Raw genomic sequence first — 144,179 nt, 5'->3', positions numbered from 1 at the left:
TGCAAGGTACAGCCTGCTTCTAATCAAGGAACTGTGAAACTTTATTTTTTTTAAACTAGAATTGATCTAAAATAGATCATGTTTGACAAGTTACTAGTCAGACTCTTGTTCCAACTCAACATGCTGAAGCCTTTGTTCCGTGTTTAACAATTTTTGGAAGGGCTGCCATGCTTAAGCTTTTTCTGTACAGAGGAAATTCAAAACAGTTGCAAAACTGGTTGAAACTTCTACAGCAATGGCAAGGCCCCAGCAGCAGAACCATTCTTATAACCAGAGGAGTGAGACCTCCTCAAAGGCACAGTTAACTGAAACAGTTATAAAAAGAGTCCAAAACAGTTCTGGTCTCTGGAGTCTTGTCTGTATGGAAGTTCCAGATGGTTTAAAAATTGGTTCTGCTCATTTGAGATTGTAAGAAAATATCCCTGTGTTGAGAAGGCCAAAGGGAAAGTAAAAGAACCCTAAGGCAGAAAGTGGGCGAATCACAACACACACATCCCATTGTGCGAGTCATTAACTGTGGAATCAGACAAAAGTGAATATACTGAATACATTCAGGATTCTACTGTAAGAAACAATCCTACAGTGGTAGGGGGAGGATTGAAGATGATAATAGTTCTTCCACATGTGATTTCCATGACATGTAGATAACAGCAGAGACAAAGTATACTACAGACTATTTTGTGCTCAGCAGCACAGCAGTACTAGTAGAGAAAATCATGTCATTATGCCTGTCTTTTTAGTGGATCTAAGCCAGTATACACTCAAAGACTCAAAGACAAATTAGTTGTTTAATCACAGCAAACAGTACAAAACATTTCACTGTCACAAAGATGCCACAGTGGATTATAGGTGCAAGCAAAATGAAATCGTCAACAGACAACTAATTCTTCGCTCCTTTTTTTTAACAAGGATAGAATCAGCAAGTTTCCTCACAAATCAACAGTTAATGCCTCATGAATATGTGCTTGAGCATGATCCTGTGTGATTCTGAGCACTTGGTAGGTTGTGTTCGGCACTTCACAGGTTTGGATCTTTGGATGACATCTTTGGATGTCTGTTGTAGGGTTCAAACTAGGACTGAACTGACAGAGCTACTCACTCAATACTATACTGAAGGCACAGTAAATTCAGTACAAATATTTAAATTAAAACCACCTTAATCATTAGATAGACACAGAAAGACTGACAAAATCAGAATACTGTTATTAGGGAAAAAAATCTTATGGTTATTTTAGCATTTCATCAAAACTGTTTGCCCTAACCTATTTTGGTTTGGGATTCAAGCATAGTCATAGAACAATATCAGAATTTAAATCCAAACCTCCTTAAATTTCAGAGTGAAAGGCAAGCTGGGAGGCCTAGTTCAGAAAGCTAGAGACTACTCTGCCAACATAGTTTTTCTTCCTGGTCATATCTGAAACTGAAAGAGATGAATTTTCCAGTTTGGATTAACCAGTATCTCATGGCATGAATTCATGAGACTCTGGGGTTGCTGAATTGTAACTCTGACACTGTTCCAAAAACTGTATCTTAGTGAAAGCCTGTTGAGGCTCCAGAATACCATTTCTTTAGCTCATTTCTGATGTTGCGTTATCACTAGTATTTATTCTTATAGTGGTAGCACTACCTTTGCCTATACACTTTTTTTATTACTAACAACAAGTAAAAATAAATCTTTGGAAATTTCCCTTACTGATTATTGATTATGCTTCTTTTCTTCCGAGGACAGCCTTTCAATTTTGGGACATGTATAAAAACAGTGGATCAATGTGCAAGAAAGAAGAAGCAATCCTGCATTAGTTGTCAATAAGACTTTCTTTTTAATCATTTCTAATATTTTTAAGAGTCACGGACTGCTTCAAAAATTTACAGGGCCCCAGATGAGCAAAAAAATCAAGCCACAAGTTTCTCTTTCTATTCGTGAAGTCTGATGAGTGTTGAAAAGACTAGAAATATATCCCTTTCCCATGCAGTCCCTTGGCTCTATGGCTTGCATATGTCACCTGGAATGTAGAGTTGGTATGTGAGCAGGTCCCAAACAGCTGTTTGTTTTAAGCATGGCCTTGTAAGAAACAAAGTAAAAAAACAACAAAACAAAACAGACACAAACAACAGATAATTCTGACTGTAAATTTCCATTATTTCCAGATGGATTTTAAATTATCTTTTTGAAACATGAATGGCCGGATTAGAAATGGAGCAATTTGTCTTCAAGAAATGGTCTCCTGCCTGTTCTCTATTTTCTGTCCCTGTAATGAACCGAGGACAATTAATTCATTCAGGGTGTCTAGTTCACCAAAGCAACACATATCTATATTATTGAGGTATTCATGCAAGTGTAAAAAAAAATCCACTGAATGTTATAACAAAGTGCAGGTTTTGCAATTATTTCTTTCATATCCTTTTTGGGATCTCATGTCTGGAAAAATGCGATAGTTTAATGAATGAAATATCACATACATTATGAAGAAATACATCTTTTATTTAAAACCTCAATCAGAAGCTGGTTCCCAGGTGGGAGGCTCATTTTCAAATCATAGACTGAAATGTCTTATTCCCTAGATTATCACAGCACTGGAGAGATGGTGTTTTGCTCATGAAAAGTAGAGTCCAGGGTTAATCATTCTGCTGCTCAACAGTGACATCTACTGGGTAGTCTCTCATTTTGTTAATTTCTGTCTTGCTGGGAAGTGGTTGGGAGGCACGATGTACATACTGAGAGTGGGAAGAAAACCATGTACAAAGGAGAACAGGTATTTCTGTATGCATGAAAAGAAGTTTTTTAGCCTGAGAGTTGACAGCTGTAGGGGGAAATAACCATATCATGGAGCTGCCTGAGTGAGCAGCAGCCAGCTCAGTTTTAGCCCCTAAACAATTTAACAGACACAGTTCTGGCCTTAACATTTTGTGTGAGCCTGTCACACAGAGTTGGTTTGGTTTGTTTTTTTCATTGGCATCACTTCCCTCCCACACCCAAATAAGTCTAGTGATCACAATAGTTGTGATCATATTATTATATATAGAACTGGTCTAACAATGCTGAGGGAAAGTTAATGTCCTGATTCTATGGAATGCACCTGGATTTCACTTATTTTATATTAAAGGAGTCAGTGTGTGTGTGTGTGCATGTGCATCTATGAATGGGTGGATGCCATCCTTCCCCCAGCCTCTGCAGAAGTGGATACTAGCTGTATGTTCCAGTGGGTCCTCCATTTGGATTGGATCATGTAAGCCCACGTGTACAAGGAGCAGTGTTTTTAAAAGGAAAGTTGAAAATGCTCTTGACTGGGACAAAGTGATTTTGTTAACAAAGGGAAGCTTCTTGGCTCTGCAGATCCCCTGAAATTCACAGAAGGTGATGAAAATCTGTGAAGTTGATAACCCTAAAATCCTTCCTGGCTCTAATATTTCTCCTAATGGAGATAATTTAAAGGTAAGTTTGTGATTTCAAACTGGAGTAAATCTCACATCCTGATATGAAAAGCTGGTTAGTTATTCTCATACATGAGCTATTCTCACCTAAAGAAAATCAGAGACCAAACTGGGAAAGCTCTTTGAACTTCTCTCAGATGAAAACCACTTTTTATAAAGATATCAGTAATTACAGCTCTTATAGATTATGACATGCACATAATATTTAGCTCTTCTTCTACAGTCTCTACATGGAGCCATCGAAGATATGTCTATATCATGCCTCTGGCATGCCCACCCATTCCCATATCATTTCTCCAGTGTGCAAGCAGGGTGTGGGGCTGGGTGGGGCAGCCATCAGAGGGGCTGCAGGAGCTGGCAGGGGATGGGTCCAGGTGGGGCAGCAATTCAGGGGGCTGGGGGAGCAAGTGGGGTGGGGCATGTGGACCCTGTGGGGGGCTGTAACCCCTGTTGGGGGGCTGTAGCTCTGTTGGGGCAGTCTGTGAGCTGTGCAGGGGGGCTACATCTGTGAGCAGCCTCCCTGCACAGTCCCTCCATAATCCACCCACACCTACCTGCACACCCCATGTCCCCCTGCATCCCTCCACTGCCACCCACAATCTCCCTGCTTCCCATTGGCACATTCCCAGCCCCATGTGCCAAACAAAGAAATGTAGTGACACCACAGCCATTTTAGGAGTTTCATCTCTTACAATGCTTGACAGCCATCAGGGATACCCTGGAGCTACATCACTTTTTCATTTCTGAGCTTAGCCATGTGCAAGTGGGAGGAGGGTAGAAGCGTGTGCCCATGAGCACCTCTCTCCAGAAAACTTGGGAGTGCAGCGTAGACATACCCTAAATGAGTACAATGATCTTTGGCTTCGACATTTGGAATTATGACTCGTTTTCAAATGTTACACAGAGACATTCATTCCTATTTGTACCTACAAAGGTTTTAAAGAGCTTTTAATGATGTATCACTCAAATATTTTTTGCTATTCAGTACACTGCAGCACAATCTCATAGTCACATATTGTCCTTCTTCTGTCATTCTACATTTTCAGTATCTTTCTTTCCCAATGAAAGAGCTAATTACTGAGGTCATTAAAGTTCCACCCCCCCCCCCATGAAGGAGAAGATACTAACTCAGTTAATGTGCTTTTAGGAACTTAGTTTAAATTACTTCTTAACCTTTAGAGAGACATTATCATTTCAATAATTAATTGCTTTTTGCCACTTAATTTGCAGTTTACCATTTTTAAGGAAAATTACCCATTTAACTGAGGATTTTCTTTTATGCCTTGAACTCTTTAAAAAAAGGTAATATCTTCTAAATCTTTTTATTTGTTTGCTTGTTTGAAGAGCAAAGAATCCACTGGCATCTTGGGTGCGTCCACACAAGTGAGCATGTGAGTCGTGCAGCATCTCAAAGCACACTGAGACACTGCCAGAGGCATGTGCGGGAATGAAAAAACATTCTCACAAAATTAGACCCCTCCAGGGGTCCAAAAAAACCCACAGGGGAAAAAAGCAAGGCCGAGCATGATCCCAGAATGTGCCCTGAGGCAACCGGAGGCTCAGTCCTGAACACTCTATGGCATCTGTGGAGCATCTCTATGGCTGGCCCTCATCCCAGTGATGAAGTATGCTGCCTGCCCATGAAGGGCAGGTGGCATGCCAGCCACAGGGAGCTGGACCAGGGCTCCTGCTGGTAAGTAGGGGATGGAGGAGGGGGGAAGGGACCGGGGGACCCCCATCAGCCCTGCCCACTCCCCCTGCCCCCTGGATCATTGTCCCGCCTGGCCCCATCTCCCGCCCACTTCCCCAGCCCCCTCAAATTACTGCCCATCCCAGACCCATCCCCCACCTGCCCCCCGAGCCCCACCGATTACTGCCTGCCTGGCCCCAGCATCCAGGCAATTAAAAAAAAAAATCCCCGTATTCACCAGCAGTAGCAGCTGCTGTTGGGAGTCACTCATCCACCTTGTCCCAGAGCCCCCACTACCGCTGGTGAGTGCAAGGATTTTTTTTTTCTTTAAATGCTGGAAGGCTGGGGTGGGGGGCAGCCATTGGGGAACCAGGGGTGCAAGAGAGGATGGGGCCAGGTGGGAACCCTGGAGGAGTGGGTGGGGGGGGGGGCCAGGTGAAACAGCCATCGGGGGCTAGGGGTGCAAGCGGGGGGTGAGGCTGGGTGAGGCATCCATCGGGGGGGCCTGCAGGAGCTGGCAGGGGATGGGGCCAGGTGGGGCAGCAATCCAGGGGGCTAGGGGAGCAAGTGGGGTGGGGGATGTGCAGGGTTGTAACCCCTCTTGGGGGGCTGCAGCTCTGTTGGGGGTAGTCTGTGAGCTGTGCAGGTGGGCTACATCTGTGAGCAGCCTCCTCGCATAGTCCCCCCACAATCCACCCACACCTACCTGCACACCCCATGTCCCCCTGCATCCCTCCACTGCCACCCACATTCCCCCTTGCCACCCTCCTCCTGCAAACCCCACATCCCCCAGCACACACCCTGTGTGCCCAACTGCCAGACAGGATGACACCTACTGGCAGGAGCAATGGCTGCAGGGACAGCTGTCCCCACATCCTGGTTAGTGAAGGGGTCACAGGGAGCTCTAACTGCTCTATGGTAAGAAAACCAAAGGCAAACAGCAAAACATATAGGTATTTAGAATTCATTTTATTATGATGACAGAGACATTGGTAGGCTTCCAAATTGCAAATGGCAAATTAACACTGTAGATATATCAATAAAACATTGCCTGACTGAGCTCTGTCTCTCTGTCTCCCTCTATTAATATAGTGGTCTTTTGTTTAATTGTGGAGGAATATGGATTTCAGGATATTTTACAGAGTGACTTCGGGATTTTTTTGTTAGGGATTTTTCAGTTTTCAAATAGGGAACACCAAAATTCCTGCTAGGGAGGCAAGTGGCAGGACCCAGGCAGAGGAGCCTGCTCAGAGCTGGCACCTTGGAGCCAGCTGGAGGTGGCTGACCTCTTGGCCAATTGGGGCCAGGAGGACATGCTTTGACAGTTCAAAGCAGGCCACCACACCCAGAACATCTTCCAGGCGATAGCTGCCTAGGCCGGGCAGGGGCACACGTGGCAGTAGTGCCACACAAAGGCCAACCCTGCAGCCATAGCCCACTGGCAGCTGGCTCAGAGGGGCAGATGCCTCTTCTGGCTGTGCACTCCCTATCTGGGTCTGGCAGGTACACAGCAGGTCACAGCCAGGCAGCAGCCCTCACTGCCAGACTGCTGCAGTGGGTAGAGGGTGCAGGCAACTCTCAGGGCTGCTTCAGCAATCCAGCTGGCACATGGGGTAGTGTCCCGAGGTACCAGTTGGCTGGGCCCCTTAAACTTCTGAGAGCAAGTAGCCCTGAGCTACTTGACACAGCAGCTTTTTGTACTGATGGGGACAGCACAGGTGCTGGCCCCAGGCTCTAGCTCTCCCTGGCTGCAGATCCAGGAGGACCCAGGCAGGGTTATTTTGCCCCAAGTGGCACAATTTGCCTCACACCAAAGTGCATGTCTGGGCACATGCACTGAAGCAGAAAGTCCTGGCTCAAATTTGCACTGCTTCTATTTGAGCTGCTGCAAGCGCATGTGCTTAAGTGTATAGATGCACCCTTTGTGTTCAGAAACCACATAATGAATCATTTGGACATCAATGTATACTTTAAATCTAGAATTAAAATAAGTGGGAGTCAAGCCCCTCTGCTGGAACCAGAGGTGTTTTCTTATTTATCCTCAGCTTGAGTAGACAGTGCCCCCTGCCTCTTTAGCTGATGCCATAAAAGCACACTTTCCTATTTTAATCTGCTTTAATCCCCGTTCACCTGTAACTGACATTGGGACGTCAAGTCCTGAACACTTCTATGTAATGTAGATGCATGACAAATAAAGGCTTTCAGACTCAACCTTGGAAAGTGCTGAATACTCTGCCCCTGATCCTTTTAAGCACATGCTTCACTTGAAATCATGCTTGAAGATAGGCTGAAGATACAGGCAGACGTGGCCAGGCTGGAGAGTTTGGTAGGTCAGAACCAGGTGAAGTTCAACACTGACAAATGTAAAGTGCTCCATCTGGGGACAACCAATGCCCAACACACTTACAAGTTCAGTGGCACCAATTAGACTAGAACTATGACTGAAAGGGACCTGGGAGTAATAATAGACCATAGCATGAACATAAGCCCTCCGTGCGATGCTGTAGCCAGCAGAGCAAGCAATACTCTGGCATGCATCAACCAATGCATTTCATGTTAAACCGAGAAAGTGATTCTTTCACTTTACTCAGCATTGGTGAGACTGCAGCTGGAGTACTGTGTCTAGTTCTGGGTGCCACACTTCAACAAGCCACCCGTATGATCAGAGACTTGCAAGGCAAGCAATACAATGAAAGGCTGAAAGACCTGGGAGTCTTCAGCCTAAAAAAGAGAAGGTTGAGAGGGGACTTGGTAGCAGCCTGTTGCTACATCTGGGGAATACATCAGGGGCTCTATGAACAACTGTTCACCAGGGCACCCTTGGGGAAAACCAGCAGTAATGGCCACAAACTCCAAGAAGACTGCTTCAGGCTTAACTTTAGGCAAAACTTCTTCACAGTTAGGGTGTCCAGACTGTGGAATAAACTCCCTCCAGAGGTGGTGCAATAACCTACCCTGGAAATCTTCAAGAGGAGACTGGACAGTCACCTCGCTGGGGTCACCTGACCCCAGATGTCTTTCCTGCCTAGTGCAGGAGAGCTGGACCGGATGATTTTGCGAGGTCCCTTCCAGCCCCTTACAATCTATGAATTTATAAGTGTGTGAGCAGTCCAACTGAAGTCACATATTTCATTGAATTGGGATGACAGAACTCTGGCTCAAGTTCTACATATCAACTTCTGTTCTCATTGGTGTGGGTAGCAACATAAACATTAATTCTGGTGGGTCAGACTCAAGCTCTGACCAACTGGAATTAATGTTTATTTTGCTATTGACACCACTAAGAATAGAAGTAGATATGTAGGTACACTTGTGCTATTGAGTTGACACTCTTGCATATTTTCCCCATTACTGCTAATAAGAATTGTGGCTGTATCCCATCATACAGAAAGAAGGATGTGTGTTATTTTGCAGAATGCATTAGTTGGCACAGAGTGAAATGCCACTCTGTTCGACTTGGATGGGAAGGTGGTAAGAGTGGAGGCACAAGTGATACATGGGAAGTAGTAGAAGAAAATGGGGAAGCAGCTATGAAGTAAAATACAGTTCTGGTTTATGAATTAAAAGCTGGGAGGTTGTGCTAAAGTCAGGTGTGCAAGTTAAACTAGTCCTCAGGCAGTTCTAATCTGTGCAACTTGCCAGTACACGACATTTCACCCAATTTGACAGGCATCTGGGCATATATCATGTTCCTGCAAGCACTGCTTCCGTGATATTTTCTACTGAGATTAACAATTTTCCTTATGCCACTGAAGATGCAAAACATTCTGCTTTCTTTTGTGGAAGGAAACCATCCCCATAACAGTATTTGAAAACCAGCATTTTGTGTATTGGATAACACCAATTCACAGTAAGCACTGGGTAAAGACAGAGAAAACATGTTGTCCAACAGTCAAACTTAATATATTACCATGGCCAAAGAAATCTTGCATGCCAAATTCAATATATAAACAGCCCCTTATGAAAGCAGTAATGAAACCTTGTGATAATACATAAAACCAGCATGTCATGCCTGAAAGGGTATGGTGGCAGAGCAATTAAGGACCCTTGCTAGAGCTCTGCAGTTGTGGAGTTGAACCTTCCTCTGGTCTTGCGTCAAAGGCCACCCCTAGTGAACCCAGCTGTGAATGGATATTTGTCCATATGGGCTGGGGAGCCAAAAGCAGCCAGATGGAACCAGCTAATTCCTTTGTGTGCCATCGGCTACAGAAAGTGGGCTCTGCTGAATTTAGGCGGACATTCAATGTTTTGCTGATTTCATGCCAATAGTTTCCTACACCGATGAAGTAGAAGAGGAACATGAATGCTCTCTCCCACATTTCTCCCTTCAGAACCTGGAGAGAAGGCACAGTCACCCTCTCTTCCCTGAAAGCTTCTGCTACATGAAGCAACTCTTCTTTAGCTAGTTGTGTTCCATGATGATGCTGTATACATCTATATCAGTAGGACCTAGGACTTCATTTACAGGATGAAAAAGGGGTGAGGTCTAGTTTGGAGCCACTAAACATCTAGAATTAACAATAAATTATTATCTAAAAACCCAAGATTGGCAGTTGACTCTACCTGACTTTCACTTTTTAAAAGACACATTATGTATGCACAGCTGAACTTTTAAAATGTCACTGTTTAAGCCATGCTGGCAGTGACAGGTGTAATATAAATAGAATGCTGATATTTGGGGGGGATTGGCAGACTGAACTGAACAATATAGAACTTGCTATTTTGAAAACAAAAAGAATTTTCATGTCCATCTCTTGTCACTTGAAATCTCCTGTACTTAACATTGTATCTGGAGATGCTGTGAGAGTTGCTTTTGTCAGTGGCAGAGAATGTAAGTAGTTCTACAAGCCAGGGATGTTGCATGACACGCCAGCATCAACAAAAAACTAATAGGGCTTATATCCACACACAGACCTATTGTGTTAGCAGATACTTTGCCATCACAAAATGGACAGACTTTCACCAAATCCAGAGTCAGTGACCTCAGACTAAAGATATTGGGAAGTATCAAGCACCAGTCTAAACCCAAGTGGGGACCAGTATCACAAAAGAGAGTCTGAAATACTTACGTAAATGACTAGAAATCATATCTGAGTTTCATCAAAAAGGGATGACTGCACAAGAACTGTGCCTGATGCTGGGAGAGATGGAAGCAAAGGTAGAGATGGCCTTGCATCCATATTTAGGAACCTGCCATCAAATAAGCAGTGGACAAAATGGCAAATTCACATAGGGAATCATGTAGAAACACTGTGCTCCGTGCAGCATCATGGTCTGTATCCAGTCTTGAAAGACATCTCGAGCAGTTGACTTTTTCTTAGACTTTGGCTACTTTCATTTTGTCTGGCATGTCAAAAAAGTCTCATTAAATTGATCTGAACTGAGAAACTTATGAATCCTGAGCAGAGAGAGGTACTAAGCTGTGTTAGTCTGAAATTAAACAGAATGCAGGGTAGCAATGCACCTTATAGACTAAATCTGAGATGCACAATCTTTCATGAGCCCAAGCTCACTTCTTCAGCTGCTTTCTGAATATGAATTCTACTTGATACAAAGAAGCTGTTGTGGACATTACTGTGGTTTTTAATGCCCCATGTGAATTCAGAAATCGCCTTTGGCTGATGCAGTCTTGTAAAGCCTTGTCTATGTTCGCCAACTCTACCACCGAAAGGTAGAGTTTTGTTTTCTTGGCTCAATTTCTAAAGCTGGTTCCCTAAACCAAACTTCTTAAGCTTACAGGATGAAATCCTGCCCTGTTACAGAGAATGACCAGCTCTTACTGACTTTACTCAGAGAACCTCTGTTACATCTGCTTTTGTTCAATCTAGTTTCAGTCTTCTGGAGCACTAAAGCATCTTGTTGACATTATACTCCGCCCAAAGTCAAAGGGGTTTTTTGCTAGAATGAGGCAAACAGGATTTCGTGGATTTGGTATGAATTAGATGTCAGGCTGTATTGCTTTCTGTTATTTTTCCAGGGAGTTTTCCAGCTCCTTGGCCAGATGGCTGACTCGGCATACATATTTTATCTTTGATGTTGCTGACTCTGAAGGAAGACAATAAATCCTCACATGAGATAGACCCATCTTAACTAAAAACTTCAAAGTACTACTTTCTTCATGAACTCAGTTGGGCAACAGCTTCCTTTGTCACTTGACTAATAGGCATTGGATGACGTTAGGAGGCCATTTAATTGCCTCAGTTTACCCATTTTTAAATACTTACCCAACTTGTGAAAATCTGGCCCAAATGTTAGCCCAAGGATTGTGACAACTAGTACAGGTGAAAAATAGCATTGCCATCAAAATGAAAGAAAGATATGGAGAAAAATGTGATGTTAACTATGAGTTGGATTTTCCTCTCTATTCATGGCACAAAGTGGGGTTTAAATGCTGGAAATAGCCAGTAGAAAAATCTCCACTGCCAGAAAGGTAGCGAAAAAGGAGGGGTTATGTAAGGTTCATTTTGTGGGGAAGGCAGGGAGGACCAAATGGTGTAATGCTGTTCGTTATACAACACCTGCTCTTCTGCTACCGTAAGTCCCCTGAAGTGCTGCTCACCTGCTCTAACTTTCACTAGAGCCTTTTTTGTGAAGGGCATCATATAAATCAAATGAATAAATAGATGTGGGTAACCAAGGATCCAGAAATCATAAGCAACTCCTCATGGATGCCACCTTTCACTACATCTGAGCTCTGTGCATTGTATATAGCTTTAGCATTGTCAAGGCATGGATAGATGACCACAGATGCTTGCATAATCTTCACGGTCTAGACATGTACAGGTGAAACCTAAGCTGTTATACCTTATATCAATAAAGTTGTAACCCCGATTCTTCCAGGGGTAATTCTTTACCAGATTAGGAAAAATTAGTGGTTTGTATTATCTGCTATATTTTTATAGTTGAGTAATCAACTTTAATCTAATATAATTCACAGGAAATGTGATACATTCCATGCTATATGCTTCTGTTATGCATGATCTCCTCTCTCTGGCTTCACTTCCCTCTTTCTCTCTGATTACAGGTCCAGTTCTTTTTTGCATTGTTCTGAAAGCAAGCAGTTTCTCCTTTTCTTTCATGTTCCATATATTCATTTATATCTTTCCTCTATCTTTCCTAGCACAGCGTTCTGTTCTTTACCTCTTCTTTGTTTTCTCTCTTTCCTTCCATGTCCTATTTCATCCTCTGAGGATTTCTCTTTCATTTTCCTCTTTTTTATTTTATCCTTTCAATCTCTTTTCCCCTCTCATCTACTGCACAAATATCTTCGTCTTCCCACCCCTGACTCTTATCTCTCACTTTTCTTGTCTCTCACCATTAAAAGAAACATCCTCACAGATGTTTTGCTCCTTGGCTACACGTTTCCCTCAGGATAAAGATCCTAAAGTTTACCTGTTTGTAAATTTGTAAAAGTTTACCCGTAAAGTTCCCTAACCCCAGCCAGCCCATATATCCATTCTAAATTTCCACTGGCCCTGGCTACTCAGCATTTGAAACCCCCAGGCTAGGGACAGACATTCAAAAAGACTGAGCCTGAATTGATTCAAACTTTTCAGGTTACTCTAACCTGGCTAGGCTAAATCAATTTTGTAAGCAGATAGACATACCAGAATGCAGGCACATGCCTGCAGTGGCTCAGGCCAGAAGCTGGGGGGCGCTAGAGCAGCGGTCCCTTCCTTCCACAGAGCTGAACTGAGGGGGGCGTGGCCAGGCGCTGGTAGGATGCTGTGATTAGGGAGGGGTTCCCCCCTTCCTGAATAGCCCAGCAGGGGATGTTTATCACCCCTAACTCAGTGTTTATCACCCCATTAAGAGCAGAGAGAGCTATAACCAGCTATTTGTTGATTCTGCCTTTGTCCTGTATGTCACAGCTAGGAGGTAGCCAGCATGTGGTCTGCTAGCTAATGATGAGAGGTGTCTGTGAGGGACAGGGAAGGTGCAGGTGTCTGTGAGGGATGGGGGAATGCCTGCTTAGCAGAGAGTGGAGAGGGGAGAGGAGAGCAGACAGACATTGCTGTGCCTGCAAGTCTCTGCTGGCAGTGGCAACATGTAGTGGGGTGCAAGGAGGTGCACATGCACTTCTGAGAGCACCAGTGCACCTCCTGGCTGACTGCACTCACTGCTTAGGTGATGGGCGGGGGGGCAGATAGGAGTGCGTGCCCCCCCTGCAAGTGCCAGCCAAGGAGTGGAGTGTCGTGCTCCTTGAAGTGGTCATAGCCACTGGAAGCAGCTGCAGCGATTGGCCGCAGTGATTGGCTGCAGGGGAGACCCCCCTCTGGTTGGTGGAATCGGCTGCAAGGGACACCCCTCCTGGTTGACAGTATTGGCTGTGAGGGGACCCCTCCCGCCGGACGCCGACTGGTCGCGGGGGGGGAGGGGCACATGTCCCCCCAACTAAGGCGGCACCAGTCACCCATGTCTGCCAGAGCTGCAGCCAGGGAGCAGAGGGGAGGGGCCAGACCTGCTGTGGAACAGAGAACCCCACCCAGAAAGCATGCTGGGATGCTGGGGGACTCTGATTTAACTTAAACCACAAGGGGTTTGGGACAGACATTGCATAAACCGGTTTGAGTCAAATCAATTAAATCTGATACTACATTCAACCAGGTTTATCTCAAATTGGTTTCAGCCATTCTCAAACTGGTTTATGTGCACTGGACATCTGTTCTGTTACAGGTTTAAACCAATTTTTGATCACTCAAACCTGTTTATGTGTAATGTCTGTCCCTAGCCCAATAGTTATCTACCTCAAAGGAGTGTTGCATGGCTCACTTTTTGCTTACAAAGCACATCTAGCTCCTAATCTTGCAAAATACTATTATATTATTTGCTAGGCTGGTCAGCTGACAAGACGTATTCAATACATTGTATGCAAATATTTCTGTGGGTCAAACTGTATTCCTATCTGTTGTACAGAAAGGGTCTGTGTGCTTTTTATACCTTTCATCAGCTCAGTGCTGATTTCTGCATACTGACACAAAAATAAGGAAGTGGGATGAGGAAATCAACTGAAAATTCTACATATTAGACACCACTTTGCTGACACCTATAGTTTTGCTGCCATCTACAGCTTTGGTAAGGTAACCTGTGCTTGGGTAAATTGCACAAACTAAGCAAACCATCTTCCTCGCCTTGCTGTTGATTGATTTATGAAATCTAGGTCAATTCTGACATCCACCAATCTGAAGCCCCCAGATACTGCATCTGACAGCCTATCCCCTTATCAGTTTAGCAGAGTAGCACTTTTCTGTGGATATGCAAACATACAAGAATGTTGTGACAAGGTTCCCTCTCCCTTTTGTGACAAATTCATGGCATTGTAAAGAAGTTGAGATTTAGATGGAGACTGTGTTGTAAAACTGTGATTTGTGGAGTTTCAAAGCTGTAAGTACGTTTGCTGATTTGACACATCTTTCCTCTCAGGAGTGAGGGATTTTTTTCACTGTTTCAATGGGTATATCTATGCCATCTCCATGGTGCTCCCAGGAGGGCTGCCAAGATGAATGACTTACCCACATGATCCTATGCTGCAAGTGCCAGGCCTGAAAATGAGATTGTTGAAGCTGGACCATGGGCACCCACCCACCACCATTACTGTCAGACTCCCAGTGTGCTTGATTGTGACAGCAGGAGGTGCTCTTGAAGTGCCTTTCCTACTTCCTTCTCATCAGCACATGCACAGTGGGATCAGGTCATCAGCACTTTCAAGGGAGACATGGATGTGTTGTAACTATTCCCTATGATGCCTGAAAAAAATAGGATAAGACAAGCTAAGAGTGTCTCATCCAAATGGGCTTTTCAGTTGCAGAGGATTGAAATATGCTCTTTGGATGACCTCGTTTCTCGTTTCAGTTATCAGTAAAAGATAACTCAAAAATCCTTCTGGTTTTCTACCAGTGTGCATTTCATTTTTTAGCATTTTGGCAGCTGAGTAAAATCATTTAACAAATCTCCCCTCAGGGGCACTAACTGAAAGCAGAAGTGGATGCCTCAGTTGACAATGCATGGATGAACCTACTGAAAACAATTCTTTGTGGCGTCTTGTGTAACCTGCATGCATGAGATTTGGCAACAACTTCAACTTCTCTCACACTTAAAGTTCAGATGTTTATATCTTTTATGACTTTTAGGTGCAGTTTGGTTCTGCCAACTCATCCATCAACATAACACTTTAACAATTGCTCATCTTGGCTGCTATTAACATCCATTTTAGGTTTGGGGTAATTTCTCTTAATCACAGAATCTTCTTCATGTGAATGTTAATTGCTCACAGACCTCCATCTCTATGTAATTTTAAGATTTAAGAGGTTAAGTCTAAACAATTTTGGCACAGAAGCAAGAAATTGCAAAATAACTGGTACCTGAAGGTCTGTGAAGTGGGGTTTGGAGGCAGGGGAACTAAAGCTCTGGAGTGTAGAGCTGGACACATAAGTGGGAAAGCAGGATGCGGGGAGAGATGCAGTGGGCCAACAATAACTGAAGACCAGCTAACAAGCCTCAGGGTAGGTAGGAGCGAGCTCTGGAGCCAGTTTAGAACTTCTAGCTTTGTTTAAAAAAAGGGTTGTAGTAAAGTAGGAACCATGAGAAATCAAAAGGAAATGAAATATAAAAATGTCTAGTGCACTTGCTTGATCACATGGATTGGAATGACTGCTGGGGAGTCCACCTCAGCCTCTTATTTTCTTGATGTGATCTATTCAAACTGCAATGAACTAAAGTGTTTAGAGAGTCAACGACCCCTCTTAGGGTATATCTGTATGGCCTCTCTCCTGACCCTGGGGACATCAGCAACAGAAGTAAACCCAAACCTCTTGTTTCCTTTTGGGCACAACCCAGACTGGCCAAAAGCAACTTGAAGCAGACCTCAGTAAACACCCCAGGCTCTCCTAAGACAGAGACATAGGTATGTTTATACAGCATATTTATTGTGCCAGGCAGCACTGTACTCACATATGCCAAGCTGCTCCTTATGGTACCCCGCAAACAAGAGGCTGTGTCATTGTGTTTGTGTGGCACTGTACCTGAGCTAACTAGTACTGCTGAATGACAAAGTAGACCTTGTTATCCTGCCTGCGTGTACTGGAAACAAATCTAAGTAGTTTTTCATAGATTCATAGATTGTGAGGCTGGAAGGGACCTCAGGAGATCATCAGTTCCAGCCTCCCTGTACCAGGCAGGAAAGACCACTGGGTTCAGATGATCGCAGCGAGGTGACCATCCAGTCTCCTCCTGAAGATTTCCAGAGTAGGTGATTGCACGTCTGAAGAGCGCCTATTCCACAGCCTGGATGCCCTAGCTGAGAAGAAGGTTTTCCTAATGTTGAGCCTGAAATGATCTTCCAGGAGTTTGTGACCATTATTCCTGGTTTTCCCCAAAGGTGCCCTGGTGAACAGTTGTTCACTGAGCTCTTGATGTATGGAACCCTGATGTAAGCCACTATCAAGTCTCCTCTCAGTATTCTCTTTTTTTTAGGCTGAAGAGTCCCAGGTACCTCAGCCTTTCCTCATATGGCTTGCCATGCAAGTCTCTGATCATACGGGTGGCCCTTCTCCGGAGTCTCTTGAGCTTTACCACATCCTTGTTGAAGTGTGGCACTGAGTACTGGATGCAGAAGATCAAAGAAGATCAAAGGCAAAACCTGTGGTGGAGCCAGGAGGAGCTGGGAACAGCTCCCGTGTCCACCTGGGCACACTTTATAAAAGTGTGCCAAGGGCGATTGGCTGGCGGGCAGCAGAAGCCAGCAGAAAAGATCCGGCCGGAGGGAAGCCGGGGGGACCGGAAAGAGCATCCTCAGCTGGCCCAGGGGGGTCAGAGCAGCCAGACAACCCAGAGGAGGAGGCTTGGTGGCTCCCTCAGGCAGAGATCGGGAAGAGAACACTGGGCCAGTGTGGGCCCAAGGAACTGCTGGCGGACCCAATGTAGACCAGAGCTGGTAGCCTCAGCGACTGGGATGTCGACAAATGCAATGAGGATGAGACCCTGACCTGAATGACCGGCAGCAAGTACTGAACTCGAGGGGTCCATGAAGCGTCAAACCCGGCTCCATGTAAACCAAAAAGCAGAGAGGGGCTGCGGAGAGCACTTGGCACTAACGACACCAGTGGACAACAACCGCAGCCCCAAGGGACCACTAGGGTTTAGGGGAGACACTGTTTCCCCTAGTGCCCCCTGGCATGACAAGGAACAATGGACACAAGTTATTAGAGAGTAGATTTAGACTAGACATCCGCAAGAACTACTTCACAGTTAGGGTGGCTAGGAGCTGGAACCAACTGCCTAGGGAAGTGGTGCTGGCTCCTACCCTGGGGATCTTTAAGAAGAGGCTTGATGATTACCTGGCTGGACTCATTTGGGTCCAGTCTTTTCTCCCGCCCGGGCGGGGGATTGGACTTGAAGATCTACAAGGACCCTTCGGACCCTACTTCTATGATTCTATGAACATCACAGTTGGCATTAGACGGGGTGTAGGAGAGGCGGAGCCCCAAGAAGAAGCAGTCATGAGGATGGCCAAAGGGGAGGACCAAGGGGGGCAGGACCAGACATCGTCCTCCTAATTTGAAACCCCTTATCATCAAAGATATGGCAGGAGAGACCCCTGGGAATCCAACCCAAGGTCTCTCCCACTAGCCTGGCCGTGCAGCCCAAGAAGCCACAGCAAGATCTTAAAGAACCCAAATGTGCAATGCTCAGGAGAAAGGCACGGGAAGTTACACAGCCCAAGCCCCACAGCCACAAAGCTCAGGCTGTGAGATAAAGATCTCTTAGCACTGGCCCCATGATCATGGAGCTAGGCTGGGAGATAAGGATCTCCGAGCCCAAGCCCTGCAACTGCAGAGCTCAGAGATAAGGGTTTCCCATCGCTGGCCCCGCGGTCGTGTTTGTGGCACTGGGAGATAAGGATCTCCCAGTCCCCAATCCCCAACTGCAATCTCGGAGTAGGGGGCTTGGAGTTTGCTGCTGCCAGGGTAGGGGGACATAGTCCCCACCCAGGCTTCTTTGGCAGAGCCCACCCTGGCACCAAGCAGCTCCTTGGGGCAGGGAGCTATCTCCCACCCCCTGGTGAACAGCTGATCAGGAGCAGATTTTGCTCCTGGTCAGGCATCTACACAAGCACTACTGCATGATTACTAATCTCAAGTAAATTTGCTATTTGCATTTGCAGATAGCAAATTTACTCAGGATTAGGGAGGTCTACTGCATAGTAAGCATGTGCACATGTTACACACATGGTTACTTTGCAGTAAACTATTCTAATGCAAATTTAAGCATCTTGTATAGATGAGCCCATTGAGTCCTGTAGTGTTAGGCCTGTACAGCTATATGTACGATTATGTCTCTTGACTTTATTTTATACATCTCTGCAAAAACAGCAAATCCAAAAAAAACCCCAACACAGTTAGCAATTATATGTAAAGCACTTTAAATCTGTTTTCCTGTTATATAGGACATCTATTTATATATCTGTATTCCTAGATATAACTCCAAAATTATGCAACAAGTTTTAATTCTGGCTAATAATGCACTTCGGGTTATATTTTCTTGAATTTCTATTGACTGAAGTTCACTGTTTGGAGGAAATAACAAGTAAAGCACACCATTTGCTCTGGATAAACAAAGAACAAAAAATCCCGCCCCCGCCAATACTTCCTTTTGGAGGTGACATTGCTTTGCTTAATACATTTTCTGCTATAAATTTTTATCATACTGTGGTATTGAGTATGGAAACCTAAAGAGAGGAAACCAACTCCTTAAGTTTTATTTTATTCTGATAGAATGTCTATACTGTGCACACTACTTGAAAACACACAGGTAAGTCACAGTTACAGTGCAACATATAGGACCACCTAATTACATAGTACCTAATTTAGGTTAAAATAAATTGTATCTCAGAGCCATACCATCTTGGCATGGTTTATTACTGTAAATATTTTACATCACATAGGCAAAATATCAAAACTAAAATTAAAATTTATACCAAAAAGAGTTTTGATGTTAATACTTTATCCTTTCTCTCACTTTTTGTTGCATATCTTAGTCACTTAGGGCCAGATCCACAGCCAGCTCGTGTACTCTGGGCACCCTTTGCTTCCAGAGATAGTAAACCCCACTGTACTATTTCTTCTTTTTCAGGTCCATCTAGGGCCAGGCAGGGACATGCAGGCAGTGGGTCGCAGCTCTGCCTCAGCTCCAGACCGCACTGTCACCTCTGCAAGATCCCAGCCTTGGACCCAGAGCAGCTCTCTGCCCAGCCGCACACCCTGCCAGTGTAAAAATTTACTAACAAGACCATAAATAATAGTGTAGAAGTTAACTATAAAGCAGACTCACCCTCCAAGGACAGGCTGATAAGACTCTGCAATGACCGAATCTTATGCACTTTGAAGTCTGAAGTAAGCAAAGATATAGTTCTCCTCCCTTTTAGTTACCATTTCAAAACAAACATGTAGCCAAAAATCAGTTTTGAAATAATTAAGAGTTTTCTCACACTGACCTGATATCTTGTTTTCTTTCACAGTGGAAAATTCCCACCTGCGCGCGCATCTTGCCTGTAAACTATAAATTGTCTCTAACAGTTTTATTCGGGGCCTCTGAGCTTGCTCAGGGTGCCCAGCATGCTGAATAAATTTTGAGACTGACAGCGACTCTGTCTGTGTCTTTGGGAATGGCTCCGCAAGGGGTCATGAACTCCTCCTCAACACCAGCACAACCGGGGCCAGTCTCCATGGAAAACCTGGCTTTGCACTGTGACAGCACCGCTGCTCCTGGGGTCTTCATGGAAAACATCTGTACTGATGTGAGCAGGGGCTGCTGGGAAATGATCTGCAAGCCCGATCTAGCCCGCGAGCTCCAGAACCTGCTTAAAATTATTGTGTAACAAGGCCCTGAAAAGCAATGGGCCCTGACTTCTCTGTGCTTAGTGCCTCCATCTTGTGGCCTGATGCATAAATTAAGAGACAACCCCTGTGGCTCACAGAATTCCACCCCTATGAACTCCAGATATAATCACATGAAAACAAGGACCTCCAGGTACAGACAGACAAAACTGCATTCCTGCAAAGGGTGGAAAATTGAAAAAGATGGGTTAAAGGATTTCTAGAAGTGCCCTAAGCATCATCCCTCCTGCTGCAGTTGTGCCAGTGCTGAGAAAGACTTAGAAAACTCATTGAGCCAAGAGAGAGCACAAATGGGAGCATGGCTCCGTAGCTTAGGGTTTGTTGCTTATGTCAGAAGGGAGGAGAATTGGGTTGGGTCCCTGCTCCTAGGATTGTTTATTTATTTTATTCCAATGCCTGGTTAAGGGAAAACATAGAATTAAGAGCAAGGATTGGGACCCACAATTCAAGTTCTTGCTCCAAATCTGGTAGAATACAGATGTGGAAAAAACTCCCATATTCTACAGCCATACCTTTACTCTGGCCTGCTAGATATAAGTGGGCACATATTTCAGTTACCACCTCAATGTTCAGTACAGGTGATTAGATTTCACAGAGGGGTTCTTGCTTAGGATCTATAGCTTTTCCATAAGCTCTCTGAGTGCTCCCTGGAGCCAGTCCAGGCAGAGCCTCTATGTGAGGGCAAGCACATTGCTCCTTGGACTCTGAAATCAGCTCATTAGGTTACAACACACCTTGTTGCATCTGTGGCTCCATCAGTGATGTCCAACTGTCTCAGGTCCTGACAAGTGACCATCAGAGACTTCCAACTGGCTGAGCTCTTTTATCCCTTTAGGAAAAGAAATAGTAGCAAAAGTTAAATGCAGCTGGACAGGATGCCTTTCTAAAATAAGACAACATTTAATTTCTAAAAGGTGTTGGTTAGCTGGAATACAACAGGTGAAGTGCCGGGACCAGGGGGCGCTAAGCCAAACCTGGGAAAAGTCTACGCCAGCAAAAGCATCAGGATATCTCCATATCCTTTTTCTCACTTTTTCTCACTATGGCTCCTTTTGGGGGAGGGAGGGAGGTGCAAGCTGTGTCCCCTTCCAAGACAGCTTTCTAGACAGGTTTTTAACTTTTTATTTTCACTGCCCAGATGAGCACTAGACCTTGCAAGGTATCCCCAGAACAGTAGTCAGCCAAGGAGAATCTCCTGAATTGGTACAGCCCTTGCTGAGTCCTCGACAGCCAGTTGAGTGGTTCTCAACCTTTCTAAACTTTAGGCGCTCTCTGATAGCCTTGCAGCGCCTGTCAGTAGGCTCCAGGGCCCCCTTGGAAAATACCAACTCTATTTTTCACTTGTTTCCTTGACTAGAGAAGAATAACACAGCAAGTCTCCTGTTGCAGAGAGCTCAGGACACCCCAGCAAGGCAGAAAGGTTCTGAGGTGCAGATTCCTGCTGTGAACCTCTGGGTTAATCTGGGGCAGCTTTGCCAGGTCTTAAATACAAAATTTTTGTATTGAAAGCTCAAAATTATCGTATGTGCTGAAAAACTATCATACACTGAAAAAATATGCAAATAAGTCTTATTTACTTTATTTTGCCCACCATTAGGGTTGCACCGATAGAGATTTTGTGGTGAATACCTATAGCTGATTTTTAAGGAGGCATATTGGCCGATACTGATCCAATTTCCAATACCCAGCCTGGCAGCGTGGAGAGCTGCCTCTAGCTGGTAAGTCTGGTGTATTGGAAGGGAAGGAAGACGGGGAGGGAAAGGGCTGGGAAGGCAGATCCAGGCCCCCAAAGTGAGGGAGGGTGTGGGGCTAGGGCAAGCACTGCCTAGCCAGAGCGCGGTAGGTGTGTCACAGAGCCATGGCTTGTCCAGGGGGCAGGGGCGGTTCCTGCTGCTGCGTGCTGCTCAGCTGGGAGCTGCTGGTCCGGCAGCTCATCCGGTGCTTGCCTGCTCATCCAGCAGCTCCTGCCACTTGTCCTGGAGGGCACGATATCTCCGCAGGGCAGGCTGGTCCTGGGGCTGAGCTCTTTGCATGTACAGGCCATGTACCGACCAAATTATAGGCCTGATATGGCCAATTTCTGATTGTAAAGTATTTCTTTACTTTGAGGTAAGCAGCCACAGAAAACTGCCAAAATTCTCTTGTAAAAGTGATAGAAATAGGTCTGGAGCAGGGGTGATGTGTGGGGGGTGCAGGCGGCAGTGCACCCCCTACAAAAAGCGCTGCTGACACTGTCGGCAGTGCCTGTGGGTGATCTCCACTTGCCACCCTGTCACCAACACTGCCAGCGACATCTTTGGGCAGTCTGTGATTACCACTGGCAGCCGCTGCTGGCAGCACCTGTGGGTGGCCACCAACCCCTGGTTGGCACTCGCCACACCCCCCCACCTCCGGCTGCCAACAGCACCAGTGATGTCTGCGGGAGCTCCACTTTTACCACAGCTGCGCTCCCACCACCGCCACCAGCACAGCTGTGACCCCCCTGAGCCGCCAGGGTCACGCGTCATTCATGGTCTGGCAGTCAGTACAGTTGAGGCCTTGGACCATATCCCTTTTTGTAACATTGTAAAGTGGGTTTCCTTTATGCGAATTCAAGTTATGTGCCATTTTCCAAGTATACACATACAGCATAACACGAGAGAAACCTGTTGTTTCTGGAGGCATCTGAATCCCAAGACCTCTGGACTTGGGCCTGCATGTAGGATGCCTACTGATGGATTTGGGAGCATCTGAAGTGCCAGGGCGAGAGGCGGAGGATGTTCGGGGTTTAGAACGATCAAGTTCCACTTGCTCAATAAATATGGTTTTTGGCATGACCGACCTCTACTCAATCGGTATGATTTGGAATTGATTTGACCTGTAACATGAAATATATTAATAATGAAAAAACCCTAAAAGCCAGTTAAGATTCCATGAGAGTGACTTAGGTGTTGCGTGTGCTGTAACAGTCACCTGCCTCAAAAACGATGGCCCGTTTTGAACGCTTTGACCAGTGTGGATTGTCCAGTGTACGCGGGGGAACTGAAGTGTGCGGCACCGGTTTCTCAGGGGACCCCACTTCCTGGCGAGCAGCTGTGCTGCCAGCCCACTTCCGGGACGCGGCGGTTGCGGGCGGAAGATGGCGGATGCGGTGGCTGCGCCGGGCGGCTCCTCGGGGCTTCCCGGTAGCTGTGGGACTGCGGCGGCAGCGGCAGCAGCTACCGGCAACAACCCGCTGTCCCGCAAGCTCAACAAGATCCTGGAGACGCGGCTGGACAACGACAAGGTGCGGGGCGGGGCAGGGGAAGGAAGGTGTGAGGGGGATGCCGATATCTTGCTCCCGCGGCCGAGCGGCGTCGAATGCGCTGACGTCACCGGGCTCCTCGTCTGGGTGGCTCTCGGGGTGCCTCAGGATGGCCCCGCTCCCAGGGGCCGCGGGGGCCCTGGTGGAGGAGCCCCATACTGGCCCCAGCGCACCCTGGTGCAGACCAGCAGGGGCTGCCGCCTCTCCCAGAACTGGGGGTTTGGGGATTTGGGGGATGATAGTGAGCTGTGAAACGGGACGGGGAAGGTGCACTTGCTTCTCCCTCCCCCCCTTTGATTCCTGCAGCACCCAACCCTGAGTACCAACTGCCTGGCAGGGGCAGCAGCATTTCTGTGAGGTAGTCACTTCACAGCTGATCATCATCTCCCTGATCCCTTCTACACTCTTCCTTCCACAGGCGATGGTCCTCCCCCCTTCTTTTTTAATGGTCTTGATATTCCACAGATGAAGCTAACCCTTGCCCTGCCTGGTAGCTGCCCCTGCTAATGCAGCTCCTATTTCACAGCCCAGCAGATTGATTTTTAACTCATTCTACCAAAGATATGTTTGGGGTTTTTTTGCTTCAATCTTAAACTGAGTAATGCAGCCGTAGGGCCTTAGTCTGTTAGTATAGTTTCTTCTTTATTTTTAATGGGAGAAAAATTGTATTGTTTTGACATGTAATGATGCACCTTGCCATCTGCACCCTTCTTTGAAATTCAAGACCTGCCCATGATGGTAGGGGGATAACTTGGGTATTTCATTTTCTTTTTATAAATGAACATGAAGTGATCAGTGCCCTTGTTTGCTAGCCTGAGGGAGGTCACATTATAAAGTGCCTCGAAGCTAAGCAGAGTTTTCCTCATTCAAATTTTTAGAAACTGGCAGGCTGCTCAATGGTTGCAAGCCGTTTGCATCACAGTGTATAAAGAGCAGAAAGAATGGTAAACCATGACAATAAAGAGATTGTCCATGTTGTATAGAGCATGTTTTATTTTATTGGGGCGGGGGGGTTTAGACTAACTTTGTGAGGAAGACTTTGTGTTGTATATTGGAGTGGAAATGTTTAGGTAACCTTTTTATATTTGCACAGGAAATGTTGGAAGCTCTCAAGGCGCTCTCGACCTTTTTTGTTGAAAATAGTTTGCGTACCAGAAGAAACCTACGTGGAGACATCGAGCGCCGAAGCTTAGCGATAAATGAAGAATTTGTCCGCATTTTCAAGCAAGTTAAAGAGGTAATGGTTTTGCTACAAAGATGCTTAAAATGGCTGGAACTGAATTTAGCATCACAAACTTTTTTTTACCCTTTTTACCCATTACAATTTTTTTTCTTTTTTCCAGAGCCAACTTACCTTTATGCTATAATTGCTTTTATCCAGGCCCTGCTGGGCCAGAACTTTTTTGTCATTTGATAATATTTCTGCTCCGCAATTTTTTCATTGCTATGGTTTATAAACAAAAATATGTTGGGACTAGAGCTTTCCTGGGAATTACTGGACTCCAGCAAGTCTGAAAATATTTGGGTTGAAAAAACCATTCCACATAAAGCAGGACAGATACAGATACGTTCACACTACACTAGTGACTTACACTAGCTTGTATACCGGTACAGGTTTCACTGGTGTCTGGGTTGGACAAATGACCAGCTCCCAAGAAGTAGCTGCTTGCAGTAGGTGCTATTATTGACTTTCTATTGGCTAGGGATAGAGCCAGTAAGAGCCTGTTTGCATTGAGGACAGGGCTACCCAGGGATAGAATTGACTAGAGCTGTGGATGCACAGACTATACACTAGTCCAGGAGTGGGCTGGATCTGGCCCACCGTGGGATTGTATCTGGCCTGCAAGTGCTTTTCTGAAGGAGAATTGTATCTAGTCAATGGCTGCCCTGGCTTTCTGAGCCTTTTGCCCTTCTTCCTTCCCTGTGCTGTACCAGGATGCAGCAGTAGTTCCCCTCCCTGGCCCAGCCCACCCTGCACTACTACAGCCCTGGTGTACACTCCAAGGCTGGGGGCACTGAGCTCCTGGCCAGGCTTCTTTGCAGCAAGTCTGTCTGTGCAGAGTTCTGACCTTGTGGCTGTTTGCGGACCAGACAGCTTAGCCCCTGGTAAAAGTTGAAACTCAGGTATAGTTCTCCCTGCTGGTGCGGGAGGGAGCACAGGGGAAAGAGGGCCAGAAGCCATGAGTTATCCAGGCCCTGCTGGGCCAGGGCTGGGTAGGCGTGTGGGTGCTGCAAGCATGATGCTACTCTGTGTTCCTGTGTGCTGCTTCGGACCATGCCATGTGGGCATGGCTGGAGTGGCTGGTGCAGCTTCTGCCTGACCCTGACACAGCTCCTGCCTGATCCTGAGTCTCCAGCATGCAGCCAGTTTGGGCAGGAGCCATGCCAGCTGCTCCAGTTGCACCCACGTGACTCAAAGCAGCATGTGGGAACACAGTATGGCACTAGTCCAGCCTGGCTGCATGCTGGGGACTTTGGGTTAGAGGTGGGGAGAAGCGGGGAATGTAGTGAGGTGCCTGACTCAGATAACCTGTGCTTCCCAGCCCCCTTTTTCCATACACTCCCTCCTCTGCCCTGATCCCCACATGTGGCTGGGTTGGTTCCATGCTGTGTTCCTACATGCCACTTTAGGCTGCTAGGTTCAGCTGGTGTGGCTCCTGGCTGATCCCACCACATGCTGGGGTCTCAGAGCAGAGGTGGGGCTGCAGGTGCATATCTGGAGCATTTTAGTGCATCCATGCATTTGCGTAGCCCTCAACAGCTCTCCAAAACTCGACTGACCGTCCAACCCAAATAATTGCCCATCCTTGTACTAACCTAACATGCACCAATGTAAGTGGTCCAAGGGATTGTTTTCCACTTATCCCATGTAAATCTGTATGTAATATCTCTGTTCCACATCTATACTGGAGTTAAGATGTTTTGTCTGTACCTACAACCAGTTTTTTACCCAAGTACATTTTGAAATATTCATTTAACGATACTAGGTAGTCTTTTGGTCAGGCTAATGAAAAATGGCTGACTAAGTTTCATGTATCTTTCCTTTATGAATGAACCAACTAAAAGTTCATGGCATCTAGAATCTTTATGGTCCTGCCACTCATTTTCAAAGAGCTGAGTATGTGTGGAACACTTAACTATCAGTCTGACACAAATTGAGCACAGGCTGGGAACTACATAGCACCCATCGTTATAATACAGTAATTAACAGTTGCTTGCAATTGTGAATTTCTATTGCAATGGAGACTGTAATTGAATCCTGAGCAAATGTTTTGCTTTAGTCATTAGAAATTAATTTACAAAAGGTCCTTCATTTCTTGGAGTCCGCTGTGGTTTAGTGATAGAATCCTTGTCTGCCCTGCAGCAGACCTATGTTTGATTCATAGAATCAATGAGTCGGAAGGGACCTAGACAGATCATCTAGTCCGACCCCCTGCCAAGGGCAGGAAGGAGCACTGAGAGCGGCAGGGGTCATAAGACCCCAGCCAGGTGCCTATCCAGTCTCCTCTTGAAGATCTCCAGGGAAGGTGAGAGCACCACCTCTCTGGGCAGCATGTTCCAGGCTCTGGCCACCCTTACCATGAAGTAGTTCTTCCTGCGTCCAGTTTTGGGCTCCACAATTCAAAAAGGATTGAGAGAGTCCAGAGGAGAGCCATGCGCATGATCAGAGGTCAGGAAAACAGATCTTACGATGACAGGCTGAGAGTCATGGGACTCTTTAGCCTGGAAAAGCGTAGGCTCAGGGGTGATCTGATGGCCACCTATAAGTTTTATCAGGGGTGACCACCAGGATCTGGGGGAACGTTTGTTCACCAGAGCGCCCCAAGGGATGACTAGGTCGAACGGTCACAAACTTCTGCAAGACCGTTTCAGGCTGGACATAAGGAAGAATTTCTTTACTGTCCGAGCCCCCAAGGTCTGGAACAGTCTGCCAGCGGAGGTGGTTCAAGCGCCTACATTGAACACCTTCAAGAGTAAATTGGATGCTTATCTTGCTGGGAGCCTATGACCCCAGCTGACTTCCTGCCCTTTGGGCAGGGGGCTGGACTCAATGATCTCCCGAGGTCCCTTCCAGCCCTGATGTCTATGAAATCTAATACATAACCTATTAGATATTCCTGGATGCTTATACCACTACAGCCATGGAGGCACTAAACGTCTGGACTTAATCAGGCCTTTGGATTCTGTCTTGGTGGCCTTAAGTGGGGATGAAAGGTCTGGGCAGCCTGCGTTTGTCCAAAACTCCTGCCTAGGTGTTGAAGGTCTGGATGACCTCTCATGCATACACCATGATCTAGAAGGATCAACGGTTGCCAAACTATGCCCTTCATTTTTTCATGTTCTGTACAGGAATTCTTGTGTACTGAAAATTCTCTATACCAGTGTTTCTTACTGGTATGAGCATGGACTGGGATTGCTTCTTGCTAGAGAGAGAAGGGCAATTTTTATCTTTTGTTTCTTAGTCTTAAGATGCTCATTAGTAATTGAAAGCAAATATAGGAAAAGTGGGCCAAGAAGAGCATGGACAATTTTCAGACCCACTTTTGGAGAAGGTGAAAGTTAGTGCAGAAATATGAACCTCTCATATGCTTATGATTGGGAAACTTAGGTAGGTGGACTTACGCTGAAGACTTGGTATAATGTCACTGCTTAAAAACTTTAGTTGGTAGCAACTGCTGAATAGACTTCTGTGCTCCATGGGTTAAAACTGGGACTGTGTGTGTGAAGTTAACATACTTATTAATAAAATTAGGTCAAATGAAACTGCTGTTCAAATTGAAATGTAGCTTAGGCTGTATCTGCTTTTCGAGACTTGAAGAAAAATGTTCTCTGCTTAGAATCTTTTCTAATATGTCTCTCAACTATGTATTTGGTCCAATAGATGGTCCCTGGACTACTGCATGTACAAATACCACTCTAGAACTAATTAAACCAGCTAATGGTGTCTTGCCCTTCTTTCTCAGGAACTTGAAAGTATAAATGAAGATGTGCAAGCAATGAGCAACTGTTGTCAGGACATGACTAATCGTTTGAAGGTATGATCAGCAAAGATATTTATCTTCTCCCTTCTACTGTTACTAGGTATATTCTTGCTTTCTTTTAACACAGGTACTAAACAAGAGTTTCATTTAACAACAGTTCTGTTGCGTGTTTTTAAAATTTGGATAACATTATATAACTATAGTTAGCATAGTAACTAGCCTGTTTATAGTTCAGAATAAAAGGCACTGAGCAGATTTGTTGTAGTTTCACATTCCTCCATGCTGAATTGGAAGTAGCAATACCTTGATATTTTGCAGGGAGTGTAATATCTATTAGCTTCTGTGAGGAAGAAAGTGTTTGATTATATGGAGGACATGATGCCCTAATTTTGAATCTATAAGTACAAATAGAAGTAACAAACCTCTTACTGAGCTTTGACATCCAACTCGATTATTTAGTTGCTTTAATTGTGCTTGGATTTTTGCTCAGCAGGAAAAATCTATTTTTATGTTACAGGACCCCAGATTATGGAGCAGATTCATCCTGTAGATATAGTGAAGAACAAACTTGCATTGCAGCTTCTCTTGCGTGCATGAGGGCAGTTGTGAGATTGGAAAACTGTTCTAGAGGAAGGCAGAGGGAACTCTATGCCACCTCTTATAGTGGATATACTGAGGGGAGGCAATTTCATATTCTGGCTAGGCTTCATAGTGGTACTCTCCTTATCATTTAAAGCAGTTGCTAGATGATGTAGTGAGTCTGCTCCAGTTTACATGCTTATAAGCCATAAGATTCCTGGAATATCTTCTAGAAAATACCAGTTATCAGTCCTCACTATCCACAAAGTGAATCAAGTCCAATAGTTAATCTTGATCCCACTAGGTTTGTTTTGTCTCTCAAAGATTCAAGGTGTATACAGAGAGGAGTACTTTGATTTCATGGAAACAGGAGATTGGTTAATGCAGCTTCATCCATCCATAATCTGATGAGGGTGAAGGATCTTGATTTGTGCATGATGCAAGCTGGGACTACTTTTGAGCCTAATTGACTCTATTTGGCTATTTAATGCAGCTCTTATATTAGAAGAAATAATTGGGTTGTCAAATCCCTGTAATTGTGGTTACTATTCCACTTCAAAACTGAATTGTATATATCCTAGGGACTCTTCAGTGTAGAGCTCTCATATTTGAATAGTTGAATTTTTCACCTGTTACAAAGATGTTCAAGGCCAGGTTACAGACATTATGCTTTTACGAGTATAAGTGATCAGAAACCTTTTTATAACCATATTGAAACAGAAGTTCACATGCCAAACTGGTCTATACCTGTAACAGAACAGAAGTTTGGTGCACACAGACTGGTTTAAAAATGGTGGAATCCAGTCAAAGATTTACCTCAAAAAACCCCACTTTCCCTCTGCCTCCCACCAGAGGGCAAATGTGTGTTCTGTTTGTAAGTGGCCAGTTTGAAAACTTCTTAACTTATAGCTCTAAAGAAAGCTCACGATTTTCATTCCTCTGCAAAAGTTTGGAGGAGGGGAGAACACATGACAAACTACTCTCTTGTGCCTAATTTTACATTTTTGGTTAAGACTGGGAAGGTTGTGGTGATGTAACTTTGGTACTCTGAACTCTCTGAATATTATTCTGAGCACAGACATTGGTGTGGCACATGCATTGATTGATTTGATGGGTAATCTCCAGGATGTAAATGCAACCTGGTTATTTTAGCTTTGTGATGTAGTTGATCATGAAGTGGTGTGAATGCTAGCTACAAAAAATTAGGTTATTGTTGAGTAGTTTTGTTTCATGTTGAAGTCAAAAGATGCTTTTGGATAATTGCTATCTTTCCCCACAGTTTTTTCATGAGGTTTCATCTTGCCTTCCCGTTGTCCTCCATGTAGTTCCATCTGAATGTAGATGGAAGCATTTGGAAAGTTAATAAGCTCATGGACTACAGTGTCTTTAAAACAATTTAATCATACTTGTCAAATGTCTTCCTAGTGCTCTGTAAACATTGGGGCACACATAAGACCTAGTTGTCGCTTAAGTTGGATCAAAGAGCCCTGATACTCAAGGAGTGTTGCAATAGAAATAAGTGAAGGCATGTATCTTTCTCCACCATCACTGTTATTTGAATGGGGGACATCCCCAGCTAAGAACCAGTTGGTTCAGCTTTCATCAGTGTTTCTCAGTGAGGTTCTGCTGTCTCCAGATAAAACTGCCCTGCATGCCTGCCACCCAGCCAGCCTGTGAGGGGCTGTACCAAATGCATGAACTCCTTCTGCATTAGGGCTCTCAAGTCAGCCTAATCTATCTCATGCTGTATATCCCTTTCTGATCAGGTGCCCCCTACACTCCTCCTGGAAATAAGCAGATGCAACAGTTTTACCTGAGTCTGTTGGAGGAGTGTAGGGGGCATCTGACCAAGAAGCACTGCATACCACTAGGCAGCTTTAATAGCCTAAAGCAGGCAGCAGCAAGCCGTAAGGCAGGGGGAGCCCGTGGGACAGTTTTTATCTCATTGCCACTGCTCTGGCCCCTCTAAGAGGACTCGTGGGGGCCTGGTTGAGAACCACTGCTTAAATACCATGTGACTCCCACTATTATGCACAAGTTGCAGGGGTAAACAACATTTTTGGGCAGAGTGCCAGAAACACCTGCAACCTTGACTCATAAGATGTTGGTGTGCCAGAGGCAGATGGCATGGGAACCACAAGGGGTCCAGTCCTTGCTGTGGCAGCACAGACCTGGCCCCTTCCTTGCCATCTGCCCCAGAGGCACATGTGCCAGACAAAATGCAGTTGCATGCTGCACTCTGGCAGCCGTGCTGGGGTTGCCTATTCCTGGTGTAGAGTATGTGGATGCTGTTGGATATTCAGTGGACATTATGAGTGGCCAGCTGTTCAGACGGCTATGCCCTTTCTTTCAGCTGTAAACTTCATTGTTGTTATCCAGGTGGATGTTCTACTTACACCTGATAGCTAAATGGAAAGGAAAGGGGACAGTCACTGGGGCCAGAAGGGTGAAGGGGTACTTCAAATAGTGTAAAAAGATGGGAAGGGAGATGAACACTGCAATGTTTAGGGGTCCAGAAGAGTGCCAGAGCTTGGCTTGTTGCTTTTTTGTTGTGCAGGTTTATTTATTTGTTTTTTGTTTTGTTCTTTCTTTCTCACATTCCTTTTGTTTTTCTCCACCTAGTTTAGATTACAAACTTTGTGGAGCAGGATATTTTCTCAGTCTGTGTATGCAAAGAATCCAGAGCAGCTCTGGGAGTTCTCTAAACTAAATAAGGCATACTATAGAAATGTATTTAGCTGCCTTGGAGCTAGTCGCTTTCTCCCCTCTTGCTGGTGGCGTTTTTTTAACAATGTTCACTGTTCTTTATAAAAGAAGGTCCCTGATTCTCCTTAATTGTGTTTCTTGTAATAAAGGAAGTGGTAGTTATTTCTGTTTTGTGTTCTTTAAAATATGTCACTTTCGGGGAGAGAAGGGAGGAGGAATCTATTCAGTACACTTCTAAGAATCATGTAGTTCCAGCCTTTTAGTCCTGGACAACTTAATTTTATTCTTGTTGCCATTAAAAACTACATTTCCTTATTATGGTCTGTGGTGACTTTTTTTTGCATTTGTGTAATAATAAAATTAATTTCTAAAATTTCAGATTCAAGCATAAATTTCAGCCTGGAAACTTCATAATCCAGGCACAGCAATACACCTCTTATTGCCAAAAATGACCTGCCCGATGCAGGGAGGGATGGGGGGTGGGAATTTAGATGCATTTTAAAGTGCTATTTAGAAAAAAGTTGGCAGGCAAATCTTTGAAATCCACCCTTTGCTTTATTAGATTTCATTTTTTGCTTTAAAGTTGGTAGTAGTGAAATTTTCCCTACACTAAAAAAGGGCTAATATGAAACAATTAATTTAGCATACTCTACTAATTTCTTATCCTAGATAAATCAAAGTCTAATAGCACAGTACCATAATTGGCGATGTGAAAAGAAGCTAGGGATAGTAAAAATGAGATTCAACTTTCAAATTCAAATATTGTTGCATGTAAGACATGTTGCCTGTAGCCAGAAGTGACTCTGCTGATTTAGCTGTTGCCAAATTCTCATGTGGAAATAAGGTTGTTCTGTGAGTTCTTGTCTTCCCACAATTTTGAGTTCAGTGATTACCTTAAGTCTGCATTTCCAGCCTTTCCGAGATGCGAATATTTCAAACCTCTAAAGCAGGTCCAGGGCATGTACAAGTTACAGTAACAAAATAACCTGGTAATATTTATTCATAATGATGATGAGCTCGTCCTGATTCTATTAAAGTGAAAGTACTGAGTAGCAGAAGAAAAAGTGCTTAAATCTGCAACAGTTTAATTGTTGATTCTTGATGGAAATGTACCCATATTTCCATACTTACTTCAGAGGGCAGGTAGTTTTTTGAATTTCTTAAAAATGAATGGTATTCACGTCTGCCTGCTTCCACAAAACTAACATTTATTTTATAGAATCGTCTCACTTTATAACTTATAATCCATTTCTGAGTAACGACCCTCCCTGTTCTTTTCATTGCCAGAAAATGTCTAAAGCATAACTTTAAAATGTACGAAGTTTACAAGCCAGGGACTGGATATATGATAAGAATAAGGGAAAGGGGGGAACCAGGCATCATGGCCAGATTAGGTGCCCTGTTTGTTACTTATTATTGAAGTGCAAAAAGTTAAGTGAGATGAACATGACTGTTAGTGCTGCCCACAACGTTCTAAATAGGAGTCATGAAAATCTAATTGGAGGCCAGAGATTGCTGTGAAAACTTGCCCCACTTCAAGTAGTTCTACTTCTGTAAGCCAAAATTTTAGTCAAGGAAAAAGTGATTTGTGTTGCTATGTTGGCTACAAAGGATCAATTCATGGGATCATAATGAATTCTAACTTATTGTATGGGATGTGAAGTTACCAATAAAATCATAAATGCAAACTTTGAATGACATGGGGTACTGGCCACCTTAGCAATATACACAGTCATTCTAACCCATGTCACTCAGACCCATGTAGTATAGTGGATAGTAGCCTGTAGTGATTGTGAGAGCACTGGTGTTGGCATATCTACCTATCCAAGGCCCTGGAGTCTGCTGTCAATGGTCAGCTTCCTTCAAGGCAATGTCTTCGCCAAAGGGGGTTGCTTGCTTGTCCTTCTGTCTCAGTAGGTCAGGTGCTGGATGAGAAGCTGCCACTGAGGGTCATGCTTCACTGTCTTTTAGCTCTTGTGCGATTCCCCAGCATCATTTTGGCTACCCAGTCCGGAAGTCACTGTCCCCTGTGGATCTTGAGTAGTGCCTAACAGCTGTTAGCCACAGGGGTCTTGCCTGCTGGTAGTGCAGTTTTGGGAGTCAGTTTGTGATTTTGATTAATTAACAACGGTGTTGTTAAGGGTGCAGGAATAGTCAATAGGGTGGGTGCTTAGTCTCAGGAATCAGTTCCTTGGCGTGATTAGCCTTGGCTTGTACAATAGAGTTTTGTAATGGTAAGTTCCTCTGGCTAGGCTATTATCATTTAAGGTACCTACTGATCATCATACACTCACATTCACTCAAGCGACCAGACCAATATAGCAGATTTTATCACTTTGCAATTACAATTTCAGTGCAGGTTTTAACAGTGGTCCAGGGTGTAACTTCATTCTGCAGGAAGTACATTCTTTAAGGGTTTAAAAGTATAAAATCTAAAATACAAAATGCCATGGTAAAGATTAGACAGATGAAATATAAAAATGCAGTGCAAGTTAGTGAGGATCAAAGGCTGCTGGTGACAGTAAGTGAGTTAGGTTAGCGCCAGGATATATTTACAGTCTTTGAAGTGGATATTTTAGTTCTTTTGTTTTCTTCAGTGACACTGAGCTTAATTTATATTTAGATATAGTTTCTAGCTTTCTCCTACAGAAAGCCACTTTAGCTTTCTGACTTGCTCTGAGCCTTGCCACGCCCGTGGGATGAGTGTGCTAGGTCTCTGCCAATACTCAGAAGGGAAAAGAAATGTACAAAAGAGGGGGAGGGCGGTGCTGGCAAGAAGGGCTTTCTTGTTACAGCTACAGTTTACCTTATCTTGAAATGTAATTTTGTAAAGGACATAAAAAATGTATACTTAAAAGGGCATCAGAAGTGGAGAGGGAGCTGTTACCTAGTGTGTAACAGCTTCTTTACATTCCTAAGTGTTGCCTTAAATATATAAGGATTCAAGTAAGCTAAATCTCCATGAATACAATCCTGGATGAAGCAAGGTTAAAGTTAGACTGGTTTTAGTACCCATGTGTTGCTATAGGTATAGGCATACTGAGGGTATAAACAGACTTTGCAAAATTAAATGCATCATCTGCAGGGATCTTGGTTTTTTCTGATTTAAAGAAATCCCCACTTTTCAGTTAAAAGAAAAAGTAACCCCAAATCCATATTTTCCATGATTAAAATAAAACACCACTATATATACATCTGTTAGTGGTATTTCCTACCCTATTCTGGGATCCCACCTTCCTTGTAGAGGTGTTCCCAGGGATTCCCTGGGTCCCAAGCCATTCTGGGATCCCACCCCAGTTATCTGCACTATGCCAGGGAATCTTGGGAGTGGGGGGGAAGCAAGCAGGGAAGTCTGGGAAGGTGCTTTTGGGATGTTAGGGACTTGATTTTGCGTTCCGGAATTCCCTCTTGTGCCATAGTATCAGGGTGGGGTGTGCACGATCGGGCCCTGGATATGACTGCCTGAAGCCACAGGGGAGTGTGGATAGCCCCCATGCTTCGGCCATAAACCAAACAGGTGGTTGTCTCAAAAAAGTTGCATAAATTGATGCCACCTAAGTTGCAGTGACAACTTTTGGGTGTTTGTGGCACAACAATGGCTAGGCATGTGTTTGCTTGGCCTTTGTGCCACTGTACAAATTTTTATGGCAGCACAAAGGCAACATCTGTTTTCAGCCTGAGCATTACAGTATAACAGCTACCATTTCATCTGGAACAGCAGTGACCCTATCTCTCTCACTGTACCCAATTTGTAGGGACCTACCAAAATTGCAGCAGAAGTGGACTGCATGGTGGCTCCTTTTAATCTTGCAGTTTCCCCCATGTGCCCCTACTTCTGATTGGAGGAAGGGCCCTGCTGCTCACCACTTACTGCTGCTGATTGGCTGAGTGGCCTTTCTGTTTGTTGTTGGCTGGCTGGAAGGCAAAAACTGCAGCATATTTAAAACCGTGATTTTCGCCTCCCTGCTGCTCAGGAGCAAATGGTGAGGCCCTTCTGCCAGCCAGCAGATGAGGGGGTGAGCCCAGAAAACTGCAAGATTATAGGAGCTGCTGCTCAGCATACTTCTATCGCTATTTCAGTAGATCCCTACCAATCTGGCACTTTATCTTAGGGAAATAAGTGAAGTCACTGGATTTTTCAAACTCTCTTTGAACAGTGAATAACATGAGTACAGAAAAAAGCAGAATGAATTAGATTTATCCACATCTGCAGAAGCTCCTTTCTGAGCATTGGAGTTTTGAGTTAAACATGTTGCATTTTCTGCCTTCCCTCCCATCATCTTGTGTACCCAACCTAAAGGGCAAAGATTAAATGTGTACCAATACATTGGTCCCATATCGGATCAGTACTGATATAAGGAAAATTGACAGTATCGGCAATCGGCTTTTTTTCTGGCTCATGTGGACAATAATGTCACCGATAAATGTCCTGTGCATGCCCGCAGCAGCAGTGCAGCATGCAGGCAGCCAGGAATTCAGCCCGGCAGTGTGGAGAGCAGCCAGGTTTGGCTGGTATATTTGTTGTGAGGAAAGGGGTGTGAGGAAGGCAGATTGAGGCCCCCACAGTGAGGGGGGGAGTGGAGCTGGAGCAGGGACGGGGCAGATGCTGCACAGCCAGGGTGGAGTGCAGATCAGAGCCACGAGTGGTTTGTCTGGGGGCTGGCATGTGCCCCCGTAGCCCACCTCCCAGTGGTGCCACCACCTGTCTCGAGCACAGACCAGTGCATATCCCTGCCAGGAAGAACCCAGTGCTGACCCAGCCTGCAATGGCAGCACTCCCTTGCCCCATAGGATCATAGAATTCATGAGCCTCTTCTCATAGGGCTGGCCACGGAGGTCCCCAGCCATATGAGGGGCCCTCCTCTGGACCCTCTCCAGGTTCTCCACGGCCTTCTTGAAGTGCCGCGCCCAGAACTGGACGCAGTACTCCAGCTGCGGCCTGACCAGCGCCGCATGGAGGGGGAGCAAGACTTCTGTGGACCTGTTAGTGATGCCCCTGTTGATGCATGACAGGGTGCGGTTGGCTCTGCCTATTGCTTCGTTGCGTTGGCGACTTGTATTCATCCTGGAGGGATCATGACTCCGAGATCCTCTCTGTCTCTGTGCTGCTGAGAGGGTCAGCCTCTAACCTATAACCATAATGCTGGTTCCCTCTCCCCAGGTGCAGCACTCTGCACTTGTCCTTGTTGAACTGCATCCTGTTCAGATCCGCCCACTTCTCCAACCTATCCAGGTCTGCCTGGATGCAGTCCCTGCCTGCCGGTGTATTCGGTTTACCCCACAGCTTGGTGTCATCAGTGAACTTGAACAGGGAGCTCTCCACACCCTCGTCCAGGTTGCTAATGAAGATGTTGAACAGCAGCGGCCCAAGGACTGAGCCCTGGGGGACTCCGCTGCCCACACCCTCCCAGGTCGACATCGACCCATCCACTACCACCCTCTGGGTGCGCCCCTAGAGCCAGTTTGCCACCCATGTGACTGTGCATTCGTCAATGCTGCAGTCCCTCAGCTTGCCCACCAGAATTGGGTGGGACACTGTGTTGAAGGCCTTCTGGAAGTCCAAGAAGATGATATCAACATCCTCCTTCATATCTAGGCTCTTTGTTACCTGGTCATAGAAAGAGATCAGGTTAGTCAGGCAGGATCAGCCTTGCAAGAACCCATGCTGGTTACCCCTCAACATCATTTTCCTGCAGGGCTCTCTTACATGTGGCCCTTGACAATTTTTTCAAAGACCTTTCCCAGGATAGAAGTGAGGCTGACTGGCCTGTAGTTGCCAGGCTCTTCCTCCCCTTCTTGAAAATAGGGACCACATTGGCCCTTTTCCAGTCCTCAGGGACTTGGCCCGAGCACCAGGAGTCCTCAAACAGCCGTGCCAATGGCTCTGCAATGACACTAGCCAATTCCCTCAGCACCCGTGGATGAAGGTCATCCGGGCCTGCCGACTTGGACACATCTAAGCCCTCCAGGTAATCCTTAACTAGGTCTGAACCAGCAGTCGGGGGACTCGCATCCTTCCTGGGCCTCTCTACGCTATCACCCAAGAGCACCCCATTGTCAGTGGACAGGAACACGGAGGCAAAGAACTTGTTGAAGAGTTCTGCCTTCTCTCGCGCGTCTGTCACCAGCTGCCCTGCCCTGCTCTGCTCTGCCCTACCCTGCCCCATAGGGGTCCAGTGTTACCCTGAGACTTCTTCTTGCTACCTATATACTTGAAGAAGGACTTTTTGTTATCCTTAATCCCAGAAGCTAATCTAAGCTCCAGTGCTGCTTTAGCCTCCCTAACCAAATCTCTACAAGCTCAGGTCAGGGAGGTGTACTCCTCCTTGGTCCCTGCCCCCTGCTTCTACCGCCAGTACGCTTTTTTTTTCTTTGCCCTCAGTCCAGCCTGGATATCTGTGCTCAGCCATGAAGGCTTCTTGGACCCTTTTCCTGCCTTCCTGCGCAGAGGAATTGCATCCTGCTGCGCCCCAAGGATAGCCTCCTTGAGGAAGGACCACCTTTCCTGGACCCCCATACTAGGTACCCCCTGGGCTCCGAGTGCCTCCCTGACTACTGCCCTGAGCACATCGAAGTTGGCTTTCCTAAAGTCAGGCATTTATGCTGTGCTAGTTACCCTCCCCCCCTTTCTCTGAATAGCAAACTGGATCATTTTATGATCACTGTCCTCTAGCCTCCCTTGTACTAGCACATCCCCCACCAGGGCATCCCTAGAGACTAACACCAGATCCAGTATGGTGTTTTCCCTAGTGGGGATGTGTACCTCCTACACGAGGTGTAGCTCCTGTATGCATGTCAGGAACTTTCATGAGTGGCTAGACGTGGTCGACTGCTCCTCCTAGTTGATGTCAAGGTAATTCATATCACCCATGACCACAACATCCTTTGCACACATGGCCTTCCCCAGCTGCCTGGAGAATTCCAGATCCAGCTCTTCCTCCTGATGTGGTGGCCTGTAGTAAACCCCTACCACCAGTTCCCTCTCCCCCTGCCCTCCTTGAAGTTTGACTCACAGGGTCCCATTTGGAAGGTAGAACTGGTATACTGTTCCCTGGGCATTAGACATAGAGCACAACTCCCACCTCCCAAACTTTTTTCCCCTTCCTATCTCTTCTAAACAACCTAAAGCCCTCTATGTCTAATGCCCAGTCAAATGCAGATCGCTGCTGCTGCTGCCTCAAGGGTCAGGGGATACCGGGGGCACTGTGTGCTCCCTCCAGCATCCTCAGCTGACTGCTTTGGCCAGCTGATTAGCCCGAGTTCAGATTTCCCAGGCCAATCAGCAGGGCCAGTCAGACAGTCAGCTGAGCCAGTCAATCAGCTGTGTCTGCCTGCAGCCCCGCCCCCTGTGGGAACCCCGCTTGTAGGCTGGAGCTTCGTCCCACCAGGGGATCCCTGGTAAGTCAACTCTCAGGTTTTTCCAAGCTCGGGCTTCCAAGCTCCTAGCCCTCTCCCACCCCAGCGCAAACTCCGGCGCGCCCCTAAAGAGTGCGCCTGTTTGCGCTCCCTCTTCATGCAGCTCCCGCGTGGTGTGGCTAAATAGGGTCAGGCAGGGAAAGAGTCCCCTGCCCGATCGCCAGCACCTGGCCCCACTCTCTCCCTTCCCCCGGCTTACCTCTTCGTTGCCGCAGCTGTCCCTTAGCTGCGGATTGCTGCTGCTGCCGCCATCGCCACCTCAAGAGTCGGGGGATACCAGGGGCACTGTGTGCTCCCTCTGACGTCCTCAGCCATGTGCAGACTCAGGGGCACATGCCCCCTCCATACCTTTTCAGGGTGTGCTTAGAGGTGGGAACAACTAGCCCCTTCCCGTGCCCCCTAGACGAGCCACTTGCAGCTCTGTCCCACACCCTGTCTTGGCTGTGCAGCACCTGTCCCAGCCCTAGCCCCGCTCCCTCCCTCCTAATGAATCGAGTGTGGGGGTCTCGATCTGCCCCCCTTTCCCTATGCTCCTTCCCCCACAACAGACTTACCAGCTGGATGCTGTTCTCCAAGCTGCCTGGCTGCATATCTGCAGTCGGATAGGTATCAGCCAATATGACTCATTAAAAACTGGCCATCAGCATTGGCCCAAAATACCTCTATTGGTGCACTCATAGCAGAGACAGATGGTGAAGTACTCTGATTGCAATAGTTGAAGAGCTGTGAAATAATCTCAGCCATACTATGTGCTTAGTGGTTGGCTTAAATTTTTCCAAACTAAAGACGAATTTTTGTTGTTGAATAGAAGACCTCTTGGCCATTGCAATAACAGAACGCTTTTCCTCAAGAGGACAGTATTTCAGAGATGTCTCTAACGTTAGACAGTTCATCTATTTTAGTGTATATTCAGACTTCTGTTTCGCAGTTACTTTCAGATGTCCCCAAAATTTTTGAAGAATAAGTTTATATCAGCACTCAATATGAGAAGATGTTAATAGATCCACAATTTTAGAGGATATTTTTTTAGCTATGATAAGTAACGCTTGTATGTATTCGTGCTTCAAAATAATGGCAAATACAAAGGGAGATGGTTGATTAGGTATGTTCGTTCCATCTCTCAACTCCTCTTGCTCTAATCATATCAAGTATTCAAGCCTGATTTTTTTTTTTTCTTGCACCCCCTCCACTTTGGAAACAACTATCATCTGTATCCTCTAATCAAACTAATTTAAATACCTAATGTTTATTGCAACATAAAGTATGCTGTTTTCTACAGCTGTAGATCTTGGTTTGACCTAGGAAACTCTTAGTCATTTGTTAGTTTCCACTTTTGAAGTTGCTTTGTCTTATGAGTATACTTAATGCTTGACTTCGCCTCATGGCCAATGCAGTACCAGTGCATTAATAACTGTGGGTGACATCTTTTGATTTATTCCTAAATCTCTCTTTGTAGCCACTCTAAGGTCTTGAATATGAATGACATGAATGAATGTTTACATTTTATGAAAGGTCCAAGAAGTCTCAAGCTCGGCTGGCTTACTTGCATATTGCTAACACATTCATTCGACCATAATGCTTAACATGCCAACTTGAGTTCATTACAGGGTTATTTGAGAGAATCTGTCTTCGGATTTCTCCCCCTCCCCACACTGATTCACTTGCAATACTTTTACTTTTCCATAGCTGGCTATTTCAGGAATTTTTTTTCCTGATAGTCACCCAATTTTTCCCCTCTTAATTTCTCTTGTTACTGAAACAGGGTCTACACTTTCTACAAGAAACATGGATGTATTGTCAATAATTGATTAGTATTAGGCAGAAAATAGGACAGGGTGGCATTTGATTGATTAGCATTAATTACAAACTTGCTGGGATGCATATTCTCATCTTATTCTATTTTGACATTCATTGGAGCTATAGTTCTGATGGATTTGACCGTCCATTGGGTAGATGAGTTGCCCTAACAGCCAGGCAGGAACAAACCTGAGCCTGTGCTTACCTGTCTATCTCCTCGCATCTCGTGACCCCTTTCAAACGATCTGGTGGCATCCTGGTTGAGAATCATTTTCCGAACAGATCTTTTATACTTTAACCATCCAGCTTCCAAAGTTTGAGTTGGGTTGTTGAAGGTATTATACTTGAGTTTTACATTTTGCAGCTGGCCCAGATGCCAGGATTAAATAGAGATGACAAGTGTTGAGATCTATCCCTGTTGTGGATTACTTTAATACTGTATTTATCTGAATCCAAGACCACTCTGACTTTAAGAAGACCCTCCAATAATTCTATACATGAAAAAATTATAAATTTATTGTAATTATCCATATCTAGAATTGCTGGAGAGTCATTTTAAAGTTGTCCCTCCCTCCCCTCCCGGCAGCAAGGAAATCAGTGGCAGGAGGCAGGCACTGGGGGAGTGTGGAAGAAGGAACATTCAGGGGAGTCAAGTGGCCTGAATCCTACCCCTTGCCCCCATACAGGCCCTCTGCTTTGCCTGTCACCCCCTACTACTTGCTTCCCTCCCCAACATGTGACCTGTCCTGTCCCCATATGCCCCCACACTGCCACTTATCCTCCAGCTCCAGTCTGGGGTACAGGACAGCAGGCAGTGTGACCCCAACCCAAGGCCAGGACAGTGCTGCCAGCACTGTGCTGCTACGGATTTGAGTTGCGGCCAGAGAAACCATGTGCTCTGTGGTCTGGGCTTGAGTGGGGCTGGAGCCCAGCCAGAGCCTGAGGATAAGTGGCAGGGAGGTGGGGACATGGCCAGAGGTGGTGGGTGAAGAGGTTGGTGGTTGAGACAGAGTTGGGGTGGATGGGCTGCAGCTCTGATCCGGACCCCAGGCCAGAGCTGGAGCTGCAGCTGCAGCTACCACTTACTCCCCTGCCATCCTGTGCTCAAATCCAACACAAAGGAGCTTTTCCCCTCATGTTAAGTGTAAGCATGGTATATTTAATTCCTTTTGTGTTCAAATGAGCTTGCCCAAGTCCTCATTTGTTGCAGCAGTTTATTTGCAATTAAAGGACAGAGTAAAATGATCTAAGCTAAGTGCATTGCACCTTGAATGGTTTTGTGCCCAAGGTCAGGAATTTTAAATGCAGTTCTTATTATGTCTTCTAATGCACCAATATTAAAAACTAGGAAAGAACTGATTAGTGGTCATTTTAACATGGCTGACTTCTTTTAAAGAGTACTTCACTTAAATTGCTGTAATCTGAGTTCCCTAAAAATATTTTAAAAAGCAAAAAATGGAATTAGTTTAGTAGTGTATATACTTACATTGATTCCAATTATATTCTAGGCAGCAAAGGAACAGACCCAGGATTTGATAGTGAAGACGACAAAGCTTCAAGCCGAGAAGTATGTGCATCATCATATTTATTTTTTGCTTTACATAATAGTAGTTGAAACCATGACAGGATCAGACCTTTAAGTATTATTATTTCATACTTTTGCAAGCAAACTTATTTGAAACTCAGTATGAAGAACGGCCCTTTGGATGATGAAATTTGTGAACACGTTGCCATTTCGCGTCCTCAGAAGTCTGGAGGGGGTGGAAAATAGCAGTTTGGAGTGGCACAGTGTGATGAATATTAATGTTCTTTATCTGATGCCAGGCCAGAATGTGATACTCAGTTTTGTCTTATAACACACAGTGGTTTACAGTAATCAGTTCAGTAGAGAAAAGCTCCTAAACACCTGTTGAAAATTCAGCTATTTATTGTGCTGATTTGTTTAGAAATACTGACTGCTTGGTATTATACCTGACATTGATCATTATATGTTTTTCTCGAGGCCATGGCCACCTTCAAATTCCATATTGGCTTTTTTTGTTCCATCATGGCTTTTTAATACTGATGACACAGGGATCCTGGTTTTCTCTGATTTAAAAAAAAAACCCTTGTTTTTGACTGACTATTGTTCTGTTAACAGTTGTGCCCATGAAACTAAAATTCTTGCATAATTTTGATTCGGAACAGTATGATTTGGCTCTCTTGTTCCACTTTTATGTAATGAGAACTTTCCTGTCTGGCTTAGAGATACTTGATTGTCTCATAGAGTAAAAAGAATGCACAAATCCAAGAAGGATTGTGTCCATTTAGCAAGATCTCAAGTTTTATAAATGTGAAAATAAACGTAATGTTAAAAAAAAATGTAACTAGCCATGTCTGAGATTTTGTGACTAGCATTTAATGTGGGGAAAGGAAGACCAGGGAGGTAAAGCAGAGGCTTAGGGTCAGGAAGCCTAGATCAGGTTTTTAAAAGTGTCTTCAAGTTTCATAAGCTTCAGAGAGCATGCTGTTAACAGGCCAGGCTGTAGGATTTATTCCCTTTCACTAAATGGGTGAGAGGAAGAAAATCTGTTCCTACTTAACTTCAGACAAGTATTTGTGTAGTCAGTTTTTTGTTTTTATTTTTTACTAGCTATATTGGATGCATGTATTATGTTTTTCCTGCAGACTTTACACACATTAGCACATGTTGGCACAAACTGCCAAATTGCATGCCTGTTTTGCCATATTTAAAATTAGCTGTGAAATGCAGTCCATATTTTATAAGCTCGAACATGAGCAAGTTCTCCTTAAAGTCCCCCATGCATCTGGTACCAGTTAAAAGAAAGATTTATATTCTGCTCTTTTCACTTTCTTTACTTCTGGGAATGGAATAATGACCTATGCAATATCTATGTTGTCTTCATGTATTTTTTAATAAGGACGTATATTTACAACTTTAGCCTTTATTGTCAGGTTAAGAAGAATGAAGCTATTTACTTTTTCTGCATGTTCTTCCTTTAAAAAATTAATGTAGATCTCTGGAGATTATTAACTTATCACAGGAACAAATTATTTATAATGGGAAGTATGACTAGAATAGAGTTCATCTTTTTCAAACAAGTCAGCGAGGTGCCCTGAGATTTTGTGTGTGGAGTTGCAGTTTGTATTCTATTCACTGTTCCACATTTGACTTTGAATCTGTTTAATATAAAGTAGTTGACTTTGCCAAAACCTTCTACTTAATATTACCTATTGAATAAGTTATTGAGCAAAATAGTTGGTGACTTTGAAAATTCATTACTTTCATAGGTATACGTGAAGTGATTATAACTGAGCTGTGATTATATTTTTCATTTAAACTTAGAATTGCAGAGCCATAAGGGACCGTTTAGTCCAGACCCTTGCACTGAGGCAGGATTCAGTGTAATGAGGCCAATCCCAACAACATTTGTGTAATCTTTTCTTAAAAACTTCTGATGAAGATTCCACAACCTCTCTTTGTATCCCTTTGTAAAGCTTTACTACCTATCCTAAATTTTCTTCGCCACAAATTAAGCTGATTTCTTCCTCAGATGAACAATGAACACTATTGATCACCATTTTCTTGACAGGAATCATTTAAGTGTTGGAAGACTGCTGTAATATCTCTATCCTGACTTTTCTTTTTAAAACTAGACAAACTCAACTCCTCCAGTATTTTCTCATAGATCCTATTTTCAAAACCTCACATAGTTCATTTTGTTCTTCTCTGGACTCTGTACATCTTCAAGTGCAGTTCCTAAAACTAGACATATTAATCTTGCTGCAGCTTGACCAGTACAGAGTGGAGAGGAATAATTACCTCCTCCCATGCCTTACATTTTATTTGCCTCTTCATACATCCTAGAATGAGATTTGCATTTCTAGCAGCAACACCACATTATGTTGATTCATATTTAGTTTGTATTCCCTTATACTTTCCAGGTTTTCCAGCTATACTGCTGCCTAAGGAAGCTATTCCTTTTTCTTTTTCTAAATGCACTTTATTTCTTCACCTGTATAGAATTTCATTTTATTAATTTTTGGATTCTTTCTACAATTCACCCAGATCATTTGGAATACTAATCTTGTCCTTCATAATACTGATCCTGTCCTTCATAGTACTTCAACCCTCTTCCAGCTTGATACCATTGGGTAATCTAGTGTACTCTATTCCATCATACAAACTGTTAATGAAAATCAAACATGACAAGCCCAGGTTGTAATGGGGCCCCTAACCCATGTTACTTGGTGGAGAGGCACCAGAATAAAGGGGCTGAGGAGAGAGGCAGGCTCTAAACTGCAAAGCTCCAGGTTGCTATTGAGGGAATAAGAGCCCTTGTTGTTTGGTAGAGAGAGAATCAGCAATGCTAAACAGCTGCAGGAAAGTGCAGAGGGCAGCTCACAGGGAAACAGTCTGCAGAACAGTAACCCCACAGTGAGGACCAACCTTTTTATCAGGAGTGCCACAAATTAGCTGCACACACTCACAGAGTGCCTCCAATTCCCTTCTCTTGCCCAGTTGGCTCCTCTGCTTTTTGCTTTTTGCTTCCTGCCCAATCTGCTGCTGTTTTCTGCTGCCTGTCCTTTTCGCACTCTGCTGCATTCCAAATATAGAGGTTGGCTGTGCCACTTAGGGCATGAGTGCCACAAGTTAGCCACCCCTGGCTTAATGCATAGCCCCTATGCCCAGTCAGAGAAGGAACTTAGGTGATGGGAAGAAAGAAAGTTAGAGGCATATATAAACCTAGCCCCTAGTCTAAAGAATCACTCTGGCCTGGATTCTGCAAGGTAAGGAGCTCTGTGAAGCATCTCACAGTCATAAGCTGTTTCTGTCTGTTATGGAGTCTGTGAGGCATGTGTGTTGAAAAAAGTGCCAAAATGGGAGAGGCTGGCATCATTTCTGAAAGGGGTACCAGTAGGGGCTGAATTGGATCATGGGCAAAGGAGATGAGGTGGTAGATAGCCTTGAAGGCAAGATCTAAATATTTAATCCCAAAGTGTTGAAGAGGAAGAGGTAGTTAAGTCATGTTAGTCTGAAGTCGGTCAGAAGGTAGGGTAGATGGGCACCTTTATAGACCAAATAAGGTTTGGTGTGTGTGTGTAGCACAAGCCATCTCAAACCCAAGTTCATTTCATCAGACGCTGTAAAAGGAGGTGCTGAAAGCAGAGGTATAAGGAGAGAGAAATTAGAATACAAAAGACAAGGGGAGGGAAGGGGGGCAGTTCCAGGAGAGAAAAACAAATGAGCAGCAAACCCATAGGAATGCAGGGGGTCAAAAAACTAATCCAGGTAATGAGCTAAAAATTCATAGTCCCTATTTAAATCATACTTAACACAGTTCAGTTTGTGGATGATTTCTTATTCTGCAGTTTCTCATTCAAAAAAGAACAGAAGTCAGTGAAATGAGTATGAAGGGGACCAAACTTCCAAGGGCACTAAACCTACCTTCTATTAATGTACACACAAAATGTATGTTCGGTTTCTGTGCACTGTTTCACTTGTGCAGAAAAGTAATTGAAATACACAAAGCCCTTGGGTCAGAGGCGATATCTTTTATTAGACCAACTAAATAGTAGCAAAAAAAATTCCATCTTTTGCCAGCTTTCGGGCCTGTACACCCTTTATTGTAACTTCCAGCCCCTAACTTCCCTGTGCAAAATGGAGTTTATTTTCTACCTAGGAGGACTTTTACAATCTTTGAATTCTCCTCAGCCTGATGAAAAGTGTATGTGCCCGAAAGCTTGAAAAGAAAGGAATTTTTTGCTACTATTTAGCTGGTCTAAGAAAAGACTCTGACCCAAGAGTTTTATGTATTTCTTTTTTTCAGACCAACATAGCTACAGAATTGATGCACGTAGATAAAATGCACCTGGGCTAAACTGCTGTGTCTAAACTATGCATGTGTATAAATGCTCATGTACGTGCAAATGATTTTGCTCAACATTTGTACAATGAAGTTGTGCCCATATCAATGGAGGCCTTGTTTTGATCATTTGTCTCCACAAGTCGTTTAGTGTGTTAGTCATGTAAACACTTCTGTAACTGAAAATTCAACAGGTGTATCTATTTTTTGGTATCTCAAGGGATGATGTTCTTAATACTGGGCAGTTCGATATGTGCTTGTTATAAAGCTTTTTTCCATCCCTTAAAATATACTTGTACAATGAGGTATGTACTAACTTATGTAAAAACATTCAGTATTAATGAAACATTTTCCCTTCAATCCATATGTAGTTGGTATTATTAATATTAATAAGAATTACGCACATACTTCAGGAGAAAAATGAATTCATTAAGTCACATTTTTCTGTTTAATTTAAATGAAATTCTGATGCAATAGTAGAGATTGCTTGAGAATCAAAAACAAGCAAATACAATTAACTGGAATTGATTTTGCACAGTGGGGATCAAACTCAAGGCATTCTGTGTGTTGGCAAAGAGAATGAAGGTCATGAGGCAGTTAGGCAAGAAGCTAGAGAGAAGGGAAAAGACCCAGCTGGAAAAAAAGGAAAAGATCCCATAACTGGGATTCAGCTGCAGAGTCAGCATCCTCTCAGACTGAGGATATCCTTCCATGGAGAGGGTTCCCAGTGTCCAAATAGAAGGTTTTAGTAATGATGGGTTCAGTCACTGGGAACATGGATAGTCTTGTTTGTGATATTTGGGAAGAATTGCATGCTGAGGTGCCTGCTGGACAGTAAGGGAATGATTGTCACGAGAAAGACAGACTGGCTTGTTAGGAGTGCTTTGGAGGAGTCGGTGGTTGTGGACCAGATTGACGCCAATGATACAGGAATGTGTAGGAGAGAGTCTCTGGAAGCTAAAGTTTATAGGATTCTTCTGCAGTTTTTCAGTCAGCTTTTATTGTTACCACTCTGAATAATTCGGTGCCCCCTGTAATTTGTCCACCTCCATACTCACCTGTCCACAATCCAGATAATATATGTATATGTTAAACAGTACAGGCCCCCATACAGGGGCCTCGCTGTTTATCTCCGTACATTATAAGAGCTAGCCACTTAAACCTGTTCTTGACTACCTGTCCTTTAGCTAGATCCTGGTCTGCAAGTAGACCTGGCCTCTAATGGTCAAAAGCTGTTTGAAAACTTAGTTGCACTGTATCAGGAAGAATTGCCTTGATCCACATGGCTGTGATACTCTCAAAGAGCTCTAGCAGATTATTCAGGCATGACCTTCTTTTATAAAAGCTGTGATGATCCTTCCCCAGAAAGTCCTGTTCATTCATGTGACAGAAAGTGCTATTTTTAACTAAAGCTTCTAATGAGTTCCCCCAGAACAGAAATCTGGCTCAGCTGCTCTGGTTTTAAGAAAATGTAAACATGCAGATAATTTTATTCTGTTTGGTGAATTAAAGAGAAACATGTTCTGAATTTTCTACCAGAAAGTGGTGTTAGATCATAAAGTACAAGGTGCCAATATAATGTATTATAGATTTCATAGACTTCATAGATTTTGTAGACATTAGGGCTAGAAGGGACCTCAGAAGATCATCGAGTCCAGCCTCCTGCCCAAAGGGCAGGAAGTCAGCAGGGGTCATAGGATCCCAGCAAGATAGACATCCAAACGTCTCTTGAAGGCGTTCAAAGTAGGTACTTGAACTACTTCCGGCGGCAGTCTAGTCCAAACCTTGGGGGCTTGGACAGTGACGAAGTTCTTCCTTATGTCCAGCCTGAAACTGTCACAGAGGGGTTTGTGACCGTTCGATCTTGTCATCCCTTGGGGTGCTCTGGTGAACAAACGTTCCTCCAGATCCTGGTGAGCACCCCAATAAACTTACAGGTGGCCACCAAATCATCCCTGAGCCTGCGGTTTTCCAGGCTGAGAAGTCCCATAGCTCTCAGCCTCTCATCGTAAGATCTGTTTTCCTGACCTCATCATGTGCATGGCTTTCCTCCGGACTCTCTCAAGCTTCTCCACATCCTTTTTGAAAGGAAAAACTGGATGCAGTTCTCCAGCTGCGGCGTCACCAGGGCTGAGTACAACAGGAGAATGATGTCTGCTTGAGAAGCATTTATGGATGCAAGCCAGCGTTTTGCCTGCTTTACTGGCTGCAGCATCACATTGAAGGCTCATGTTCATCTTGTGGTCAGTCGTGACCCCCAAGTCCTTTTTGTCTGAAGTGCTAGCCAGTGTAGCACTGCTGACCCTATAAGCATGCTGCGGGTTTTTCCACCCAAGGTGGAGAACCTTGCATTTTTTTGGTGTTAAATGCTATCTGGTTCTCATCTTTATCTAGAATACTTATTAATATTACCTTTTTTTTCAAACTTTGACTTTATTTTGTATCAAATACAGAAATGCTCATTTTAGACAGATGAAAAGTTTATAACCTTACTCTGAGACAAAACAGTTAAAAGGATGTTGTTATAATTTATTGTTGGCCAAATTATTGAGCTAATAGCAATTTATAGATAGGTTTGAGAGTTATGAGACCAAAATACACACTGAAAATGTGTAGCAAGATTTTTAACTGGATTAGCACTGATTCTGAATAAAGTTTTTATTTTCATAACCCTTTTTGAAACATTTTCAATGTATGACAGGTGAAAATTTGGTATGGTATGAGCATACGCACTTTATGCTTGATCAGCTCTTGTTAAAAGCAAGTTGTGCTAATAGGTAGTATAATTAGTATTGAGTTCTAAGCTGACTAAGCAATTAGGAGGGAAAACAGAAGGTTCACTGAAAAAAAAATCAATAGTCTAAAGCCACAGAGCAGAGAATGCTTTAAAGCTCAGTTTGCACAAATACAAACTAAAGTTTGTCTGAAGCATTGAAATAATGCTGAAGATGTTTCTTCTGTTTGTGAGGTCACTAAATGTTGAACCACTGACATACCGATTTCTCTGCTTTTGTTTCTTTAGAAGAAAACCAAAGGTCTTAACATTTTCTTTAGGGGTGGCTGTTTGCAAGGTTTCCCAGGAACCACACCGTCTCAGGAGTGCTTGGGGTCTCCCAAAGGGGACAAGAAAACTAGAGCATAAGATGAGCTTTTGAGTACATCAGTATTGTTGCTTGCGCTTTCATCTTGGCAGATTTTTCTTCTTGGGTTTTTTGAGATTGCTGCATGGTCTGGCTATCTTGGTAACCCTGTATTGGGACCCAGCAGAGTAGTGGGATTCTTATGCTGTAATGCCAGGGGTGTCAAACAGGCCCTGGGCCAGATCTGGACTGTAGGGACCCCTCCACATCAGATCTGTGGGGCCAGTGGCACTGTGGCAGGTCTGAATTGGATGGGCAGTGATGCAGGTTGGGCATGAACGGGGCAAGCGAGGGCTGTATTGCTTGCCCATCTGCTGCCAATGGCCATATCCATAGGAGTCAAAGGACCCTGAATTCTGCAGCAGGCCCCTAACTTCCAATAGCCCACTGGACCACAGGGAAGCCAAATCGATCCTGCAGGCCATACGGTTGATACCTCGGCTCTAATGTCTTTGCTGCTTGGCCATGTCAATTGTTACTCTGGCCCTTAAGTACAACTGCCTCATGTGTCTAAGGTTTTCACCATAGCCATAACACTTTACTGATGATAACTTACTATTTGAATAGTGCTTGGAAGAATTCACAAAGTCCCTGCAGAAAGAGCTGCCGTCTTGATTACAATGAAATATGCCTGAAACAGAAACTAGCTCCTTTACTTCAGAGACTTCTGATTCTGTAGGTTTGGCCATAGAAGCAAGAACAACAGAAAGCTGTTAAATGCTGACCTCCTCTGAAAATTTAGCCCATGATTGCTGGAAATCCTTTTGCCAGTTTTCAGAACAGTGAAGATACTAAAGCAGATTTACATCTGAGAAGCAGAGTATAGGAGTTAGATTATTTCTTTCCTGATGACTAAGTAAGTTAATTTGTTTCAAACTAGCTTGGTTATCTATATCACAGCACGACCTATGACCTAGACAAGTGATTCTTAACCAGCATGCTGCAGCACCTTATAGAATCATAGAAGTAGGGTCAGAAGGGACCTTGTAGATCTTCAAGTCCAACCCCCGGCCTGGGCGGGAGAAAAGACTGGACTCAAATGAAGTCCAGCCAGGTAGTCATCAAGCCTTTTCTTAAAGAACCCCAGGGTAGGAGCCAGCACCACTTCCCTAGGAAGTTGGTTCCAGCTCCTAGCCGCCCTAACTGTGAAGTAGTTCTTGTGGATATCTAATCTAAACCTACTTTCTTATAATTTATGTCTATTGTTCCTTGTCATGCCAGGGGGCGCTAGGGGAAACAGTGTCTCCCCTAAACCCTTCTGGTCCCCCCTAGTGAGTTTGTAGACAGTCACCAGGTCCCCCCTCAGCCTTCTCTTGTGAAGGCTGAACAGGTTTAGGTCCCACAGTCTTTAAGTGTAGGGTCTGCCCTGTAGTCCCTGGATCATGCGGGTGGCCCTCCTCTGGACCCTTTCAATGTTGTCCACATCCCTCCTGAAATGGGGCGCACAGAACTGAACGCAGTACTCCAGCTGTGGCCTGACCAGCATCGCATAGAGGGGGAGGATCACCTTCCTGGTTCTACTTGAGATGCACCTGTGGATGCACAACAAGGTCCGGTTAGCCCTGCCAACCATGACCTCGCATGGTCGGCCCATGTTCATCTTGGAGTCAATAATGGAGTTGCATTTCACCCCGTCATCCAAATCACTGATGAAGAAATTGAACAGCGCAGGCCCCAGGACCGAGCCCTGGGGGACTCCGCTGCCCACTTCCTCCCAGGTCAAATATGACCCGTCCACCACCACCATCTGAGTACAACCCTTGAGCCAATCCGCAATCCATCTGACTGTGTAGGCATCAATGCCACAGTTGCCTAGTTTTTTAATGAGTATGAGGTGGGAGATGGTGTCAAAGGCCTTGCTGAAGTCTAAAAAGACTATGTCCACGGCAACACCTGCATCCATTGCCTTTGTGACCTGATCGTAAAAGGCAATCAGGTTGGTCTGACATGACCTGCCCCTAGTGAAACCGTGCTGGTTGCCGTTGAGCATCATCCCTGAAGCTGACCCATCACAGATGTGCTCCTTGAGGATCTTCTCAAAGAGTTTCCCAAGGATAGAGGTAAGACTGACAGACCTATAGTTGCCCGGGTCCTCTCTCTTTCCTTTTGTGAAGATGAAGACCACGTTAGCTGTCTTCCAGTCATCTGGCACCTGGCCTGAGCACCACGAGCGCTCGTAAAGCCGTGCCGAGGGCCCTGCAATAACCCCAGCTAGCTCCCTCAACACCCTGGGGTGGAGAACATCTGGACCCGCTGACTTGAACATGTCCAGCCCCTCCAGAAGCTCTCTAACCCGGTCCTCCCCAGCCTGAGGTCTGGAGGCGTTCCCCTCGAATCCATCTGGCATCACAGCGGGGAAGTCCTGGTCCCTGCACAAGAAAACGGACATGAAGAATTGGTTAAAGAGTTCCACTTTCTCCTCTGGCGCTACCACCAGATTGCCCAGCGTACTTTGCAGGGGCCCCACATTACCCGGTGCCTTCTTCATCCTCCCTATGTATTTGAAAGAGGACTTTTTATTGTCCTTGATCTTGGACGCTAGTCCTAGCTCTGTGTCCGCCTTAGCTTTCCTTACAGGCCCAAGCAGAGGAGGTATATTCCTCTTTGGAGATAGCATCCCCCCTTCCAGTGGGTGTACACCACCTTTTTGGCAAGCAGGTATTTCCGGACGCCCTTGGTGAGCCAGGGGGGCTTTCGGGCACTCTTGCCCCACTTGCTTCTTGTTGGAATGGACTCCCCTTGGGCCCTGAGTATCGTTTCCTTAAGGAACGACCAGTCGTCCTGGACACTGAGTTCCCCTGCCCTCAAGAACCCCAGCGCCTCACTCACTAGTCTCCTTAGCTTGTTGAAGTTGGCCCTCCTAAAGTCTAGGGCTACTGTCTTGCTGCAGGCCCCTGGCACCCTGTGCTGGATGATGAATTTCAGCAAGCGATGATTGCTATCGCCCAGGTCGTCAATAACCTGGAGGGCCCTTACTAGGTCATCACCTGTGACCAGGACCAGGTCCAATAGGGCGTTTCCTCTGGTGGGACTGTGCACCTCCTGTATTAAATGGAGGTCCTGTATCTCAGCTAGGAACCTCTTGAAACAGTCCATCCTGGCTGACTGTTCCTCCCAACAGATGTCCGGGTAATTTAAAATCACCCATGACAACTACATCCCTTGCCTTAAGTGCCTCTGCAAGCTGACCTGAAAATTCCTGGTCCGGCTCCTCCCCTTGGTTGGGGGGTCTGTAGTAGACCCCCACCGTCAAATCGCTCTCCCCACGGCCCCCTTGTATCTTGACCCAGAGAACTTCAGCTTGCCTCTCCTCTGACCCCATTCTGCTGGCAGAGGATGTGTAGTGCTCCTTGACATGGAGTGCCACACCGCCACCTTTTCTTCCTTCTCTATCCTGCCTGTAAAGCCTGTAGCCCCTAATGCTAGCTGTCCAGTCACGGGACGAATCCCACCACGTTTCTGTTAGCCCTTGTGGTGCCTTGAGGTCCTTCCAAGAGTGCCACAGAATGTCGTGCAATGTTAGCACTTAGGTATGCAAGCATGATTATTCACGAGATATAAACTCAGAGATTTCAAGTAGGAATCCATAATATTAAAAACATTCTAACCTGTTGTGGTCTTTGTGAGTCCTTTTTAGCAAAAGAATTGCTCTGTTTTTCTGTAGACATAAAGCAAGTGAAAACTAAGAGGTGACATTTTCCAATGGGAGCCTCTCGTCTAAAAAGTTTGAGAACTGCTAACTTAGATGCATTCTTAGATTCATGTGATGCTATTGCCGAGGTCCAGGTCAGGGGTCAGCAACATATTTGGCCGGAGTGCCCAAAACACCCCAACCTCAACTTTTTAGATGTTGGTGTGCCAGGAGCAAATGGTGAGGGAGCTGTGAGGGTCCTGTTCCTTAATGTGGCAGGGCAACCCCAGCCCCTTCCCTGCTGTCTGCTGGTAGCAGGTACATGTGCACCTCCAGGCAGTGAGCCCGACCTGGGCTTTGCAGACCTCTGTGCATCTAGTTGCAGCCTCTCCACTGAGCAGCCTGTGCTCCGTGGCAGGCAGCAGGGGCCTGGTCAGAGCCCGACTCAGTTGTGGCAGGTGGCCAGGAGGCTGCAAGCCACTGCACTGAGGTCTGTCAAGCCCCAGCCTGGTTTGTTGTTGGCAGTGGGTGCACACGCAGCTTGAGGTGGATGATGGGGAAGGGGCTGGGAATGCACTGTCACAACAAGGATCAGTTCTCCTGCTGTCCCAGCTCCCCTCTCAGCTCCCCTGCTGTCTGCCCTGAGGCATACGTGCACCCGATGCCGGCAAAGACCCAGGCCAGGGCTCTGCGGGCCTCCGTGCAACAGCTTGCAACCTCTCAGCTACCTATCACAGCTCGCCTGGGCTTTGTGCAGGCTTCTGCTGCTTGCCACAGAGTCTGGGCTGTTTGCAGCAGGTGGCAGGGAGGCTGAAAGCAGCTGCACCAAGATCTGCAGGGCCCTAGCCTGGCTTGTTGCTGGAGTCAGGTGCATGTGCGCTTCCAGGTGGATGACAGGAAGCTTCAGGGGGCCAAATTCTTGTTGTAGCTGCACAGCCCTGGTCCCTTCCCTGCTGTCTGCCCTGAGGCACATGTGGCAAGCAAAATGCCTTCACGTACCATGCTCTGGCCTGCATATCAGGGGTTGCTGACCCTCTGATCTACACTCTTTTCTCCAGTCCCTAGATGCAATCTGAATAGGTATAATGACACTGGTAGTATATTTAAAGGGAGAACTGAATTGCAACCCCTCCCCTTTTTTTTTTTTTAAACAATTTGGGTTGTGTAGAGCGTATACATAAGCAGAACTGGACACCAATTTATCACTGGGGGGGGTGTAAAAATAAATAAAAATACATAAAATGTACAGGCAGTCCTCGAATTGCACCATTTCGTACTTACAAAATTTTGCACTTATAACGTTTATAAATTGACAGCCTGTTTCAACTTTCTGACATCAGCTTCGACTTTACAACGCTTGATCGGATGCCACGCCACACCAGCGAACAAGTTCGCTGCATCACCGATCTCCCTGGAGAACATCTATCCAAACTTCCTTGGATGCTTTCTTTAAGAAAGCAGCCAAGACTCCAGAAAAACCTGCAGACAAGACTGCTGAGAAGACTGCAGCCAAGAACCCTTCAAAACATCCAACCAAGAGCCTTCCAAAACGTCTAGCAAAGTCTCCTCAAAGAAGCCCTTCCAAATAAACGTGATTGCTATTTACAATATAAATATATTAATGTAGCTATATTGCTTGTCTGTAATTGATTGAGTACAAAATTATGTGTTATTTTTGGTGAAAACAGGGTATCAGGCCTTGGTTCAGGAGCCAATCCCCCATTTATAACATTGTTTTCTATGGGAAAATTGGTTCCAAGTTGCAACATTTCGACTTAAGATGTGGTTTTCAGGGACAAATTGTGTCGCAAGTCTGAAGACTGCCTGTATATCTGACTGACTGCTGAATGGTCTTTGGTTTGCTTGGGAAGGATTCTTTAGAGCTGTTGTGTATTCTGGTGCTTCTCTGTATAAAAAAGAAGCAAAGATAGTGATGATTTGTCATATGCTACACATAGTTAAGTTTTGTAACCCAGAGTAAAGATGAGTACCACCAATACAGACATGAAACTAGACAGAATTCAGTCCTGTAGGGTGACTATACACGTCTGGGGTTGCAGGGCTTTAATTAGAGTGGTTCTGGGAGCTGCTCTAATCGAAGCACCCACAGCGCCATGTGTATTGAGCATCCCGCCATTTTGAAATATGGGAATCTTGAATATATGGGATGCAGAGCGCACTAACTAGCACGCTGTAGCAGACTTGCAGCAGGCTCAGTTAAGAGTCAGCTTCAATGCGTGCTAATTAGCACGTCAGAGAAGAGGTCCACCATGAGTATAGGTGCCTGTAGATTTCAAGTCTGCTGTGACAGAGAGATTTCTCCAACATAAAAAAGGAAGTGCAATTCAGTTTAAAAAAAACACAAATGGCAATCGACAAAAGAAAGAAGCTCCAGTTACTACCTTCAGTACTGAGCTCCAGGCAATCTTTGTTACTACCTTCAGTACTGAGTGTGAAAGGCATGTTCCAGATATTATTCTGAATGGGAAATATGCCAGAGCAGTAACCCTGCCTTGAAGGCATGTCCTGAAGGTGTGGAGAACAGAATAGATAGAAACAGCAGTGAAGCTGTTTAAGCAGCTTCAAGATTTACTAAATCTTGTGTTGATCTTCATGATCAAGGAGCATCATGAAGATGTTTTGTAAATACATAAGTCAGTTCAATAGTATAGATGTACTCATCAATCTTGGGCTGATTTCTGTCTGATTGGCAGATGCAGAATCAGCTTCACTGCATGGGAAATCACAAGCCAAACTACAATATAACCAAAGATGAAAACATTCATATATTTTTGCATCTTCTACTACACTGCACAAAAGGCATTTTCTCTGAGAAGAGAGATGTGTGTTGTGGATTCTGTTATGTATGTATATCCAACACATTAGACAAGTTACCCGTGCATAAAACCTACAGTTCTGAGACTGGTTTATTACCCATTCCAAATAGATACATTCAGCAGAAAATGGAACCAGATTTAGATGCATAATATGTTGAAGCAAAAATGCCTTATTTATGAGACAGAAAATGAACAGGTTTTGCCTATAAAGTTCCATCATTGCATTCCAGAGTGACTTATGAGCAACATCATTTAAAGAAGGTTAGAGGTCAGTCTTTAGTAAAGAAAGAAGATCAGTTTCTGTATTTATTTACACATTCGTTCATTCAAAGGCCTCTTCTCCAACCGTTGCAAACATACAACTACCACTAAGAAAAACATCAGTATCTTGTCGATAAGGATTTCTACATTAATCAGTTCCAATTTCTTTTTTAAAACACTGTTCTGTTGTGAAAAGTGACTGTACAACTGGTCTTACGGGCTCCCATTTTACCATCTCAATTAATTTAGTCTCAAAGCACTTGCCGATTTAGGTAAGTCAACAAGGAAGTCCAGCTGGGTACTTGCTAGCTTGCTCATCACTAATAACAAGAAATTCTACAAAAAGAACACACTGAACAATGTTTTTGGTATGCAGGTACCAAAAAAAGTATCTATATTAGTCAGCCTTAGCTACCCCCTTGAATACAAACAATGAGTAAATTGTTGGGTGTGTGTTAAAGTAACATTTCTGAACATGATTAGACTAGGTACTTATTTAAAACATACTATGTCAATACTGTATGAAAATAAGAAATCAAATAGAAGCAAATATTTCCAAGATAGTTATTTCTTTGGTTAAAATACATATAATCTCAATAATGAAAAGAAATTTACTCTCTCAGTTAGATCCCAGCCTCCGTTATTACATGTTAGTAACACATCTGTAGACAAATATTATAGATAAAACAACAAAGCTGGAGAAAAGAAAAGGTCATTGAGCTCATTACGCTTCATTACTTTCAATAATGTGTTTCTCAGGAAAGCTTGCAGTTGTTTCCGGACTGACTTCAATAGCTCTGCCTCGGCAGCCTTGCCCGATAAGCATTTCCATATATATTTGCCTTTGCAGAGCTCTTTAATTTGTCTTTTACCTCTTGTATTGGTAGTCGCTTATGAGAGGCTGCAGAAGAAGGCAGGGTTAGGAGTGGGAGAGGGGGAAGGAAGAGCACCAAGTCTAATATTCAAACATTTAGTTGTATCTTTTTTATTTTCACAATTTGTATTCATAATTAAAACACAACCTTTTTATAATTGGAGCTTGAACGTGATTAACTCATCTCCCAGTTGCATAATATAGTCAAGAAACAACAAATATTTTGCCTTGCATACGGTCTTTTTGGTTTTATTATTTTTATGGAGCTCATTAGGATCTACAGAGGTAATTCTCAGCATTTTTAGACTTGGGGCATGAACGCCCTTCCCCTGCTCCCTCCCCCCCCATGCCATCTCTGAGCTTTCACTCATGTTTTTTTGACTACATAAAAATAATAGAGCTGTTCTTCTGTTCCAAAGAACTCAGGAAAGCCACAACACATCAACACTATTTTGACATGGCTTCATGTTTATAGCCTTTGAACACATCGGCCACGTCCAGGTGAGCACAGGCATCCAGGGTCAATCTTTTCTCCTATGCCTGATGAAGGGTGTTTGTACCCAAAAGCTTGCAATTAAAGAATTTTTTTTGCAAAAATCTAGTTGATCTTATAAAAGAAATCACTTCTACCATGAGTTTTAAACTAAATTATAAATATAGGTGCGCTATTCAAATGTTACTGGATTTTTACTTCTAAAACAAAATACAGAGCCTGTCATTTTTTTAAAAAAATGAATGATAAAAGTTAACAGCTGCATCTAGCTTCAGAAAAAAATGGCCTATGTTAAATAATGCCCAAGGCCTGATTTGAACACGTACAAAATAGGAATAGTTTTGCTTAACAGTAGTTTTGTAGGTTTTTTATTATCAGTGTAACTATAAATTATAACTCAGTTTTAACTTTATGGTTTACAGTAGTTTCGAAGCCTCAAGATAACTAAAGCTAGAAAGTGATATTTAAAAGAAAATGCAAAAAGGATATGTTGCTGAATATGTATATAAAAAGAATGAATAGAGAGAAAGAACCGCAGGTCTACTGTACCACATCTAGGCAAGCCTCCATAGAACCTAGACCAGGGGTCAGCAGCTCCTGGGACCTGCGTGGCATGCAAAGGCATTTTGTTTGGCAAATGCGCCTTGGGACTGACAGCAGGGAAGGTGCTGTGGCTCTGCTGCCACAACAAGAATTGGGTCCCTTGAAGCTCCCCTTCTGTCCACCCTTGACATGCCAACATCTTATAAGCTGAGGTTGGGGTGTTTTTAGCGCTCTGGCCAAAAACATTGCCGACCTGTTATGGGCAGCACTAAGTCTGTGGCAGTCCTCCATCTTGAAGACTTACATTTCCAGCCATCATCATCAAGAGAGGCAAGGCGCTCTTCCTTCAATCTCTTGTATTTTAACAATTCTTGCAGCACCAGAATCCTGACTAAGAGCATCCCTCTCCTTTTCCTGTGGTAGGATAGTGTGCTACGGTCTGGTAGTTGTGCTATGGGGTTGATTGTGTAGTTTTAGTAATAGATTAGACAAGGATCTGTTTGGAAAGGGGTAGGTAGGGAGTTGGATTAGATGACCTCCAGCCCTGCTTTTCTATGATTCTGTGCTATTAAAAGTGTAGTAAACAACCCGTATGGAGAAATAAAACAGCATCTGTTTTATACGTTAAAACAGCATCTTCCTTTCAAAAGATGCACTTTTCTTGGTACCTGTTGCGGAGTGGTAATTTTTCTGAATTTAGTTATAATCCCTAGTAAACTTTCTTTTCTTGCTGCACTTGTATTCAAATCCTTATCTCTCCTTTACATAAAACTGAAATATTTTTGTGGATGACATTTGTTTTACTGGACAAACTGCATGGCTGGGATAGAATTAGACAAACTAAGACAGGCGCTCCATCTCTCCTGCCTGGGACCAGCATTCAGCCATACTGAACCCCTCCTGTGGCAATTAAGATTTTTGAAAAAATCTTTTTCTTCATTTTTCTTTTCCTAAAACAAAGTGTGTATGTTATATAGGGGTGTGTGCTTTGTGAATAAATATGGACAATGATTCTCAACCTTTTGAGATTCAAGCTATCCCTCAGAAAATGAATTCACTACTAGAATACTGTAAAAAGGCCTTGGAGTAGATAAGAATCAGGTGTAAAGTGTACATTCACAGTAGCAAAGGGTCAGGAAGATTGTCTTAACAGTGGAAATATGAATACAAGTGGAAATATGAATAGTTAGGAAGGAGGTCCGGAAGTCAGGGAAAAGAGACTTTGAGCAGGTATAATAATCAGGCCTGGTGAAATACTACAGAAGCTGTTTGTGTGAGTTTTCATTGGCATTCTAATTGGTTATTTGAATTCTAACCCCTTAATTCAATATTTGTAAGTGGATTTCTCATTGCACAAATATGAGGGAAGTGGCTTTTCATTCTGTAAATCCTAGGCATTGCAACAAAGGTGTGTTTTGTTCAAATACATATTCTCATTTTGAGTTGTTCATCCAGTCAGGAAGTAGAAATAGTATTTTGTAATTTAAGTGACCGGTGGTAAATACTTATTTTGGGTCACATTTTGAATAGTGAACAGTTTTTTCTCACTGGCTGCAAGCTGAAAATGGTTGGTTGAAACAATTAGCTGAATGCAGAGACTTCACAAAAGAGAATAATTCACAGAAAGTAGGATTTGATCCGTGAGCAGAAAATGAACTACGTTCTTTGAATTTATTTGCAGTGGATAATGTGATCATTTCTGGGGGCTAGTAATTCTAGAGTTTGTTGAATATGTTAGACAAAAAGTTTTGAATCTTTTCAATGACTAGTTTATACCCAATTTGTCTTTGAGCTAACATTATCCATTGGTTCCAACAGTTCCTTTTTCCTCCTGATGTTTAGCCCCTTCCATGAATTTATAGATGTGGATTGGATTACCTGTCAGCCATCATGGTGAGGGGCCAAACAAGCCAATCTCCCTTAGTCTCCTCTCATAACATAAGTTGTCCTTTCCCCTTATGATTGCAATAGCCCTTCTCTCTACCTGTTTTACTTAAGTCATGTTTCTTGAACATGGTTGACTATAACTGTACATACCGCACTAGATCAGGTGTCTGCCAGTTCATTGTTCAATGTCACTGCAAGCTCCTACTACCTACTGGAAAGACCTTGAGCTGTTCAGTGTGATTTCCCCCCCCAAATCCCTTCTTTACTTTTTAATCTCTGAAGTCTTTTATTGTCATCTCATGAGTTAATATGGGAAGATACTCAGTAAATATAGTTTCTAACTTTTTGAACTAAAACATGGTTCATGGGTGAAATACTGAACAAAAACACTAATGCCCTCTATATTTACAAAACTTATTTTTCTATTTGCACCTGAGTTTCATTCTTAGGAATGGTTTTCTTACACTTACTCAGCCCTTAGGTGGGAGCGGAGGGGGACAGAAGGATTTCAGTTTTGTTGCTTATGTTTAACCCCTGTTCCCAGAAAGAAGCAACCCCCCCTACCCCTGTTTTTCTAACAACTATTGGAAAGTATATGTACACATGTATTTAAAAAGGCTGTCTTATGTTTGACGTTTTCTCTAGTTTAGAAATACTTAGATCTTGGAACTGCTACTCTTCCAAAGTTAAAAATATTTAATTTTTTTTGAGACTTTTAATATATGAAGTATCTTTAGTATAATAAATTAAATTTTGGAATGTATTCTAAATTAAATTTTAGAAGGATCCTAATGGACTGCCAGGAAATATTTGGTGGTGATATAAAACTAAACTTCAGAAAACCTCCTCATTCATTGAGATGTCTAGGTGATAATCTTAACAAACAGTACACTTTTGTATTCAGTTCAAGGGAAAAGTGCATGAAGTGCATAATTTTCTCAGCAGTTTGAGTGCTCTCACCAAAGAATTCAGTCTCCGTGGTAACGATTAAAACTGGGAAATTGCTCTTCATTGGTTTACCCCCGCCTCCTCTCCCCCCCTCACCCGAGGGCTCAAAGAGCAGCAGTGCTTGGCAGTTCCCCCTTTTGCATTGGTAGCCTGTTCCCATGATCTGTTAGATTTGTTCTTTTATGTAGGGTTGACTTTTGAAAGATGCTATTGTCCTATATAGAAGTACAGTACCACCCTTCCCTTTGCTATCTATATGCACTTAGCCCTCAATTAAAAGAATATATTGCTGGAGAAAACAGTAGAACTTGAAAATATTATAGCAGAGCTAGACAAGTATCTTTTACTTGTAAAATGATGTAAAATGAGCCTTTTTCTACTTGTTATTGTTCCACATGCTGTATATTGCATAGCATTTTGTCCTGTGAAATATCATAAGCGTTATTGCTACCTCTTTGGATTAGCTTGATTGCTCAAGTAAAATGTGTTAGCATCTGCTAGAACTATTACAGTACATACGACAATGTATTTTCACTTCAGGGGTCACATTAATATCTATATTCTAGTAAATGTACTAATTTTAAAATAAGGTTTTCTGAGGAGTGCTCACTGGTCTAATATTAATGCTTAACCAGAGCTGTGTGGAAGGTCTGTATTACTATTGTATTAACAGGCCTGGCAGAACTGGTTTTGTTTTGTTTTTTAATTTCAGTTGCTAAAATCCATGTTTATTTTTAAGCATTTATTTTTTTTCTTTCTCAAAATTTTCAGAGTTGCATGCAATAAGGGGGGCAGGTAATTAGGTAATGACAATATACTGTTAAAAACATTATAAAATCACATGTCAAAATTTTAAGAAGTAAATATTAGGGGCGCACTGATAGAGATTTTGGGAGCTGATACCGATAGCCAATTTTTAAGGAGACATATCAGCCAATACCAATCTGATTTCCGATACAACTGCGTCCAGTTAGTAAGCCTGTTGTGGTGGAAAGGAGGAGGAAGAGAAGGGTTGTGCAGGGGGCAGATCAACGCCCCCCTCACAGTGAGGGAGGGAGTGGGTTTGGAGTAGGTGCTGCCCAGCTGGGGCGAGTTGAGGCATGGGGCAGAGCCACGGCTCGTTTGGGGGGTGGCTTCTGCTGCTGCATGTGCCCTCCATCTGTGTGGGGTGGGCTGCAGTTACAGACCAGTGATGGGGCCATGCTGGACTCTTCCAGGCGGGGCAAGGCTAGGCCAGGCCATGCTGTGCTCAAGGCAAATGGTGGCACTGACAGGAGGGCTATGGGGAGGGGCTTCAGCCACCCCATATTTTGCCGTAGCCCTCCCCATAGTTTCTCTCCCAGCACCGCCGCTGACTGCCCTGAGCATGGCCCCAAGAACAGCCCCTGTGCGCCAGGAAGAGGCTGGCGGGGCTTCCTGCTCCAGCCCGCCGTGCCCCACCACACGCAAAACTGGGGGGCACATGCCTCCCCCCGTGCCCTCCTGGGGAGCCACCCCCCCTCCCCACACCTCCTGGACGAGCCATGGTTCTGTCCTGCGCCCGACCCCGCTCTGGCTGGGCAGTGCCTACCCCAGCCCCACTCCCTCTCTCACTGCAGGCAGTGTTGATCTGCTCCCCCCATGCCCCTTTCCTCCCCTATCCCTCCCACCAAAACAGGCTTAATAGCTGCACACAGCTGTTGGGCTGTGCTCTTCACTGCCTGCGTGCTGCACTGCGGCTGCTCGTGCGCACAGGCATTTATCAGCTACATAATCAATTTTCTTTGTATTGGTGCTGATTCGATATCAGACCGAGGTATTGGTGCACCTCTAGTAAATATCCATAAATCAATAAAGAATATCTGCTTTGTATCATTCTGTTCATTTGGAAGTACATTTGTATCAGTCTAGAGCCTTTGTGCTAACGGAGCAGAGTGCAAGGGTAGGAGCTGCTGGCAGCGCTCATTACAGGAGGAGTCTCGTCAAGGGACCGCTGGCTGTCAAATGCCACTGAATTCCTGGAGCACCATGCTGTGCCAGGAGGTAGCAGCTGCCAAGCCTGGGGCATGAAGCAGCTCCCCCAGAGCCCCATTATGGAGCAAGCCTTGCCTGGCAGTCACCAGCAGAGGGGACCAGCCCCTGGATGGCCATGGCCTTGCACCCTTCTGGGCAGTGCAGGGGCAGTGGCTGGATCCCAGAGGCACTTCTGTGCCTCAAGCACAGAGGGGCAAGGAAGAGCTCAGCAGCAGTTTGGGGCCTGATTCCTGGCTAGGACCTGGGCAAAGGGAGTGGCACTAGGTTCTTGGCTGCCAAAAGCCCTGCCCTTCGCCAGTGGGACCCTGCAGCAGTGTCCCCCCTTCCCCTCCCAGCAGGGGTTTTCCAGCTTCTGCAGTGGCAGGCGGAGCCACTCAGTGGAGCAGTGCGCGGATGGCGTAGCCAGGCCTCTATCCACCATACCTGTAGTGGCCTCCCTGAGTGGGTGCGTGTGGGTGTGCACATGCATGTGGCGCCACCTGTCCCAGATTTCCTTATTCCCATCCCAGATTTTTCTTACATTTCCTTTCTATACATTTTGATTATTATCAATGGAAATATTTTTCTGTTGGTCTGTGACTGTGAGGTAAAATTGAAGTTTGGCAATAAAAATCAAATCCTGCCACGCCTAAGTATTTGGGTAGTAATATTTTTTTTTCTGGTATTTAGGATTCAGGTTCTGGCACCCTCATTCATGTTAAAAGCAATGGGACTACTTTCATTGTCAGGTGCTAGTAGTGGTGGCGTAATCTAAACTTAGACCTGTATTTAAGTAATTTGCTTAAATCCATTAGAAAGGGAAGTTGTTTTTTACCCAGCAGGCCTTTAAAAAACAATATTAACAAATTTGGGGGAAGTTCGGTGGTGATGGGGAAAGGGAATATGTAGTGTAATACTGTGAATAAATACTATGTCCATCTGGCTAATATGCATTTCAAGAAATGATGAAGTAACGGAACTTTAGCAAAAATCAGGTATGTATGCATATATGGTGCTCAGTTTATATACATTTCCTTTTACAGTCCCATAAGATAAATGAAACATTGCTGCCATCTGGAGGCTGTTGCATATTTTGCTACTTGCACTGCTCATCCCTAATTTGACAATCTAAACCTCTCTATTTTATCTGTTAGTCCTTCTGTATTGAAACATTGTGGAGAGCTTCACAAGTCAGTATTTTTCTGGCAGACTGAAGCTAAAGTTGAGTTTAAAGCTTCACTTCTGACTGGGAATCATCTTGCAGAAGTGAGGAAAGTAATGTCATAGGATGGGAGGCTCTGGGAAGGAACAAACTTGCAAGGAGAATGGTTTGCAGTATATCAGTATAAATGAGCAAAATGATTTTTTTATTGTTAAAAGTACGTAAAACTTGTGGGAAGAATACTGCCACATCTTGGGATCCTATGACCCCAGCTGACTTCCTGCCCTTTGGGCAGGGGGCTGGACTCGATGATCTCCCGAAGTCCCTTCCAGCCCTAATGTCTGTGAAATCTATGAAAGTGTGAAGGTGCTGGGGGGAGGTGGAATGGCACCTGCCATGGCTTGAGCTCCAGTCAGAGCCCTCATCACAGCTATTGCCTGCCCCTTTCCCCCTGCTTGTTACACCCCTAGTCTCCTCCCCCACTGCAGCATCTGCTTCACCCACCTCTCCTCCCCCCAGCCTTACCTTTGCTCTTTACTATCAGGCTCTGTCCACACTGCAACCTGGGGTATGGAGCAGCAGCATGCAGCCTGCACAGTTGCTACAGGGGCTGGGCTGGGGTTTTGCTCAGTGCCCCAGGCTAGAATGGGGATGGAGCCTGCCACATGGAGCAAGGGTAAGGTGGGCAGGGAGCAGCAGTGGCTGGAGAGCAGGAGGGGAGCAGAAGCTGGGTTTGGGGGAGGGGGCAGCAGAGGCTGGAGGGGATGGGTGGAGCACTGCTGGAGGTGAAGCGGGGAACAGAGGCTGGGGAAGGAGGAGGAAGAAGAAAACAAAGACAGGTGCAGAGGAAGGAGGGGAAAGGGGTTGCAAAACTGTGGGGGGGCAGACAGAGTGCAGAGGTGGCAGAAAGGCAGGTATAAGCAGGAGACAAGCTGCTTGACCTTCCTATACTACTTTCTCCCCACTGCCTGCACCCTGCAGTGGTGGTGGGTTATGAATTAAAGACAGCCCTCCAATAATTTGCTTCTATGCATGGAAATTATAACATGTTTATAATTTTCCCATGTATAGAATCCAATGGGGGGGTCATCTTAAATTCAGATTCATCTTGGATTTGAGTAAATATAATATCATGAAAACTTAGGCGCTTATACATGTGCTCTGGAAGAGAGCCTGTGTGGGGGGGAGTTGCACTTTAATTAGAGTATTACCGAGAGCTGCTTTAATTAAAGCACCCAGGGCATCATGTGTATCAGTGTTCCTGCGTTGAAAAATGGTGCCGAATGAGCTTTAGTTAAATCGCCTCAACACCATTTTTCAGTGTGGGGGCGCTGATACGTGACACTAGAGTCTGCTCTGATGCACTGTAATTACAGCTCATTGGAGTAGCCTCGCTGTCAGAGCCATCCCTAGAGTGTGCAGGATTCGGGGAAGCAGCGGGGTGGCAAGCAGCCAGAGTCAGCAGCTGTGGTGGGGCCTATGCAGCACTGACCATGGGACCCCCCAACGCGCAGGGCCCGGGGTGGTCACCCCAATTCGCATCCCCTAGGAACAGCCCTGCTCGCTGTATGTATATCAGTGCCCTTGGTTATCATTTTAAGCAGAAAGCAGGGTAGATTTGTACCTGATAGATTAGCCAAAGTAGATTTATTTATGTAAATAAAATATAGCACAAGCTTTCATGAGCTGAAGCTCACTTCATTGTTGGCTTCAGCCCCAAGACAGCCCTGGGACTGCTTCAAGACCCTGGACTGTCCTCAGGCTGGGGCTGACAATCAGCTGGTCTCAGCCCAGGGGTAGCCCCTGGTCCCATGGTGCTACGCATTTAGTTTATGCCCACAAAGACGTTCCGCATATTTTGTGGAACATCTTTGTGACTGGCTTGCCACTTCATGGCATCATAAATTAACTGCACATGTAATGCTGTAATTATTTATGGTGCATTTAATACCATCATCACGCCATAAAAGTAATAGCATGCCAGGGACCCTAAAAACAGAAAGGCCACATCGGCAAAGGACACTCAGAAATGCTAAATTGAATCAATTTAAGTGTGTAAAGTCACTGTGTATAAGTTAACACAAGTTAAATTAGAATTATATTTCTGGGCGCTTTAGCTTAAGAGCTGACATCACAACCTGAGCTGATTTGCCTTACCTGTACTTTAGGAGGGTCTGAAAATCAAATCAATTGGTATTTTTTTTTTGTTCACTCATCATCCAATATGCTGGAGCACTTCTTCTGACCCCTAAAGAGATTGAGCAATTGCTAGATAGGTAATTTACACATTTCTAGATGAAACGTGTAAATTGATGCATTTCCAGATCAAGGAAGTCATTTATAGTATTTCCTGTTTGCTCATCAGCCAAACACAGACTGAATAATAGAAATTGATGTGAAAGTGTCTGTTCCTGTGAAGAAAAGCAAACTTTATAAGAGCCCTTATAAATGTATGTAATAATGTATGTAAGCATCTATCAAAAATTATGTTAAAAGTGAAATGATCCTAAAACAGTTGAGCTTTGATTTTTCACCATTCCCATAAAAACCTGGTTAGACTGTAGGGTTACTATACATCTGGGTTTTTCTGGAAATGTCCTCTTTTTGGGTCCTCCTATCTCATTCCAGGTGGTTTTTTTAAATGCCAACAGATTTTGCTCTGCTCTACATCCAAGCTTTTCCTGGCACTTTCCAGCTTGCCCTAGCAAGGAACTGCTTGGGAAGCGGGGGGCATCCTATGTTTCTGTGCGTGCATGCACATGTGGCCAGCATGCAGCCAGGCAGGGTGGTGGGAGCAGCCCCAGCAGCTGCATGCAGGTAAATCCACGGGGGGGTGGGAGTTGAAGGGCTGGGGTTGCAGGGGCTGTGTGTGGGGGGGGGCAAGGTGTGTGGAGGGGATGGGTGTGCAAGGGGGAGTAGTGCCTGCTCACTTTGGGGGAAGCTGTCCAGATGCTGGGGCTGCAGCAGGGTGGGAGGGGCACCTGCCCCTCCAAAAGGGGAATGAGGCAGGGGGACAGCAGGGACCCCAAACCCTGACTTTTGCCACCCAACATCCTTCCCCTTGGCTCCTGGAAATACGCCTTTTGGGGGGGTGAGGTTTGCCATCTAAGAACCAGAAAAAGCCCAAGTCATACACTAAAAGTCAAACACATACTCTAACATTCTAATTTTATTACAAAATATTTTTATCATAATTTGTGTTTGCATACTGTATATAGAGGTGACTGAATAATAACTCAAAAATAAACTCTTAGTCTTGTCTATTGTCTGTGTGTATATGGTGGGGTGTGTGTGGGGGGGTATTGGGTATGTTGTTGGGGTGTTGGGGAGAATTGGGGCAGGGTGTGGGGGTGTGGCATTTGTGGGGTATGGGGATCCACCCCTCCCACCCCCCCCATGGCATGCAGTCCTGCAGGTGGTGGCAGCAGGAGCAGGCAGGGGCACTTGGGATGCTCATGCCCAGCTTTCACACTCGCGTACCACTGGTGGGGAGGTCCACATGCTGGAGCTGGCTCCCTGCACCACTCCCTGTCTCTCAGGTCCCGGGACTCTGCTGGAAGTGGTGGGGAGCTGTGGCCTCTGGTTCCCCACGGAGTCCTGGGACTTGTGTGGCAAGGGACAGGTAAGGCATCTAGGTCCAGCACATGGCGCTTCTCCCCAGTGGCACGCAAGTGCAGAAACTGCACATGTGCAGTCGGGAGCCCTGGTGATAGAGGTGGGCTAGCTGGGCTGCGCTTCTGGCCACAGTATGCAGTGCTGGTTAGAGCTACATACCACCGGGCAGCAGCGTTTGCACTGGGCATAAGCGCTCCTGCCTGCTGTTGCTGCCAGTGGAGCTGCGCGCCATGTGAGGGAGTATGTTGGGGGGTCCTTACAGCACCCAACCTCCCTCACATCCTGCCCACCCCCCGGCCAAAGGCTCCATGCTGCTGCCAGCTCCGTGCTCCTGCCCAGCTGCAGCTTCCCCTCCCCCCCTTACTTCCCTACCTGCTGCCTGGAATGAGTGGGATGCTGGGGAACCTGAGCAGGGCCCCCCAGTGGCTGCAGCAGGCCCTCCCAGAAGCTGCGTACTGGCCGTGCTATGCCCTTCCATCCATGACGGTGGGAGTGAGGCACAATAGGGTATGTTGGTGATGGGGATGTATATGTGGGTGCCTCATTCCCACCCTCGTGGGTAGAAGGGTTGGGCAGGGTACACTTAGCTGATGGCCGCTGTGGGCCAGATGAAAGTGTCTGGCAGGCTGGATGCAGCCTGTGGGCCATATTTTGCCCACCGCTGATGTAGGTACTACCCACTATGTAATTTTCCTATTAAATGCGTATGTTGTTTATTTGATGCGATGCAACTGGAGACAAGAGGCCAATACTTTTTGTGTGCATATGTAATAAATAAAAGTTCTGGAGAAGATATTTGATAAATGTGTTTGCATGTGATTTTTAGAAATGTAGATGAAAGTTGCTGTCCGTTTGTTCAGGTACCTATTAATATGTGTATATCTGAAAATATAAGCTGAAAGAGCAGGCAGCTTTCATTCTTGAAAGGAAATGATTGGCATTTATTCAGCTGTAAAAGTGCAGGTACCTGTGGCAGATAATCCTTAATACAAATACTAATTGACTATGTAAGAATGCATTCTTGCCTTCAAATGCATGGGATTACAATTACATGAAATTGAAGATGGGTATAAGCCTAATATGTAATTACATTAAATACATTGTGATGTGTCTGAAGTAATGGAGGGCAAGATTGGGCAGTTAGAAATAAAGTATTTAAAAATATTACACATATTTTTCAATAAACAGTAAATGCAAGATAAAACAATTTTGCAGTTTTGTTGTAAAATGAATTTTGGAGATAACTATAAAAAAAACTAACATCCTGGGTGCTTTGTTTTATTACAGTCAAATATTAGAAATGAAAGCACAAGTTGCAGATGCTTTTATTGCAAAATTCCAATTAACTCCAGAAGAAATGAGCCTTCTTCGAGGCACAAGAGAAGGGCCAATTACTGAGGTAAGTTGAAATACTTGAAAAGCTTTTCATTGAGGTGAAAAACCGAACAGTCACCTTGCAGCAGAATGATGTACTTCTGATATATTTAAAGTGCGACATGGGGGAAAGTGTCAGATTATGAAACAGTAAGTAAGAATCACTGTAAAATCTGTAAAAATTCCATTTTTAAAGTAATGATTTGGCAAGGGGCAATAACAGTCATTTTAATGTTACTTTCTTCCTCCACTTTGAAATCAAGACTTTCTGGGGACTCAAATTCCACATTTTCAGTTGAAGTGTTAAATTTTTATCTAGTACAAGTAAAGAAACTGGTACTTTAAGATCCAGTAATTATTGTGTGCTTATATATATTTTGCTTGGCTACAGCAATATATAAATTGTTTAAGTTTATTTCAAGTTGGACTTTCCTTCATTGTTATTCTTCGTTGTTTAAAATATTAGGTGCTGACTCCCTTATTTTTAGCCACCTTTCCAACTGTTTTTTAAACATGTTTATGTTTTTGCTTAAGAAAGTACATTGTTCTTTAGTAAAAGCAAGTAGAATATGCAGAGAATCAAGTATACTTAATAGCCCTTATTATTTTAGTTGCATGGAAATTTTCATTGAAATACAGAATACCTGCTGAGACACGGTATCTTGTTTCCACAGACATCCTGTTAGCAGTGAGAGTATTATTAAGACATAGGGCAGATAGCCATAAACAATACTAATGAAAGTAAAAATGAATTGTGTTAAATGATTGAGCACTTGAATAACTGCCATAAACTTAATAACATACCAAGTGTTATGTTGAAAAGAATGTTTAGGGTCGTGACAAAGTGGTAAGTGCAAAATACAGAGATTTTCCTCCAAAATGTAATATTTTCTCAAATTTTTGTTTCTCAAGGGTCTGATTCAAGTTCATCTAGTTTTTCTTTGGACTTCCATGGACTTTTAGGCCCTGCTATCCATTTCTACAATTGTATGTGCTGATACTGGAAGGTACTCCTTGCCCTCTAATTCAGTTGCAAGTTGGAGAGTCCAGTATCTCACAAGATTTAAATCCTAGAAGATGTCTTCACAAATTTATAAATGGAATTGCTAGACTTCACATTCTGTTAGGTGTTTAACTAAACCTAACGTGTCATAGGAAATCATATCTGGGAAAAAAAATTGGCTTTCCCTCCAGGGGAGATCTCCAAATTTCTTCAAGGGGGAAATATCATTTTTCCTATTCTCCCTAAACTGAGTGGGATCTATAAGTCCATTAAGTTCTTCATCTCAGTGTGAAAGAAAAAAATCAGTCACATGTATATTTATTATTTACTCTTGATTATTGGCTTTGTGCTCTTCTAGTCCCTTCTAGTCAAACAGAAGTAGTGAAAGTATTGAACTAACTTTACTCATGGGCAGACATTCATTTCTAATTCTAAAAATTTCTGTGAAATTCAGGCCCCTTGAAGACATTATACTTTAGATAGAATTTACCTGTTAACGATGCTGTAAAAAATAACCCTACCACACATTCAAAGAATTAATGGCATAACAAAGTGGGAAACCATCCCCAAAAATATTCAACAAAAGCTGTGTAATAATTTTGTGGCTGGTTTCCATAGCACTTTGAATTGAATGTTGCAGACTCACCTGTGGTCACAGGGCAGAGACCAACAGCTGATTGTTGGTCCCAGCTCCAGAGTCACTCTGATTCATGCTGGGCAGCAGGCACCCAGCTGTCAGCTTGCCAGTGTTGGGAGAACTCAGGATTATGATCATGATCCTGAATATTTGACGTGGGAGGAGGTGTGACTTTGTTTTTTTTGGCGGGGGGGGGAATCAGATCCCATCATGCCATGGAATAAATATGTGCCAGGGACCTTAGTTTGGGCAAAAGTTATTGTGCTAACACATGTCAACTGCAAGATACCATGAATTTTCTAAGAAATAGCAAGCTCTTGCACATCCTCAACAATTTCTTACCTTCTCAGATTAACTGATTTGTGATCCTCCTCTTCTGCCCATTGTTCACATCTTCTGCAATTTAAAAAAATCTTAGTGTTTCTAGGAACTAATATTTTTTCTGTTTAAGGAGGTTATACCAACATTATCCTAATTGTAATAATATTTGACAAAGATTTAACTTTGTCTGTTATTGTAATGAAAGGAAAACCTGTATTTTTTCTACTGCATTAATTATAAGCCTCCAAATTGAGGAAATAACAAAATTGCCAGCAACCTAACAACATGGCAGAAATAACAATCTTACTTTCTGAGTATTCTTTCTAACTCCTGATAGATTATATATTTTGAGCATAGTCAGTCTCTGAAGGTATGTTTAATCTCTTGCAAATGCTTAGTTTACTTCATAGATTTTTTTTTTTTAGTTTGTAAGATAGATTTATATGTTATGGTGTGCTGGTTTTGTTTTGTTGCTTAGTTAGTGCACTGAGGATGGGGAAAGACAGATTCCCTTTCTCAAGGAGTTGACTCTAAGTTAACAGCAAATGTCAGACACTTCTACCCAGTGTTAGCGTATCTGTGTTGCAACAGTAAGATATATTCACGCATTTCTCTCTGGTTGTTTATTATTGAAAAATTGTAGGGAAGAATTGTGTTTTAAAAAGGAACTTGAGTGAAAAAAGGTACAACAGAGAGAGAGAGACTATTGAGCGTATGGGGCAGAGCAGAAGGAACACAATGAGTATTAGGATTTTTTATTTAACCAAAAGAAGTTTTGAAACAGAATTGTGTGAACTTCAGGCATTAGGAGGTAGAATAGAGAATGAGACTACAAAGTTTTAGTGGACCTTAAAAATAAGGGTGGGTACTTTGAATTTAACATAGACAAAAGAGCCAGGTACTGACATTAATTTTACTATTTTACCCACCCCGTTTAAAACTGGAATGCATTTAATGACCAAATTATCCTTTCTAAGGATTTTTTCAAGGCATTGGGAAGAGTAAAGCAAATTCATAATGATGTCAAGATTCTTCTCCGAACAAACCAACAAAGGGCAGGGTAAGTATAATTTGAATAACTGTTTGGCAATCATTTAATAAACAAAAGCAGTGCTTTGTTTATTCTCTCATATGATAATGTAAAAAGTGTTTTAAAGTCCAAACAAAAATATAGCACTGATACAATTTGGAATTCTCAGTACTTTATTGTTAAACTAGAAAGCAAATAAATATTTTTTCTTATAGCCTAGAAATTATGGAACAGATGGCTTTGCTCCAAGAGACGTCTTATGAACGACTTTACAGATGGGCTCAAAGTAGGATTGCCATTTTTCTTTGTTTTATTTTGTTTTGTTCAGTTGTTACATAGAAGATTTAGTTATTAATTTTGGACTGGTCACTGTTAGTGCAGTAGCATGGCTCAAGCTCCGTTAGAACCTTTTCTTGGTTTTGAGTGCAAGGAAACCCAGGGCGTCTACACATGCTTGGGCAGGAGGGGTGTTGTAATTAGACTGGCTTCTCAGAGTGCTACTGTATTCAGCTTCCAGCGCTTCCAAATTTATAATTTTGTAGGTAGTATGGTCATAAGGGACCTGAGCAGATCATCAAGTCTGACCCCCTGTCATGGCAGGAAAGAGTACTGGGGTCAAATGACCCCAGCAAGGTGATGGTCAAGCCTTGTCTTAAAGACCCCCAGGGTAGGAGCCAGCACTACTTAGCTTGGAAGTTGGTTCCAGATCCTAGCCACCCTGACCGTGAAGTAGCGTCTCCTGATGTTATGGCAGGATTCTTTTAACTAAAGCTTGTTCAATGGCCTTTAGTTAAAGTCCCCCTGCTGCCATTTTGAAACACGGGGATGCTGAATACATGTGATGCCAAGGTTGCTGGAGCATTCAAATGAGATGAATCAAGTCTGCTCCAACAGATTCTAATTGGAATGTGTTGGAACAGGTATTGGGCACGTATATAGGTGCCCCTAAAGCCTAACTACATTTTAAAGAGGGCTTTTTGCTTGGCTAGCCACTAAAAGCCAACTCCATCACCAAGAGGTTATTTTTCCCCTCTCAGCTGTCATTAGGTCACAAAACTGATCTGAACTCTATTTCTAAAACTAATTTCTTGCTCATTTTCTTTTGTAGCTAGTATCTAAATTAAACAGACTTTGGTGTTCCAAGTTATATATACTACTTTGGAAAAGCACATCTTGCTTTCTCTTTTTTCCCTTTTTTTATATGGTTACCGGAAAGTTGGAATCACTTGTATTTTCAGCTTAGAACAAAGATAGGATTGTTATGGGATGTTTTTGGAATAGGATTGTTTTGGGGATGCTTTTTTCACATTAGTAATACTTTTTCCACATAAGTACTCTTGTTCAGAAACCAAAATATTGCAAAATAATCTGATGGGTAAGCAAGCAGATGGTCCTTCAAAAGATTAACAGGAACATTCCTGGAACGAGCTGGTATAGTCAGTGGATTGGTGGGTTAGATTTTCATCAGTTGGCTCCTAAATTTATATTTAGCATGAGTTACAAATGGAAAATGAGACTGACAGTTGTGAACTGGTCCTTAATGACATGGTATCCATATTGGGGGGAGAGGGGGAGGAGGGAAGGAACAAGCTGCACAATTTGACATCATCTTATTAATGTTTTTGGATGCAATATACAAAAATATAAAGTCACATTCATTGCTTAAAAGAGCCACTCAGATAAATGTTGTATTCCTTTTTGATATTCCCAGTCATGGAATTGATTGTCATGGAATTAAGGTGTACTTCTAGATTTCATGGTTAGAAGGCTGTGTAGTTCTTGCCTACAGAAAACCTGACACTAAACCTTACCTTACTGATTTAAAAAAAATAATAATTGTTGTTGAAAATTTAGATCCACAGTTGCACAGAAAATTACTATTCAAGGGAAACCTTATCATAATGACACTAGCTTTCAAAATGTGTTACTGGTTGGCCCTGCTTGATTACAAAATGGGTCTGTGGTGTAATGTAAAAAGGAATTTTTATGTTACAGTTTCCCTTTATTTTCTTATGTTATGGCAGGGCATCAAATGTGTTACAATGTCTTCATGCTGTCTAAGGATTGGTTGTTTCCCTGATATCTTATTTATGTTATAGGTGAGTGCAGGACACTGACACAAGAATCGTGTGACATTTCTCCAGTTCTCTCACAAGCCATGGAGGCCTTACAAGACAGACCTGTCCTCTATAAGTACGTACATATTCATAATTCTTTTTCATGGGGATGAGAGCTTCTTTTCTTCTCTTGCTGAACATGTTTCTTCAGTCTACACTTAAAATCTACAAGGTGATGGGCTGTCAGCCTTGCATCCAAATTTAATAAAGGCAAGTTTCGATTTTTCTGAACTTTCAGTGATACCTTTTTACAGTGTACAAAAATCTCATGGATCATTTGCAAGATTAATATCAACTTGCAAAATATCAACTTTAGAATAAAATGTTATATCAACTATACTTTCATTCAATCAAATATGAGTGAATGCTTCTCTCCAAAGAGACTTTTTTGGTGGCTTATAGCTAGTAAAAGTTTGCTGAGACTTGATGCTGTGCATGATTTCTTCAAGTGTTGCTTTTGTAAGAAAAGAAAGTATGTCTTCCACTTAAATACACAGTATAATAAAGCAAAGTTATAATAAGCTACTTTTATTGTGAACTACAATGGCAATCACCTGAGATTTTTTTCCTGCATTTTTGGAGATCCTCAGTCAAGGTCCAAATCAGGATTTAACTAGATTTCTCCTCTGATAATGGAAGATCAGGCTGAACTGTGTATTTTATCCTGGGCTTCTAACTTTCACTATTCTCTCTTATATTTAACTTCTCCAAACAACATAAATAACCCTAAGGCTGGTATTCTCTAACCTTCTGAGTGCCATCTAAGTGCAGTTTTAACCCTGGTTTGTTTGTTTCTTTCCTCTTTTTAACTTTTTAAGTCAATTTTCTATCAAACAAAAATTAATTATATGCCAAAAATTTTTGTCCTCATAAAACATTCCTTGAGCTGTTTATTTCATGTACTAAACTAAGTGGGATGCTGAACTCAAAGAATAATTAACTATATTCTATAGTGAAAAAATAATTCTTGTTTAAGACTTTCTGAGAGGGTTATTTTAAACTGAGGTGCAGTATATTATTAATAAACCACATGGTGGCACTGTGAGAACTGTTTTTTGTTTTTACTTTGAATGCACAATGTTTTCCTGTGTGTTTTTTGCATTTAGCCCTAATACAGCAAAGTACTTGCACATGTTTAGTTTTCAGCATGCTGTTAGTTGCATTGAGTTTGGTATTACTGCTTAAGCGCTTTAAAGTTATGTATGTGCTTAAGGGCTTTGTTGAATTAAAGTTTTTATGAGCAATGCAAAACTCTAGAACTCTTGGTTCAGAAATTATATCTTTTATTAAACCAACTAAGAAATCACAAAAAATATATATCTTTTTCTGCAAGCTTTCAAGTGCATACATACTTCCTCAGGCTCAGGGAAAGTTAAAGATGGTAAAAATTCCCCATAGGTAGAAAATAAATTTTATTTTTGCACAAAGGCAGCTGAAGATAGAAGTCTGTCCCTCTGGATCCATGAGAGTGTCTTTGTGAGTTGCTCTTTGATGTTTAGATAAGGCAGCATTCCTTCCCTGGACGTTTTTAGAAGCAACTTTTTTGTGCTAGAATTGGAGGAAACAATTGCACAGAACATCAGATGCTTAAAATAATGTCAGGATTCTACTAGGTTTTTCCATCTGTCATGTAAATGTGTAGCGATGTGAATGCGATGTAACATTTTAGTAGTTATCTATCTGTAGCAATAAACTGAAGTGAATTAAGTTCAGATAAATTATTATACCCAGTTGCTCCCTGACCACACTCCTTGAAAATTAATAAAACTGACCAGAAAATGAAGAATTTGTTTGAAAGTTAACTAATTTACTTCTACAATATCTGTTCTTTGTTTTTAAATAGTGAGGGAACCATATGCTTTTTATCTTTCCTTTTTTAAGTATATATTTTATTTGCTTCCCCTTTTGAAATATTTCTTATTGTATAGCTCTGTGTCTAGAAAAGTTGAATACTATTGTATTATGATTCCTCTTGGGGTTTCAAGAGAATGCACACTACAGTGGAGATCATCTGTATGTTCAAGAAATACAGGGTGCATATTTCCATATGCTGTACAGCTCTGCATGTTCATTTGAGGTAAGCATCGTCTTACCTGGGGCCTTAGTGTTGAAAGTGATGCATTATAGAGCCAGTATGTCACAGCTTAGGCCTGTACCTTCCCCAAGTGCCACTCTTGCCACCTTCCTTCACCCAATCTACTGCTCTGCTTTCTGCTCCCTACTCTGTGCTTTCTGTCTGTCTTCTCCTGCTTTCTGCTTCTGTGGTGCCTGTCCTTTTCCTGATCTATCAGGTGCCATGTACAGAGGCTGTCCCTGTCACTTGTGCCACAGGTTAGCCATCCCTGCTTATTAAGTATCTATTACTTCACTATCAGGTGCCTGCTTAGGAATATAAGCCTAGAAAGGGTCTCTGGGTCCATCAAGTCCAGTCTGCTGTTCACAGGCAGCCCTTTACTCAAGGGATTCCCCAAAATCACTACTCCAAGCGATCATACACAACTACAAGGCACAGTCCCTAAAACATCAAGAACATCATTCTGCAAGTAAAAGAAGTACAGACAAGATGGTTGCTAGTGCCTTCCCACTGCAATTACCAGAAAATAATTGGATATTATATGCTTGGAAGATATATTACATGCTTGGAAGATCCTAGGAAAAAGGACCATGCCATATCCTACAGAAGAAGCCAATCCCCACCACATGCATGGGAGCAATCCAGCCTGTCTGACCTAGGGGAAAAATTCCATCTTGACTCCAAATTTGGTGATTAGTATGACATGCAATGAAAGAATAAGACCTTTTAGCCAAGAGCCTCTATTACAGGTTATAGTGCAGTGGCAGAGCTGCGTGTGGAAGGGAGATTTCTTATATTATCTCCCCATGCTCTTTTCACACCAGCTTAGGGTCATTAATACCATTACTCAGTTTTTGTCTTCTCCAATAAAAACTAATAAAATATATATTTAAATTAATGTACTTCCTTTAAAGAGTGTAGTCCATGTGATTTTTTTTCAGCTTTTACAGAAAGTTTCTGATTTTACTATCTATGAGAAAGATACTGCAGTGTTTTTGGCTATCTCTTGTAGGTTCATTGTGACATAGTCAGTTGTTTGTTTTTGCTGCAAAAGTAGGCGTGTGAAAGCAGTTTTGTTTCCAGAAATAAGAAGTAAACATTTATGTGAAACCTTGTTGATACTTTATATTATCTCACAAATGAAGTCCGTATCCTGGCTTCAGTTTACAGTCCTTAGGACTTCTGGAGAGGAGAAAGTAAATTTTCCCCAAAAAAACCCTTAGGTGATAGCTATTAAACTTACTGGCCATGTCTACCTAGCTAAGGAAACGATTTTAAGTATGAACTTATATTTTTTGTTGATGTTTGAGACAGAAGGCTTAAAAAGCAGTCACACCCCACTCTTCCCCGCCCTCCCCCCAGGGGCTGGACCCATAGGGCTTTTTGTGCCTGCACCGGTATGGGACCAGGAAATTCAGGTAAGAAGTGGGGGGCCAGGCAGGGGAGGACTGCAGGGATTGCCCTAGTCCTTGAGGCTTGGCCAGGCAGGGGAGGACTGCAGGGATCGTCCTAGTCCTTGAGGCCTGGCCAGCTCCCGCTGCATCCCATGGTCTGACCATGCAGCTGGGAGCCATGTAGTGCAGAATGGCCAGCAGGCAGGTGGGAAAGTGGGAGGGGGCGGGTGGAGTGGAAGCAAGAGGAAGCAGCCCCTCCCCCTCCTGCTGCCAATGCCCCCATGCTGCACCTGCTCAGAGTCTGTGTGGGTCTGCCTGTGTCTGCTCTCCATTGTCACTGCTGCCCCACAGGGCGGTGGTGACATGGCGGAGAGGCAAGACAGCCCTGCGCAGGCTGCAAGCGGCTGCACCAGGAAGCACCAGCCATGGGGAGAGGGAGCAGCAGTTTTTCTCCTGCACTGAGCACCAGTCTGTTTTCTATTGCCAGTGCTTAGCTGAGATGGGCAGTGCAGGGCATACAAGCTTGGGGCTGTGCACTCATCCTTGTCTGTACCCTGGGGCTGGGGCAGGGGCCCTGGGAGTGAACAGGAGCCAGCGGCAGCTGGACGGGAGCATGGGGTCCATGATGGCATCCTGCCAGCAGGGCCCAGAGCAGGGCGGTAGGAGCGCAGGGTTCTGGCGGGAAAGGCTCTATGGAGCTGGGTCAGCTCCCCCCTCTCCCTGCTGGCACAGCCCAGCCCAGCTCCACAGCCCATGCCACGCATTCCTACCGCCCCGCTCCCATACCCACATCCATACCCCCACACAGATATCCACACATCCCCACAAACCCACGCCCACCCACCCATACCCCCCAACATTCCACACAATATACAAGACTAAGACTGCATTCTGAGCTTTGAAGTAATCACTTCTGCATATACAGCATGAATGCACACAAATTAGGACAAAAATCTTTTTAAAATTAAAATATATTATTATGGGTGTTTTGATTTTTAGTATGTAATTTTTTTGTTTTTCCCCTAAGATGGCAAACCCTCTTCCCCAAAGAGTACTTCCAGGGGCAAGGGGAGGGACTTCCAGTGGCAAAGGTAGAGGTTAGGGGCAGGACTTCTAGTCCCAAGATGGCAACCAGGGGGTGGGGCACCTACCCATGTGGACTTTGATAGCTTGCCAGAACTTGGTAAGCAGCCCTCTGCCTGAAATAAGTGCCCACCCCTGAATATAAATGTTTTTGACACAAAGATTGCAACCAAAAAATATGTTTAGGTTTTTTGATTTTACATTTTTAGTATTGGAGAGATTATTATTGGTTAGTGCACCTAAAATAGTTTTATCTGAAAAAATGTGTCTTGTATTCTAATGAATCGTGAGTGATGTCCCCATAAGGAGGATATAAGTTCTGACGCTGTACTCTTGCGGTGACTTGGAAATTTAGGGATTTTTTGTTTGTTTTTCTTTTTTAATGTTCTTGGTGGTCTAATTCCAACCTCCCCACCTTCACTTTCAAATACTCCATTTCCCTTACACAAAGTCAACCATACAGTCCTTCATACAATTTTCAGAGTTTTAAACAGTGCTATACAAACCAGAAGTCTGTTGCATTCTCAGAATAACACCCTCATTATCCTGCATCTCATACATATAATCTGAATCAGATAAGCAAAGGCCTGAGCAAAATGAGAAGGGCAAGAGTTAGGAAACGAACCTGCAGATTTTTGGTTTTATATTTTTGGTTTTGGTTTTTTTTCTGGTTAACCTTAGATAACAGAAACCTTGCACTACTGACAGCTCACTTCTGGGAACTGCATTCATTACAGTGCAGCTGAAATAAATACTTCATTTGGGTGCCCTTCGTTTTCCCAACAGAATAAAATCAAATCTGAAAACTTTGCATTTTCTTTATGTGTAGCTTGATCATGAAAGCACATTTCCCATCTTATTTTTGAAGTTTTTTCTTCACCTTTTTCCCTCCTCTCCTTGCTAGTGATTAAGCCCTATTAGGAGTTTGATCCATTGTTGCAGAGATGAAAAGAATCCAAATCCTGTTTTTCTTCCTCATAATGAATGTTTATTATAAAGTAATAGTAAATATTCTATTACATACAATAGATGTTACTGAATTTTTGTGTATGAAGGATCAGGTCAGTTATGTTAGAGTCTACTGAGAGCAAGAAGAAAAACAGAATTTTCTGTTCCTCTTACTAATAAAATTTTCCATAGTATATTACCATTTTCAAAACCAATGAGAAAAGCAATATCATAAGACTTAGCTGTTGTATTTGTGTTTTTCTATTATATCATTGCTTGCTTGAAAAAAATAAGCTTATTTCGTTTGTGGTCTTCTATACTTTTCAGTGAGGAGCTGCTGTTCCTGTTCTGTCAATAATCAGCATACCTGGTCTCTGGTGCTTTTAATAAGTTACCTTTTGCAAGTTTTTAAACGTTTAAAATTTCAACATACATGTTCACTCAACTCATCAAATAACATATATTTTATTTATTTGTTACTACCGTACAGGGGCACTCTGCACACTTATATTTAGGGGTTAAAATATAATTGATTGTGTAGAAATTTAAGTTGTTCTCAGTGTGCTTATTCTGCAACAGAGAAAAATAAAGCAAATAATAATTTATAATCAAGATGAATAAAACTTTTGTAATTTATTCCTTCAACTTTGGGTAGCAGTAAGTGAACATAAAGGGAGTCTGGTTAAAGTGGAATCAGGGGCTGTTAGGGAAAAATACTTAATAGCTTTTATATGAGAAAATGTATTTTCTTTAATATTAGCCAGTGTTATATGAAGCAAACATGATAGTAGTTTTCAAATATTTGAAAGGCTGCCAGAAACAAGAGAAGAAAAATTTTCTTCCTTTGCCACAGAGTAGGAAAAGAAACTATGAATTTAAATTACTACCAAGCAGATTTATATTTTATTGACACTCAGGGGAAAAAATCCTTACTGAGAGTAGCATGACAAAGGAACAGACTGCATAGGGAGGTTGTGGAGTCTCCGTCTGTGGAGGCTGTCAAGAATAACCTGGATAGACATCTCTCTGAGATGTGTTTATAAATAGCTTATTCTAAATCTGGGCAGGGCATAGGACTTAAGGTCCCTTCTGATTCTGTGGTTCTAATAAATGCTGTGACTTGTATATTTCATTTTTCGATTGCACTCTTTTCCTGTGGCAGAAGCAATGTCATCTTGAATGACATTTTTAGCGGTAACACAAATGAGAAGGTTTGGAGTCCCTTTAAAATGCATGTGTTGATGTAACATTAGATAGTGCAAAAAAAAGGGTACCTGGTGTTAGTCTCTTTAAATTAGGTTAATCTAAGTTTTGAGAACAGAATGACTCATTTGACTTTTTGAATTTCAATTACAGATACACTCTGGATGAGTTTGGAACAGCTAGAAGAAGTTCAGTAGTCCGTGGTTTTATAGATGCTCTTACCAGAGGAGGTCCTGGTGGTACTCCCCGACCTATTGAGATGCACTCTCATGATCCACTGAGGTACAACTGTAGTGAAACTGTATATTGCTCAATCTTTTTTTTGTCATTTGTACAAAAAACCCTTAATCCATGGTAACAATTTTTGTTCTAACTTAGATATGTAGGAGATATGTTGGCCTGGCTGCACCAAGCTACAGCTTCTGAAAAAGAACATCTGGAAGCTTTGTTAAAACTTGTAACAGCTCAAGGTATTATTTAGATTTTTAAAGGCTACGTTGTTAGTCTATGGAAGCTGAAGTTGGAATTATCAACTTGTCTGAAAAGTACAATTAAACTCTTGGAATGTTGGTTCTTTTGCTGTGATTAGGTCATATTTTAGATGACTTAGAAAACTGCAACCAACATGTTTTTAAAGCAGAAACTTATTAATCAGAAGGAATATTTCAAAGGCTTTGTGCCTTTCACATTAATGTTGCACTTCAGAAGGGGCCCTTTCTTGCTAGTCTTCAGAACTCAGGTGCAGGTCTCTAAAGTGTGCCTATAAAAATGCCATGGTACATTTCCCTGTTGGTGTGTTGGGGACTTTGAAGTCATATTTGTTTGATCTAGTAGTAAAAAGTGTTTTCTAGGTGGGGGGGCATGTGCCACTGGATCTGCATGGGTCGAGCAGGCTGCCACAATGGGCTGGGGTTGGGACTCTGCCAGGTTCTTCGGCAGGGGCATTGGGCCGGGCTACACTCAGGGTGGGTGGTGGTGGCACTGGGAGTGGGGCAGTCTGCCTGAGAATGTAGAATTTAGAAATTGAAAGTTCTCTATTTCATATCTGAGTCTCCCAGTGAATCAGGACACTTGCTATGAACATCTGAGAGGCTCCCTAAAATTCTGTATCTCTAGAAGAAAAGGATCACAAAATCATCAATAAGATGGTTTATGTTAGGGACCTATAAGTTGAAGCTGCTTTTGATAGTTTCATAGATGTAGGTCAGAAGGGACCTAAGTAGATCATCAAGTTCGACCCCACGCCCTGGGCAGGAATGAATACTGGGCTCATATGACCCCTGGTAGGTATGAGCTCATATGACCCCAGCTAGGTAATTATCAGGCCTCCTCTTAAAGACCCCCAAGGTAGGAGCCAGCACCACTTCCCTTGGAAGTTGGTTCCAGATCCTAGCTGCCCTGACTGTGAAGTAGTGCCTCCTGATGTCCAGCCTGAACCTACTCTCAAACAACTTATGGCCATTATTCCTTGTTACTCTGGGAGGTGCTCGGGGGAACAGGGTCTCTCCCATTCCCCACTGGTCCCCCTGGTAAGTTTATAGACGTCCACCAGGTCCCCTCTCAGCCTTCTCTTGTGGAGGCTGGATAGGTTTAGGTCCTGCAGCCTCTCCTCATAGGGTCTGCCCCGGATCATGTGGCCACATCCCTCCTAAAGTGCAACACCCAGAACTGAATGCAGTACTCCAGCTGTGTGGCCTGACCAGTGTCACGTAGAGGGGGAGGATCACGTCCTTGGCCCTGCTCGGGATGTATCTGTGGATGTATGACAAGGTGCGGTTAGCTTTACTGACTGCGTCCTCACATTGGCGACCCATGTTCATTTTGGAATCAATAATGACTCCAAGATCCCTTTCTGTCACTCTGCTTACAAGAAGGGAGTTCCCCAGCCTGTAGGTATGTTGCTGGTTCTTCTAGCATGCCCACCTCACCCTAAATCTTGGTGTCGTCAGCGAATTTGAACAGGGTGCTTTTCACCTCCTCATCCAAATAGCTAATAAAAAAAGTGAACAGTATGGGCCTGAGGAGTGAGCCCTAGTGGCCCACATCCCTCCAGGTCTAATATGACCTGTCCACCACCACTCTTTGGGTGCAGCCCCTCAGCCAATTTGTGATCCATCTGACTGTGTAGGCATCAATGCCACAGTCGCCTAGGTTTTTAATGAGAATAGGGTGGGAGACAGTGTCAAAGGCCTTCCTGAAGTCCAGAAAAACTATATCCACCATGACACCTGCGTCCAGTGGTTTTGTGACCTGATCGTAGAAGGCAATCAGGTTGGTCTGACAGGACTTGCCCCTAATGAATCCATGCTAGTGGCCCCTGAGCATCATCCCCCCGCTGGTCCTTCACAGATGTGCTCCTTGGTAATCTTCTCAGAGACCTTCCCCTGGATCAAAGTAAGACTAATGGCCCTATAGTTGCCAGGGTCCTCCCTCCACCCTTTTTTGAAAATGGGGACCACATTGACCTTCTTCCAGTCTTCTGGCACCTAGCCAGAGCACCACAAGTGCTGGTAAAGCCATGCCAGGGAGCCTGCGATAACTCCTGCCAATTCCCTCATCACCCTGGGGTGGAGAGCATCTGGACCTGCTGATTTGAACACGTCCAGCCCCTCCAGAAGTTCCCTAACTTGGTCCTCCCTGACCCTGAGTCTGTCCTGAATCTTGGTTGGGGGAGATGTCCTGGTCCCTGCACAAAAAAATGGAGACAAAGAATTTGTTAAAAAGGTCTGCTTTTTCCTCTGGTGCAACCACTAGCTTTCCAAGCGTATTCTGCAGGGGCCCCATGTTACCCTGTGCCTTCTTCATACTCCCTATGTATGTAAAAATACTTTTTGTTGTCCTTGATGCTAACCTTAGTTCTGTATCTGCCTTAGCTTTCCTAACAGCCCCCTACAGACCGTGAGCAATGGAGGTATACTCCTCTTTGGTGATAGCCCCTCCCTTTCACTGGGTGTACACCTCCTTTTTGGCTGAATGCCTTTGGCAAGCCAGGGGGGCTTTTGAGCACTGTTGCCCCTTTTGATTCTCATTGGGACTGTCACCCTTTGTGCTCGAAGGATCATCTTGTTAAGGAATGACCACTCGTCTTGGACACCCAGTTCCCCTACCCTCCAGGACCCCAGTGCCCCTCCTACAAATCTCAACTCATTGAAATTGACCCACTTGAAGTCAAGGGCTACTGCCTTGCTGCCGGCCATTGATACCCTGCACTGGATGGTGAATTCCAGCAGGCGATGATCACTGTCTCCCAGGTGGTCAAGAACCTGGACTCCCCTCACAAGGTCATCGCCTGTGGCCACCAGGGCATTCCCCCTGGTGGGACTGTGCACATTCTGGGTTACATGGAGGTCCTGTATCTTAGCAAGGAACAGTCAGACCTGGCTGACTGCTTCTCCCAGCAGATGTCCGGGTAATTTAGATCACCTATAACGACTACGTCCCTTGACTTAACTGCCTCTGTGAGCTGACCTGAGAATTTGCGGTCCAGCTCTTCCTCTTGGTTGGGTGGTCTGGAGTAGACCCCACTGTTAAGTCCCTTTTCCCATGACCCCCCTGTATTCTGACCCAGAGCACTTCAGTCTGCCCTTCCTCTGACCCCATCCTGTTAGTTGATGTGTAGTGCTCTTTGAGGTAGAGCGCCGCACTCCTGCCTTTCCTCCCCCTTCTATCCTGTCTGTATAGTCTGTAGCCCCTAATGTTTACCACCGAGTCCTGGGATGAATCCAACTCTTAAGTGCCTGTTTCAATTCACACAGAAAGTAATTGGAAGATTTCAGTGGGAACTATATAAGGTTGTAAGCATTAGTTGTATTTTTAGCTAAGCAATTGTATATTTCGTGCAATGGTGCTACGTTGTGACCAGTGGGTATTTCACGTAAGATACTAAAAGTTTTCTGTGGACTTCTCTGCTGATGTGGTCTTCAAATGACTGGCATTATCACAACTTATTTCTAGCCTAAACCTGTATTAGAGAGAGGGAGAATACACACACACACACACACACACACACACACACACACACACACACACACACACACACACACACACACACACACACACACACACACACACACACACACACACACACACACACACACACACACACACACACACACACACACTCTCTCTCTCTCTCTCTCTCTCTCTCTCTCTCTCTCTCTCTCTCTCTCTCTCTCTCTCTCTCTCTCTCTCTCTGTCCTTATTGTGGTATCTATGTGTAAATTGAATATTTACACTGTGGCTGTGACCAGATATGTACAAAAGAAAAGGAAAAAATATATCCATAATTGAATTGTATATTGAAAAAATAGATTAATAATTATCTGAAGTTTTCCTTTGCTTTGCCAAAACAAAGCTACATGTCCAACCTGCTGTAGATCATGGAAAGATGTAGATCCTGTTCCGGTGGAGAAAAAATCTAGCCATTTATGGAAAAATGTAAAAAGTCATAGTAGATAACCCTAGTTTGTTAAAACCACGTAAGAGCTTTGTAGTGTAGAATAAAACCCACCAGTAGTGCTGTTTAGTTGTCTAAAGGCTAAGAGCAAATGTAGAGAAATTTTGAATCCCTAACGTGATGGCCAGGAAAACACCATCTTTCTCTCCTGTAGAATTCTACACAAAAACAGCAGGGACTTCACTTTCCTGCAGACTTTTGACCTGGAGGGGGAGAATTGGGAAAAAAAATCTTTAAAGGAGATGCAGCAGGGATTGCATTCCATAAGGAACTGCACTGTAGGGCAGCATCCAGAATTAAGCATGAGCTAAATATGCTCCGTGGAAAAGCAGATAGAGCAAGGATCAGAGATGGAACAGAGGACAGCCAGCAGCTGAAGAGGAATCAGGAAAGGTTTCTATTCCTGCCTGTTCCTCATATCTGCTTTCTTCTTCTGGGCAAGTCCCTTCCAAAATGCCATAACTTCAAACAAAATAAGTGGATATCTTATCATCCTTTGTGGCAAACTAATAATTGTAATAATTGTATTATTAATCATGTTGTCAAGTTTCTTTTTACTAAATAAAATGCAAAAATTATTAATACATATGCACCCAGAATATGACTGAGTCCTGGTGCACTGTGTAAACCACCAGTGTTTGAGATCTTTTTTTTTGCAATTCAGATGTCAGCTTTAATTCAGTAAGAACATCTGTTTTTGTTGATCGCATCTTGATGCACTTGTTTTATATGTGTAAGGATTTGCTGGTTTCTTGATGAGCACTACAACATGAGTGCTCTTATCTGTAAACTCTGTTAAAAGGGATAATATATCCTCTGGGTGCTTGTCTTTTACGAGCTAGCTGCTAGGAAAGGAGGTTGAAGCTTTTCATTCAATTTAGTTTTTTTGCTTTAGTTGCTCTCCATAAGTACCCTCTTATATATATCAATGTAAAATGGCATTGTGGCTGCGCTGATTGTACCTTATAGGGTTTCAAAGATTGTGTTTTGATCTGAAATAAGAATAGTTAAATATGGCTTAATGTCAACTGATTTTATCACGTGGCTTAACCACACTCAGTTATAGTTCATCACGTGAATGTCATCTGAGGCTGAACTCGTGTTGACAGATTTTAAATTAGAGTTTGAGAATTACTGACTTCATTAATCTATTTTGAGACAGTAATAAAGTTGAGAACTGTAGACCATCTTCTGTTTATGACAGTATTGCTTACAATGCACCAGTTCATTTCTATTTAATGACAAAGGGGATAAGTTAGTGTTTTTATTTATATATTGCTTTGTTTTATAATGAAGGATATATTTGCACTAGTCACTTGAACAAGTTACTGGTAAAACAAGAATTTGTTACAGTTGTTGTATAATATTGCAAGGAAGCAAGTGTGTGGATAATTTATGGGGAGAGTAGGTGCAGAGGTATTTACTGTTGATGTAGACTTCTGCATTTCCAATTCTGACTTACCACAATGGGAGATGACACTGATCATTGGGCTGCTTGAAATGGCATTTGTTTTTGTCTTTGGTTTTCCTTAGCTCTGGTAATATGAACAGGCTTATGATGTATTCTCACTAGATCATTTATACTACTGTCTGTTTTAAAGAGCGTATAGTGTTTGTTCAGGGGCTTGTATTGTCAAATGTATGTTCAAATATTTCTAAATTGCTTCAAGACTCAAAGCCAATAGAGACCAGTAGGCATTTTTGTCACAAGGATACAGCAAATTTGTACGAACTGTTTTTGGTGGAGTCAATGATACAAACACCCAATGAGTCAAACACCCAATGATAAAACAAATGAGCAAATGTATACAAGCAAAAGTTGGACATACATTTCTATAATAATTATTGTTTGTTTGCATTAACAGTAGGTGTGGAAGAAAATATTCAAGAAGTAGTTGGGCATATCACAGAAGGTGTCTGCAGACCTTTAAAGGTGGAGTATTTTTTGTGCGTGTGTGTGTATGTGTGTGTGTGATATACATATCCAAGCTCAATTGTGGATATTAGAAAGAGCAACTTTTCATACATCTCTTAATTATAGATAATTTATGTTGTAAAGAGTAAACGTATACATAATTTAAATATTAGGGGATTTTATGCATTAAAGATGTTATAGCACATGGATATAAGAACACCTCTCTCTCTCTCTCTCTCTCTCTCTATATATATATATGTGGTTCAGTGGCACTAAATTTTGAAGTATTTCTGACTCCCTCCAAAGGCATTTAAATTCAAGGTTTAAATTTGTTAATTACCTTTACAGTTAGTAAAGGTTAGTTATGATCTTCTATTTCCTTCTAGAAAGGCAAAGAAAACTTTAACTGATTTTTATAGTGGTGTGTTTCTTAGCTTTGAATACAAAATAATTTCAGGGGAAATACTAGATAAAAGCGTATTTTAGTGTTCATATTACTAATTAATGATATAACTGTGTAACATGAGGAAATACTAAATTAATATTAGAAAATGTACTAAGGCGTACTTATATATCACTTTAGAAGCTAAAGTATTTGTAAAAACAAATGTAATGATATTTTAAGGAATTTTATTTGACCTGGTAGAGAACATTGGTCTGTTTAAAAAAAAAAAAAAAAAAAAAAAAAAAAAAAGGTTGTACTAGGAAATAATTTGGTAGATATAACCATTTGAGTATATTTCCAGATAATCATAGCATTACAAGATATAGCTGAAATGTGTCAATGTTCCCCAAGGATCACAAGGTAGGGTAAAAGAAATGCAAGAAACCACTATGATCTCATTTCACAGTTTTCACTGTTTACCTGCTTAATGGCTAGCACCTACAAAAGTCAAATTATCAATATTGTTTCTAGAAAATATTTTCTCAATATTATGTATTTGTCTGATATGTTTTGACTATATTATATAGAATGTTCTTATTTTAATTTGAAAATGCTGTGCAATGCATAGAAGTAATGGGGTGAAATATTTTTTCTTATTAAGTAAATAGGAATTTTGCTGCTGACTTCAGTAGAGCTATAGGATTTCACTACAGGTGACTTTTACACATACAGCTTGGTATCTTATGAAATTAGTGTTGGTTTCTTCACTTCTGTGTCTTTTATACAAGATAGAAATGGTTTTTAACCTTTTTTAGATTCAGAACACCTCTCAGAAAATGCCAGCTGTTAACTTTCACTCATCTTTTGACTGCAGAAAAATAATAGAACAATGCCGCTTTTGCAGAGAACTCAAAAAAATACGGTGGGACAGATCATTTGTGTCATTGTGTCTTTCTGTTTGAAACCTCTGAGTTTATCTTGTGAATCATGTGTAAGTGTTTACACACCTAACAGTGCATATTTTATGATGCTGTGGCACCCTGGCTGGGAATCACTACATTCTGATCTCTAGTACCTGTGGAGACACCCTAAAAATCTTCAGCAGTATGAAAGGTTGCCACCCTTCCAAAGCTTGCTAAGCTAAATAGAAAGCTATGGATCATTCCACTCTATTATACTGCAAGTTATAATGGAGCTTGCACTTCAATCTTGTGAACCTTGTAAATTGTTGTCAGAGTTGCTGTACTTGTTTCTCCTGGGGAAATTTTAAGTCCCAAACAAACAACACAGAATGACAGCAAATAACTGCAACCCATTTGCTGTAAAATGGAATTAAACATGGTCTGCAAGCCAGATCTGGCACATGGAAATGGGTCATCCAGTCTCTGTCACTGGTTGAGAATCACTGCCCTAATGACTATAGAACAAAATGTTGTATATTTCTGTATGTGACACCACAGTAAACTATTATTTTGCAGGGGATCTGCAGTGGACATTTGTAAAATCTTCACTTCCAGTTAGCTTTATAATGAAACAGATATATTACACCACCACTCTAAGCACTTAAGTCTTACATGCTAGCATAACAGTTATTTAAGATAGTCTTTACTTCTGTGTTCACATCTGAATACATGGAGAATAATATATGGCTTTCTTAATGCTTTAAATGTCCCCATAAGAATATCGCCAGCCTTTGAATTTCCTTATTTTTGAAGAAATGTTTTAATTCTGTGTAAATAGGAATTGTCCCCACTTCTTCATGATAAAATGGTACTTAATATCATACAGACCACTATTTTCAAAGATGAGTACCTAAATTTAGACAGTGTCTGATCACTTGCAAGTACTTTTTTGCTTAAGTAGGAGTTGGGGGTACTTGCCATCACTGAAAATAAGACCACTTCTATTTAGATGTCTAAATATGAATGAATGTTGAATGAAGGTTGAAAATTTGACCTAAAATGATAAATACTTCTGTTGCATTGTAGATGAGAATGATATTAATCACACAATACTTAAGGCTTCGTATTTAAAAGGTTTAGACATTTTACTCAAGACATATGAATATAAAGTGCATAGTATTTGATCTTTCCTCATACAACAAAAAATAATAATAATTAGCAAGGGGTGAGGGTCATGCATGTCAGCCTGCCTCTAGCAGTACAGTCTTTGCCTGTTAGTAGCAGCATGGTGTCCTGTTGTTCCTAAGAGACTGCTACTATTATAGGGAATGTCATAAAGTACAGAAAATGATCCTTGCAGACTCTTGTTGTTAAGAGATTGTCAGGTGTTACTGCAAACAAGTGCAAACTGTACAAGGGAAGATGTGGAGCTTGGGTTTTGTTGTAGCAAAACAGCAAGGTGTAAATAAATGGTCTGTGATTTGCTTCCAAACATGATATTGGTGTCCAGCATAATTCTTAGAGGATGGGTTTCTAGGAAGCATCGGTGCTTAAGCCACCTCTGTTGTTTCTGCTTCTTTAATCACTTGTCACCTCCCATTTAACATTTTTGAGTCTCTGAATCTTTCAGAAAATCCATTCATCTTGTTATAATGGCCTTTTTACTTTTTCTAGTTTCCTTTATTTTCATTTTTTTCCAATTCTTCAGCTACATTTTGGGGTTTTTTTCACATCCCTCCTACCCGTTTTCTTCCCCAACCTGTTAAGTGCCTTAGGCAATTAATTCTCTTAATCCTTCTGCTTGATCATCTCAGTGCAAAATGGGGAAATCGGTGTGTGTGCATGCATATGTGTGTAGTGTGTACGGCAGTTGAGGATTAATTGAAGAATTTTGCTTCACAGGTGTAAGTGTTAAGTATTGCACTGCTTTTTTTGGTCTCCGCAAAGTAAAATGGATATGGAATGCATAAGCTTGGTTTAGTTCCCTTTGCAGCTGGCTCAACAGATAAAGTTAACTGACATGCTATATTGAGGAGCAGACAAATAACTTGGAAGGGTGGGCAATGGGCAGCAATTTGTCAGTAAGTCCAGGACTTGCAGGAATGAGGGTGTAATAATCAGTGGTCCTTATTGCTTTATGAATACCTAAAGATTGACACCCTACTCTCACGAAAGCTTGTGCTAGACTAACTAAATTATAGATTTATATATATGGTGCAAATCTGCCCTGCCTTCTGCTTGACTTCAGACTAACACAGGAAACTATTCCTGCTGCTGGGACAGTCCTTTTATGATTGTGTTCAGACAGCATGTACCTACAGACAGCACATCAGTTGTGCAGGTGTTAAGGAAGTTAACCCTGTTGTTCTATGAATTCAATATCTCCTGGCCTAGTGAGCAGGTTAATGATTTCATTGTATTAGTGTTCCAGGGATACAGGTGGTAGCTGTGTTGTTCTTCTGCAGACAAAAGTAATCAGAACTCTTGGGGGGGGGTATCTTTTATTAGACCAACTAAATAAAAGCAACTCCAACTTCTACCTCAGCCTATTTTGCATAAAATGAACTTTTCCCACCAAGAGATCGTGTACCACCTTTCAGCTCTCCTGTGAAATATGAATTTTCATTTCCACCTGGGAGAAATTTTACAGTCGTTGCACTCTCCTATAGCTGAGAAAGGTCATGTGTACCCAAAAACTTGCAAATAAAGAATTTTTTGCAACTATCTAGTTGGTCTAATAAAAGCTATCACCTTCCCAAGAGTTCTGATTACTTTTGTATTAGCGTTTAAATATATCTGCTTACGTTCCAGTAGTTCCAGGGTAAAGAATTGGTTACAGGTCGTTAACACAGGAGAGATTAAATCAGGTCAATCTTAAAATTTGTCAAGAGAATGCCTGATATTCTGGGTATTCAGAGTCTTTTCATGTTGCCAGTGATCCTCTGTTGTAGGTCATAGATTTTGCAGCTGTCCATGCTATTCAGAGCTGAGTAGAATTCCAGCATGTGCTAGTGCTAATCCACAAAATGATTTCCTTAGATTAACATTTTCAGCAACAAGCAAGTTTCATGCAAAACTGTATGGAAAATGGGATAGTTCTAAAGTAATGCACCTACTTGTTTTCTGCCCAACAGCTTCCAGCCAAAAAACTTTGATTTAAGAGAAATCATACAATTGAGGTGGACAGTACAGTTTTTCATGCTTCTGAAATGTTATTTCTCAATGAATGCCACTTTTATTGTGTATGTAAAATCAAAAAGACCGGCTTTCAGAATATGTTGAACTGAACATATTGGATTCTTTTCATTCCACAGGTCAGAATTGAGCAGGTGATTGTAGCTGAACCAGGAGCAGTTTTGTTGTACAAGATTTCTAATCTTCTCAAGTTTTACCATCATACCATCAGGTATACAAGATTACCAGCCATATTAAGTATCGTACTTAGTTGAATCTAAGACAACTCTAAATTTAAGAGTTGGACCCCCCCCAATATTTGAATATTGATCTTAATTACTGTGGGGGGGGGGTCCTCATAAGTTCACCCCCCTCCCCCACCGCTGAGGCAAGGAAAGCAGTGGCAGGGGGTCAAGAGGTGGTGGGAGACAGGCAGCCGCTGCTGTTCTGACCCCAATCCCTGAGCCACAGCAGCTGCCTGTTGTGTCCTGCCGCCCTCACCTTGTACTCCAATCCAAGCTGAGGGGTCCCTTTCCACCCCCCCATCCCGTGTTCAGCAGGGGTTTAAAAAAACCCTTGTCTTGGTCTCAAGAGTAAATACAATAGTTTTCCTATTCAGGCTTACACATATTCTAGTGCATTCAAACAATAATCTTTCACTGCAACAATGCTGGGTGGGGTTTTTGCTGGGGGGAGGGGTTTGAGTTCTGCCATTTTTCTAAGCATTGCACAGAACAGAGGAGATACCATCCAGCCTTCAAATAACTGTCATTGTTCTTAAATATAATTAAAATCTCTCCGGAAATGCAAAACAGTTCTGTAGAGTATGCTACCAAAATGCTTTATTTGTATTTCAGTGGTATACCAAGTTACATATATGCAAAAAAACATGAAAAAATGTTAAGGCTACTAAGTTTAGCACTCTTTTAAAAAAAAAGTCAGGGAAGGCAAAATTAAGGTTGCTTACAGAATTTTTAATTCACTCTGTTCCCACTCCTTGAACATGTGCAGTATTATAGTCTTTAACTACATGATCATATGAAATTTTTTTTTCTACTGGCCATTCTTATTCAATGAGTAATGAGTTGGTCTGATCTGTATACTCATCTTTATATTCCAGTTAGGCTTATACTCCTCTCCTATAGATTTGAGCTAATCGTGTTCCATCTAGTACGTACTTTCAGAGAAGGTGGTTGCCAAGCCAGTAACAAGTTTTGAATAGCTGAGATTTCAGGGCCAAGTTTAGGTGAGGCATTTCATAGGAACAGTAAAAGGCATATTCCTGACAAAGGCAGTCCCTCCTTATTATATGAAAAGGTACTTTGTCTATAGCGAAATCAGCATACAAATTTTAACATAAGCAAAAGTCTGTGTGTGTGTGTGTGTGTGTGTGTATATATCCCCCCTAATTTCATTCTTAAAAACAGCTGAAATATTTTTGTAGAACTTCCCCCCATTAACTCAACCTGAGACTCCATATTAAAAGTTTAGCAACATTGTAAACATTACAAAATGTGGTTTATAACAGAAAGTGTTAGACAACCTTAATTATAGACATTGCAGTCAACAGTACATTGTCAAAAGATCATAGTAGACAATCCTAGTAGCCAAGTGAGCTTTCCTGTATAGTGGGAAATGGATCTGGTTACTGTAGTTAAGTCTAATTTAAGAGGTGCTGACTTTACTGGGGGCAGATGATTCTCTGAAAATCAGGCTGCCATTTTTCAAGAATGCCAGATTAGTTCCCCTCGGGCATGATGAATTTTTACCCAACATGGTCTGTAACTAACAATCACTTTTAGTTTAGATAGTAAATTCATCTGCAAGAAGTGCACGTGCATATTGAATGGGGTATAGAACAGGTGTGTTCAATTTAATATATTATTTTAACACTTGTAGGAATAAACCATGGGCTTTTAAAACTTTGAAGGTGAACATATTCACACATTTATCTGGGAGAGCAGGGTAGAATAAAATGAAGTTACAGTTTTTGCTTATGAGAATTATATTCTTTATAGCCAAAGCAAAATTAATGTTTAAATAGATGGTAGCAAGATTAATGAAGACATGTTTCTTTCCACAATGAAAAATAATTTGAAATATTAAATGCAAAACATAAAAAGATTCCACTAAGTAATGTGTGTTTTGCTTGCAATTAACAATTCGAACATTTTAAGAAACAAAATAAAACCTGGATTTGACACTATATGTCTCGGTACATAGAACAAGCGCTAACAGCCACAGTTACAAATGATTAGACATTTTCTCCTTCTACTATTTAAACATTAACAATTCAGCATTTTCTTATTCCAACATTTTTCATTTTCTCCTTCTACTACATATAGTGAACTTCTTGATAAGTTATGGGTATGCTCTAGTTACATATAGTGTCTAATTATTTGTAACTCTGGCTGTTAGTGCTTGTTCTAACTAATCATCCTGTCTTACAAATTACCTTAGAATTAATGAAGAACTGCCTGCTGTGACGGTTCACTGCGCATTTCAACTTTTGGAACTTGTATGATATTTTTTAACATGGCATTGAGCAAAGTATCAGGATCTGTATTGTTTCCTTTTTTATTAAACTAAATAATTCTCTTTTGGTTTTCAGTGGTATTGTAGGAAACAGTGCAGCTACACTGTTAACAACAATTGAAGAAATGCATTTATTAAGCAAAAAGATATTCTTCAACAGTCTGAGCCTTCATGCAAGTAAACTAATGGACAAGGTTTGTTTCTTAAGCATAAGCTTTTCACATTTTAAAATAATTTCTTTAATTTTTCCTTAACTCAGAAAAATGTTTTGAATAAAAATTGTTTACATTTTAATTCATGAACCCTAAGGTAACATTTGTAAATCTCTATCGATGGTATGACACTGCTTAGAAAATGGAAAAGTTAAGTAGCTTCTACTCGTTTTTATCATTTTTTCCCTTTGGAATCTTTCCTTTTGTCTGCTTTTACATAGAGATCAAAATTTACTGATTGAGAATATTTTTGTATCAGGCTTAAAAATCACACTGCTTTTATTTTCATACTGGGGGGGTGGGGATGGAGTGCCACCACCCAGCACCCCACAGTGCCACCACTCAGCCTCTGGACCCATGGGCCGTCCCCCACCTGCCGCTCAACCCCGCACTGCTGCCGGCTCCCAGGAACAGGTCGGGGGGAGGGGAGCTTGCATGCTGCAGTGGCCACCTGATACCCAACGGCAGGCAGCATGCCTCCCCTCCCCCTCTCCTCCCTCTCTCTGCCAGTTGTTGTCAGGGCCTGGGGAGCAGTGGAAGCAGGGGGTGTGGCAGAGGAGTGCTGCCACCGGAAACCCCACTTCCTCTTCCTGCACTCTGCCCTCCTTTCATCCTGTCTTCCCCTCCCTACCAGCTGATGGGGGTAGAGTGGTGGCACGACCACTCCCATGCTCCCTTGCCCCTTCTGTCTGTAACAATCCGGGCCCTTGCAGCTAGTCAACGTGCACCCTCTTGGCAATGCATGTGCAGTTGGCCCAGACCATTACACAGACAGACAGACTAAGGCTTTTATTATACTAGAATTTGTTTAAACAGGAGTACAGTAATTTTTACATTTGTTTCAGTATAATAAAAATTAATATTACAAACCTACATAAAGTGACTGTGGCCACAATCTGATGATAATTAGTTTATTGATGTAGGTGTTCAGTATGGGCATGATGCTGCAGATAGTTTAATTTACATTACTCAGGCAGAATCTCCTGGGTATGGATTATTTGAGTGAATTTGGTAAGAAAGAGTGTTCGTCTCAGGCAGTCCTTTATTCATGCATTTTAAAATGTACAGTTTTGAGGTTTTTCCATGTTAACTCTATAGACTCTTGGCTTGCTAAGTCTGCAAGTTTTGGGCTTTGAGGCCATAAGCACATTCTAAGGGTACAGATCTTCTATCTAGTGCCCTTCGCTAGACCGCTGCCCAGGCCTTGAAACTAGTGCCACCTTCTCCAAACCTCCTTTATTGTCAGGTTAGTCTATTGCCCATGTGGCAATAAAAATCACTTCATTGGTATCTCTGATATATTTTTAAATAACAGATTTTATTGCCTGTAATTCAACTTATTTTATTTACTTATCTCAGAGATTTTATCTGAGATAAATATGGCCTGGTTAAATAATACTATTCCTTTTGTAGCCTCGTTGTTTCAGATGATTTGGATACCTTAAACAGTCGATCTAAAATACAAAGAAGTTTAAGGAATTTAAACAGTGATTCAGCTAACAGAACTCTCAGATTTTTACTTGCTCTTCACAGCCTCCAGATTCCAGAGGATTACGATCATTCCTGCTGGTACACTGCTCATTTGAGATGGGACTTTTTCACCATGTTCTTATGCTGAATTAGAAATGCATTTATGCTGCATGACTAAATTAATTAATTGTAAACCACCCTGAGCTGCCTTGGGGAGGGTGGCATATAAATCTAATAAATAAATAAATGCATAAACATTATATGTCTAGTAGTTGGTAGAGAGAAAGGAATCACATTTTAACAGTGCTCTTCATAGAGTCTTAGAAAAGTAGGTTTGGGAAGGACCTCAGAAGGTCATGTAGTCCAGCTCCCTGCTCAAGGCAGGATTGTCTGTGACTGAACCTTTCCAGTTGAATGCATGTCTAATCTGTATCCAAGGATGGAGATTCCACAATATCTCTGTGTAGTCTGTTCAGATGTTCAACCATCATCGTAGGGAGAAAGTTCTTCCTAGTGTCCAACCTCTGTTTCCGTTCCTGCATTTTATGACCATTGTTCCTTGTTCTCTCCCCTGCAGTCACAGAGAATAGCTTAGGTCCATCTTCCTTATAACCACCTGTCGGGGTAACCGAACACCAAGTGAATCGGGCCCCAAGGTCACGGTGGGCCAGGGTGGCAATTGGAATACGAACAGGTGGGATTAGCGGTGATGGAGTGTGAGCTGTATGGGAAGTTTAAACAAAGATGATTTATTTACTCACGCTTGGGAAGCGGAGGCTCAGATATTTCTTCAGTTACAGTATAGCGAACAGCAAAGGGGTCTGTTGGCCCACGGGGTTCACTAGCGAGCCCTTGTTTTCTGCCCCCTGAGGGATAGGTGCGGCTGCCCACTAGCTAGTCCCAGGGCTGGTCAACAGCTCATGAGCGGGATAACAAACAACAAAAACTGTAACGTAGTGAATCGAGGAACGGGGTTGTGACACCAGTCCAAAAGACAGTCCATAAACCGAGGTCGGAGATGAGAAGCCAGAATGAAGTAAGCCGAAGTCAAAATCGAAGCCAAACAGTCCCGTAATCGAGATCGAAAAGACGAGTCGCTCCACCCGCCGTCCGCAGCCTCTGCTTCCGCCTCACAGTTCCTGCCGTCCGCAGCCTCTGCTCACAGGATCGAGCACAGTCTCTCCTCCAAAACACATACACACTATCTCACCACACCCGGGTGGCGGCTCACAAACCTTTTATAAGAATTTAGTGGCCAATCAGAACACTCTTCACAGAGAAATTTCTAGTCAAATTACATCATGCAGTCAGTGAACTGAGCATGTGCGTTAGATCAGATTACCTCATCCTCTGTGATTGATAAGCCTCCAGGTCACCCAGAGGGCACATTCTGGGGGCCTGTCTGTAGTTTCAACTCCCTGTGATGGAAGCACCAAACTTAAGATTTTTCCTTGACACCACCCTTCAGGTACTTGAAGGCTATTATCAAATCCCCCCTCAATCTTCTCTTCTCCAGACTAAATAATCCTAATTCTTTCCACCTTTCGTTATAAGTAATGCTTCCCAGACCACTATGAATTTTTGTTGCTCTGTGCTGAACTGTTTTCTAATTTGTCCACATCTTTCTTGAAATTTGGTACCCCAAGTTGGAGACTATACTCTAGGTTAGGCTCAGCAGTCTTGAATATAGCAAGAGAATCATTTCCTTTGATTTGGAAAATTACTATCAAGTATGTCTAATGCTGAAAATTATTGAATGTAGTGCCTGTGTTTAGGAATTCCCTTTAAATTCCCCTTAAAGGAATACCCTAGAAGACAGAAGCTTCATGTGCAGGGATGAGATTGGGTTCCATCATTTCAGAAATAAATTCAGTAAAATGAACATTAGAAGGGGATTCCTCCCTAGAGACAGAATTCCAGGAACAGAACTTTGTGCCAATAAGAGGAGAGGTAAGAACTACTTGTTTGCACTGTAAGCATTTGTAACAAAAGGTCTCCTGAAGGTGGGCTTATCAGGAGAACCTTTATGTACTTTCCTAGCTTAAGGATAACCATGGTATAGTAATATAAAGGGCAATCAGACAGTTATTTGAGGATGGCCCAAGGTGACAAACCAAACAAAAGGTCTGATGGGTTGCCAAAGGGCCTTGTCTGTTTTTAACGAAGGCTCTGAGGACTTCAGAGTATCAAGGATGATGAAAATGACTTCTGCGTTAAAGGTGGAATTCAGTCAATGCTTGGAATACTAGAGGCACCATCTTACCTTGCAGTATGTGATTATAAAATAGTTCAAGTATTAGATCTTGAAGCTCACTCTACAAATTGAGACCATTGTCACCAGGCAAGTTATCTTTAACATTAGAAACTTGAGTGAAAAACATACTGTGCAGCTTCAGAAGGAGCTTTTCTAAGGTTTGTTGCATCATATTAGTATCCCAGGAGAATAATAATCTTCTAAACCAAAGCCTCTGAAAAGTGTGAGGCCCTGCAGGAACTTGGGAAGGCATCATAGAAACATTAGCCTGCTTTGCCTAGCTAAAAGAGCTATAATAGCTGTCAAATTGAATGTAGATGGAATTTCTCTCGATGTTAACAAAGTGATTTTTGTAAGGGAGCAGCCCTGTTTAGACTACAGCACAAACTTTTCCTCTGTTTGGTAAATGGTTTGTGTGAGATCCCTGGGGGATGTAAGTCACGAACTCTCTGATGCCAGGTCTAAGTAGTTTTGCTTGGACAGGAACCAGGATTTCAGGAAGGGGGTTTCCAGGCTAGGATGGGGCCAGGTGCCAGCTGGACTCGCCCAGAGCCACATTCTGGGTATAGACATACAAAAATGTTTCTGGGAGTACAAAGTGGCCAGGCTTTATCAAGTGTCAGTGGCTCTAATGTAATTGTCCATGAGCATGCTCTTACCCTGCAAGGAGTGAAAACTAAGCTGCAGTAATTTTACCTCTTTCATTGAGGACTAAACAGTAGCTGTTTCACTTTATTTCACTTTCACCTACTGAAAGGTAAGAGCATACAGATGAACAATCACTATAGCAAGGCTTTTGATGTGGTCTCCAACAGCATCCTTGCAGGCAAACACAGTAAGTATGTGCTGGATGAATGGACTGTAAAGTGGATAGAAAACTTGCTGGAGCATCGAACTCGGAGAGTAGTAATCAATGTCTGCTTGGCAGCCAGTATCAAGTGGAGTGCCCCATGAGTCAGTCCTGGAGCCGGTTTTGTTCAATGGATGTGGACAAATTGGAGAGGGTCTGTCAGGGGGCAACAAAAATGGTTAGGGGGTTGGGGGACATGACTTATAAGGAAAGACTGAGGAGACTGGGCTTATTTAGTCTAGAGAAGAGAAGACTAAGAGGGAATAGCAGCCTTCATCTAGGGGTTTGAAAGTGGATGGAGCTAGACTGTTCTCAATTGTGGCTGATGTAAGAACAAGGAGAAACAATCTCAAGTTGCAGCAAAGGAAGTTTAGGTTAGATATTATAGATTTCATAGACATTAGGGCTGGAAGGGACCTCAGAAGATCATTGAATCCAGCCCCCCGCCCAAAGGGCAGGAAGTCAGCTGGAGTCATAGGATCCCAGCAAGATAAGCATCCAATTTGCTCTTGAAGGTGTTCAGTGTAGGTGCTTGAATCGCCTCCAATGGCAGGCTGTTCCAGACCTTGGGGGCTTGGACAGTAAAGAAATTCGTCCTTAAGTCCAGCCTGAAACAGTCTTGTAGTAGTTTATGACTGTTCAACCTTGTCATCCCTTGGGGCGCTGTGGTGAACAAATGTTCCCCCTGATACTGGTGGTCACCCCGATAAACTTACAGGTGTCATCAGATCACCCCTGAGCGTGCACTTTTCTAGGCTAAAGAGCCCCAGGGCGCTCAGCCTGTCATCGTAAGGTCTGTTTTCCTGACCTCTGATCGTATGTGGCTCTTCTCTGGACTTTCTCAAGCTTCTCCACATACTTTTTGAATTGTGGAACCCAAAACTGGACACAGTACTCCAGCTGCGGCCTCACCGAGGCTGAGTACAAGGGGAGAATGACGTCTCGGGATTTGCTTGAGAAGGATCTATGGATGCAAGCCAGCATTTTGGTCATTTTACTCACCGCATTAGGAAGAATTTTCTCACTAGGAAGGTAGTAAAAGACTGGAACAGGTTAGCCAGGGCGGTGGTGGAAGCTTCATCCCTGGAGATTTTCAAAACCCAGTTAGACAAAGCTTTGGCTGGGACGATCTATTTAGGGATGATCCTACTTTGAGCAGGCAGTTGGACTAGATGACATCCTGAGGTCCCTCCCAACTGTAACTTTGTATGATTCTAAAGTAGCTGATAAGCAGTTAAGTCCTTCCTCCCTTTGAACTTGCAGTAAATTGTTCATATATCCATACCCTGAGATAGTTGTGCTCTTCTAAGATAATGCAGCTCACAAAGCCCAGAAAACTGTGCATGAAAGCTGTAGACAAAGAATTCTTGTTTGATGGAATCTACTTATGAAATGCATTTTCAGAGAATATTATAGAGTCTACATTAGGTTATGATCTCTAAAACGTTGCTCTTTTAAAAAAATACTTAATGTAGTGAAAGTGGCATTACATTGACTCTGGTTATTCCAGTGCTCTCAGCTAAATAGCTAAATAAAATAAAAACCTCTAACACAAAGAAACCAACTCCATAGTACTCCTACATAGAAATATGCCCCAAAAGTGTATAAAAATACTATTGCAATGGATACCATAACTCCCAACAGATGGATAGGATCCATTTTGATCTGATACGGTCATCTAAGTACCTCTGAGAACCACACGTACAAGAACTATGGCAGTCTTATAGGTCAATTCCTCCTACTTATTGTTGTCATATAGCAGTCTAAAGACTCTGAGAACAGGATGTCCTTTTTTTTGGACACCAGACTTCTGGTGGCCCTTCCTATGCTCAGCCTTTACACATACTGATAATACACAGCCATTATTTTCCAGGGTTGGAAATGTATGGGATTTCTTTCCCACAATGCATGCCTACGAGTAAATTATCAGTTAGCCGAAGGTTATTTGTTACCCAGCTGAAGCAAGAAGTTCTTTGTGTTGTATGATTTAACTGGAAACTCAAGAGTATTTTTACACATGCAAGCGACACAGCTCTGGGTACTTTGAAAAGTGCCCAGCACTGTGACATTACAGTTATATAAGTGGCAAATACGCATCAGCCCTGAGAAAATGGTGGCATCAGAGATGCTTTAGTTCAAAAGGTACTTCAGATGACCCTATCACTGCCATTTTCTGCATGCTGACATGCATTTTACCGCTTATACAAGTGTATGCAGTGCAGCACAGTTTGCCTCAGCTTGCACGTGGAGCAGACTCACTTGATCGAGTCTGCTTTGAAGCAGTGGATCTCCAGTGTGTTTCAGGACAAAAAAATGTGTATAAATGCTCCCAGAGTTCAATTAAGCTGATTCAAGTGTGACATGGATCTTGGAAACTACAAGACCAATTTTTTTGTCCTGGGATACAGTGGTCAAAGTCTTATCCTAGATATTGGCAGCTAGTTCCAAAATCACTTTCTGTATGAGTGGAGAGGTTTCAAAATATCTCCTGGAAGGTAAACATGGATATGAGTTGCATACAAGACTTAGCTATTCCAAGTATATTCAAACACTTGAGTCATTTGTCTGATCTTAGTGACTCCAGTCCCTGATGATGACCCCCCAGGGATGCACATGTACTCTCAGGCTGTACACAGACAGGTACACAGGCAACACAAAAATTATCCAAGTGTTGCCTAAAATGTATGAGGTACTGTACTCTTAACAAGAATTTACATGCATTCAAGCAGGTACCAGACAGAAGTTTCCACGTATTTGACTTTCAGAACAGTATAAGGTTCTACTCTGCTACCAAAGAACTGGGAGACATGAGGGCAACAAACTTCCAAATCAACACTCAGAGTCAACTAAATCAGAAATGGTCATGGTGGCTGTAGACAATGTCTCCATTAGCTGTTGATGAAAAGGTGCTGGACTGGCTTTACACAGCACCTACGCAAGCTAAAGAGGAAATAAAGGAGGTTAAGTTATGCTGTTAGAGAAAGAGTGCTGGCTGAAGGTGCCAGCATGCCATGTAAGCCATTCTGCAAGACCTTAGTACTGCCCGGGGCTCTACTTGTCCACACTCGCCCCAGCCCGTGCTGGAGCAACCCTGGGACCAGCTGACACCAGCTGCCTGCACCACGGCACGGTGCAGCCCAGGAACTGGGGTGAGCCCAGGCACAGGGGGAAAGGCAGAGCACAGTGCAGCCCAGCGGCTGCAGGCACCTGGCACCAGCCACTCCTGGGGCCTCTGCAGCCCGGGCTTGGGTGAGTGGGGCCATGGCCCTTTCCCCTCCCCAACAGACTTACCTGCTTGGGCAGGGGGTGGGATCTATGCTGATCACATAAAAACGAACTTACCTTGCATATAACAAATTATAGGTCTAAATATGCTCATTGCATTATAGCAAATTTGCATATAAAGAACCTGCATAAATCAAGGGAAACCTGTATTACTGAATACATGAGTATTCCTGTGCAGCATGTGGAGCCAGGTTAAAGCAGCCCCAGCCTGCAGGGGACCCTGGGGTCAGCCTACCAGCCCAGGGCTGCTCCCTCAGCACAGTGTGCTGCAGAGGGGCTGGCTGGGACATTAGGGAGCCCCAAATGGCAGCACAATGGAGCCCAAAATAGTGGCAGGGGCACTTTAACTGAAGCTCATTTAATGAGCTGCCATTTTGAAATGTGAGACATTGAATACATGCGAAACTACAGGAATTTTAATTAGAGCAGCTCCTGAGAGTGGCTCTAATTAACCCCCTCCCATCCCACCCCACCCCAGGGCACATGTATTGCCCTTGGTATCGACATCATGTGCCCCTATTAGGCTGGAGGAAACTAATTTATTCCACAGCAGGATAGTACTTGTAAATATAAGTACTATCCTGCTATGAAGTAAAAATCTCTGCAGCAGTGCACATGTAGCTGCTGGAGAAGCTGGCTGGGGCACAAGGGTGCTTTGGTGCAGAGGCTGACTGCCAGCTAGATCCACACTGAAGCTCCTTCATGCTCCAGCCAGCCTGTCCTTAGCAGACTTAGCCAGGGAGAGCAGTCCCAGGCTGGCAAGCTGAGCCCCAGAATTCCCTGCAAGCTAGGATTCCAACTCAGCTCCACATACTGCACATGAATAAACTGCTGAGTTTATTGCTCTAGAGTTAATGTGCCATAATAGCATATGGAGACACGCCTGTAAGGAAGCAGGGTGCCCGTTTGTTACCTGGACGGTTATATGGTGTTTGCTTCCAAATCTTCAAAATAACTGTTTGTAACATTCTAAGCTTGCGAGATGCTTGAGGTTGAAGCATATGTGTAGGTGCTATATATTTTTTTAAAAAATCTTTAACTTGAGACCCAAAAATAAAAAGCTTGCATGATTCTGTTATCATATGAACAAAGAGAGAATCTCATTCTAAATGAGAATCTAATTCTTACTTAGATTCAGATTTGTATAAGTTCCCAGAATCACCATACATTTCATTGTAACTGAAAAAAGTATCAGTCTGTATATCCATTTGAGTGGATATAGAATATTTTCACTTTATTTATTTTGTTATCAGTATAATAACCGATGTCTGGTGAGATAGCCCCATTGTGCTCCTGTTTAACTTACTACACAAAGGGCATGTCTACACGAGATGTTTGATTAATTAACTGTGCATTAAATATCTTGGCATCTACAAATCTCCCTGGAATTATTGCCATGAGCTATGGTGAAAATCAAGTTACCTTCAGATCGCGATCTCAAATTAATGCCAAAGTCTCCTTGAACATGGCCTAGTTCAGGTCTGAGAACAGCTTGTTCAGGGGACAATCAATAGCAATAAGAATAAACCAAGAAGAGCCTATTCAATGCTGTACATTTCACTAAACGACAACACTGTTCAGGATTGAATAAGTGCCTGCTTCAAGATACTATGTTCTTATGATTATAGAAGCACTATTATAAACCAGTAAAGAAATCAGATGGTTTATCTCAGAATAGAGCTGATTCCCCCTAATTCTCATGTAGATTCAAATTTCTATAAATACCTAGAATCACTGTACATTTCAATATAACTTCTGGAAAACTAAAGTACAAGAACAACGTGATTTAAACTTTCTATTTGTTCAGTCTGTGTTTGTTACTATAATCACAGTGCTATGCATGTTTTTTAAAAGCACAGATTGTGAAAGCCCATCGTCAAGGTCCACTACAGAAAGGGAGAGGAATTTTTCACTTTCTCAATAGGAATACGCTCTTTATGCAGATGCAGCCTCTGAAGGGTATTTGTAGTGATGCCAGTTTCAAGTGTCTTTGTCTACTTGGTAGTCTCTGTTTCTTTGTTATTCTTCTATTCCTCTGTAAATGTCTACATTTTTGTTCGTTAGCTGAGGCTGTATGAATAGCATGACATGCTCACTTCCAGCACTTCAAATTTTAATAAAATGGACTATCAAGCAGTTAACATTAACTTTTCTCTACTTCAGCTTATAAGCCACTTTTGAAGCAGTACATGCACACAGTTATCAGAACTAGACTTAATGCTGACATGGCTGACGAAGTTTTGCTCTGCAGTTCAAAAGTGTGATTGCCCCCCAGCCAGCTTTAACCCAGGCTAATTTGGGTACTGATAACAGTGTAGCCATGGCAGCATGGAGCCCAGCCTCAGGACAGTCATTCTGGTCATGTCTAGATGAGCATGGCCATGTGGTATGTGGTGTCGCAGACACGTCTGTGATGCAGCAGACTGCACATTCATGTGTTCTCTGTTGTTCAAGGTAACAGCACAGGGGTGAGATTGACCCTGGGATTTCCGGGGTCAAAAAAACCTGCATGAAATGAAAGCTAGGCAGCACAGACAGGCCCAACATTCACTACCCAAAACGGGAGCCTGGCTGGCTGGAGCCATGCTCTGAGTGGCAGGATCACTACTGCTGCAGCCTCAGGAGACCCCAGGTAAGGCTGTTGGGACAAGCCCAGTACTGGCCCCAGCCTCCCCTACCCTACCCGGGAGAGCCTGCAGTACACCAGGGGATGCATGGCACCACTGTTGCTTTTTCTTGGGGAAGCAAATGTTCACGCTTGTGTGGACATGGCTTCAGTAATCCACACTGGAGGTGTTCTTCAGCCCTTGTTGAACTGCTAACGGTTACACTGATGTCAGTCAATCCAGTTTAAAGCTGATTCAGGGATGTCCACAAAAGCTCAGTGAATTGCATGATCCTGTCCTGGGCTGCTAGGGAAATATTTTTGTTTTGTTTCTTAGCAGTAAATAATAAATTCTATAGTAACACTGCAAAAGTTATAGGAAAGTATGCTTTTGAACTAGTTTGAGGTCTGTCAAAAATCTACCTCTGCTTGACATTTACTATTTTATGATTGTATCTGTCTTCCTAAATGCCATGCTGTGCACTGGCTTATTTGTCTTACTGTTAACACCAATAAGGTGTCATAAATATCACACTATTTACACTCTGTGTGTTTGTAGTTACTTTTATAATGGTATCTGTTCTTTTAGGTGGAACTCCCACCTCCAGATCTTGGGCCAAGTTCTGCACTGAATCAAACACTTCTGTTGCTACGTGAGGTTCTGGCATCTCATGACTCATCTGTTGTTCCTCTGGATGCTCGTCAAGCTGATTTTGTACAGGTATCATGAGTAGACTACTAAAGATGTGTATGTACTTTATCTAAAACCACAGACTTAAAGACATGAATTCATATTTTCTCCGCAGCTCTCTTGGGGTCTCTTCATGCCCTCATATTTAATGGTTACAGGGTTGACCACCAAAGTGCATTGTTATAATACAGTATGGAATGAATGTATCTGAATCATTAACCAATTACTACATTAAATAAATGTTTCTTTCCAGGTTGTACATTCACCTGTCATTTAATTTGGGTTGGTCTTCATCTTTCTAAGTTAGAACATATTTTTCAGGTTCTTATATTATGCCCATCAGTATGACAGCCAATTACCTGCTGATTCAGAGCAGTTTCCTCCCAGATCTAAACAAGAGCTTCTCATTTCTCTTTATTCTGCTTTGGGAAATAGTTAATGAAAGTCAAATGGGGATTACCTAAAGAGTTCAGAAGTCTCATAGCACATGCATACTTTTTTCTCTTTAGGTTCTCTCCTGTGTGTTGGATCCATTATTACAGACGTGTACTATGTCTGCAAGTAATTTAGGCACAGCTGATATGGCAACATTTATGGTCAATTCACTTTATATGATGAAAACTACTTTGGCTCTCTTTGAATTCACTGACAAACGTCTAGAAATGCTACAGTTTCAGGTAAGTGTCACTATCAATCCAACTACAAAGTTAACCTTCCCATGATCTTGCAGACTACAAACTTTGAATACCTTTTCAGACATATGCCTAATATTAGCTTACAAATGTAGGCTTCCACCTAGTAGCTCTGTTCTTCAAATAATATTGGAATCAGTTTATTCTGCAGCTTAAGATGTAGAATCTAGATGTGACACATTTGACAGTTTCCTGAAAATGTTTTATGAATAGAACAAAGGAATGAATTTTAGAGAAATCTGAGTCAGACATAAGAAGGGTATTGATTTATTGATAGATTAAAAATACTTAACATAAATCATTTGCTTAAAAAGTTTAGCATAAACAACTTGAAAACTGATGAAAATATCCAAATGCAAAATTAGGCTTTCCTGAGAGATCAGCAACATTTTTAGTATATGTACTATAGCTATCTATCTATTATCTGTCTCCTTACCTATTAGCTGTCTCCTTGTTGAGTAATAGAAGTTTTTGCTTCTCCTTTAGATCAGGCAAGAGTAATAAAACAAATATGACCTTCATTGTATGTATAAAAATAAAGTTGGGCAATTTTGCAAGATATTCATAAAGCTACTATTTAACCTTTCTTCAAGAAGTATTTTTTATCCTCCACATTTCAGGTTGAGGCACACTTGGATACACTCATAAATGAACAAGCATCTTATGTGCTAACTAGGGCAGGTCTAAGCCATATATACAACTCTGTGCAGCAATACAAGCCAGAACAGGTAAGCATTTTATAGTTTCAAGAGGTAGTATTTCTTATGATACCTAATTTTGGCCTAGAATTATAGAAACTGGTGGTATCTTTGTTCTGCACTGTTTAAATCTAAATAAGATTTTTAGAAAGCACTAAAAAACTGTAGTCATAGTTCCTCCGTGTTAAGCATTATAATGTATTACAGTTGTTTATGCTACAGGTATTGCTAAAAACCTTTTCCTTTCAAGTGTATTTTTGTTTTTGATGTCTTTTAGCTTCCATGAATACATTATTCTCTGTGTTTGAAAGTAGAAAAAAATACTGTGTATAGATAGAGAGTAGTGTATTGTGCTGAAGAGAAGAATTTCTAGATTTAGGATTCTGTTGCATAAAAAGATATGCAATGCCTCAGCTCAATAGGGAAATGTTAAGATGAACCGTTTTGAAATGCAGCTGTACCCAGAACGGTGCTTATTTGATGTCCTAGTCATTATTCATCCATCCATTTTACAAAACCATTTTCAAAACTGATGTTATTAAACTATGTGAGGTAGCTAGACTGCTTGGTGGGGAGAGTAGCATTGTTATCACTGGTAATGGAGAAGAAAGAGAAGGCTTATGTGGACAGATGAGGAGCACAGTGTTAGCCATCTTTAATTAAGGAAGTGATTGAACATAATTTAGATAGTGTGAATTAATGATTGTTGTTACTGTTTTCTAGTACCATCACCTGTGTAGTGATTGATTTGTAGGGCAGATAGTCAGACCTAGGCCCTGCCCTACAGGTATGGCAAAATTACTGTAAAATTTAGGACTATTTCATAATTTATACAGTCACATAAATCTTTCCTTGTTTGACAAATTATGTTTAGGGTCCCCTGTCAAATTTGCCTAGTTTGGATTCAGTGTCACTGAAGGCTGCAATGGTAAGTTGCATTTTGTTCTGTCATTTTTTGCAGTTTTTTTGTTCTGTCACCATTTTAAAAAAAACAAATACTGATAAATTCATAGGCCACAGATCATATTTGTGTAAAAGTATACTTTCTGTTTTGACATTTAATATCTGTTTCTTCTGTAAACTTTTCAGGCTCTTCCATCAAACTTTGACAGTTAAAGTAAATTCTAAAATCCATTTTTAATAGACCATGCTAAAATATAGTTATGTACTAAAAATAGAAGTAAATTCTAATAAAATTAAAATAAACTGCATTTGTTTTAGGATCTTAGACATTGTAGCTGTTACTTCATTGCTATTAATCTTGACAAATCAATTACATTACTTGGAAGAGAAAAAAAATCAATTCAGGAATAATTCAAGACTCAGGGTATTTTTAACAGATGGAAACGTGTTTATTTTTGCAAGCTAGTGCAAAGACTTTAAAATTAACTGTTCCTTATATCAAATTAATAGCATGGAGAAATGTTTGATAATGTATTGTGTAATGCTTTACATAAAACATATCCCACTCTTTTCAAAGTTTAAAAACCCATTAGGTTGTATGTTTTGGAATATATTAATTGTTTTTAATAGTTGGTATCTGACCTAAGTTTAATTTGACCTGAAGAAATAGTACAAATATAAAATTATTTATGAACTGATAGTAATAAAATACCAGGTTCTGGAACCTTGAGAAACACAAAGTTTCTTCCAAGAATGTTACACTGTGGATCATCTTGAATTGTTGAGAGCACATACCTAACTGTAATTAGTTCCAATCATTGAATTTTTTTTGCCTCTGCGTTCTGAGGTACAAGAATTTATAGATATAAATTATACTAAAATTTAAAAGTTTAATTTGATCAAAGCACTTAAGTGAAGCTTACAAGTGAGGTACTGGACATATACTAGAATTGTTTTTAGTTGCATCATCAGTTGATGGTTTTTCCCAAAGGAGCAAGAAGAAGTTAATTTACACCTGTGGCAATTGCACAGTTCAGTATCCAGCTTAAATGAATTCTCAGTCCTTCTCAGTTAGCTTTTCAAGTGCAGTTTTTCTCTGAAAAGACGACAGCGTATACTATAACTCAGTAGTTTTTCATATAAAATATGGTTTTTATGAGAGAGACCTTTTCCTCCCTAAATTCTTAAAAGGTTGGGCTCTTTAACTACACTGTGCTTGGCTTACTTATTGTTACCTTTAATAAAGATTATCTGAACAGAATTTTCTCTTCAGGCCAGTAAGAACACAAAAAGCATCTTACCGTCCCAGTATTCTGTCTTCGGCAGTCGCAAAAGTGGATGCTCAATGGAGAGCATTGAACTGGATAAATCTAAAGTTATCCATCTCCTATCCAATATTCACGCTTGAATCCACCATTATTGGTTTGAAGATGTCAAAGATAACATCTCCAACTATTCTGTTCAACAACTGTTAATAGATCTATCATCAATAAATTTGTCTAGATCTGTCTGCCACCTACAGTGGCAATGAATCCCACAAGTTAACTGCATTGCATAAAAAAGTTATTTATCTTGTTAGTTTTAACTCTGTCCCCTACTAATTTCAGTGGGTGCCCCTTGTTTTATCTTCTTTATTCACTTGGCCCACACACTTCTGTCATATCTGCCCTCAGCCTTCTCCTTTCCAAAGTGAAGAGTCTAACACTTTTAGTCTCTCCTGGCATGGCAACTGCTCCATGTCCCTGATCATTTTGGTTGCCTTTCTTTGTACCATTTGTAATCCTTTTTGAGATGTGCAGACCAGAACTGCACAGAGAATTTAAGATGTGGCAGCACCATGAATTTGGATTATGGTACAATAATGGTCTCTCTTTTGTTTTTGTTTACTTCTTAATGATGCCCAACATTTTATTGGCTTTTTTGGTCTCTATTGCACATTGAGTTGACCGTCTTTTCCTGGGTTATATTTTAGCATGTACAAATTCAGGCAAGTTCACTGGAGTTGCATGCAAATGCAATAATTTTGTCTCGATTGGCCAGAGAAAAATCCACTTAATTCTCTCATAATTGTGTTGTCTCTATAGGACTAACTTGATTAAGGGTATTGGCAGACAGACAAATTACAGGGAGTTAAAGTGGGCAAGGACTTTTTAGTTTTGTTTTAGCTGCTCTATAGTAATTGCTGAGTGAAAGTCAAACTGTGTTAACTTTGCCCAAATTCAAGGCAGGAATAAATTACCACATTTAATTTTTTCACTTATTAGTAAGAGCAAAGGCATCAACAGATTTTGCAGAGAAGCTTTGACTTGCTGTCACTTGTTTGTCCATACCCTTCCATTCTCAAATTAGATAAATAAAAGGAACTAATTGGTTAATTAATGAGGTCTCATTTTAATGAGGACACTTTTCAGAGAACTTGGTTTTAGAAATAATTTGCATATTCTTACAAGTTTTTGGTGTTATTGATGTGATGTATGTTCCCAGATTCAGACTTCTTCTTTTTTAGGTTCAATTTGATCGCTACCTGTCTGCTCCAGATAATTTATTAATGCCACAACTGAATTTCCTCCTAAGTGCTACTGTGAAGTAAGTGCTTTAAATGAGCAGAAGTATACATTTAATGGTTTTATAGTCTGCATCATAAATTAGGTTTTTTTAACTGTAAGAAAGTTTAGATAGTCCTTTAAGTCTTGATTTAATTAATTTTTGTTGTACTCTTCTTGAGCAAGCAATCAATAAGATATATTTTTGTAACTTTTTAAAGTAGCTTCTTCCTAGTCCTCGGACACAGTGAAGTGAATTGCAGTTGCCTACTGAGAAAGTATTCATTAGCAATTCCTTATTTCTGATGTAGATTACTTTGGAATTGTTTTATAAGCCTTCCAATAATACCCTACATAATTCCCTATTGTAGCTTTCTCTTTTAATGCCATTTCTGTAGCCACTTGTACTTGAACTCTGTAACTTTTTATCTTTTATTGTAGAATGCTGTTGTTCTTGTTTAGTCTAATACATTATTTTTTGTGGGGGGGGGGTTGTGATTTCTGCTTTTGAAATATTAGTGAGGACTTGCATATTTATATTTCTTGTTTTCATGAATATATTCTAAAATATGGGCACGCTAACCCTAAGACTTTCCAATTAAATGTGAAGCACATGAAGGTTTGTAATATTTTCATTCAACAAATTAGATGGGTTTCAGTGTTCAAAAAGTTATCTCGACGCTAATTTTAGCAACCTCTCGACACTTGTGAAAATAGTCATATTACGTAGTGTATGGCATAAACTTGCATTTTAATCCTACAAAACTCAGGAACCTCACAGTCAATTACAATCCAGTTGTATGCATGCATGACAGAGGACAATATCATATGACTAAAACAGCTGCATGTATGACTCATTTTTCCCCCTATGAGAAAGCTTTAAGAATCATTAACGTTTCTGTTTCCTATGTTTTTGCTACTAGGAAGTTTGCTAAACATACTGATTGGGCATTCTGCGTGCCTTGGTGCTCTACCTGCCTAGTTTTGTATCCCTGGGGCCCTACCTCTCCAACATTTTGGCAATGGCAGTGCCAGGTTCCTTACACCACAGCACCTCTTTTTTTTCTGGAGTGATCGCTTCTGAAAATGATAACATGATTTGAATCTCTAAGACTATACAATCAGTAGTCTTTTTATTATTATTTAACAGAGGCCAGATAATAAAAGTAATAGAATATTTTAGTATAAACTAGTTGTTTAGTATAAACTAGTTGTTTGTGCAGTTTGTGGTCAGTTAGCAGTTATGACAACTCACCATGTCTGGCCCATATTCTGAGGGGGCCAAAAGGCCAGCTGAAATCATGGAGTGATTAGATATGTTGTATCCTTTGCAGGGCTCATGGTTGAAAATTGGAATATCCTGGGGAAACAAGGAGACATAAAGAGGAAGCACAATAAGACATTATACCCACAAACATTCCTAGTAACAGTCTCTTCTGTGTTGTTCCTACAACCGTTGTTCTGCAGAACAAAAAGAAATGAGATTGTTTGAGTAGAAGGCTTTGCAATCCTGTGTGTAACAGAGGAATGGCTGCAGTCAGAATAGCAGTGCTTGTTGCAATGGAAGAGCAGGGTCAAGGGGAAGGAGAGAGAAATGTAGGAGAGAGAGTCTGTGGACCCGCCCAGAGATACTCAGCGAAGTCTTTCCCCATGAGTATCTGGAACCTCTCAGCCCTGTTGCACAAAGCACCTATGGGGTCTGTAACGTTAATTTTTGTAGCTTGGCACCTTGACCTTTCCTGTAGATCTCCACAGAGCCGTGTGTTAGGTGTCAGTGTTGTGCACTTTTGAAATATGGAAATGAAAGTGGGATGCAGCTGGCACAATTAACATTAGCAAGACTTTCAATAGCAGAGCTGTTATCAAAACTTGGTATATAACACCTCTTTTTTTTTTTACCATTATTTCTAATACTTGGTAGGGTACCAGACTGCTAAAATGCATAGTTTCCAGCCGTATACATTTGTTCCCCCTCCTATGTGTTACTTCTGTACTTAGACTTTCCAGACTGACTCTTAGTGTGACTGTTGCCAGTGAAAGCACTTCGTTTAGATGACAGATCCCTAATTTTAATCCCTTTGCTGAATGTGTAGTCATGACTCCATTTAAAGGGGCAGCTCTGCAGTCCAATCTCTTGCCTACAGGGTTGGGAGTCTAAAGAATTTGTTTTGGTGTCAGTCTTTCATTTTATGACATTTGGTGAGTAAATTGTGATTGTTTAAAGGTGCTTAGCTCTTCTAAAAGCTATTAAAATCCATAGGTGATGCAGGCACTTGGCACCTCTGAGAATCATATCCTTAACCTTTTGCCCATTTGAAAAATGAAAATGGCTGCCACCTGTTTTTTATTGACTTTGGATCCTTAGCAGTGCTATCAAAATTATGGGTCGCTGGCATGACTTTTACAGTTACTGAGCACCTGCATTGTCCATTGAAGTCACTGAGCGCCATGACGGATAAAGGGCTTTTGTTTTGTTTTGTTTTAACAAAAAGCTGTAGCCATTTCAGTTTAAACCAGATTTTTATTTACATGTTCTTTACTTCCATTTTACTAGTTATTCACTAAAATGGGTATTTGAAAGACTGTGGGTTAATGTAAATGTGGGAAAACAGCAAGAACTGTTTTGTGATGAGTGTCTTCTCTAGGCCACCAAATAAGGGAAAGATGCTGGATCTGCCTTTTAAAACTGTGGATTGAGGTTTCCAGATAACTGAGTCTTTAGTTACCAGGATATCTGCTGAGAAGATAACAGTGCACAGACTAGCTAGCAAGTTTTTGGATTGCATTGGAAACAGCCTTTTTGTGCAAAAACAACACAGAAGGAGGCTCTTATTTGCTGCTTACTAGTAAGGAGGGAATTAGCTGGAAGTTAACTTGGGTGACAGTGAATAGAGTTCATGAACCTGAGTGAGGAAAGGAAGGAAAGGAGGAAGAAAAACAGCAGAACAGAATGCCGGACTTCAGAAAAGCACACACAAACAAACTCAAGAGCTGGTGTAGGCAGGTTCCCAAGGGGAAGAAGTTTGTGGGGGGAAAAAACAGAATCCATGAGAGTTGGTTTTTCCTTAACCAGTATTAAGTGTGCAAGGGCTTGTACACTTGTATCCCCATACAAACACAGGTTAGGACAGCCATAGGGACTGGGGGGAATGATTGGGGAGCTGGGGGTTTGAACTGGGAACTGCAGAATCAAACCAGGAGCTGGGGGAAGCCCCTGTTCATTCCCTCAGCCCCCTTGGCTTCTTCCAGGGCTGCCAGCTCAAGCCACAGTTCGTCTGGCTGCCTCCCCGCCGGGGTGAGGCAGTCAGTATTGGCAGCCCTGGGAGAAGCCGTGGGGACTGCGGGGAATGATTGGGAGCTGAGGGATTGAGCCGGGAGCTGGGGGTAAACCTCTGTTCATTCCCTCAGCCCCCGATAATTCCTCCCAGTTCAATGCCACAGCTCCCAATCATTCCCCCAGCTTCCTGATCATTCCTCCCACCCCCCACGGCTTCTCCTGGGGCTGCCAGCACTGCCTGCCTCGCCCCGGCAGGAGGGCAGCCGGGGGAGCCAGGGCTTGAGCTGGCAGCCCCCAGAGAAGCCATGGAGGCTGGGGGGAATGATTGCTGAGCTGGGGGATTGAACTGGGAGCTGGGGGGGAAGCCTCTGTTCATTCCCTCAGCTCTCTATCATTACACCCAGTTCCCGGTTCAATCCTGCAGCTACCCGATCATTCCCCCCAGACTCCACAGCTTCTCTCGGGGCTGCTGGCTCAAGCTGGGGCTCCTCCAGCTGCTCCTGCCAGCACTGCCTAGTGTCTACCTGTATGGTCTATGGCCATATCTCTCTGAATCGATTCGGAGGCTTCCAGCTCAATTCAGAGAAATTAATGGGTTTCCCAATTCAATTCAGATTCGGAGATTCAGCTGCTGAATCTCCTCCAAATCAAATCAACTACTGAAGGTTCGCACGGCCCTACCAACTGGAGGCTGCCAGCCTGGCTCCAAGCAGCAGGGTTGTCACTGCTGCAGCCCCAGGAGGCCCCCAGGACCCCATGCAAGGCTAGCGAGGCCAACCCAGTATTGGCCTCAGTCTCCCCTACCCCACCCAGGGTAACTTTCCACACATCAGAGGGCATGTGGCACAGGCATTCCCCGGGGGGCAGCTAATGGTGGCACAAGGTGCTCTGCCACTGCTTTTCCCTGGGGAACCAACAAATGTTCAACAAATTGGATGAGATAATTGCAGAGCCATTGGGTGTTATCTGTGAGACCTCAGGTGAGGTCCCAGAAGACTGGAAAAGGGCAAGTATAGTTCCTATCTTTAAAAAATGGAGCAATGCCCTGCTATTTACAGACCAGTCAATCCAATTTAGATAGAAAGATACTGGAGCATATTATCAGAGAGTGTATTTCTAAATATATGATAGCAAGGTGAAATGAAATAGCCAACATGGATGTGTCAAGAGAAAGTTATGCTTAACCAACATAGTTTCCTTTTATGACAAGAAGATGGGTTTTATGTACAGGGAGAGAGATATGAATATGATACACCTGGACTTCAGCAAACCTTTTGACACTGTCCCCCAGGACTTTCTTTGTAAGTAAGGTAAGGTGAAATTAGGTGAAATTACTACAAGGTAGATGTATAACTAGTTGGATCATTATACTTAAATCGTGGTTATCAGCTGACTGGCCACTGGTATCAGATGAGGTTCCTCAAGTTTAGGACAGTATTTTCATTAATTGTTTGGAGGATAGAATTTCACTCAGTAAATTTTGCAGATGAAATGTAGCTGGGTAGCTAAGAGGGGTAGCTGGTGTGTTAGAGGACAGTATTAGGATTCAAAATGACACTGTTAAATTGGAAATATGGTTTGAAATATATCAGGTGAAATTCAGTAAGGATAAATGCAAAGTAATGCATTGACAATGAACAAACAAGATGAGGGATCACTGGATAGGCTGTAGTACTGGAGAAAAGGACATGGGGGTTATAGTGGACTGTAAGCTGAATGAGGCAACAATGTAATATTTATTAAAAGTAGTGCAAGACGCTTAAAAGTATTGCAAGGCACAGGAAATACTACTGTATTACCACTCCATTCAGTACTTGGTGAGACTTCACCTCACCTGGAGTACTGTGTCCAGTTTTTAAGATTACCCTTCAAGAAAGATGTCAATGAATTGAGAGCCCAGAGTAGAGGAACTAAAATGATTAGAAAGCTAGAAAGCATGACATGTTAGTAAAGGCTGGAAGAAATGGAATGATCTAGTTTGAAGAAGAGAAGACTGAGGGGGGATTTGATAATGCTTTTTGAATGCAAAAAGGGATAGTGATCAACTGTTTTCTGTGATTATAAGGAATAGGACAAGAAGTAGTTGCCTTAATTTAAACAGGAGAGATTTAGGTTGGATACCTTTCTAACCACTAGAATGGTTCAGTACTAGAAAAGATTACCTTGAAGTGGCAAAATATCCATAATTGGAAGTTAGTGCAGATTTGACAAATATTTATCTAGGATAAAATAGATAAGGATGTTCCTGCTTTAAGCAGGGAGTTAAGTAGACAAGATGTCCTGCTGATGTCCCTTCTAGCCCTGTTTTCCTGTCTTTCTGTGATTTTGTACTTGTTTCCCTTAGGCCCCCTCTATATTTTACAGGTATTGTGTGAGATCAGCTGCGTGTGCAAAGTAGCTATCACACAACAAAAAACTCCAACCAGCTGTCAAGTTAGACCTTGAAAATGTGTACTAACTTTGTAGCTGATTGCTATCCAGCTTTAATTTGCATGTGTAGCAGGGTCTCCCTTGTGGCTGTGAGCCCCATCAGCTCCAAACCTCAGGGGTACATCATGTCCAGGCTAAGTATCTCAAGCCGTAGGGATCCTGGCAGTTGTGATTCCCCAGGGTGTAGAGGGGTCTCAGTTTCCTGTTTCTAGAATTCCAGATTTTACATAGATTTTATTTTTCCACAAAGAAATTTCAAACTTAACCTGCTCATCCATGTTGAAGAAAAGTGCAAGGCCTTGTTAGCATCCTGAGAATACAAACTCAAATGAAAAAGTAAGAAAATAGCTTGTGGAACCACCCCCTTCATTTTATACATTGCACTTCTATTAAAAAAGAAAGCTGAAGTTTTTCCACAGACTGCACTTCCTCATCAAACTATGCAGATTTCTGACTCAGCTTATTTTAGAAATCCTGTACTTAGGTGCCTAAATATGGATTTAGAATTCTAATTATCGGTCACAAAATAATTTTTCATGTATTGAAAAAATCTCTGTAGTTTTTTATTGTTAACACTGAACAGCGTTTTGTTTTAATGATATTATGCCCAAAGATAAATTGGTAAATAAAAATAGTTTGAAGTTTCAAATGGTTACTTGCATGTAATTTAAAGCAAAAATTTTATTTTACTTTATTCCCATGAGTAAAGTTACTTACCTGCTGAAGTGTTTATGTGTAGAATCAGGGTCTCTACTTATTCAATATTTGATTTTTATCTATAGCAGTTTTGAAAAATTCAGAAAAAATACCATAGTATCATTTGAGAATTATAAACTGATATTTAATAAATTTAAGTTGTAATAATTCATATTTCAAATCAGTTTTATAGGCCTTCAGCCTGCTTTTGAAATGGTTTTTTTAAAAATAAAGTGACTTTTAAATCATGAGTGACAATTTACATTGTTATATACTCTGTTTGGAACTAAGTGTTCATTGTCTCAAAAAATCCTATATTACTAACAGGGCATTAGTGATGTGGCTGCTTCATTTTGATAATTCACATCTCATTTTAGTTCTATAACCAGGAAGAAAACGCTCTCCAATATTTGTTTATGTATATTGTTGCCTTTCTAATTTTAAAAATGACATGTTTGAAAAAGCTGTGTATCATATTTTTAGTTATGACTCTAATAGCACTCCCTTTTAGTTTGTGTAGGATTGAAATTAGTTGGTATTTTTAGAAAATGCAGTGGTCTATGTTGGTGATGAAAATGATATGTTGTCATGGTGACTGAAAACCTAATTCACTGATTAACAACAGACCCTCCATTAATACTAGTTGTTGAAAAAATTCACTTGTTGCTGCTGTTCACAACTTTAAAATACCTATTTTATCTCAACTTGTTTTAACTCAAGTTTTACAATTGATTTATATGAGCCAATTTGTTTCTGTGCTCTCTATGTTCTCAGTGGGGGCGGATGACAACAAGGAGCAGTGGTCTCAGGTTGCAGCAAGGGAAATTTAGGTAGATATTAGGAAAAAAACTTTCTCACTAGAAGGGCCATGCCCACTTATCTAGCCTTCAGGGCCAAAACGTTGAACACTACTGCCTTAGAAGAATAAAAATGACAAGACTTATTGCAATATTTGGAGGTCTACCCAAGCCATGGGATCAGTTGGGCCAGCCTGGTTAGGTTCTCCAGTTTGTAACCAGGATCAAACAAGGGAGTGATGTGGCTACCATCACATCCAGCTCCCTTGCCCAAATAAGTAGGTACCCATTTTACAGCTGGGCTGACTTTCAGCATGTATTTTAGATTGAGGCTTAGACTCTTGCTTCAGGAGTAAGACATTTTAACCACACTGACTCGCATGCAGTAATATTGTTAGTCAGAAACAAACCACAGCAAGTCCTGGATCTCTGACCAGTGTAATGTTCAACCTGTTTTATTTGATTCAGGCTGTAAGATAGGGAAGAAAAATTTGGTGTCTAAGTGTCTTTACAGTCCACCAGCTGATGGAAAGTTGATCATATTGACTGCCTTGAGTGGAGCATTGGCCATACACTGTATAATCACATACGATCCTTCTTTTTTTTTTTTTTTTAGAGAGCAAATTATAAAACAGTCCACAGAACTGGTCTGCAGAGCCTACAATGAATTGTATGCAGCTGTGATGAATCCAACAAATGAATACAAGGAACCAGAAACCATACTACACAGATCTCCTCATCAAGTTCAGGCGCTTCTCTCATAAGTTGCTTTTCCAAAGAAGTCCACGTTCTATCAATATTCATTGTCTCTTATTTTTGTGCATTTTGAATTTGGAGTGTTACCATGCAATGACAAGAAGGTGGTGATACAATTGGTTTAAGACATTTAGCGAGAGCCTGGCCATTCCCTTACACTGTCTGTGTTGAGTGCTTTCCAGAACCAAAAAATATAGATTTAAAATTATTTTGATGGATGCAAATGGAAAGAACTGTTCATGACAGCATGTAGCCATTTTTGGTCAGTAATAAAAACATTCATTTGCTTCTGCTGTCCTTATTCCTTTCAGTAGAATGTTAAATTTGTCTGTTTAATGATCAAGCCATTTTCCCCTTACTTTTTTATGTGCATTATTACTCTGTTTTATACTGCATCCTACTTTCAGAAAGTATACTAATGCTGCAGTTTTAGTAATCTGATGAACTTCTGAGTGTATACAAGTAAATCAGTTTTATATCCTAAAAATGTCAAAATATTTGACATTATGGAGTGTATAGTCTGTGATTATCCAAAGTATGAACTAGGTGTAGAATTATATAGAACCTGGATACATTCCTACAACTTTTTCATGATCCCACAATGGCTATTGGCGATATATATTTTAGTAGACATGTAAAAAATTTTTCTTGATTGGATGCTAAGGGGAAGGAACATTTTTATTTTATTTTTAAATGATTAAGTATGTATATTTTCCTTTAAATTAAAATAATTATACAAAGAGAAAAATAGTTTCAAACCTTGCTTAAAAACCATTATTGTAGCCTAGGCAGAGATCATAACTTTAGGTACCAGGATGACTAAAGAGCCACTTTGATACTGGTCACCATCATATGTTTCCTTCTCATGTAATTAGTGTTATTCTGGATATAGCCTTAGTTAAGAGCTCCTGGGGGAACATACCGATAACATTTTACATGTAAATATGTTGCAAGTGAGCACTGTTCTGCATAACGTTCTATTTTAAATGATTTTTTTCTTGACACTGATTTACTGAAGAGGGACTTAATTTGATGCGATTCTTTACTGTAGGAATCCTTACTTTACCGTAAAGTTGCAGACCTATTAAGAGTGATCCACAGAGAGGTAATGTATAACTAAGAGATGCCCATTAGTGAATAGTCTTTTCTCAGTTTTTTTTTTAAAGTCAGCCTGCTCTTGTAACAATGCATTTACTCAGTTAATAACAAGTCAAGAGATTTAGTGGTTTATATGTCTGCAGTGGTTCTTTTAATCATAATGTGGCTCAGTTTTATTCTCCTCTGCACTGCCAACAGCTCAGACTTCTTCTTGAAGTAGCTCCCAGAAAGATTATGCAGGAGTGTCTGAAGTCATCCTTGTGCTACCTGGCTGCTGAGTGGAGTGAGAAAGGGGGCAGTCCCTGCTTTTCTCCTGTTTCTGCTGTTTTTTGAAGACCGGCCAGGCAGTGTGACCGGCTTACATGTAGAACCTTTACATTTGTAACCTACTTTTCCCAAAATAGCTTTTTGCCTGATATTTATGGTTATGGGGGTATAGTCTAGCTTCATTTTTAATATTCTTAAAACGAAACTCTGTGGAAAGTATTATTATGTAATTATAGTCTGTTGCAGTGCAGGTATTTTGTATTTCCAGAGTTCCTATATCATAAGGAATTTACTCAATTTCTACTGGCCCAGTAAGGGACAGTGAAAAAATTACCATATGTTTAAGGCAACATGTGTTTCCTCCAAGAAAGCCTTTTTTGGCAAATCAGATCTTACTATAAGAAGGTGTTGTACTGCAGAAAAAGAAGGCACAATTGAAAACTACTGTTTCCCTTGAAAGATCTTAAGTCAGATGCCTTTTTTTTCCCATTCAAGTTTTTGTATAGGTGACATATCATGGAATTTGTCTCGTATTAGCATGGTTTTGTGTAAGAGTAGGCAAAGCAGTTATTCATATTGAATTTGTACAGTATATTTTAATTTGGGGATGGCTACTCAGCTTTATAAGTTTAGAAGTTTTATTAATTTAAATTTTTAATATTTTATAGGTTTTATAGTTAAAATATATTCCACATTGATACAAGCTGAGCAACAGATACCTCTCTAATCCAATGCATATGCATAAAAACTAAAAACAGAGAACTGCAGCAACTTGGCATACTAATGCCTAGAAAAGCTAAATGACCTATGAGAAGACCTGTACAATAGTACATGAACTAGCTACGATGCTAATATTACATGAAACCAATAGGTCACTTTTCCTTTTTTGCTGTGTAATATATTTTACTGGCATAATATATAAGGGTTTGAAGATGTAAGTGTCCTCAAGCTCTTAGAATAAATGTCTATGATTACAATACATGTGAGTGTTCTGAGTTTCAGGAGTATAAAATGGAATAATTCAAAAGAAGAGTAGAGATTTGAATTCTTCTCGTATGAGGCCTTAAAAGATTTCATATGGCTAGCCCAGCTGCAACTTAAGAACATGCCTTAGCCAATAAAACACTCCTAAGAAAAACAGTTCTGCAACACTTCTCATTCACCTTGTATCAGGTGAAGCAACTCTAAAACACTATTGTTAATGCAGTTAACCTTTCACGTATATATTGTGCTAACATAAATATCGAATGTTGTAGAGTTGTTTGTGACTAAAATTATTTATTCATTATTCATTATATAGAGGTGTCAAAGTTTGGAAATTGCATAACAAATTATGATTTTTAAGTTATGAATTAGTGTTTATGACTCGAAACGTGTATATAAGTTGAACGATTTCTTGTATTTGAGAGCTTTGGAAAAAGTAAATGAAGGTTTTCTCCAATCATGGAAATTGACTACGCACTCCACTGATCAATAGTTTGCCTAAGGATTTGTGAGAACTTACTTATCTTACATGAGACCATACTGAGACTTATCCATGATTTGCCTGAGCTAGTGATTTCAAGCTTTCCTGTTATTAGTAATGTAGAAGTTATAAAAAGTTGTTACTTTAAAAAAACTTAAAATTTATAAATATTTTTGTTCTGCAATAGAAGTAAATGGCAAAGGATAATAAATGTGGAAAGTCAATAAAAATGTTGAGTAACTGACTGGTGCTCCCCTCTCCCCTCCCCTTTACCCTGCTTGCCTTTTCTCCAATCTGAAAAAGGGACAAAAAGACTAGACAATATTTTTGTGGCAATTTTTCATGTTCTTAAAAAACAGACCAAATACCATATGATGCTTCTGTAACATACACTGTAAATGAAAGCAGTGCCTTATTCACGGATTTCACCATGCACGGGGTATATGAGAACGTATCCCCCACGAATGGCGAGAGTCACCTGTACGTGATTTAAAAATTTGCAAACAACACCAAGTTGGCTGGAGTTTAAGATACTCTGGAGGATAAGACTAGGACCCAGAATGACCTGGATAGCCTGGAGAAATGGTCTATAATCAAATGAGACTGAATACGGATAAATGCAAAATCCTGCAGTTGAGATGGAATAATTGCATGTACAAATAGACTGGGAAATGATTGGCTAGGCTGTAGTCCTGTAGAGAAGGACCTTGTGGTTATAGTAGAACATAAGCTGAATATGAGCCAGCACCATGTTCTTGTTTCAAAAAAAGGACAACAGCATACTGGGTTGTATTAACAGGAATATCACTTGTAAATGAAGGGAAGTAATTTTTCTGTTCGATTTGGCACTGAGGAGGCCTCACGTGGGCTAGGGACAGATGTTATACATTAACTGGTTTAAGTGATCAGAAACTGATTTAAACCTGTAACAGAACAGAAGTTTAGTGCACATAAACAAGTTGCAAAATGGCTGAAACTGGTTTAAGATAAACCTGGTTGAATGTAATATCAGACTTAACTGATTTGGGTCAAACGTTATGAAACTTCTGTCCCAGACTCCTTCCTGGATCCAGTTAAATCACAGTCCCCAAGCATCTCAACATGCTTTCTAGCCTTGGGTTGAGCTGTGATGCCTGCTCCAGCAGAGGGGTTGTGGGGGAGGGCAGGGACTGCCTCTCCACCCCTGGCAACCCCCAGCTGGAGTCTGGAGCCAGGGAGGGGGGTTAAACCCCACTTCCCATAGTTAACCCCCCTTCCCCGAGTACAAAGCTGCTGTGCCCTACTAAACTTACTGGAAGTTACTTCTGGCTAGAGCTGTGGACTATAAATCCCAGAGGCACCTGAAAGCAAGAAGAGAAAATGAAGAGCAACCCTGAAAATGATGAGCAACCCTGCAGAGTCCTGCTGTGATTTTGGACTGCAAATTCCAGAAACCTCAACAGCAGCAGGAAATAGGAAGCGAACACACAGCCCATGCTGGCTATTTGCCACCAAGGCATGCTCTAGTGCCTCCCAGCTTCTGGCCTGAGCCACTGCAGGCACTTGGCTGTATTTTCCGAATCAAAAGTTAATGTGTATCCAGTTGTTTCTCAGTGTTTAATCTCTGTGTCTTAAACTAACCTGCAAAGACTGAATCAATTTGGCCTTGGGCTTTTTGACTGTACTTAGCCCTGGAGTACTGTGCCCAGTTCTGGGCCCCACACTTCAAGACAATTTGGAAAGTCCGCTGCAAGCAAAAAAAATTATTAGGGACCTAGGAGGCAAGACTTATGAGGAAAGGCTGAAAGAAGGAACTAGGATTATTTACTCTGAAGAGGAGACTTAAGGGAATTTGGTAAGTCTCCAGATACCTCAAGGATAATTGCAGAGAGGATGGAGATGGATTTTTCTCTGCAACTGTAGGGGACAAAATTAGGAGCAATGGCCTCAAGCTTCAGCTGGGAAAATTTAGATTGTAGATTAGGAGGAACTGTCTGACTATGAGGATGGTAAAGCATTGGAATAGGCTACCTAGAGAAATTGCGAAATCTCCATCCTTGGAAGTTTTCAAGAGCAGGTTGAATGGACACTTGACTAGGATGTTTAATCAGGGATGATCCTACCTTTAATCAAGGATGAGCAGAAGGCTGGACTAGATGACCTCGTGAGTTCCCTTCCAGCCCTGCTTTCCCATGGTCCTACACAATCTTAACAAAGGGCTCAGTCCTACTGGCACCTTTGATGCAGTTTTAATTGTAAGCAATACCACAAGTATTGTAACCAATGGGGAAACAATACAACTCATTTATTGTTGGTAGAATCTGTGGTAACATTTATTACAGCTATTCTTAGTCTGGTGGGGCTGAAGTTATTCACCTGCTAGGGGTTCTGCTACATGTAGGTCTAATCCTGCATGCATTGTTTTCCTTTTCCTCATAAATTATATATATTTATGTACACACTGCTGTGAAAAATACAATGCCCAAGTGGCTTTCATAATCATATTTAATAGTAACAGGAGCCATGTTTATGCTTCTTGTACAGTTAAACATGTGCTATTAGATGTTATGAATAGATAATTTTACATATTGCTGCTTGTAGGCTATAATTGTGTAGTTCCTGCTGTCATGCTGAAATTACAGTGTATATTGTCTTTTATCCTTTGTAGCAGCCTTAAGCCATAGAAATTTAGGGATAATTTTTCATAGTCCTTATGCACTTGTTATGGGCTTAGGATCTGGAATACTGTACCCTGATACATAATACCAGAATTACATTTCAAATTTCTGCAATGCAGGGCTTTAAATACAACTTGCATTTTTACAGCAGGTCATTATAGCAGTTTTAAAACTGTTTTAATTTGAACAGAAATAAATGCACTTGGGATATTAATAAAGGTCCAAATAAAGGGAAAACTAGTTCAATTAAAAAATCGTAACGCTTCTCTTTAGGACATTCAGTTACTCAAATAGAACTAAAATAAAAGTAAATGTAACAAACAGCTGAATTCCAAAAATAGTATGTAATTTACGATACCTAAAATTGTACATGTGTTGGGATAAGTTAGATATGACTTTCGAAATATCTTTATGATAATGTATTCTTGTCCCACATGTGGGCCTGGGTTTATTTAACCTCTTTAATCGTGGGACCCATCAGGTTGACCATAGGAAAATAAAGCACTTTATTTTAATCTGGGTAGCTGCAGTGATGTGACGGTATTACGCACTATGTTGGACTGAAATAAAAACACATTCTGTAGTCATAGTAGGCCCACAAGGAATACAGATATGGACACTAACCATCTGTTCATCCACAAGTGTTTCTAGTTTTGCTGTTCTACAGAGGTGTTATCTCCTGTGCCACAAAGCCAGCCCAAGTCTTCCAGATAATTTACCTACTACCTACCTATCTCGACTTTTAAAAACATATAATTGTTTAGTTCTTGATCAACCTTTATCACGAATTGAAAAATAAATTAGTTAGGAGTCTGATAGGCTATAATAAATCTTGTAGCAGTATCAACATAATACTGGACTAGAGAACTAGTGACAGTTTCAAGAACCGATATCTTGTAAATTATTCATGTAAGAAATAAATGCTATCTGGGGTTATAAAGCTGGTAGGTCCAGTCATTCAGTGACCTAACATATCTATTGTTCGCCTACCCATATTAGATGACAGTGGAACACCATTTTTCTTTGTTTTCTTTTATGGAAAAATCTTATCTTAAATATGTGTACATTGGTTTCAGTACTGTTTTGGCTGGTGCTAAGTTAAATATCCGGGCAGCAAAAATAATCAGAACAATGTGTTTTTAAGACTGAGTATCCAGCTATGACTTTTATCTACCACAGGCAATCCTAGACTCTTAGAGATCTGTGCCAATCTTAAAGGACAGGATGAGGAAACTAGAATGGCTTGATGGCTTTCAGTGTTTAATTGTGCCACAATGTTGATGCCAAAAGATGTGAAAGCTAAGAGTATAAGAAGATTCAAAGAGGGATTGGACAAATTCTTGGAGGAAAAGTGCATCAGTAGCTATAGGAGTTAGGGATATACCCTCTGACTCTGAACTCCCTAGACATTAAAGGCTGGAGACTGCAAGCGGGAGAGGAGCAGTGGAAAAAACTCTGCTTATCCTACCCTGTTCATTCTCCCTTTCAGCATCCACTCTGTCACTGTCTGACAGGATACTGGGCAAAATGGGCCTATAGTCTGACCCAATAAATGGTAATTCTTATGTTACTAGCCAATCGCCCATCAAGAATGATGTCCGAGCCTGCTTCCCCTTTCCTCCTGCTGCTTGGGGTCTGGGCCTGCTCCCCTCCTCCCTGCTGCAGCAGTGGGGGGAAGGGAGGAGCAGGCCCAGGGCTGATGCGGGAGAGGACAGGGCCAGAGGGTGGGGGGAAGCCTGGCTGCCATGGCGGGTTGGAGCAGCAGGCCCAGGCAGACTCGGCAGTTGTGGGAGGACAGAAGGAGCGGGCTCAGGCCCAGTGCGGAGGAGTGGGGGTGAGGGAGGAGGGGGCCCAGGCCCAACGGGGGGAGGAGCCTTGCTCCTCCCTTCCCCCCACAGCTGCCTTGTTGGGCTGGGCTGGGCTGGGCCCCCCGCAGCTGTTGTCCCTCCCTCCACCCCACTGCTGCAGCTGGCTGGCTTTTCCCCCAGCTCCAGCTCACTGCCCACCCCCCACGCATCAGGCCTGAGCCCAGTCATCCCCTGGCCCCACTGTCACCGCTGATGCCATGGCACACCCACTCCTCTTCAGGGAGGGGAGAAATGGGCTCAGGGTTGTCGCAGGGAAAGTGGGTGGGGGAGGAGTGGGCCTGGGCCCAAGGTGGGGAGGAGACCCACTCTGTCCCTCCTCCAGTCACTGCTATGGCCGCGTCAGGCCGGACCCACGCTACCCCCCTCCTCCTGCCATGCTAGGCCAACTTTACCCTGCCGGGGCCCGCTCCCCCCCACCCCAATGTTACTTCCAGGGCGCAGGGGGTGGGGAGCAAGGCCAGCCCTGCGGACCTTACCCCCACCCCCCCGCCTTCCGTCTGTTCTGTTGCCACCTCCGGGGTGGGGGAGAGGGGGCAAGGCCAGCTCTGCCCCCACTCCATCCCCCGTGTCCCCACCATCATGGCAGTGGGCTGCCTTCTGTCAGAACACTTCTTCACGCTCTGATTGGCTGTTTGTCAGCCAATCAGAGCGTGAGTAAAGCATTGCGAACAGACAGACAGGCAGACTTAAGTTTTTATAGTATTAGAATGTTCTTAATTCAGGGACCAGGCACAGACCATTTTACAAGGCCCTGCCTTGAATCCCTTTTCTTAAATCTGTCATTTCATAACTATAATGGGCAGAATGGAGGTTAACTGCTATTCCCTTGTATCCCACCTTCCTATTTCCTTTTCTTGGTGAAACAGTGTTCAGCAATGGTCTTGGAGTCTCCTGCAGTGGAATTTCTGAATCCAGTTCTTCACATGCAAAAATGTTTATCCTTGTATTGCTGCTTTGATGATCTGGTTCTTTAACACCTTCGATATTTTGAGTTATGTTTTCTTGTAGCCTTGTGAGTTTTATTTTGTACTATGCCAAAATCTATCAAAAAAGGACTCTTTTGAGTCAGAGGGCTCATTTTTGTGCAATTTTCATGCAGAATTGAATTTATATATACCATATTCTTATGTTATTTATTATCATTATGCATAGAAGCCCTAGTCAAGGTTCAAGATCCCAGCATGGTAGACACCATACAAGCGTAGAAGAGCTTTTCCCAGAACCTTATCATGCAAGTAAAATACAAGAGACAACAGATAGAGATGCATGGAAAGAGTGGGAGGACCAGGGGACAAAGAGATGTTGGTCAGCAGAATAGCCAGTAGTGTCAATACACCAGCAATCCAGCCATTTCAGTTTTTTATAGGTGTTATGGAAAAGGAGAGTTTGGAGCGTTTTGAAGAAGAGCATGTTAAGTTTACAGATTTTAGGAGAAGTACTTCTCTGTTCTTATGTTTCGGAGGTGCTGATTGTAGTTGTGTTGATCTAGGGACATAAGCAGACAAGGTTCTTTGGATAAATGTGATATCTTTTATTAGACCAAGTAAATGACCCAAATGCACACCAAATGGATTAATGCAGAACAAGAAATGTAAAACCTGCAAACGCATCTCTGCCACTCCCACAGTAACTGCACCCCACAACAGCACCATCACCGTTCGTGGATCTTATGCCGGCACCTCCAGAAATGTAATATATCTCATCCAGTGTGCCAAATGCCTGGATGGAAAATATGTAGGACAAACCAAACAACAACTGTGTACCAGAATGAATGCACACTGAAAATGTAACAAAGACAAAAATACCTAATTACCTGTGGGTGTGCTTCTCACAAGCCAACTGCTCTCTTTCCAAGCTCTCGGTTGTAATCCTCAAAGGGAATTTACAAAACATCTTTTGTAAATGAGCCTATGAACTTCATATATCTACTAAATACAGACATTGGATTTGTGGCACATTAAGCTGCCTGCCATCCAATAACCCCAGGTAACCTCTCTACATTTTACCAGCTACATTCTGTGACCAGGTCAACATTCCTCCTCCCCCCTTCCCCTGTCCCCACCCCACTTATCTGTCTCAAACCTATTGTCTCCCACGCCTCTGATCCTCACTGCCAGGCATTTACACTTTCACAGACCTGCATTTTGCATAGTGGCTTCTATTCCATCCAGGAGAACCTGTCTCATGTGATTTATAATTATAATTTTGTGTTCTGTCTCTTGAAAGACTGCACAACTAATTATTAAGCCTTTGGAAAAATGGGGGGAAATGCTATCAGGTGCACTAATCTCTTCCACTCCTTAAAAATCATGGCTGTTTCACCCTCTTTGCATGCCTCATTCAATAAGAGAAACATGGAATTTTAAGAAAGAAAGTGTTAGATTTATTTTTATGATTAAAAATGACTGCTGAAAGCAATGCAAAATTTGGTTGTGGGAATGACTTTGAAATATATTTCCATCCACTCACAAGGGAAGTCTGAACAAGAATCATTTGTTTTGTTCGAGCTTGGCAATTCTAACTAGTGATGAGAGTGGGTTCAAGTACCATCGTGAGCTGGCTCTTTTTAGCTACGAGTGTTTTCAGAGCTCTGCTTACAAGACACTAACAACATAAAAACAAATACAAGGCATGTGCTACTATCTCACTTCCTAAAATGCTACTGGTTTTGCAGGTTAAAAAACCTTTCATAATTTTCTTAACTGCTTTTCATCAGAGACCTGACTAAAACACAAATAAACAACCGAACAGCCTTGTGGCTGTCAATGCCTCTGCATACATGAGTAAACTGAAGTTTTTATATTAGGACTGGACACGGGCATGGGTGAACCAGGGAGCCGCCTGGGGCCTGGACAGAAAGGGAGCCCAAAAATGGTAATTTTTATTATCATTATTATTATTATCTCTGGTCATTGGCAACACGTAGGGCATGCACGTGGGTGTACATGCACCCCCTGAGTGTGGCACTGTACCCCCTGCAAAAAGCACTGCCAACACTGCTGCTGGCACCTGTAGATGGTCGCTGCTTGCCATCCCCACCACCACCACCGGCGGAGTCTGCAGGCAGTCACCGATCGGTGCTGGCCTCCACTGACACTGCTGGCAGCATCTGCGGATGGTCTCTGCCCATCGGCGCTCACTACGTCCTCCAGCACCGACACTACTGCAGCCAGCCACCTGCGGGAGCTCTCTGCTCACCACCCCCATGCCACAGTCACTGCCACCTGCGGGCAGTTGCCATGCCCCCTCAGCCTCTCGGGCTCCATGATGTTCATGTCTGGTGAAGAGGGGCCCAAATGTTCACCTGGGGCCACCAGGAGTCTAGGTACACTGCTGAATATAGTGAAATTAAATTTGTTACACCAGTGTTTCCCAACTAGTGTGCCGTGGCACAAAAGTGTGCCTTCAGAAATGAACAGGTGTGCCATGGAGTTTTGCCACAGCAATGAGCTACAATACGTAGAAGGATGTGGAATGCCTTAACAGGTATGCCGCAGAAAAAGTTTATTAATGTAAGTGTGCTTTGGGCTGGAAAAGCTTAGGAAGCACTGACTCAATCATATAGCAAGCCTGTGACAGACCTGGGCAGGAGATGCATTGGTCTCTTGATATTGGAATTTTTTTCCTCAATTAATCATGGTCAGGATGCTTAAACTGGAGAGTTACAGTGTTGCATTATTACAAGTGAGTGGAGAGGTTATTCAATTTACAGTGCATTAAATGTTTTAGAATCTGGTTTTCTTCCCACGTTCAATGAAGACCAAAATTTTCTAAATTCTTTGTAAAAGTGAACAGAGCCTCAAGTCTGGACAGTTAACTTGCTAGTCCATTCCAGAGCTGTGAGCCTTGGAAACTGTAGAAGTCCAGGCTACCCAGGAACTGGGAGTCAGGAAACTAGCATTGCCAGGGCTCTGAGATTCCTACTGTCCAGCAGTTCACAAGCTATGCTGCTGAGGAGAAATGAGTCTGGGAACCATGACTGCCAGGTCTATAGCCCCCATGAGCCATTGAGGGTTTTTTGAGGGAGCTGTGAGTCTGCCTGCTCTCCCCAACAGCTTATGGGTCAGCAAGTTGACAGGCAGTGAAATGCACAGTCAAAAGTATCAGTCCTGCCAGTCAGCAAGGATAACAACGTGCTACTGTCAGGACTGCAGCCTTGAACACAGGCCCTTTAGTTTTCTTAGAGCAGTAGTTTGCCCAGACCGACCTGACAGCAAACTGGGCAGGATTCAATTGTAATTTAAACAATTCTGTAAAAAACTTGATTTTGATGGGGGAAAAAAACATCGTGTCAAAACTTTTTTCCAAGCAACTGTGCAATTAAATTTCTCCTTGTATAATCCCATCATCACAAAAAGAATCCCAGTTCATGACACAACCTGAGAATATGCTTGAAGTCAAGCTATTTGAAGATTTCCATTATACTGCTGGACAGTGAGGAGCTGAGGAAATATGGTATGAGCCAGGCCATTCTCCTACACATTGTTAATTCTTAGATGGCACAATAGCCCTGAAGGATCAGAGGAGCAGGCTGTACTTCCCATCACTGGATGTTTAAGGACCAGAGGATTCTTTTGCACAAAAACACTCTCATATACTGCCATATATGACAGTAAACCATAAGCTAGTGTCTGGCCTGTTAGAGATATAAACACCAGGAAGACAATGTTCAATTAAAAGGTTAGCTTCTAAACAGTATTTTACATAAGTTCCTACTTTGTCCAGATACTAAGGAAAACTTAAGAGTGATCAAACAAGCTGTGGCTGAAAGAGTTTTGAAGTATTACAGAATGGCTAAGTAAAAAAACCATTAGAATTGGTGTTTCATATACAGACAATGAAGCTTTCATTTGCTGCCTTGCTCACAAATGTGGCATTGTTAAATAGCAGAAAAATGCCTGCCAGACTGCATCACTAACTATATTTAGGGAGAAAAAATTCAGAACACACTATTTATAGCATCCACACAAATCGGCACAAAGTTCTTATCTGCCAAAGATAACGTTAGTCGTGATTTATCAAAGTAATCTTTATTATCCATTTTCAGTAAAATAGAGCGTAATTTAATACTTTGTGAATGTAATGTACATTGCAAAAGATTCTTTTTGTCAATATAGAGCCATTTGTTGTGTTGGTTAAACCAATTAGCTTTGTTTCTGTTGTTTAAAGCAGAATAAAATATGCTCGTTAATGGAAAAATGTGGGTTTCTAAAGTTTGGAAAATATTTTCTGTGCTTTGGAAGCTGATACTCTGTTACAAACTGATTTTGTTCCCTTAAATGCAATCCTGCGCTAATTGAATTCATAGAAACTACACATTCTTTTTTTCTTCTTTTTGATTTCCTCTGTTTCTCTTTGGATTGTTTTCAATTTGCATCTTTTCTTTGATTTGGTCAGCAACTACATGGACCACAAACACAGCTGCTGACAGCAGGATCATATTATAAGATTTTCCTGCTCATATCTGGCTACAGCTTAAATTGTTTTCCATCACATGCAAACTAATTACACGAGTCACAGAAAAGGCAAAGGAGTGGGACAACAGCATAACCTTTGTGCTTCCTACCAGAATCTTGCTAGCACATGCATCATTCTGCATGGGCAGCCCTATCTCACTAGGGGAGGTAGGTGCACCAGTTTGGGCTCTGCACAGAGTTAAACCAGCAGTATTGGGCTAGATAAGCAACAGATGAACTCACTGGCACAGAAGCTATCCTTGAGGAAGCAAAGGATTCGTAAGTGAGGGGAAAAAATCCAAATGAGGGTGTAAGATGGGTCAGCAACATTTTTGGGCAGAGTGCCAAAAACTCTTTCAACCTCTATTTGGAAGATGTTGGTGTGCTAGGGGTAGATGGCAGGGGGGCTACAAGGGGTGTGGTCCTTGTGACAGCACAGCTCAGGCCCCTTCCCCACTGTCCACCCCAAGATCTACATGCCGGAGTGTGAGCAATTGCAACAAGGTCCGCAGAGCCCCAGCCTGGCTCGTTGCCGGTGGCAGGTGCACATACACCTCAGGATGGATGGCAGGGAAGGGGTCAGAGCTGTGCTGCTGCAGCAAGGATAGAGTCCCTCACAATCCACCCCAGGTGCATGTGCACCCACCACCAGCAACAAGTGGGGCCAGGGCTCCATCAGCCCCCATGTAGCTGCTTGCAGCTTCCTGGCAGCTTTCCACAGCCAGCTCAGACCCTGGGCAAGCCTCTGCCATGGATCCAGGGCTACTCACAGCAGGTGGTGTGGAGGCTGCAAGCAAGTGCACTGAAGTCCACAAAGTCCTGTTCTGGCTTGTTGCCAGCAGTAAGTGTACACACACCTCTAGAAGGACAGCAGGTTAGCTGTGAGGGGCCCAATCCTTGTGGCAGCACAGGACTGTTGTCTTCCCTGCCATCCACCCTGAGGTGCACATGCCAAGCAAAATGCCTTCTTGTGCCACACTCTTGCATACTTGCCAGGGTTTGTCTAAGACCTTTTTTAAGTGACTAATCTGTGCATAGCAAGCATTGAATGGGCTGTTAACCTTTCTTCATAGAAAAACTCACTGTCTACGAGGCCATTTTGCTATCCCCTAGAACAGTGGTGCTTAACCCTTTTGTCTGGCGGGCTGAATGGGCAGAGCCCAGTCCATTCATGGGCCAAATCTGACTGGTGGTCCTGATCTGGCACCCAGGGTGGGGGCAGCAGAGCCTCATCTGGCCACAGTGGTCTTTGGGGGCAATCTGGCCCCATAGGGGAGAAGGTGGTTTCATGCAGCCCCAATCCAGCCCTGAAGGAGGAAGGGAGCTTTATACATCCTCAACCTGGCCCCATTCGTAGGGGGAGGGCAGCGTGTGGCCGGGCCCAACCCACCCCCATGGGGGGAAAGGAGGCTAGATGGCTACATCATGGAGGGGGCCTGGTTCCAACCCACCATGGGGCTTGAGGTTTAGGAATGTGGCAGTTGTGACGGTGGCCTTATCAATTGCCACTGCTCCTCCACCACCATATCTCCCAATCCTTTGGGAGCTCCATGGGCCAGATGATATGACTGCAGGCCATATCTGGCCTGTGGCTTGGAGATTGAGCACTGCCTTAAAACTTTGGGTGCCAACTTTCTTGAGTGCCACTTCAATTAGGGGTGTGTCAAACAAGCTGTATTCAATTCAGATTCAGCCCAAATTCAAGAGGGAAGTGGACAGCATTGAGAGGGTCCAGAGGAGGGAGACTCACATGATCAGGGAGCAGCAGGGCAGGCCCAACGAGGAGAGGCTATGAGACCTGAACCTATAGTTTCATAGTTTCGTAGTTTCTAGGGTCGGAAGGGACCTGAGCAGAACATCTAGTCCGACCCCCTGCCATGGCAGGAAAGAGTACTGGGGTCATTTGACCCCAGTAAGATGTTCATCTAACCTCCTCTTAAACACCCCCAGGGTAGGGGCCAGCACCACTTCTCTTGGAAGCTGGTTTCAGACCCTACCCACCCTGACCGTGAAGTAGCACCTCCTGATATCTAGCCTAAACCTACCCTCTGCCAGCTTGTGACCATTATTCCTGGTCACTCCTGGCAGTGCACGGGGGAACAGTGACTTCCCCAATCCCTGCTGACTAGTTTATAACAGGCCACGAGATCCCCCCTCAGCCTTCTCTTGTGGAGGCTGAACAGGTTCAGGTCCCGTAGCCTCTCCCCATAGGGCCTGCCCTGTTGTCCCTTGATCATACGAGTGGCCCTCCTCTGGACCCTCTCCATGCTGTCCATATCCCTCTTGAAGTGTGGCACCCAGAACTGGACGCAATACTCCAGCTGCAGCCTGACCAGTGCCGCATAGAGGGGGAGGATCACCTCTTTGGACCTGCTCAAGACGCATCTGTGGATGCATGCTAAGGTGCGGTTGGCCTTCCTGACTGCTTCCCCACACTGCCGACCCATGTTCATCTTGGAGTCAATGATGACCCCCAGATCCTTTTCCGCCTCCATGCTGACAAGAGGGGAGTTCCCTAACCTGTAGGTATGGTGCCGGTTGTTTCTCCCGAGGTGCATCACCTTGCACTTGTCTGTGTTGAAACCCATCCTATTCTCATCCGCCCACCCTTGTAACCTGTCTAGGTCTGATTGTAGCCTGTTGCATCCTTCCAGTGTGCCCACGTCCCCCCACATCTTAGTGTCATCAGCAAATTTGCACAGGGTGCTTTTTACCACCTCATCCAAATCACTGATAAAGATGTTGAACAGTGCGGGCCTGGGGACCGAGCCCTGGGGGACCCCACTGCCCACGTCCTTCCAGGTTGAGAAGGACCCATCCACTACCACCCTCTGGGTGTGGCCCACCAGCCAGTTGGCAACCCATTTGACTGTGTGGGTGTCTACACCACAGCCCCTCAGTTTCTTAATGAGAATGGGGTGAGAGACAGTGTCAAAAGCCTTCCGGAAGTCTAGGAAGACTGTCCACTGCTACCGCTGCATCTAATGATTTGGTGATCTGATCGTAAAAGGCCACCAGGTTGGTCTGACAGGACCTGCCACTGATGAACCCATGTTGGTTGCCCCTAAGCATGCAGTCCCCTGCTGGCCCCTCCTGGATGTGTGCCAGCATAATTTTCTTGAACAGCTTGCCTAGGATCGAGGTAAGACTAACCGGCCTATAGTTTCCCGGGTCCTCCTTCCTGCCTTTTTTGAAGATGGGGACCACGTTGGCCCTCTTCCAGTCCTCCAGTACCTCACCAGAGCACCACGAGTGCTCGTAAAGCCGTGCCAGGGGACTTGCAATGACCTCGGCCAGTTCCTTTAGAACTCTAGGGTGGAGATGATGTGGACCGGCTGACTTGAATATGTCCAGCCCCTCCAGAAGCTCCCTAACTAAATCCTCGCTAACCCATGACCCAGGTGTGCCTCCCCCGGGGCCCGAGGGGGGCCCAGCAGGGAGGTGGCTGTTCTGGTCCCTACTTAGGAAGACGGAGGCAAAGAAATCGTTAAACATGTCAGCTTTGCCGTCTGGTGTGATGACCAAGTTTCCCATCACGTCCTGCAAGGGCCCCACATTACCCGGGACCTTCTTTTTACCCCCTATGTATTTAAAAAAGGACTTCTTATTGTCCTTAATCTGGGAAGCTAGTCCCAGTTCCTTCTCTGCCTTGGCCTTCCTAACTACCCCCGTACATCCCCGAGCAACTACAGAATAGTCCTCCCTTCTTTCCATTGGGTGATGACCTCTTCTTTCCATTGAGTATAAGCCTCCTTTTTAGCAAGGAGACATTCCTGGATGCTTCTGGTGAGCCACGGAGGCTTGTGTGCTCTCCTGCTCCCTTTGATCCTCGTTGGGATTACCTTCCTTTGGGCTTGGAGGATCGTCTCCTTAAGAAGCGACCACTCTCCTTGGACACCTAGCTCCCCTCCCCTCCGGGACCTCAGCGCTTCTCCAACTATCCTCCTTAGCTTGTTGAAGTCTGCCCTCCTAAAATCTAGGGCCACTGCCTTATTGCATGCCTTTGCCACCTTGCGCTGGATGGTGAATTCCAGCAGGTGATGATCGCTGTCACCCAGGTGGTCGAGCACCCGCAGCCCCCTCACCAGGTCATCACCCGTGGCCAGCACTAGGTCCAACAAGGCATCTCCCCTGGTGGGGCTGTGCACCTCCTGGGTTAGATGGAGGTCCTGCACTCTGGCCAAGAACCTACGTGAGCGTTCAGACCTGGCTGACTGTTCTTCCCAGCAGATGTCTGGGAAGTTCAGGTCCCCCATGACTACCACATCCTTAGCCTTCACTATCTCTGTGAGCTGACCCTAGAATTCCTGGTCAAGCTCTGCTCCCTGGTTGGGAGGTCTGTAGTAGACTCCCACTGTTAAGTCCCTTTCCCCTCAACTGCCTTGTACTCTAACCCAAAGCACTTCAGAGTGCCCCTCCCCTGACTCCTTGCTAATTAATGAGGATGTGTATTCCTCTTTAATATAGAGCGCCATGCCCCCACCTCTCTTTCCTATCCTGTCCCTCCTGTACAGCCTATAGCCCTTGACATTCACCGCCCAATCATGCGTTGCGTCCCACCACGTTTCCGTAATCCCCACTATGTCCAGGCTGGTGTCAGCTAGCAGGAGGGTGAGTTCCTCCTGCTTGTTGCCCATACTACGAGCATTTGTGTAGAGGCATTTGAGGCCTCCCATGGGTGTGTGTACTGACCCCCTAGTCCCAGCGTTACCCTGGCCCCTGTCTCTTACCTGTTTATTCGCTTCGCTGGTTGGTCTGGGCTGGGCTGTAGTTGTGGGTGCTGTTTGGTCTGGCAGTCTGATGTTTCCTCCACCGTCATCTTCTCCTTCCCCTGAAGAGCCTAGTTTAAAGCCCGCCGGAGGAGGTCCGCCAACCTGTTCATCCTCCACAAGAGAAGGCTGAGGGGGCATCTAGTGGCCTGTTACAAACTAGTCAGAGGGGAGCAGCAGGCACTGGGGGAGTCCCTGTTCCCCCGAGCACTGCCAGGAGTGACTAGAAATAATGGTCACAAGCTGGCAGAGAGTAAATGCAGATTAGACATCAGGAGGCGCTAGGATCTGGAACCAACTTCCATGCTCCTACCCTTGGGGCCTTTAAGGGAGGTTAGACAAACACTTTGCTGGGGTCATTTGACCCCAGTACTCTTTCCTACTATTGCAGGGGGTCGGACTTGATGATCTGCTTGGGTCCCTTCCAACCCTACCAACTATGAAACTATGATTTGTTGATTTGGATTATTGTCCCGATTCAATTCAGCAGAATCTGAATCTGAAGATTCAATGCTGATTCATAGAATCAGTAATTCAATCATGGATACAGCTTTAAATGTTTTTTCTACGTACCTCGAGGTACCAGGCATGGTTTGTGAATGCTGTCATGGTGGGGCGAATGGAGCATCTTACAAGAATGGGGGGGGTGGGGCTCAGCGGCAAACCTAGAAGTAGACTGGACGTACTCCAGTCCACTTCTAGGTCCACTGCCAAGCATGCGGGGGGGGGTCCCCTGCACCCCCTAGCTTGGTGATTGGCTGCAGAGGCACCCCAGCTTCTCCACCAGACCCAGGAGGGACCAGTCGCTGAGGCAGGGAGTGCAGGGGGGCCCCCACGTGCTTCCTGGCTGACCCAGGAATAGACTGGAAGTGTTTCTGGTCCACTTCTGGGTCTGCTGCTGAGTGTAATGGGGACCCCCCCATGATCCTGTGGGATGCTCCATCTGCCTCACCGTCACACCATTCACAAGCCACCTGGTACCTTGAAGTATGAAGAAAAAACATTTAAAACTGTCTATGTCCAAATCGTCAAATCTTTCCAAATTGATTCAGAGGGTTCTGATTTGATTCAGCGAGATTAAAGGGTCTCCTGATTTGATTCAGATTCAGCGATTCACCCACTGGATCGGGCTGAAACTCCACCAAATCAAATAAGCAACCGAAGCTTCACACAGCCTTAACTTCAATCCCTTTCCTTTGCTTGATCTGCTGGTCTTCTTTTTATTCCCTGTCCAATCTGTTGCTTTCTACTCCCTGCCCTGTGCTACCTAGCTCATCTGCTGCTGAGCTTTCTGCTCCATGCCCTATCTGCCACTGTGTTGCCTGTTCCCTTACCAATCTAACATACATCACACACACAGGCTTTCCATGCCCTTTGTGTTACATATGCCAAAGGTTAGCCACCCCTGCCCTAAAAGAGGTGCCAAGAACCTCAAGGTTGTTTCTTCTGTGACTAATAAGTTGTTAGAACTAACCCAAGAAATGGCACTCAAGACCAAAACCTGTCTATCCAAAGTAAAACAAGATTTTGGTGGTCTTTGAATGACCCTTGTCTATTCCCATTCTTCTGAAGTAGTAGCAGTGCAACTTCAGGGCTGAAAGATATCATAGCAGTGCTTATGGGAGTGCTTTCTACCTCAGTTGCTTCCATCCATGGCAGCAAAAAGACCAGAAACTTTTGAGTTGTTGTGTCCTTTTAAAAGATTCAATATTTTAATTCAAGTCCTCAGGTAGGTTTTGTTTATTAGTTTAGATTTTTTTAAAAAGAATTAACACATTGTTTGCTCCCTCCCTTTGGCATACAGATCCTGTGGCAGATCTGAAAAAGAAGAGGCCAAAATTTGAGCGAGGTGCCTCTTATTGACCTTTCATTGTCCATCAGGGAATAAAAATGCAGACCAGGGTTGCGCTGATGTTACTGCTCCCTGTTCTAGAAGTGAAAATAAAACCTTTGTCACTAGGGTCCCTGGCAGACATTACACTTACAATGTGATTAGTTTTGTCTTAAAGTGTAACCCAGCCATGTGTTCAGGCAATGTAAAGCACAACAAAATCCAAAATTATTACCAAAAAAATGAATATAATTTTATGTCTGTTTTCAATTGTGCCTTAAAATGAAGGTGTCACAGGCTGGGGCTCAAACAGGCTGCAATGCACCATTGTAATGCAGTGGCCTACCAGCCACTGTTCAAATGACCAGTGGCTAGTCCTGGACCATATGGAGGCTCCAGAGATGAGCAACTCGATGTTATATGCTATCCTTCCTTAGACTCTTTGCAGAAGTAGTTGACTGTTTCACCCATCTTTATGACGTGACTGGCCTCTGATCCCAGTAAATAAAGATGTTAGAAGTCAATTATGATAGCAATGCCGACATCTCTGAGGAAGAGGCAGCAGCTTGTGTGTGCTGACAGTGGTACTGATTCAGGACAGTTGACAGACACAAGGGCAGTGGTGTTTATATAGTTCCTGGGGATCATGGAGTGCTGGGAGAGAATGAAAGCTCTGGCCTTTCATGACGTACACACTGAGATGCAGAGTTCCCATCGCCCCTATAAGCTTTCACTCCATGGTTCCCTTTTCTACTGCAGGGATTGCCTAGTCTTACCATCAGCACTTACCATCAGCTGAACAAGAGAGCAAAGAAGAGTATCTCTCTTGGTTATTGGGAAATCAGAATGTTGGAAATGAAATATTCTGACTAAATATTAAAGCAGAATTTGGTCCTAAAACCAATGGAGAAATGGGCTCTTTTGGTTTTGTTTACCCTTTTAATTTAAACATTACAATGACATGGCTATTAGTTGGGAACAAATATGGATCGGCAAAATAGCAGAAGCACATTGCAATACTTTGCTTACAAATAACTATACCAAAGGGCTAGGCATGGCTAATCAGGTGGGGGCTTCTGTGGTAGTGAACATGCTCTTCTTTTTCTTCTTGGAAATTCACTCTCAGTTAGTTTGGAACATTGAATAAATGGCTGCTAATGACATGAAAGGGTAGGTTAGGTTTCACAATGGTATGCTGTAGAGAAAGGGACAAAATCAAATATTTTCTCTGATTCAGTCCAGAATGAAAACATCAAGGAAAACCACAAATGAAAACCATAGACATTTTCAAAATATCCTAGCAATTCAAAATACAAACAAGACCACAGGCTAAGAAATAAGAGGGAAGAAAGAAGGATGTTGCATGGACTGCTGTTTAAATAACTTTCTTCCAGCTTTTTTGTCATAATTACCACTTGAGCTAATTGCCACCTGTCATGTGGCCAGTTGGTGGCCCTGGTTCACTAAGTAACTCTAATTCAGTAAAGCGTTTAAACGTGCTTAAGTTGCACTGACTTTAATGGGACTTAATCATATGCTTAACTTCATGGGCTTAAGCGATTTGATGAATTAGCCTATTCCAGGATTTACGACCATAACCAACACCACCAATGGCGAGATAGTGCACATCCTGGAGCACTATATGGTAACTGCTTGAATTACTCATTTTTAAGTCTATGACATGCTGAGGAGAGTAGAATTCAAAATAGCCATCATTAATGATACTCCCTGCAAGGAAAGAAAAAGTGTTTATGCTTAAGTATCATAATGGGGATGTCTATATATTGTCTACCATACGCATGGCTCCTCACCTGTCTTCTCTGGACTTCTCCTCAACTTCTGCTTTTAAAAACAGTCCATCTGTCATGGAAACCATGTTTTAATTCCCTCCCTGCACGCAAACTCTGCCCTTGATCTTGAAGGCAGAGTAGATATGCCTTCTCACTGACTTCAGATGAACATGGCTAACTACCTTTCTCTTGTCCCTGAATCCAGAATTCCTCTCCATACACTTCGTCTAGAGCTCAGAATAGGCAAGCAGTAGTCAAGCATTAGTGACATAAAAATGCCCTGGCTTTCTTCTGCCCCAGGACCCAAATTATCAGACTTTTGTAGCCATGCTATTCTGAGGTATAGTAGAGTTTTTCACAAAAACTAACCTGTCCCAGAGTGTGCAGCACCAGAAAGCATTTAGAGCAATTCCCTTCTGTAAAGTGTTGGTCTGGCCTATGCATTTTTTGAGAATAAGCACGTGCACACCAAATAACCATTAAAAACAGAGTGCATATCTTTCAATGATTGGAGATGGATGATATGTGTTCTCACAGAGTTCAGTGGTTGTTTTAACCAGGACATATTGCATCGCATTGTAAACTCGGTGTCTCAACAACTTAGCCTCTTTACATATAATAAGGTACTTGTAAAGTATCTGTGCCCAATATATTGTATAATGGAGTTTTAACATTTTTCTTTGATGATTTTGTCGAAATTTTGTAGCAGATTTGTTTTCTTGTGGTCATCTTAATTTTTGCATTGCTACAAGAGAATGTCACATCACCCGTAGCTTGGAAAAAGTAAACTGAGGAACATTTGCTATTTCTTCCATTCACAGGCAGGCAAAAGGAAGGGCAAAACTGAAAAATGCAATATGTACCTAAGATAAATCTAATGTAAGAACTAGCCCAAATGCTTCAGTCAATAAGTCTAAAGTATTGGCAACACACATAGTATTGGTAAGAAATCCTGATCCTGAGAACAGGAAACTGACTGGCACTGTAAAATCTCAAGTAATTTAAGAAAAGATTCAGCAGGATTGGAGGAAATGTTAAGGGTAGAAGCAAGGAAAGATGCATGGTCTGTAGAGAGAAATTATGTATAAAGTTCTTACTAAAGGTAGAGGTAGTTGCCTTGGGCTAACGTTAAGATACAAATTGCACAGAAAATATTACAAGAAGCTGTTCTAGCCCTTGACGGCAGGGTGAAAAGACAGAGGAAGAAAGGTGAAGGCTGATAAAGGAGGCAGTTACAACCCCCGCCATACAGAGTTTAATTACCCTGATGCTGACCAGGAGCTGCAGTACAGTAGGAGCAAGGAAGGGTGCACTTCTGGACATAGCACAAGCCTGCTTCTTCTACAGCTGTGTGGAGAGCCAACAAGATCAGTGTCTGCTTAGAAGGCGTTTCTAAGAAATAAACCAGAGAGGTTGAATTAAAGAGACCTAGTAATCTTCTAGAAAAGGGGGATCATATATCACTTCAAAAATAAAATATCACTAGAGAGAATAAAGTCTTTTCAGATTTTACTTAATGATATTTCAGGAAGGCCTGTTTCAACCCTGGTTATATTAACATGGCTTTACTGAAGTCTTACTATATATACATTGGGAAAAAAATCACGTCAAGCATTCAGTTAGGAGCCCTGACCCAGACACCCTTGTGCACATACATTATGATCCTACCTTCACACAGTCACATCCTATTTTTCCAAGGACCTCTGCCCATGCAGTGTACAGGTGGGATTTCCACCATGGGAGGGGGGGGCATGGTCTATTTGTCACTAGATCCAGTAGTTCTTTTGTTGTAAAAGCTAGAAAGTGCAACATGAAGAAGGCAGAGGATACAAGAAAAGGAAATCCAGTGGACTAAAACCTTATGGGCTAAAATTAGGTCCAGTAGAACAGGGTGTGTAGCTTTAGAACTTAATTTATCCTCTCACCTCAGGATATCCATCTCTAAGATGGGCATAACTCTACCTTCTGCTTCCCCCACTGGTGGGTTGCAATAAAGTTATAAAATGGAACTAGGGAAGCGTTAGAATTTGCTAAATTGTCTGCAAAACCCCTCAGTGCTGTGCAGTCCATGGGCAGGTCTACAGCTCCTCAGAACTTCAATAAGGAGCATCAACATGGAGTAGACCATGCCCAATCCATGGATCCTACTTCATGAAACAACTGAGCACCTTACGTTGTGTACAGTATTTACTACTAAGTACACCTGCCATAGTAAATTTATTAGTGCACACCCTGTATTGCTGTAAGATACACTGCATCTGTTTTGGGAGATACTGCAAGTGGAGCAGGCCTTGTATGGCATGTTCCCCTTAATAGTGCTCCCCTCACAGTGCCCTGAGGTGGTGTAAACATGCACTACACATGCTCTCTCCATCAATGTCCATAGCTTATTTGGAGAGATGGCCTTTGAAAAAAATGCCTAAATGCCATTACCCATGTACCTATCTCAGCAACAGCAGCTGCGCTGCTAACAGGAGGCTAGAAGAAAGTTTCCCACAACTGTTTTCTGTAGGAGGAGTTGGTTTCAGTCCTGATGGTATCCCTCGGCACACCGATGCATGATCATAGTGGAATGGTTTTCTTGTGGGTCATTGTGAAAGAGTGTTTTGCTGACCCAGTATAGGACAGTTTTGTGGTTGAGGCACAAGACCAAGGCAGGAAATCTGGGTTCTCATCTTGATTATCAGAGCCTGCAGGGAAGTCACTGCATCTCTGTGTTTCAGTTCCCTTTCTCAAAAATGGAGATCAAAACAACCACCTACCCCACAGGAATGTAAGAAGCAAAACATTATTAATGTTTGTGAGAAAAAGGGCCCCATTTCTTCTGTTTCTTCAATCAAAACAGTGGCACTGAATAAGAGCTGATGTTACATCCCTCATGTGAATCTTTCTGCTCTGTTTCTGCCCTTACCTGATTAAAGCATGTCCTGGGAAGGCATGGAGTCACATCTCAACTTTCATCTGACAGCTCCTGTTCACACAGACAAGATCTGATTATAATCTTTTATTTTGCTAGTCCAGCATTTTGCCTGTGAGTGTGCGATTGTCTAGTTGTGATTGCTACCCCCAGCTGAGACGCTATTTAACTAAGGCCCTGATGCAGCAAGGTGTTTAGGCACATGAAAAAACCTGCTGAAGGCAAGGGAATAATCACATGCTAAAGGGCAAGGTTAGTTCCCATGACCATCAATAGACACTTGTCACTGACTTCCTTGAAAGCTGGGTTAGTCCTAAATTAGGCCTATTTCATGACTTTTCGAGCTGTATGCATCATAAACAGAGTGGGAAAAACACTTGCTGGAAAGTAGTCGATGCTATCTAAAAAGGCCACGCAAAGCTACTCAGTAAATAATTATTCCAGTTTTAATGGTTTGTTCTATAGCTTTTATCTGTTTATTAAATTAATGTTTTAATAAACACATGGACAATTTAAACTACCATCAGATATAGGCACAAAGATCCAATGTCCCAAATGTTTCCTTTAAATTATATCAGGGTTGTCCTCTCTGGTGTTTGGCTCTACCTGCCCACCCTATGAAGAATGCTGCTGCAGTGGCATATCGGGAGCACTGATGATGCCTGTTTCACCACTATTGAGTGTTAAGCTCATTACTGGAAGCTTTTTCTGCCTTTCTGTATTGCACACATGACTGACTTGACTCTGATTTTCCATGTGGGCTAGAATACCCTTTCTCCATTTCCAGTACAGATTTTGGCTTAGCTCCTTTGCAATGCCACTTTGTTAAATCTTAATTTTTTTGCATTCTGTTCTAGGGAAGAGGTTGTCTGTTGCAAATTAGTTATGGTCTCTTTTACCTTTTTCCTGTAGTGGTTGCTTTTAATACTTACTCACTGTCACTTGTTAATAACTAGGTTGGTTCATAGCCCCCAGATTTCTTTCCTTGAAATCTTATGCATTTGTGCTGCTTTCTATATTAGCCTAAATTTCAAGTAGCTCTAGTCATGGATTAATCAGATTCTCTGATGCACTAGGTTCAGGTGTCTTTTCCTGTGTTTGCAGTATCTCCTGTCTGTATCACTACGATATACTAGGTGTAAAGAAAGAACTTCTTTGAAAAAGTCTGTTTGGCTGCATTTCGCTTGTGCGAAGTGTATCTGTCCAGTTGCAAAATCTCTTTAGTGTAACAGTAGTTCCAAGTACCTTGAGTGGTGGTTTGGGAGTCTTTCTTTCTCATTTTACTCTACCTTGCATCAGATGTTAAAAGTTATTTCTGATTT

General features: G+C 42.8%; 1 protein-coding gene across 2 annotated transcripts; it reads left to right on the top strand.

Moving 5' to 3' along the window:
- Positions 1-23,119: 23,119 nt before the first annotated feature.
- On the top strand, positions 23,120-119,026 carry COG6 (component of oligomeric golgi complex 6). Of its 2 annotated transcripts, none has more exons than XM_090027023.1 (19): positions 23,120-23,281; positions 24,393-24,536; positions 28,264-28,335; positions 42,288-42,346; positions 69,317-69,428; positions 72,342-72,424; positions 72,610-72,680; positions 74,494-74,587; positions 81,367-81,495; positions 81,592-81,683; positions 87,538-87,602; positions 92,186-92,277; positions 94,657-94,774; positions 105,846-105,977; positions 106,457-106,624; positions 107,260-107,367; positions 108,212-108,265; positions 110,747-110,826; positions 118,600-119,026. In XM_090027023.1, exons 1-19 carry the CDS (start codon positions 23,135-23,137, stop codon positions 118,745-118,747), a joined length of 1,968 nt encoding a protein of 655 aa, XP_089883149.1. In that variant the 5' UTR covers positions 23,120-23,134; the 3' UTR covers positions 118,748-119,026. The 2 variants fall into 2 exon arrangements, with proteins under 2 accessions (XP_089883149.1, XP_089883140.1); XM_090027014.1 differs by having other exon boundaries at positions 87,535-87,602.
- The last annotated feature ends 25,153 nt before the right edge of the window (positions 119,027-144,179 follow it).

The sequence above is a fragment of the Crocodylus siamensis genome, chromosome 1 (genome assembly GCF_052110815.1).
Source record: "Crocodylus siamensis isolate JL-2025a chromosome 1, ASM5211081v1, whole genome shotgun sequence".
Lineage (NCBI taxonomy): Eukaryota > Metazoa > Chordata > Crocodylia > Crocodylidae > Crocodylus > Crocodylus siamensis.
Note: the sequence above shows the minus strand (reverse complement) of the source record. Positions and strands in the feature narration are given on the sequence as shown.

Bases quoted from the DNA above. Each gene is read 5' to 3' on its own strand.
- COG6 (XM_090027014.1), top strand. From the start codon at position 23,135: ATGGCGGATGCGGTGGCTGCGCCGGGCGGCTCCTCGGGGCTTCCCGGT. The intron at 81,496-81,591 runs GTACAACTGTAG...GTTCTAACTTAG, and splicing joins CACTCTCATGATCCACTGAG to ATATGTAGGAGATATGTTGG. The intron at 87,603-92,185 runs GTGGAGTATTTT...TTCATTCCACAG, and splicing joins GTGTCTGCAGACCTTTAAAG to GTCAGAATTGAGCAGGTGAT.